Source organism: Acartia tonsa, chromosome 10 (genome assembly GCF_053477335.1).
Source record: "Acartia tonsa isolate MP-2025a chromosome 10, ASM5347733v1, whole genome shotgun sequence".
Classification (NCBI taxonomy): Eukaryota; Metazoa; Arthropoda; class Copepoda; order Calanoida; family Acartiidae; genus Acartia; species Acartia tonsa.
In genome coordinates, this window is record NC_137269.1 from 46,143,631 (window position 1) to 46,270,658 (window position 127,028).

General features: G+C 31.4%; 4 protein-coding genes and 1 long non-coding RNA gene across 18 annotated transcripts; 4 read left to right on the forward strand and 1 right to left on the reverse strand.

Moving 5' to 3' along the window:
* Positions 1-3,997: 3,997 nt before the first annotated feature.
* On the forward strand, positions 3,998-21,152 carry Atac3 (Ada2a-containing complex component 3). 2 transcript variants are annotated; one of them, XM_080174749.1, is made up of 20 exons: positions 3,998-4,134; positions 6,437-6,493; positions 7,033-7,114; positions 7,407-7,489; positions 8,357-8,467; positions 9,167-9,253; positions 9,793-9,900; positions 10,198-10,290; positions 11,769-11,804; positions 12,121-12,198; positions 12,510-12,601; positions 13,326-13,483; positions 14,409-14,532; positions 14,813-14,910; positions 15,687-15,838; positions 16,069-16,133; positions 16,753-16,958; positions 17,273-17,378; positions 18,557-18,647; positions 19,621-21,152. In XM_080174749.1, the coding sequence occupies exons 3-20, from the start codon at positions 7,108-7,110 to the stop codon at positions 19,690-19,692; spliced, it is 1,767 nt and encodes a 588-aa protein (XP_080030875.1). In that variant the 5' UTR covers positions 3,998-4,134; positions 6,437-6,493; positions 7,033-7,107; the 3' UTR covers positions 19,693-21,152. The 2 variants fall into 2 exon arrangements, with proteins under 2 accessions (XP_080030875.1, XP_080030876.1); XM_080174750.1 differs by having other exon boundaries at positions 14,412-14,532.
* DENR (density-regulated protein) lies at positions 5,484-6,437 on the forward strand. Its single transcript, XM_080174751.1, has one exon. The coding sequence runs from the start codon at positions 5,543-5,545 to the stop codon at positions 6,032-6,034; it is 492 nt and encodes a 163-aa protein (XP_080030877.1). The 5' UTR covers positions 5,484-5,542; the 3' UTR covers positions 6,035-6,437.
* Positions 21,153-24,491: 3,339 nt separating the features above from the next.
* Letm1 (Leucine zipper and EF-hand containing transmembrane protein 1) lies at positions 24,492-68,284 on the forward strand. Of its 7 annotated transcripts, none has more exons than XM_080174756.1 (23): positions 37,015-37,578; positions 40,770-40,868; positions 41,464-41,569; positions 44,289-44,546; positions 44,978-45,086; positions 45,382-45,450; positions 45,795-45,850; positions 48,616-48,877; positions 49,122-49,360; positions 49,819-49,918; positions 50,440-50,598; positions 51,094-51,369; positions 51,769-51,837; positions 52,181-52,309; positions 63,867-63,966; positions 64,285-64,496; positions 64,768-64,872; positions 65,292-65,343; positions 65,783-65,920; positions 66,264-66,460; positions 66,709-67,104; positions 67,444-67,560; positions 67,675-68,284. In XM_080174756.1, exons 2-22 carry the CDS (start codon positions 40,820-40,822, stop codon positions 67,513-67,515), a joined length of 3,153 nt encoding a protein of 1,050 aa, XP_080030882.1. In that variant the 5' UTR covers positions 37,015-37,578; positions 40,770-40,819; the 3' UTR covers positions 67,516-67,560; positions 67,675-68,284. The 7 variants fall into 7 exon arrangements, with proteins under 7 accessions (XP_080030880.1, XP_080030882.1, XP_080030884.1 ...); XM_080174758.1 differs by having other exon boundaries at positions 67,692-68,284; XM_080174759.1 differs by having other exon boundaries at positions 67,444-67,553.
* LOC145330167 (uncharacterized) lies at positions 31,036-36,019 on the reverse strand. 7 transcript variants are annotated; one of them, XR_013883288.1, is made up of 8 exons: positions 35,451-36,019; positions 34,699-34,781; positions 34,076-34,137; positions 33,650-33,712; positions 32,544-32,724; positions 32,308-32,429; positions 31,560-31,829; positions 31,036-31,365 (listed from the first exon to the last, which is right to left on the reverse strand). It is a non-coding gene; the product is annotated as an uncharacterized LOC145330167 (long non-coding RNA). The 7 variants fall into 7 exon arrangements; XR_013883287.1 differs by having other exon boundaries at positions 31,560-31,868; XR_013883286.1 differs by having other exon boundaries at positions 31,560-31,868; positions 32,308-32,442; positions 35,451-36,018.
* A 9,558-nt stretch (positions 68,285-77,842) lies between the features above and the next one.
* On the forward strand, positions 77,843-108,697 carry LOC145330168 (uncharacterized). Its single transcript, XM_080174762.1, has 22 exons — positions 77,843-77,988; positions 78,447-78,506; positions 79,340-79,433; positions 79,825-79,907; positions 84,835-84,876; positions 85,009-85,091; positions 87,652-87,734; positions 88,060-88,094; positions 88,577-88,662; positions 88,949-89,005; positions 90,950-91,105; positions 91,508-91,563; positions 93,820-93,924; positions 94,209-94,242; positions 95,341-95,400; positions 95,898-96,015; positions 97,268-97,342; positions 98,896-98,956; positions 99,573-99,670; positions 99,798-99,916; positions 100,089-100,193; positions 106,826-108,697. Exons 1-22 carry the CDS (start codon positions 77,962-77,964, stop codon positions 106,893-106,895), a joined length of 1,707 nt encoding a protein of 568 aa, XP_080030888.1. The 5' UTR covers positions 77,843-77,961; the 3' UTR covers positions 106,896-108,697.
* Positions 108,698-127,028: the final 18,331 nt, after the last annotated feature.

Here is a 127,028-nt window from a genome sequence, read left to right on the forward strand (position 1 = left end):
TGTTAGTGGAATACAGAGTAAAGTGCTGCCTAGCAGAGAAAGAGGGGACAATGGGTTGTTTATTACGCTAGTCCCCAAAGTTTTATGATAACGTTTTCTTATTGGTTGGCCTAACAACTTTGGAAACTTTAGTAAATTTTGATTGGTTGGTTCATTTAGTATTGTGTTCAAACGTTTCTACCAAAATTTTAACCTAAAGAAGGGGTAATTTTGTGTATCATTATTTGGAATGTACATCAACTTATCGGCTATTGTCTTATCCCTCGACACATGATATACATAGTAGGATATATAAGTTGGAAGGAACTCTAATGTTAGGGGGAGATTTGAAATCTGCATCAAATTTTCAGGATTTTTTTTTTTATAAAATTCGTTTTTTGTATGATTCTTTATCTAAAAGCGGAATTGGTGGATTGAAAACTATCTATTGGTCAAAATTAATTAACTTAAATTGTATTTCCGCTTTTAGATAAAGAATTATACAAAAAACGAATTTTATAAAAAAAATCTTAAAATTTGATGCAGATTTCAAATCTCCCCCTAACATTAAAATTTCTTCCAACTTATATATCCTAATACATAGTTCTCAAATGAAGATGAAGTTGCTTAAAGTGCCTAATAAAAAATGACGTCATACAGTACAAATGACCAATGATATACATTTAACCATAAGTCAATGTAAATGTATACTAGCCTATCACAGTCATGTGTATTGCATGACCTCATTTTTATTAGGCACTATAAGCTGCTTTAATATACCTTGCTTCAGGTATAGCTATTTGAAAATATATCATGTCAATATTATGTCAAACCATTAAAAGTTTATCTACAAAATTCTTCTAGTTGTAACAGTATATATTTAGTCATAATACCTTTAACCCTTACAGATCGGGGGGGGGGGTCATATTGACCCCCCCCCTCTAGTTTTTTCAATGTCATTTTTTTGTAGGTAAGATGGAGAGCTGTGACTTCATGACTTTTTAAGTTTAGTAATTATACGTCGGCAAGAGTTGATTTTATTAGGATATCTGGTCTGTGTCGGTCGTGGTGTCCGGTCAAAGTCGGTTGGGTAGCACCAAAATTTAAAAAAATATTCTAAATAAATCTTAATTTCTACATTATGACTTTTGTGTATAAGGTAGAAACCTAAATTTTTTTGGTGAATACTGAGATATCAATGACCTTATGAGAAATGTGGTGTTATGACCTTTTGACCGCACCCTGACCGACTTTATGACCGATTTTTGTCCGGCTTTTACTACAGACATATATCATGAATATCGTGGCTTCTATTACAGCTAGAGACCTAAAATTTTTTTTGGTAAATCCTTGAGCAACAATAAACAGATAAAAATTTTAATTGGCGCCGCCAACCGCCGTATTACCGCCGTAACCGCCGAAAATGGCGGTTTCCGTTATTTGCCGTTTTTCGGCGATGATCAGAAAAAGTAATTTTTTTGTTATGAAAAATAAAAGTTCGTCCTAAAATTTGGTCATCCTAGCTGCAAAATTGGCCGCTCTACAGCTGTTTTAAAATTTAGCGGCTGGCCGCTAAAAAGCGGCTAAGGAGCGGCCTGACCGCTATGACTAGAAAAAGTAATTTTCTCTAAATATACACATGAACCACCAGAAAAAATTTTTACGTCTTTATCTGTAACAGAAGCCGAGATAGAGGGGGGGGTCAATATGACCCCCCCCCCGATCTATTAAGGTGGGAATAGGGGCCCGATCTGTAAGGGTTAAATAAGATAAAAATGCTGGAATATTTATTTATCGCAACATATTATAGACACGACAGTTTTCCGCGAATATTAATATGTAAAATAATATCAAAACAAGTTTTGTTGACCCCGAGGGACCCAAAGGACGGGTTAATAAAACCCATTGTGATCTTTACTTTATTGTACTACCCTAAGATACATAATTTTTTCAGTATGATCTAGAACAGATTCTAATCAATTAATTAAGATATTAATCGGTTTATAAGCAATTGAAAACTGGAAAGGTTTTGCTTAATACTACAATATTATGAAAGTATTAAATCTTAAAATAAAATGAACGTATTGTTATTATTTTTTTATTAGCGAAGCTACTCTAAAAATAAAAATGTTCTTCTGTTCGTAAGACATGAATTAGAGGGAACAGTGGACAAACCCCAAACTGTCCAGTTTTGAGCAAGACGATTGACTTACGATTGACTTACGTTTCGGGAAAGAAAAAGAGAAGGGGGGAAGAAAATCTCTTCAAAAGAGATGGGATAAAAGCGAAGAGATTTTCTTCCCCCCTTCCCTTTTTATATGACGTCACAGGAATCGTCTTGCTCAAAACTGGACAGTTTGGGGTTTGTTTGAACAGTGATTTTCTCGGCTTTCATTCAAGATAAACGGCTGAAACTTTTTGTCAGCATTTTCATCGTTAAGGAGCATGATTAACATCCGTGGCCGTGGGACTATTTTTGAGAATGTTTTTTGTGGATATTAGTATCAAAAATAAATTTTCCGTTATTCTGTTTCCAGTAAGTAATTTACTTTGACTGTCATTCTGTTAGTCATCATCTATAATACAAAGTAGAATGATGTCTGTCCGTCTGTCTGTCCGTCCCTTAAGATCTCGGTAACCACTGAACCGATCGGATTCTACTCATCAGGGAATATACCTACTGGTCCTGTGGTATTAGGCTATTTTCTTGGAGGGTGGGACACCCCCAACCCCCCAAAAAACAGAAAAATCCTCCTTAATTTTTTTTGAAATAGAAAGTAGTGGGTGCACCTTAGTGGGGGAACTTAATTTTTTAAAATTACCTCTTGGGGGATAAAAAGCCCCTAGAGGCTAGGGGCGAAGCCGCTAGTAAAAAGTATAACAATATGTGAGAAAGATTTTGTGATTTTTCTCCAATAAATATATTCTTGATTTTAATAAATACTCTTAAATCTCTTTGTACGAATTCTTATCCATGATTTTTTTCTACTTCGCTTCTTATGGATGTTGTCATCATTGTTTATTTTAAGTATTTCAGATTTAAATGAACATTTAGAAGCCCCATTATTAAAATCGAAGCTTTTCTATAATTAGGGTCAGTCCATCCGTCCGTACCGGATAGCTTTTTTCTTTAATTTAGGCATGTTAGAATTGTCCTATCGATTTAAAACTTAGCAAGATGATTCCTGTAGTAGTTAGGTAGCAAGCGTAGATGTAAAAAGCGTAGCAACTCTATAATCGTTACCAGAATTCCGTACCTCTATTCTAAACATGTCGATTTTTAACTTTTTAAAGAACAATATTTTATGTGACATAATCACCCGATTGATCTGATTTTATTTGTACTGAATCCTGTCACAATAAGCTTTTAAAAAAACTTTATACAAAATAGGACTAGAGGCATCTATGGAGAAAAAAAAGGCTAGAAAAATAGCTTAAAATCATCCCTAGACTTAAATCTGAAAATATAATAGCCTAAAACCATCATAGGACCTATGTAAAGCTAACCTAAAATAGAGAACCCAGTCGGTTTAGAAGTTATTGAGATCTTAAGCTTCAAATAAAAACCTATACTACATTACAAGAAGCATCTAGGGGCACAAAAGATTGAGGTCTACTCGCCTCCACATTTTGATTTTTCAATTTTAAAGGCAAAAGTAGAATAAAATGTTTTTTTTTTATGGCGATTTCTCTTCAGAGGATGGAGATACCCAGCCCCAAAATAGTTATAAACCTTTCCAGGGTCTTTAAAAAGCAAAACTGTAAGAGAAAAGATAGCGGGTAGAAAGAAAAAAGCTCACTACTTTACATAAGAAGCAGGATTGGACCCTAAAATGTAAATATTTTTCTTTTGACACACAAAAAAAGAGGATTGAACTGATAAAGAATATTACATAGTAAAAGTATACCTTTTAACGACTAAAATTTGTTATTTTTAGGGAAATTTTCCTCGTATTTATTCCTTCTTGTGTTTCATTATTATTCCCTTTGTTCCTTGTGCCACACACAACATGTTACGCGGCATTGTTATTAAACAGTTGCGCACAGAGCTTCGCTTTGGCACACGTTATTTGACCGATTTTCCGCCGTTTTTGGGCTCTATTTCCTGTACGCCGCAAGCTGGAGGGTGGAGAAGACGCCTCTGGAGGAGTCTATGTAAGTATACTTTATTTTTATCGCCGTTTTGCCGCCGAATCTTGGATTTCGCGGTAAAATTGAATGTTTGCCGGAATATGTCGCCATTTCCGGTTGGAATTGATTGTAAGCTGATCTATGTTTTGGTTTTTTGTATATATTTAGTTTGTTATTATGAAGCGTTGATAATTTTAGAAATGTCACTGCGATTCATTTATATTATGCATATTATAAAATCAATGTATAAACTTAAATCTAAAATAATTGTGATTAAATCAGATTTTTTTATTTATGAAAAACAAACATTTAATTTCATTTCTAAATATAATTACATTATGAAAATATTAAACCTATTTACTTCAAAATTTTCTAAAATTGCTTTAGTTCCTTAGTTATCAATTATTTCGAAATTATATTTAATACAGGTATTTAATCAAATATATTAATTTGGATGTGTTATACAATTTAAATACCAAAACTTTTTTCCATTGTAAATGTACGTAATTAAGTACTTATCTATTTAAGATATATATTTTTATGATTAACATAGCTATCTCCTTATTCAAATTAAATTTGTAAATAATTTACCTAGTGTTTTAATTTTAAATACTTCTTTTGAATTTGCAAGTGATAATTTGATGTATTTAAGGTACCTAGCTAATGAGCCTTTTTAATAACCATCCAGCTATTTTAATTCAAGCGATTTTTTTCTTTCTATATATTCCAATCTTAATATTACTTTGATTTTAAAATGATAAACCTACAAATTTTCTATAAATTTGAATTTTGAACTCATAATAGTTAAACATAAAAAATGGTAACATATTTGTATATTCACCTATTGTAAACTATAAATATTTGCAGAAATTAAAGAAAAAGTATAAAAATGGGCGAAACAGAGGCATGTCCGTTGCCTCAAGGGCCACAACCTGGCGTTAAATATCCAATCAAGGAATTTGACCATTCTGTTCTAAAAATGTGTTTATTTCCCAAAAATATACAGAGATTAAGATACTTTTCATTTATAAGGAAGTTGTTATTTTTAGTGATCTTTTGCAATAAAAAGCTACCTATTATCTACGCTTTTTCAATATGAAAATTTTGTCTTTGTATACTCACATTTTGGTTTAGATTTCTAAAAGTTTTATTCACTCCACAACGACGTTTGTCTATATGTCACTTCGTCAAAACGTTAAAGTTCTTTGGGTTTCATCCTTTTTTATCAAATTTTTTCCAACATCCTGTTTTATTTAGATAACAGCTTTATCTGGCTGCTCAGCTATTTTTAACTCCCTGTGCTGCTCTTTCTCTATGGTTTGACACAATTATTTTTGTCAGTAGCCAATGCCTACATATTTTAGCTATTGTAAAATGAGACAAAATGGTCAAATGAAAATACTCTCAGGTTGAATATTGTGGTAACTGCAGTATGCCCATTGAATACTGCGAAAACTATCCAGATTACGAGGGCTGTAAGGACTGGCTGGCCAAAAATCTGCCAGACTCTTTTGAACGTCTTAATGTTGGCGGCGGTGGTGGCGGCGAGGCCGTAGGCGGGGGAGCTGAAGGTAGCGACGCCGATGGTGATGAAAAGAAGCGTCAAAAACGCGGCGGCAAGGGCATGCTGAAGGCCAAGAAGAAAGAGGCCGAAGTTGAAAGAAAAATTATCCTATCCATTGCCCCGAGAGGCAAAAAGAAGGCTGTGACAGTTGTCCAAGGCCTTAAAACTTTCGGAGTTGATCTGAAAGTTGCCTCCAAGTTCTTCTCCTCAAAGTTTGCCTGCAGTGCTTCTGTTACAGGAGATGATGAAATAGTTATTCAGGGAGATGTCAAGGATGATTTGTTTGATATTCTGCCAGAGAAATGGCCTGAAATTGATGAAGATTTGATTGATGACATTGGAGAAAAGAAGAGAACTTAGTCATAAGCATTTTTTAATTTGCATAATTAATAATTCCATGTTTTACTAAAGTCCTACATTTATTAAAGAAATTAAACTTTATTTCAAGTGATCCAATTTTTCTTGTTCAATTTTAAGATCAACTCTTTTTAAGAAAGAAATTACTGTGCTGCAGTTTTTAAAATGTTATTACTTTCAAGTAATACTTTTGTAATAGATGCTGCTTAATCCTGTACCATAATTAAAAGTTCTTTCGTAATTTTTAACAGAAATAAATGTATAGCTTTAAAGTATTAGTTAAATAATTGTGATTTATATTTTAATGAATAATATTTTAATCTAAAATTGTTTACTTCCTTTTTTTTCTTCAGGATTTTATACGCTAAAATATAAGTTTAAAGCTAATAGAAAGATTTATTTCAGATTGAGGTTCCCGGACTTCTTGGACAGAACAGAAATCAAACTCTCAGTGAACATGAGGTTAGTATCAATGAAACAAGGATGACAACATCCATAAAAGCAAAGCTCTGAAAAGGTAAATTTGTTGCAATACTGTTATTCCAAAAATAAGATCTACATATAAGATAATTATATCACAATAAAAATGTCATGTCAAATAAGTTAAAAATCAACATGATTCAAATGGACGTACGGACATTCTGGGAACTATTATAAAGTTGCTACGCTTCTTTCTAAACCGTACCTAACTGTTATAGAAATCCTCATGTACTGTATAAAATCGATTGGACAATTCTAACATGTCTGAATTAACGAAAATAGCTATCAGTTACACGAAAAAAGCTATACGTTACGGTTACGGACTAGGCCTAATCATAGAAATCATAGTGTTAAGTAGTTTCGCTATGAAATTTTTAATTTTTGGGATAAAATAAAATAATCAAAATTTTTGGGATAAAATAAAATAATCAAATAAAAAAATTACACGCGATGTGTGTCCGTACAGGCAAGTTCCATATTGGTCCAATCATTTGTTTGACGGTTTATTAAACTTTTTTCAGAGTTCCCTGGTTGAGTTGGGAAAGCAGCTGCTGGCGGCTTCCAAAGATGGGGACACCGAAGCTGTCAGACTGCTTATGTCCAAGGAAATCATATTTCTTTTCGAAAAAGTAGAACACGTTTATAAATATGTCTAGGCTTTTCAATCCTGAATTTTCTTTTAGATGTTTTTCAAACAAGGACAATGTGTGTAAGTTTAAGCTTTACCTAGATGATAACATATTAAAAGTAGATGTAGAATATTACCTGGTTTAAATAAAAATAAATTGAAAAACTAACAAATTATACCTAGATACTTAATCTTATAAAAATCTTAAGATGTTTGAAAGACGAATTCTAAATAGTATTCAATTAGCAATATGATTTATTTGAATGCAGGGAGCCCCATTTACTGCTGACTGGTTAGGCACTAGTCCTCTACATTTGACAGCTCAATATGGTAGATATGAAACAACAGAGGTATGTATAATTGATGTTGAGGAATAAGACAATGGACGTTAAAGTGATACAAATACCAAATGAGGATAAATAAGATTATCCCTTCCAAAGGATAAAATTATTGACAGGGGTGTATACTCTGCATGGGATCCCCGGCTCAGGGGGGGGGGGGGGGGAAATAAAAAATAAGTGGTTGGAGGGAAAAAAAATGTAAAAATTAAGAAAACTTAAAACATTTTTTCCATTTCCTTGGTTAAAAAAACTAAAAAAATGTGTGGTAGGAGGGATAAAATAAATAAAATATAGAGTTCTTTAAATATTTTTCTATTTTCCCCCCTACTTTTTAAGAAAAATCTTGCGGGAAAAAAAAATAAATCTTGTGCAGAATATACACCACTGATTATTGATTAAAAAGTTTTTGGGCACTACTTGTTTAAACTAACTAATAGAAATTCAAAAAAAAGGACTCAAAAGTCCTATAGTCTATAGTCAACGAATGAGATAACGTGTTATTAAATGTAAAATCTTTGGGTAGGTACCATTGTAATTTACAGTCAAAAGTTAGTAAAAAAAAGCCCCACTTTGCCATGCCCCTGTGTAATTGTATTAGCAACTTCAAAATTTTTAGTGGAAATCAATTTTTCTTCCAGTCATTAATTTCTAAGATATTTAAAGGAATAGAATAATTCGACGATTCCCTCTTTGATTAAAAGATGGTTTTGAAAACTTACGTAGGATTTACAACTTTTTGTGTTTTTAGTTGATAAATGATTATTTACAAAAATAATATTGGTAGTACGACCACGTCGTATCGTTAATTTTACGTATTTGCTTTTAAAAAACCTAAATTGTATTCTGAGGTTTAAATTAATGCTTTCATTTTTACAGGTTTTGTTACGGGCAGGGTGTAGTCGGGATGCCAGGACTAAAGTCGACAAAACACCATTGCATGTGGCTGCCTACGAGGGACATGTTGATATTTGCAGGCTACTACTAAAGGTAAAACCATTAAATTAAACAAAAGAACAGGGGTGTATATTCTACATGGGATCCCCGGCTCAGGGGGGGGGGGGGGGAATAAAAAATAAGTGGTTGGAGGGGAAAAAATGTAAAAATTAAGAAAACTGAAAACATTTTTTCCATTTCCCCCCCTCCTTAGTGAATAAAAAATAAAAAAAATGTGTGGTAGGAGGGATAAAATATAGAGTCCTTTAAATATTTTTCCATTTTCCCCCCTACATGGTGAGAAAAAACTAGGGGGGGGGGGGGGGAAATAACAAATTTTGTAGCCGGGGAAAAAAAATAAATCTTGTGCAGAATATACACCCCTGCAAAAGAATTTTAGACACTTTTATTTTTAAAAGAAATAAAAATAAACCTTACCTTCATATACAATTCATATAAAGCTAAAAAATATGTATTTTCTCATTAACAGGTATTTTGTAATATAAAAATTAAAAAAGGTACCTACTAATGTTAAAAATTTTTCTTCTAACCTCAAAAGCTTTGAAATATAAAAAATACTATCGGTAACCTTTTTTGAAGAAAATGAAATGCTATAAATAATTTTTTGCTTTCCATGTTTTTCCCTAAATGTTTTATGGGATCTCTACAAATGTGAACATTCATTTTGTAGAAAGAATAAAATAGAACGTGAACGACATATTCTTATGTTTAATCCTCCTTGTCATTATTAAGAGCGGAGCCGAAGTGGACGCACGAGATATTCTACTTATGACACCATTGCATTGGGCTGTGGAGAGAGCGAATATTAAATGTATAGAGGTAAGACTAAGTACATTAGCTCAAACTAACAACTCAATAATTCAAAAATAATATTTCGTAATTTCAGCTGATTTTGGGGTGCTAAGAACTAAGATAGTCCCAGTTTTATTTTCCCAAGGAGGGGGAAAAATTAAATAATAATGAACTAGTCCTTCCCTTCCCTAAATGCATTAGTAACAAATTGTCTATTATTTTGAAAAAAAAGGAAGGGGGGGGGGGAGCTATAATTTGGGTGATTAAACACATTTTAAAAAAATGTACAAATAAAATATTTTAATATGCATCTTTCAAAAACAAGGTTGACAAAAAAAAACAATTAAAAAAGATATTTCATTAGTGACAGGATAAGACCCGGCGTTTTTTTCTTTAAAACAGAACCCCCTTTCCCTTATTTTGAAATAAATTGCAAACTAGGTACTTACGGGGTTTCGTTTGTTTTTCCGGTTAGGTTATATTGGGGACTTGGTAGCCTAGCTTAAACACCACCGCAGTTAGACATATGAAAAATGACTTCCATAAAATATTTGTAAATGTTTCAGGTATTGTTGAAGCACGGAGCAGATCCTGATGCACAGTCCAAGTTTGATAAGTCTCCATCAGATATTTCTAATGACATTGGCCGGCCTGATCTGGCAAATATACTTCAGGTATATTCTGCACATGATTTATTTTTTTCCCTGCTCTAAAATATTTCATTTTTTCCCCTCCCTAGTTTTTTCCCCCAAAAAGGGAGAATAATGGAAAAAAATTTTCAGTTGGTACTCCATAGTTTTTGTTATTTTTCCCCTTCCACATATTTTTCTTGTTTCTTCTCCCAAGGAAGGTAAAAATATTGCAAATTTGATTCCAAGACTGTTTATTTATTCATTTTCCCCCCTAGATACCACATTTTCTTTCTTTAATTTTTAAAAAGATACCTTACTAAGATTTATATTGCTATTCAGACTTGTGAATCATCAAATATAACCGTTCTGGAACCAGGAGAACTACAAACTGTTTCAAATTTTTCTGTAATTAATGTTACCCGTTCTAACCAGGTACAATATTTATTAATGCATCACATTTTTAATTTAAAACCATTGGCTTGCGAAAGCCTAGCTAACTTAAATGTTTTTTCTACCGTTCAAAAGTTCACATTTTTTAAAGGGGGGAGGCGGAAGTGACACTTTAAAACCAAAGCTAGAAGTCAAAGGAACTCAACTAAATTAAGAGTTATATCTGTGTGATTTGACATGGCAGTTGCTTTAAAGAGGTACGATATGGAACTGAGAAGAAATGGCGCCCGCTCGCGCCAAAAACCGCAGTTTCCCGCCAATTTTTTTGCGTTTTTTCGCGAAATCAAATATAAGGAACGACAGGAAAGTGGAATGCTGCTAATGCAGGAGAAGAGAAGTGTGGTTTTACTAGAAGTTAGTGATGGGAATCCGGATCCGGAATCCGAATCCGGAATCCGGAATCCGCCCAATTTTCGGCCTATTTTGGAATCCGAATCCGGATCCGGAATCCGTTTTTTATAGCGGATTCCGGATTCTAAATTGGTAGGCTAAAATTACCGTCTTGAGTTTTTTCTTACAACTCCCTCTTAAATTTTTTGTACATAACAAATTTTAATAATTAGGTACTAATGTGATGTAAATGTTTAACACTTTAACACTTTAAACAAATCAAGGCTTCAACCAAGTAACATAGTGTTAAATTAATGAAAAAAGTTATCCCTCTGTGACGGACGGCCTTTTAAAATACTGCTAGAATCCGGAATCCGAATCCGGAATCCGCCAAAATTAAGAATCCGGAATCCGCAAGAATCCGTCCCTTTTTTTGACGGATTCCTTCAGAATCCGGAATCCGAATCCGGCCCAAAAATTCGACGGATTCCCATCCCTACTAGAAGTATCACAATGTTTAATATATTTACACTTGACTGAAACTTGAGATTTATTTAATATGGACATATTTGAAATATTACAAGCATCAAGTGAAAATTTTTATGAAAAAAAAAGTTTATCTCAGATGATAAAAAATTGTCTAATTTGGCGAGAAAAGGCAAAAAAATTCGGCGGGAAACGGCGGTTTTCGACAGGAGAGGCGATTCCACCGCCGTTTCTTCACAGTTCTATATTCTACCTCTTTAAAGCAACTGTCATGCCAAATCTAAGAGCTGTAACTCATTTAGTTGAGTTCCTTTGACATTTAGTTTTGGTTTCAATAAGTGTATCTTCCGCCCCCTCCCTTTTGATGTTTATGTTAAGTAGATAATTCACTTTGTCCGACCATATATCGGCCAGTCAGCTCGTAACGCTATGGGGTAAATGTGCAGGGGTGTATATTCTGCGTGTGATACCCTGTTAAGGGGGGGGGGGTAAGGCTTTTTTTGACCAATAGGTCGCCCCTTATTAAATTAAATTACCTTAATTCATCCCTTGGCTCTGGCTACTTATTTTTTCATCCTTGTTTTAAAATCCTAATTAAGTAAATATTTAGGTATCTGCTCATTGATTTTTTTTTATTATTTTAGAATTTGAGTAAACAAGACGAAGTCAAGATTGTTAAGGTATGTTAAAATAATGTTAATGCTCTTATACTACGTTATGTATGTAAATATAATAAGAATAGGTTAATGCTTTTAAAATTCTCATCGCTTTGTTCTTAAATAAAAGTTGTTGTACTAAAAGATCTTAAAAACTGGAGAACCGTCATAAATGGCTGTCCCTAAAAATAAATTTTTCTTGATTTTTGTAAGATTTTAATCTATTTTTGTTTGAGTTAGTGTTCAATGTTCAAAAATATTTCCTTTTGAGAAAAAATGTTAAACAAGCAGCTCAATCGAAAAAAATCTGTAAATTTTCATGTTCAAAATTTATATTAAGAATGGAGCAGAGACTTTGACAGTTCACCTGGATCCTGTTCAGATAGCTTTGTCCTCTGCTGGCGGTATCAGTTCCCAGGTAGTGCACTTCTTATTTAGATTTCTCTTGGGAGGTTGGTGGTGGCACCATTCCACAAAATAGTTTTGAACCTTCCCAGGACCTATGAGAAGGTACCCTATAAAGGAGAACTCTACCAGTTCAGATCACACGCACAGACACAGATCTTGTTACTTTTTGTTAAAGATAACATAAAAACTTTTTTCTATTTATTCCTCCTCCTTGGGGGGAATAATAGGGGGGGGGGGGGGCTGAATGAAATATTGGACAGTCGGAAGAAAATGAATTATATACTCCTGTTATTATATTGACGAACTCTTTATTGTTTGTAGGATATGGAAACCCAGGCCTTGATAAATAGTTTACCTGACCTTGCCGACACAACATCAACAAGTAATTCCCACGAACAAAATGACACTTACAGGTAGATTCAAGTTTTTATCAGTATGGCTTCGAAATCGATTAATATCCGCTGGATTATAACCGGTTCTCAGCTATACTAAAAAATCATGTATAGCATCGTAATAAAGACAATTTTCTACGAATATAAAAAATCCTAAAATTATTAGGTACCATTTTAATCTTAAAATTTTTACTTTCATATCCGCGACACTAGTATAATACGATAAATACCTATTATCCAATACTTTGATTGAGAGGGTTTAGTAAATATAAGTAAGTCTATGTAAAAATGTAGGTAGGACTTTAACAATAGTTGTATCTAAGGGCGAGCTCGTTAAATTGATTTGAAAGTAAATACAATGCTTCATGATAGTTCCTAAAACCAAATGGTAGATTGAAGGAGGACTATATGGCGAAGTACGAAATAAACCAACAAATACTTCGCTCGTACAGAAAAAAATACGCTTGTTGCAGATGTCGAGTTTTTTTATATCGTATAAACAATGTAGCTTGATGTCTGTCTGTGAAGCGTAAGATCTCAGTAACCGCTGAACCGATTGGGCTCTACTGTTTAGGGAATATATCTACTGGTCCTGTGGTGGTTTTAGGCTATTTTAGTGGGGAATGGGACACCCCCAGATGAGTATCCTGAGTTTAATTTTAATAAAAGAGGGGGACTATTCCTTCATGAGGCGAAGCCCATAGAGGTGCGAAGCCACAAGTATCTAACTAAATAATATATTAAGGTTGTTGGAAGCGCATGGTATAAAAATCCTACCCGAAGAGGAAATAACCCAAACCTTGAGCCTAACTGAGGCTGGGAAGTTGTACCTGTCCTCCATGCCGTCTCCAACCTCTCAGTTCATCCTACCTGACCCACCTCCTCCCAATGAATCTCAAAATGGTAGGATTTGTTGCTTTATGTTCTCACTAGCGGCTTCGCCCCTAGCCTCTAGGGGCTTTTTCCCTAAAGGTTCAGGGAGAATTAAAAATTATTTTTTTCCATTTTTTTTAGATATTTTCTGTATTTTATAACTTTTTATAACTCTTTATAACATTGTTATAACTGTTTATATTTATTTATATTAATTTATATTTTCTAAACCATTCGAATTTTTTCTCTTTTTTCATGTTTTAAAAAATTTCTTTGCCATTAGCCTTTTTGGGGCTTCGCCCCTACAGGAGAAGGAAGGTTTCACAATCTTTTTTAATTTGAAAAAACAAAGTTTAAAAGAAGAAAAGAAATTTAAAAAGAAGAAAAAAAATTAAAAATATAAAAAAGTATAAAAAAATATAAAAAGATATAAAAATTTTAAAACATATATAAAATTATATAAAAACAATAAAATTAGAAAGAAATATGAAAAAAAAAATTTTAGGAGGAAATTTTCATTTTTGGGGGGGTTTGGGGTGTCCCACCCCCCAAGAAAATAGCTTAAAACCACCACAGGACTGATAGGTATATACCCTGAAGAGTAGAATCCAATCGGTTCAGTGGTTACCGAGATCTTAAGCTTCAGACGGACAGACAGACAGACGGACGGACAGACATCAAGCTACTTTGTATTATAGATTATAGTGGATATTTCCTATCATCTAGGGGCTCTGTATTCGAAGTGTTAGAAGAGCTAGAAAATAGATTATAACCATCTCAAGACTTAAATAGCCTAAAACCATCAAAAGACCTTAGTGACGTTTCTCTAAACTAGAGAACCAAATAAGTTCAGTAGTTATTAGGATCTTAAGCTTCAGACAAAAATCTCTTTTTACTTTATTTTATAGGATGTTCTAAAACATTTTCCACGTGACTCATAATGTTGTATATTAAGAAGCATCTGATGAGGTTGGTCTAGTTGAAAGTAATCATGATAATAACGAGGAAGACAGTCCGGAAGAGATTGTAATGATTGAACCCAAGATTTATCAAGCTCCTGTTGTTGTTTCATCTTCCAGGTAGGCACCTTAGATAGGGAGGGGGGGGGGGGGGGTCGGCGGCATTATCCCGGGGAGATGTGCGAGAACTACCCATGGAACTGAAACTAAATACTTAAACTTTAATATTATAAAAGTGCTAAAATATTTTACCATTTACATTTCTTATAAACAATTTTATACAGGATATTTTTTAATAGTCATACAAGCAGATACCGTGTAATTAAATTATTAATTCAACTTTTTACTTACCCTAGTTATAAAGCAACTGCGCTATTAATGATAAATATTGTAATTTCAGTTTTAAATCAATTCGAAGTCCATTGAATACAATCAGTATATCTGGAGCTGGCAACAAGATGGGCATCACAAAAAGGGCAAGCTACGACAACAATACAGGTATTACAGAAAGCAGGGGACACAGGGGTGTATAGTATATTCTGCACAAAATAAATTTTTTTTCCCTGCTGCAAATTTTTATATTTTTTCCCCTCCTAGTTTTTTCCAGCAAGGAATGGGATAAAATGGAAAAATATTTTTAAAACTCTTAATTTTTATTCATATTATCCCCCTCCCACATATTCTTTTAGTTTGTTTTTTCACTTAAGAGGGGAGAAAAATAGAAAAAATGCTTTCAGTTCTCTTAATTTTTAAATTTTTTCTCCCAACCACATATTTTTTTTTACACCCACCCCCCTCAGCCGGGTCAAATTTGCAGAATATACATCCCTGAGGGGACATTGGGGTGTTTTTTTTACACTATTCCTCAAAATTTTATAATAACGTTTTCTTATTTGTTGGTTTAACATCTTTGGGACTTCATTAAATTTTGATTGGGCGGTTCATTATCCCGATTGTCATAACGTTTCAACCGCTAATTATAATCTACGGAATGGGTAATTTGTATATAAATTAATTTATCGGCCATTGAAAATCAGTGGGGGGAATGCATCCAGGGAGGGAGGGAACATTTGATTGTAAATTATACCGGTACCCAAAGTTTTATAGATATGCTCTCTAATTTGCTTATAAAATCTTGGGGTACTTTTAATTTCGTTGTAAAAGCTATCAATGTCCAATCTTTTCTGCCAATGATTTTAATCTACAAATGGGGTAATGGACTGCAACCGCTAATTTTTATATTCAAGTCATAACTTTTTCCAATATTTTTACAGGTAATTCAGTGTCCCTAGCCTCCAGGGTTGGGAGCCAGACAACTAGTACCTCATACAGTAGAATTTCTTCTAGTGGACCAGTTTTATTAAGAAGAGACCATGATAAAACTATTTCCAAACCAACTGTACTGAATAATATCAAGCTTTCAAAGGTAAAAATTGTATTTAAAATTTTTTTATTAGTTGTGAAGCTACTCTTTTAATGTGGGTTGTATGACATGTGCGAAATATTGGTTAAGAAAGAGGGCCCTACTGGGCTAATATCCTGACCATCAGGCACAAGCAGGTTGTTACTTCCGCATATAATAGAAACCTTTTATTTTACTCAAAAACTACCATTTTACAACTTTACTATGGATTTTATATTTTATGAAAACTTTAGGTGATGACATTATCCCAGAAAGAATCAAGTCCTAGTCCGGCTACTGCTTCTTTAGATAAACCCAGGTAAAAAAAACAAGATGTATTTTGGTGCTTTCCCTCAAGTGGCCTTGTTCCCTCTCTCCTTATTTTTAAAAATAAGTTAAAATAGGCATTAGTTTTTATCATTTATAAACTGATTCCAGGGGTGTATATTCTACATACATGGTTTCCCCTGCTCAGAGGGGGGGGGGGGAATAAAAAATAATTGGTTGGAGGGGAAAAAAATGTAAAAATTAAGAAAACTGAAAAAAAACTAAAAAACTCTTTAAAAGGTGTGGTAGGAGGGATAAATAAATAAAATATAGAGTTCTTTAAATATTTTTCCATTTTCCCCCCTTCTTAAAATTAAAATTAAAAATTATGTAGCCGGGAAAGAAAAAAAAATATCGTGCAGAATATACACCTCTGACTGATTCTGAATAAAATTAATGGATCTTGGAAAGAAAACGAATTAGCGGGTTTCGTTGTATTTTCACAGTAGCTTTTGTCCTATTTCTTGCCCCTGTCTGGCCTATTTTCTAACCTTGTGGGCAATCATTGACATTTTTACCTAACCTAGAATAACTAATCAAAAACTATTGTGAAAATACGACTAAATCCCTTACTTAGTTTTCTTTTTATGATCCAAATTATTTTCTTGTAGGATTATCAAATTATCTGGACAACAATTTGCCTCCTTGAAGTCCTCCAGCAACCTTAACAAGATTGTCCTCTCACCTCCTCTATCCCACTCGCCGTCAGCCTCCCTGATCACAACAACATCGTCCTTGGTGACCAGCAGTATAGGCGTTACAGGGGTTGTTAGTTCCAGCTCCATGCGGGGCTCTAACTCTGCTCTGGGTAGGATAGGTATGTAGTAATCACTAATATTTCAAGTTTTAAGATATTTGCTAATACTTTGAAGTAAAGTGCCACTTTTATATATTAAAATTAAAACTTTTGTATATTTGAATAGTTCTATATAAAGGGGACTATGTATATTATAAACTTAAGCAATTGATGCTAAGCACCATGTTAAACTATTATTTTTGTGTTTGTGTTTTTACTATGTTTCTGTCATAGTTAGTCGGGTACGACTTATCCACTTTGTTGCGATACCTATGGATGGTCTTTGATATTACTTCCTATTTTACTTACCTATTATGAGGTTCTAAAAATTTTAGGTGTTACTGGTCTATCTACAAGTTCCCAGGGATCTGGATCAGCTAACAGCCTGGGAAGTATACCAATGAAGAGACATACTGAAGGAATAAGCTTACAACCAGCCAGGTAATTTGTTGTTTAAAGTCGGTCTATTGGACACCCGATTATGTGAGTCCTATTTTTATTGTTTATCATGAGAAATAAGGCATAACCAACAAGCGAAATTAATCTAAAATAATATTTGGGGGGCAGATGGAGAGTTCGTCAATTTTGTTATATTTTGCCCTTGTTAACTACAGCTAAAAAAGTATTAGGTTTCGTGATTGTTTTAGAATTCATTGTTGATATAAGCTGGATTATCATGATACTAGTGGTGAATATTCTGCACAAGATTCATTTTTTTCCCCTGTTGCAAATTTTTTATTTTTTCCCCTCCTAGTTTTTTTTTCCAGCAAGGAAGAAGATAAAATGAAAAAAACATTTTCAGAACTCTTTTTTTATTCATATCATGCCCCCTTCCACATATATTTTAGTTTTTTTTTCACCAAAGAGGGGAGAAAAATAGAAAAAATATGCTTCAGTCCTCTTAATTTTTACATTTTTTCACCCCCCAACCACATATTTTTTTTACCCCCCCCCCCCCCCCCCCAGCAGGGTCAAATTTGCAGAATATACACCCCTGCATGATAATTTTGTTAAAATATATCAAGAATATATAACCTATCCTCTCAGTCCTAAGATAAAGCCTATATACCAGGTTTACGCAAATGTGTCAGAACTTCTCCCCTCCCCCCTCTCTTGTTCTTACAGTTTTAGAATAGCCTAATCGAGCCTAACCACTATAGGACACTAGGTTTGTTTGTCTTTTCACGAAAGGATTTATAAAGCATAGCAACTCTAAAATCATCACCAAAATGTCCGTACGTCCATTTTAAACATTTTATTTTTTACTTTTTTAACAACAAATTTTTATGTGATCTAATCATCCGATTGATCTGATTTTTGGTATATTGATTTCTAGGACAACAAAGTATAATGTAATAAGTGAAGCAACTCTATATAATCAAGTCCTAAAAATGTAAGTATGTCCATAAACATTATCCAGAATCAAGCAATTTTTCAACAAATTTACTTACAATTTTGCTTTGACTCTTATACATTTATATTATGATTATTCAGTTCTGACACTATAAACGTGTGAATATCCGTTTGTCCTACCGTTTCAGTGCTTCGCTTTTATGGATGTTGTCATCCTTGCTATTTAAAATGGCCTCTGTTTTCATGAATACTAATCATGTTTTTAGGAAAATTCAGAGAATAGACGATTCTGAAGAATTGAAAGAACTCAAATTAAAATTGTCCTTAGAACTCAAAGAAATAGAAAGACTGAAACAGGTATTACATTCATTTTTTTTAAAGCCTGCATCTTTTGTTACGTGGGTCAAGCAGCTGACAGCTGATAATGATGCAGCTGAACGTAATATCAGACTTGTGGGGGATTTCTGTAACAGCTATAAATCAGAGGCTCAGCGCCAAAACAACTTCCACGTTGTTAAAAACAATAGAAAGAAGCTCAAAACAGACTTTAACCTCTCTGACATAGAAGCCCTGGCTAAAGATTGAGAATATAAATTAGATTAAACAGCAAATATAAATTAATTCATGTTTACAATGTGATTAAATCGTTATTTTTTATTTAAAAATACTAAAAAAAATTACGCAAACTTTGTTTTTTTTTTTGCATTTTTAAAAAAAAATTATGGAGAGCTGAAATAATAATAATAAAAAATATTTTTTATTAAAAAACCTCTTTTTATATGTTTATGCACGGGAAAATGCCCTGTAGAAAATAATTTTATACAAAACATGTATTTTCTTGCCAGCCTAGCCTGCAGGAAACCTACTGCTCTAACTACTGAAAGAATGTCACAATATATCAGATTTAAAGCCAACTGCTTCAATAACAAAAAGTTAAAAGCATCTTAAAATTACTTTTAAGGGAGTTCTTTGAAATTTTTCCAGTTCTCATTGTATACTTTTCTTTCAACATAAAATTACACCAGCTAGAAGCAAAATTATCAGGGATCTAATGGGATAAGACAAGGGCCGATAATTTGATGTTCATTCTCAATCCCATTCTGTCGATTACAATTAGTGGTTGAAATGTGTGGACACAACTTAACAAATCATCTAATCTAAATTCAGCAGACGTTCCCAAAGATGTTATGCTAGCAAATAAGAAAATGTTATGAAAGTTTGGGTATTAGTGTAATAAACAGCCCAATGTCCCTGGCAATTGGGGGGGGGGGGGGGGGTGTGTGTATTATTTTAGACAATAACCACTGATTTAAATATCTTCATTTTTCAGGAGTTACGAGAACGTGAGAATAATGCAGATAGATTACAGAATCAAATTAAACATCTTACAAATTCTTGCTGACCAGAGATCACAATAGATTGATTGATTGATACTATTTTTCAAGATTCCGGGTACCCAAGAAATTGTGAAGCAGATAATGGGTTTTCCATCTTACGGTGATGTTTAAAACAACACAAAGTTTCTTTTAATAATCCGAGTGGCATATCCCTTAAATTAAAAAAAAAACAAGAAAGAGTTATTTTATAAAAAATTAATGTCATATTTTCGTTTATGGAAATATTTTTTATTGGTTTTGATTTTTTATTCTATTTTTTTTTTCGGAAAGTTTCTTGCTTTCATTCATTCCTTTAGTTAATAGAATCGATATTTTTTTAAGCAGACTGTTTAGGATATTTTCGATGGCTAATATTTAGTCCTGTAAATATTCATATTTTGTAGAATTAAATGCGCAAAGTCAATTTTACATGTTATGATATTTCTCCATTTAATGTTTTAGAACTTAGAATAAAGTTGCAAGTTCTTACATGTATTAGATTAAACTCAAATTATTAGTTATTTTTCTAAATTTTGAAATGTTGTATTTTTAGTAATGGCTGTGATATTTTTTTATACCTAATATGTGTAAATTTTGTAAGGATTTTTATAATTTATGTCTACCTCATCATATAGTTTAGTAATAGTTATTTATCGCATCGTATTATAAACAGCTTTCCGCTGATTTAACAATTTACAAGAATAATAATCTAAAAAAAACTGGTTTTTATATTATGATTGTACATTTTTATATTTGTAGAAAACTGGATATAATACGATACGATACATGATTTTTTTAGTATTGCTTAGAACCGGTTCTAATCCAGCGGATATTAATCGGTTGCGAATCCATACTGGAATTATAGATTAGCAGGCACACGTTCAGAACACACTAAGTTGAAGTAAGCTGTAAAATATTAATAAAGAAAATAAAAAAGAATAGCTTAACTTTATTAACTTTATCAGTGAAGGTGCTTTCCCTCAAAGTGTGTAGAAACTCCCACTTCCCTTATTTCCAGGGGTGTATATTCTGCACAATATTTTTTCCCTAGCAGCAAAAATATCCCATTTCCCCCCGGTAACGGGAGTCGGAAAGCTTTTTTCACTTAACCTTTAGGCTTTTTTTATCCAAAATATAAGAAAAACACGAAAAATCCTCCAAAATTATTTTCAATTTATTTTAAATTAAGGGGAGGTGGTTTTGTGCTCTACTATGCACTTCTAAGGAAACAGCCGCAGATGAATTAATTTGAAATCTTTATAAAATATAATTATACAAATAGTGGAATCCAAGTTTTAGAAACCTACATCGCATATTTAAAAAACGATTAAAATATTTTAATTTCGTTGGCTTAAAATTTTTGTTGTACTTACAATGTTTTGAAACACCTAAAAATTTAGTCTGTTGTACATTTTGAATATATTTGCATATTATGATCAAGTTAAAAAATATTACCTATATTTTAATAAAAATTATGTTATGTTGATTTCAGATTTAATATTTTATTCGTTATTTGATGTTCATTAATACTTTAAAATTTTATTTCAGTAAAATGTTTAAGCTCTAAAAGGTTAAGGAAAATCATATGGAGATCTTTTTTACTTTTATGACACAGTCTGATACTGTATTTCGTTTTCTAGCGCTAAACTATTTGACTAAAAATAATTCTGTGATTAAAATCCATATGAATTGTTCATCGCTTTTGATTTATAAAGTAAGAAAAAATATTTTTTAATATGAGAAACCTAATAAATGTGCATTTCCCTCCTCCTATAATTATAATGAGAAAAAACCTGAATCTAATCCATTTGGGGCTTAATTTGGACGAACATATGTCCCTTAATCCAGAAAGTAAGGGTAATTTGTCTGTTAATTACACTAGTCTTTAAAATTTTTTAGAAGCGTTTTCTTTTTTCGTTGACCTAACATCTTTGGGGACTTTTATTGAATTTTGATCGGTTGTTTAATCAAACGGAATGTCCAAACGTTTCAACCGATAATTAAAATCTTCAGAAGGGATATTTTTGTGCATCATCATTGGGGATGTGCATTATATTGTATTCTATTGTCTTATCCCTTTAGATTCCTGCTATGCATCTCACAGACGGAACGGCTCCAGCCTAGCATGCACCTGCAGCCAAAGTACATGTTCTTGATTGCTTTCAACTGTGTATATTAGCTTTCACGTTCCGCTCTAATAAAAACAACCTCGGAACAGACAAAATGCTTTACAGCTAATTTTAGTGAAGGATAAAGAACAGTAATATTCACTGTCGGCTTATTTTGTTGATAACAGCTGTACCTAGTCTCAAGGAATTGGAAATTCAGGAAGTGGTGGTTAGGATAGATGATAATCTTTAAGATAATTTGCACTTAAAAGATTAAGATATACTTTACTTAAAATAAAAAAAAACAGAATACTTAACCCCTATTCCCTAAAATTTTCAACTAGCCACTCTTCGAGTCTTAATGCAAATGAAGTATGTACTAATATAAATTTAGAATCATATTTGTATGAGAAGGAATACCCTAGTAGCCGCCCTGAAAAGTTCAACATACATTAAATTTATGTAAAAACGTTGCAACATTAAAAGCAACACATAGGAAAATGTTTGATATTATCCAAAACTGAAATTATGTATTTTGACAAGTATTAATCGTTTCAAATATAAGTGTTGGTCAATGCAACATAGGGCTGTATTCTTTAATATTATCTGCCTTTAACATGTGATAAGAGAAATGACCTCCTAAAATAATAAGGGTTTATATGTATGTGAATATCATTCACTTAGTAATGTATTATTTAAAATTATCTTTTTGGACGGCAAGACGAACTAGTAAGATGTGTGTAAGGAAATAATAAAAAACTAATGTGCAGGAAGGGAAGGGGATATTGGAATGGACATTAAATAACATAGTACCCAAATTTTTTTAACATAGTGTATCATTCTTTGGACTAAAAACATTAATTGAACCTTGATAAGTTGTTTCAAATTTGCTGTGTCTAAATATTTCAACCATTAATTTTGATCCACAGAAGGTGTAATTTTGTCTTATAATAATTTTGATATACATCAATTTATTGTCTTACCCCTTAAGATCCCTGATTTTTGTAAGAAACCTCGGTCTCTATTCTCAATGATGCGTGGATTGACGCAGTTCTAAGTTTAAAATGTGCAGCTTATTATATTGCATTCATGATATATGCATATTAGAGGCTTATAAAACTTTTAACAAACATTGCGTTTTTTGCGTATTATTTAACTGCGAATTCTAAGAAACATGATGTTTAGCTAAAGTGTCTGTCTGTTTTTCTGTGTGTACCGAAGAATCTCGCTAACCACCGCTATGTTTCTTCTTTACAGTGTAGCTTCCCTCAGGTCCCAGGAAGGTTTGTAACCACATAACTCCCCCCCCCCATATTTTTAATTTTTGAAAATATTTTGTATCCCATGCCTGGGTCTGCTCTAACCCCACCGAGCTCTTAACTCTTCTAACCTTATTTAACTTAACCTAAACTAAAAAAAAACAAAAATACGTCTTTTTATTCTCTAAAAGCTTATTTATATTCAAAATGCTATACTTATGAAAGAAACGGCCGATTAAAATAAAAATCTCTGGTTCAACATAAATGCTTAAGTTTTATAAATATTTCTTGTAACGATTTTAGCACTAAATGTATGATTTGTCAAAACGTTTTAAAAATGCCTTGTAGTAACAAAAGAGTTTTGTTAACGACATAAGCTTGATACTAGTAGAATACATAGATAAAATCTCGATGTCTAGTTCAAAGCAAATCGACCAATAAAAATTTCTTTGAAGTATTAAGTGATCTATCTGGGTTAAATCAATGTACTTAATGCAAAGATTCACTAGATGACACTTTTTCTTTGTTGTTTACTAAGTTTGAAATAAATATGGTGGAAAGGGGAGTTCAGTTTAATATTAAGATTTCTTTAATCTGTAAATAACTAATCTCCAACTCAAAAGATTAGAAATTATATTTTTATACCTGTCCAGAGCTTAACTGAATCAAATCAGAGTGCTAGTAGCTAGAAATTATGATGATCCAACTTCCTAATAATGGCCAATGCTCTTTATAAATCCTTTTCCTTTTAAAAATTTCTTAATTATCAGTGAAAACAGGCCAAAATTTCCTCAAGAGGTCACCAGGTCCAAAAACCTGAAGTCCTGTACCTGCAAATCCATAAAATGGATTTAGCAAGATAATTACAAACAGAGAAAAAAAAGTAACCAGCTACTTGATATGACACTAGCGGCAACGCCCCTAGCATCTAGGACTTTATATGTAAAGAGGGTAGGAAAACGAAAAAATAGCCTAAAACAACCCCATAACTTTTCACAGTTTAAAGCACTCAATCGGTTTAGTGGTCATTAAAAAATGGTAATAAACAGACAAATAACATGCTTTCCATATTTTTTTAGATGATTATTTTTTCAGATTTCAAAATATTATCTACAAAATGGAGTAGTAATCGTACTTATTTTATGCCTGGTTAATGGAGGTTTTCTAGGATTTTCTTTAACTTGAACATTTTTGATCGGTTTTTCAATTTTATTCGGCTATAAGTAATGAATTAATTTCTAGTCCTATGCAGTTATAGGATGTACTGTATATCTGTCAAAGTGGTAGGATGTATGTGTGTTTGACTACATAAAGTTTGCGTATGTTGGTAGTTTAAATATCAGATTTTTTATTCAGTAAAATCATTTATATGTCTGAACGAAATGACAATGTTTCCTTTTCAAGAAGTCATATTTTTTATGAGATAAATCTTGTTCAACAATGCCATTTTTTCAGATTTACACAATGCTAAATTTTAAGTGACAATAGACCAAAACATTCAAACAGGTAAATGAAATTATTAAATCATCAAGACAATTTTTATCTCATTTGAATAAGTTATCCATGTCTTAAAGTAACAGAATGTTTATCTGTGTGTGTGTGTACTGAAATTTTGAAACTTAACCTTAAGCTAGGGTTGGCAATCTGAATCCGGAATCCTCCCAATTTTTGAATCCGAATCCGGAATCCGTTTTTTTAGAGCGGATTCGGATTATTAATTGTTAAGCTAAAATTAGCATTTTTATTTTTTTCTTTACATCCCTCCCCCCCTCTTTGAAGGCAAAGATCACCACCCCCCCTTATCTCTCCCCACCTACACAACCAATTAATTGGAGAGAAAAGAAAATAATAAAAAGCAGCTTTAGATTCTTCCCAGTACCCGGCATAATTTAATCCCTTAATATATTTTTTTTAAAAGCCTTATAAATAATACTAGAATCCGTAATCCGCCAAAAAAAATCCCCGGAGAATCCGTTTTATTTTTGGACGGATTCTTGTAAGAATCCGGTCCAAAAACTAGACGGATTGCCATCCCTACCTAAAGCATAAAGGAAATCCACTAAAAAAATTATAGTTCTTGGATTTGGCATAGCTGTTGATTTATTAAGGTGCAATGTGGAATTAATAATAAATATTTCTTTTCATAAAATTTTGAATCGGACTCTCCTCCCCGCCCCCCCCCCCCCCAACCTATTATACATAATGATTTGCGGGTCAAAATGTTGTTATGAAACTTTGACCCGCTAAGGAATTCACGTTTAAGGATTTCACACGATTTCCTTAACAAAAAAATAGCTATATAACACCATTCTTGTAATTGACTTGTTAAAGGGCTCAATATATTTAAGATTTTATTGAATTTTCTCAGTATTATGACAGCTTTAGTAGTTTTAGAAAATCTGTGGCTTCGCTCGTAGCCTGTAGGGGTTTCGTCCCTGTAGGAAATTTAAAGGGTTCACATACCCGCCCCTAATTGAATATGGATTAAAAAATAATCGGTTTCTTAGTAAGTCAGACTTTTGGTAATATACTAATAGAAAACAGATTTGGTATAATTTTTGTTACACTTGTCGTGTGATTTCAATGTTTCCACACATACACAATACGCTTAACAAACGACAACATATTTGGTTGTAATCTAAAGATGGTTCGATAGAAGAAATGTTAATGACTGTTTAAAGTTATTAGGCTATATTAATAATGTCAATTTTTGGGATTTTTTTTTGAGTGGGGGGGTTGCGATTTCTATTGGTATCCTCCCCCAAAATAGTTATAAGGTTTCCTAGGACCTTAGAGAACCTACATTATAAAGGAGAACCATATCGTTCAGTGCTTACAGGCAGAATTATTGACATCCTGTTACTTTGATAAAAGGATAAATAGACAACCCTGTAAAATATTTGTTTTTGAATTTACAGATAAACATGCCAAATAGTGTAATAAAAATTGTGCAAAGCTTTTAATGAAAATATTTACTTGCAATAACCTACACTGCACTGTTATGTCTGTTTTTTGTCAATCAAATTCTGTACTTTTCGTCAGGGATCTGAAGGGATAAGACAATGGAAGATAAATTGATGCACACCCTAAATTATGATAAACAAAATTAAAATTATTGATGGAAAAGTTAGTACACTGAAGGATTGTACAACCCAAATAAGATTAAATAAAAGTGTTCAATGTAATTAAATCCAACAAATGAAAGAATGTATTGAGGGCCAGTTTATTTTACACAGTCTAATGTCCCCTCCCTCCCTGTTGCTCTTCACACTTCTAAGTACCGCAAATATGGGCGTAGTAAGAAGCTATTAGAGAGGTGATTGGTTCTAATCACGTCTCTAATAGCATTTAAAATAAATACAATAAAGCCTGTACCGTACCTACTCCTGCTACTTTGTCAGATGTATGACAATAATAGTGAAGGTCGGTGGGAATGTGTTAATTAAAGTAAAATCTATCATCAATATAGGTAAACTTTCATATCACAATTGATTGAAAGACCGAACAAATGCTTTGAATTTGATTGCTAGAGCATTGCTTTTCTTAGTGCTAATATTGTCACACCATAGCATAGTAGTCTTTAATTTAACGTTAAAGATGCGCCTGGTGTCTTAATATTAAGAACATACATATTACTTATGGACGCACGACATTTTTTTGTGGTAAAAATAAAATTGTAACTACGACTTCAGTAGTGCATTTGATGATGAGTAACATTTTCACTCCTAAATTAAATACCAATTTCATTAATAAAATCTTAAAAAATGAATTTTTAGTCCAGATTTAACGTTTAGGTTTCACTACAAGTTCCACTACAGAATTTAACAATTTAAAATGATAATTATGCATATTGAATTCTATTAAAGTCAAGAAAAAATTCCATCTAAATCAAAACTTTTACCCCAGAAGTTTTTCTTAATGTGCCAATATGAACATTCCAAAAAAATGGATGTTTTTGTTGTTATGAAACCATGAAATTTATGCAAGGAAACTTTTCTGTCAGAATCCCTTATTCTGAAAGTGAAGTACCCGTATTCTGCGCCCTTGTTTTTAAAAAATATCATTTAAAAAATTATGTTTTACAGCAGTTTTGCTTATTTATTTAGTGCTTAAGGTAACTTAGGTGATGGGTCTTTCTAATTGGAATGGCTTTTTGAAAACAGTGGTAGAGTAAAGGGGGGAGGCGGAAGTGACACTTTGTGAAACCAAAACTAAAAGTCGAAGGAACTCAACTTATTAAAGAGTTAAAGCTCTGAGATTTGACATGGCAGTTGCTTTAAAGAGGTATAATATGGAACTGTGAAGAAACGGCGAAAACCGCCGAATTGTTTTCGCTTTTCTCGCCAAATGCAAATATAAGGAATGACAGGAAAGTAGAAGGCTGCTAATGCAGGAGAAGTGTGGTTTTACTAGAAGTAAAAGGCCGATCAATGTATTTGCACTTGACACTTACGATTTTAATATTTTTAAAAATATTTCAAGTGTCAAGTGAAAATATAAGGGAAATTTTTATGAAAAAAATATTATCTCAGATGATTGAAAATTATCTTATTTGACGAGAAAAGGCAAAATTAAATTTCGGCGGGAAACGGCAGTTTTCGGCGAGAGCGGCGGTTCCACCGCCGTTTCTTCACAGTTCCATATTGTACCTCTATAAAGCAACTGCCATGTCAAATCTCAGAGCTGTAACTCTTTATTTAGTTGAGTTCCTTCGACTGTTAGTTTTGGTTTGACTTCCGCCCCTTCCCTTTAAAATTATTTTATTGTTGGCTTGAATACTAATAGTGAAGGTAGTTTCCGCTGAAAAAATAAAAGAATTTTAAAAACTTTTTCCTTAGTGTAATGATTTGAGCTTGTGTAACCAAATTTCTTTACGTTTATTGCTTTGTCTTTAGAGACCCCATTTTAAGTAGCAAAGCTACTCTATTTGTCTTATTTGTTGGCTGGTCTGTTGGTTAGTTATAGAAAGATTTAACTCACAAGGAACATACCTTGTTTTTGTCTCTTACTTTTTTTTTTAAAAACTCATAAGAGTTAGAAAATTTAAATTGGAATCCAAGAGAAAAAAGAAAGTTTAACTAAAAGTGTATCCTTATTGAATCAGAGAGATGGGTTGATTATTACACTAGTCCCCAAAGTTTTACAGTACAGTTTTCTTCTTCGTTGGCTTAACAAATTTGGGGACTTTTACCTGAATTTTGGTTGGCTGAATTATTTCAGTGTTCAAACATTTTAACCGCTAATTTTTATCTACAGAAGGTGTAATTTTGTGTGCCATCATTGGGGATGTACATCAATTTGTAGGCCATTGTCTTATCCCTTTAGATCCCTGTAATTGAATAACTAATGGTATTCCAAAGATAAAGAAGACAATTTATTTCAATTTCAAATAGGTTTTTGCTTATGTAGGACATAATCTTCCTTGTTTTATACATCAACATTTCTTTTGCAGTTTAATTGAAATTTTTGTGAGGTTTATTACTTTGATTTCAAATACCCTATTCTAAAATCATAGTTTTAGAATAACTTGATAACCTCTATTTAGCCTAATGTATAAAAGTTAAAATTTTTCTTAAAATTTAGAATTTTATAAAATATGTTTAAACACAATTTTTGCTCCGTTTACTTAGTGAAAATAAAATCTCTTTCTTTAAAAAATTCACCAATTTTAAAGGATTACAAAAAATCACATTACTGACGCAAATAGGTTTAAAACAAATGATCTGAAGAAATGATGTAAGAAATTTAAAAATAGAATATAAAATAATAATCCTATAGCAGTTCAGACATAGAATTAAATATCTCTACTAGCATCTAAAAAATAAAGATTTTTCCTTTTTAAGCTCTATTTAAAAAGTTTATACTTTTGCTTTTAAAATCTTTGTTTATTAACACCCAAGCCAGGGTTCTAACGGGTAAGACAATGGTCGATAAATTGATATGCATCTCCAATATATAGGTACACAAAATTACCTGTTGATTACAATTAGTGGTTTAAACGTTGGAATACTCAGCATGATGAACCAACCAATCAAAATTCCACAAAAGTCCCCAAAGTTGTTAAGCCAAAAAATAAGAATATTATTATAAAACATTGGGGACTAGTGTAATAAACAGCACATTGCCCCCCTCCTACCTGCTGAAAACACCTACTATGTTTAAGAATCCTTGACCCTTTCCCCTGCAAAAATCCGTGATAAAGCAGTTTGAACTGCCTCGAGTTGCCTGGTGCCTGAGTGTCTGGTTTACCCTATAAAAATGTACATACACATATGTACGGGAGAATCTAAATAGATTTGGACAGTGCAGCTTTTTCAAGACTTTATACCTGAACTAGCGGTTACACCTCTAGAAACCTCTATGGGCACTCAAAGTTGGAGTGGGAGAAGCCGAACCCCACCCCACCCCTTGATTTTGATTTAAGTTTAAAAAAGAGAGATTTTTTAAATATATATTGTTTGGGATGGTCTTTTTATTGGAGGGTGAAGATAACCTCACCAAAAATATTATAACCTTCCTTTGATCCATAAGAAGCTTCATTGTAAAGGAGAACCATACCAGTTCAGCGAGATCCTTCGCTACAGACAAAAAGCTTTATATAATAGGATATTATTTTCGATGGATTTTATTACATGATACATGAGCATTAAAAATTGCTGTTAAAACAAGAAGGTATTGGGATTGACCCTATGGACAGAAACTTTATATTGTAAATTGGAATTTGACTGAAACTGGCAGGATCATATTTCTTGGTTTGTTTTGCTTCCCAGGGACCTGTCCCTAACTCCCTTCTCCATGAATATGAACTAAAAACCAGGGATCTAAAGGGATAAACCAATGGCCGATATATTGATGTACATTGTAAATCCCCAATGATGATAAACTAAATTTTCTCTTTTGTAGATTACAGTTGGCAGTCGAAACGTTTGGACACTCAACTTAATGAACCAACCAATCAAAATTCAATTAAAGTCTCCAAAGTTAAGCCAACGATTAAGAAAACATTATGATCAAACTTAGCTTTGGGAATTAGTTTAATAAACTGACCAATGTCCCCTCCATCCTTGACTAGATTCCATAACCCTTTACATTTGTGTTACAAGTCATAGCGACTCATTGTAAAGTGCTACATGTGTCCTAAACATTAATGTTCTTGGTGTTCTCTATAATTCACTTCCGAGAATCGAACCAGATTTTTAAAGATTTTATATATAATGATGATAATCTTTGCCTTCAAAAAGGGAGAGTTGAAAGAAAAAACTCAAGACGCTAATTTTAACCTACAGATTAAGCATCCGAATCCGTTATTAAAAAACGGATTCGGATTCCAAAATTGACCAAAAATTGGGCGGATCCCAGATTCGGATACGGATTGCTAACCCTAATATAAACATTCTCAACCCTCAAAAGTAACACATAGATGGCTTAATGGCATAAATTTCTTATAAGACTTTGGAAATATCAAGATAGTAATATGCCAAATTGGGATATTAAAAGAAATTATAGATTAAGTTGTACTATTTACTACTGTCATTATTAAACTTCTTCTGAATTAAATAGGCTGCAATGTCCGAAATTACTTAGTTCAAATATTATATAAAAGTACATACCTATGTAATATATCCCAGCTAACATTTTCATTGAAATTCATTTAAAATTCATCTTTTTCGCTTACATCTATTCATTTAAAATCATCATGCCAGAAAAATGAAAATCAGGGATATATCAGAATCAACTCCCTTCTAAAATGGCACCGATTTTGATGATTATAGAAATGAATTTTAAATGAAAATCATTTTTGTGAAGACCTGACTTTTAAATGAAAATCATTTTTGTGAAGACCTGACTTTTAAATGAAAATCATTTTTGTGAAGACCTGACTTTTAAATGAAAATCATTTTTGTGGAGACCTGACTTTTAAATGAAAGTCATTTTTGTGGAGACCTGACTTTTGAATGACGCGGCATTAAAAATTCATTTAAAAATAATAAAACAAACGAAAATCTATAAAAAATATATATTTGGTAAATATTTCAATTGATCAGACATTTTAACAGCACCACAATAATAGATATTATAGGTATTATAGACAGTTTTTCGCGAACATTAAAATGATAAAGCTAAGATACGGCCCTTCAAGGCTAACAAAACTAGTATATATGTCATTATTTTTATTTTGTGGAAATTGTCTATAATAAGACGCTATACATGATTTTCCAGTATGACTAAGAACCGGTTCAATTCCTGCAGAAATTAATCGGTTGCAAAGCCATACTGAAGACTAAATTACCTACTTAATTAGTCAATAAGTTACAATTTTAGGTATTATCCTCTTAGAAATTTTTTTTCAATATTGAAAATTTGAGTACCCCCCCCCCCCCCCCCCCCGAACTATGAACCGTGGCCGCAGCGCTCGGCCCCCTTGCCTGCCTAGCCGCAGCGCTCGGCTCCCTAGCCTAAAACCTAACCTAACCTAAAATAGTTGTTCGTCGGTAGTCGGGGGGGGGGGGGGGGGGGGGGGGGTACAAAATTGAAAAAAATTGAAAAAAAAATTTCTAAGAGGATAACGCCCAATTTTATTACAGAATAGGTGTCAACATGAAGGATAGAAGGCGTTGGTGGTGAAGAGGGAATCATCCCTTCCCCCCACCTTCCCCGTGTTCCAACATAAAACAAAGATAATAATATCCATAAAAGTGAAGTAACAATTATTCTGGTGTCAGAATAAGCAGAACATTTGTAAGTAAATAAAATTGTATAAGTTGTTATTAAAAATTACTACCTACTGAAACAAACCTTTAAAGGGCTTAAAAATGACTTGTAAGATACTAGCGGCTACGCAAGAAGACTCTAGAGGCACTTAAAGTTGGGGGGGGGGGGGATAACAATTTTGGGGGAGGGTACAACCACCCTCCAAAGAGAAATCGCCCCTAAAAACGTATTCCCACCCCCCCCCCCCCCCCCCCGATAATAATTATTATTTTTAAAACTAAAATTTTAATTTAAAAAAATAGGTTTTGGGATTCACCCTCCGCAAGTGACCCTAAAGTCCTCTAGGGGCTAAGCCGCTAGTAATTTATATATTACTAGGGCTCTACTTTCAAAAGAATATGGAAGGGCAGAAAAATAGCCTAAAATATACCTACACAGACGTTTAAAAAAAACATAACCATCCTAAGACCTATATGTATCAGATAGTGAGATCCTTTGCTACGGTACAGACAAAAAAAAGCTTACTACTTTATATATTAGGATGATTGTATATTGTAGGTACATAAGAAATACATTATTAGACAATATAATAAAACCCATATTCAGCACATAAGCAAAAAAATATGATAAATTAGGCTTATAATAATTAAAACATAAAATTACTGAAGTTTTTTAATTTAAGAGCTGTAGTTTTAAACTTATTGATATTTAAAGACATTATTGTTGTTACACAGAATAATATCATTAAAATATCAATCAGGCAAGAAATAAATCTACGAGTAATAAAATAATACTCACTCGAGTCTTTGAAGTAAATTAAGAACTTTGGTTTTTGACTAGAAATAAAAAGTAGGTTTATTTGAACAGTACTGGCTAAGAAAGATTGATAAATTATTAAATTATTGTTCTTCTCGACATTGATCTTCTTCAACTCTGCGCCCAGGACTATTGCGGATATGTTGCACACAGATTTTGGTATCTGAAATATTAAATTTTTTTTATTTATTCTGTAAATTGTCTTTTTTTACTTTCCCTTTTACAATGATTTACAAAATAAGAAAAAAACAAAGCTATTATTGTGATGTGTATGGTTGTCTCAAGTCCTTGTAAGAAAAATTACAAAGAAAACTTTATTCCTTAAGTTTCTTCTTTGAAAGTTTTACTATCTATTATCTTAACTAATTTAAAGAGGTAGTTGCACGAAATGCATTTAATCTTGAATTTAGTGAACTGCATATCTTTTTCTGTTCAATAGTTTAAATTACATCTAAAGGACATATATTTAAAAGAATTTTAATTTTCTACCAGGTAGTTTTAAAATATCAAGATTTGAAAATCATATTTTATTTATATTTGCAACATAAATGGAAGTATGAAATAAAACATAGAATAAATAAGTCCCTCACACAAAGTGCCTACAGAGCTTGGAATCACCCCCCTTATTTTTTAAAAAAAATGGTGTTGTTAGTTTTTTTTATAAACTAACCCTTTAAGGCCCTAACCCTGTGGGGCTACCCAATACAACACAACATAAACTTACCTATCCTATAGTGACAAAAAAAATATTTTCAATTTAATTAAAATAAAGAGTTTTTTTGGTATACCAAAAAAATAAAAAGTCGAAATTTTAAAAAATGTTAAATTTTTAGCTTTTAGTTTCGACATATATATGTACAATGTACATATACTAGACAGACAGGCAAAATCCACTTGCAAATTATTGGCACAAATCTAAAATGTAAAAATACGATTGCTCAATTTCTTCTAATTGTAAAAACATACGGACGGACGGATCAGTAAAAGGACCTCTATTTATAAAAAGCTTAGTTTAATCATTCATCTATTTTCTCAGGTCATTAGGCATACTGGAACTTTAATAAAAAGACTTTTTTTGTGAATCTTACCCTTAAGTTCTGACGGACTGGCGGGGCAGTGGTGAACTAAACAGAAGCACCAATTCTGCTCAACTACAATCAACACAGAAATAAGCTTTACATAATATCTAGCATCTTAAGGGATAAGTCTAAAAACAATAAATTTATAAACATTTGGACACAACTAGCTAGGACAAAAGTATATAATATTTTTAAACCAACGAATATAAGAAAGTGTTTATATAACTTTGGGAGTGTATTGTATAGTCAATTGTCCCCTCCCTCCCTGATTACCACAATTTTCAGGAAACTATAACGTGATTTTAAAAGTTTCTAGAATGCTTTATCAAAATTAATTTTACAAAAACTTCTATTACAGATAGGTACATTTATCAGATGTAATATCTAGTTTTTAAAAAAGATGCCAAATCCCTTATGCAGAGTCTTATTTCATTCCTTGAAGTTGAGTCCCAACTATAGAATTCACAATCACATCCACCCTTGCTCTCATTATTCACCTTAAAACAAAACAAGGATGACAACATTCATAAGTTTCTTTCAAAGCACAAAAAATCATGGAGGGACAAATGGATAAATTGATTAATAGAGCAGATATACAGCTGTCATAAAAAAGCAAATCATGAATATTACAAAGATATGTTAACCTTGCTACTGAAATCGTTCAAAGGATATACCAAAAAAAATATGCTTCTTTAAAAAAGATAAGTTACCTACTTTGTATGAAAGGACACTCAAGTTCAACTCAACTAACCAATAAAAAAAAAAGGGGGGGGGGGCGAATGTGCCACTTTTTGAACCCAAAAGTAAAACACGCATGATCTTAGCCCATAAAAGAGTTAAAGCTCTAAAATTCGGTAAAGCAGTTGCTTACGTGGAGAACAATATGGAACTGTAAAGAAACGGCAGCGTTCACAAAAAGTGGCACATCCCCCCCCCCCTTTTTAAAACCCTTAAGTTGTTAAGCCAACTAATAAGAAAATGTAATAATAAACCTTAGGGGACCAGTGTAATGAATAGCCCATTGTCCCCTCCCTCCCTGACTAAAAATACTGACAAACCTGAACTCAAAGAAGGCAGAAATAATGTTCTTGCATCTCATCTTTATCCCCTCTGCCTGGTTACATATCCGACAAACAATAATCTAAACATTATTTTCTTTTTACATACCTATCTTAATTATGATTAATATAGTTTTTTTCAGTCCCACTTTGAAACCGATTAATATCTGCTGGATTAGAATCGGTTATCAGCCATACCAAAAAATCACGTAGAGCATCGTATTAGAGACAATTTTTGACAATCATAAAATTAATATCAGTTTTGTCGGCCTTTGCCTTTGGCCCCTAGGGGTAAAACAATGGGTTTAATCTAACATTTTTTTATTTTACTATCCGCGGAAAGCTGTCTATAATACGATGCGACTAATAACACACCTCTTCAATAAACGTATCTGATAAACAATATCTTGGTTTGATAAGGCTATTGAATTTAGTAAAACATTTGGATAAATATATTTAGTTTTCTACTGCATGTACAATTCCAAGGCTTAAATAACCATGCATATGTCAGTAACCACTGAATCGATTGAGTTAGTAATATATTTTTTATAATCTTTATTAAACTTTAGATAATAATTTCTGCAACAAGGCTATATGTCAATTTTGATCATGTTTAATTATTGGAACTTTAAAAAGCATTTTCTTTAGGTACTTGGTTTTTAAAACTTTCCGACCATTGTTTTCTCCCTTTAATAAGAAATTCTAAGTAAGTGTCTCTGAGCTTCTATGTTAAAAAATTAAATAGTCCACACCTGTACGTCCAAAACTTCTTAGCTGGAAGAATAAGGTTACATTTGATGGACTTTTGGCTCCATCTTTAAACAGTCAACGAAATATTTAACAAAAACAGGCCATCTAAAGTTAAACAAATAATTCGAAACATCTGAAAATATAGAAGATTAGTGAAAAGTATGATAATATTATGAATGAGTCGCATACAGTAAATTTTAGTCGAAAATGGGTTTATTTCTTAACTTCTAGAAATAGTACGCTTATGCAATGATTATCATAAATATTAACTAAAGTTTTTACATCTAATTATATCATATAATAAATAAAATAGAACAGAGATAACAATTTGAAGTCTATAAAACGCGAACATACAAGCTTCGCTTAGTAATAATAACCGTTGTATTATTTTTAATTTCAAACTGTCTGCTGTTATAATATGTACAGAAAATTCTCACCTGTAAAAATTCCTCTCATATAAGAGATTAAAATCGTCCATAAGCAAAACTTTTTTGAAATACTTTTATTTTATATGATTTAAACTGTTTATTTCATACAATTTTTTAAGTTTCAAGAGAGCATAATCGTTTAATTATTACAATTTTCTAGATGATTTGATTTTAGGAGTAAAATTGTTATGCAGAAAATGTCCAGTGAATGCCGCGTTTAATTTTTAAATAAATAAATGAAATGTCGTATTACGGTATTTTTAAAAATTCTCATTTTAATAACGGACTAAATGAATTTTGGATGAAATTCATTAAATTTTTTTAAAAACATAAAATTGAAATATGCATGCTACATCATCTTTTTTTCACCACTAGACTTAAAAAAAGATTTCTTTAAAAATTAGGAAAAATTACAAAAATGAAAAATAAATGCTGGTCATTCACTTTTCATTTTCAATGAAAAAAACATTCTTTTCATCTTTCAGGCATTTGGGGGAAAATTACAAAAATGAAAAAAAAATGCTGGTCATTTATTTTTCATTTTCAATGAAAAAAAGATTCCTATCATTGCTATGAATTTGAATTTGTCATTTAATTTTTTTGGAGAGATGACGCATGTTTGACTGGGATGTATGTATCTTTTTCTAAAGCATAAGTATCTATGTATTCATGCATCATTCTTTATACACATATAATATAGATAAACCTTCATAATTGAATATGTGGATATTATTATTGTTCTTAATTATGATTTGGTATTTCAAGTTGGTCTGTATAAATTAAGGCCCACAAAGTTTTGCCGTTTGTATTTTGGTGCTTTTTAGCTTCTTTAATTAAATACTTGGTGTATTTTTCTTTAAACAGTTTCAAAATGTACTAAAGAAGCAAGTTTTTAAAAACTAGTGATAAATGTGAATTTGGCCTAAGTTTACAAGAAATTCTAGTCAGGCCTTTTTTTAGGCCTATCAGTAAAGGGTTGCGTCAGCAAGTAGGGTATAATGTAGCCAGAGTAACATAAATAGGGCCGCACAAAATTGGGATAATATTAAATGGCCGTGAATGTGCACGCGATAGGTCTGCCAACATGGCTCAGCACTGCGCAGGCCTAAATTTTCCGTGGTGTGTTTATCATGGAGTGTTGAATGTGAAGTGAAAGGGGACAATGCCCCCCCCCCCATAAATAAATATGTTTAAATGATTTTCTTCTTTCAGCTAGATTTGTAAATTTTTTAAATCTTAAAGAATGATTTTAGGAAAAACTACTTTTTTTATTTACAGATTACTCCCTTGTAAGGAAGCAAGGAGAGAGTAACCCCCCCCCCCCCATCTACTCTCCCTGCACTTTATACACTCGAGTTCAAAAGGAACGCAAACTCAAATTTTCTGCTTCTAAAGTGTAGCACTAGCAAGCGGACTTAAATAAGCAGTGCAGTAGACCTTCCTCCTTCCTTTAACTTCAGTAAAGTGCCACATTTCTACCTGTGAAAATATAAAAAAAATACAAACGCAACAACAGTTATATAACAAGAACAAACAACACCTTTGCAATAATAAAAACAGTGGACACTTGAAAATTAATAAATTAATTAACAGTTAATAGTATGATGAAATGTTTGTAAAAATTACTGAAATTATCTGTGAAAATAACGTTTCTGTGATATTTTTGAAATCTTTTATTATTTAAGTTCGATAGAAATTCAAGGTAATATTTTTTTATATCAATTTGATTGCTTGAGTTTCTTAGAATTTTTGCAGTTTCTTTTTCAAATGCAAAAGTTGCTAATAGAACCAGAAAAAATGTATAAATTCCAAATATATGTTGTTTTAAACTTCAGAAAAATGCTTTTGAAGTATATTGCAATATTTCTACTGAGATTTCTTCTCTTAAATCTTAAAAAAAGACACTTTTTCAACTAATCGAATCTTAGGTTAACATTATCAATTAACATTCATTTTAAAGGTATTTGACTATTTTTCAATTTAAAGGAGAACGTAATTTAAAGAAAGAAATACAAAATTTTTATGCAACTTTGACTGTTGAATATTTCAAGTGCGTCAGACAGACGCTTTAAAGTTTCTCTGGATTTTTCCATATAAAACATTTTGTGACGAAATTTTCCACGTTTCTAAAAGCTGTCCTTGTCTGACAACCTTCGAATTTGCCTTAAATATCTTATCAAGTCGTAAATTTTATATTTTATAAACAAAATCTTTAATAAATAAAGGATACAAAATGATATTAGTTGTACTATGACCTTAGAAATTTAGCTTAAAAGCCTTTGTTACATAAATTAAATTGTTTTAGATAGAAAAAAGACTTTCATCATAATTTTACAGCGCGTCGAACTAGATTCATTGAGCATTTTTACATAGACTTCTAAAAAAAAGTCTACAAATCTCTTGAATTTGCCATTTTATAATTTACGATTATTATATTGGAAAAAAATAATATAAGCCTTTTCTAATATTTTAAATAATCTAATACCTAGGTAATCAAAACAAAAAGAAAAAACAAGTTTTCAAATTTCTATATTTTTTTTATCTTTGACTTTAAAGCAGTAAGCACTGCCTAAATTAAAGGGGTAAATCATTTTATCTTTCAAAATATTATTTTTTAAACATTTTTTTAAATTTCAATTGGGTCGAATAATGTATTTAAATTTCAACTTTTTGATAAAATGTTTTCCTATTTAGCCCTGTAAATTACGCAACAGAAAGTACTAACAACATACATACAACTATAACAAGAGGTTGCGTTGCATTTTCCCCTTAAAAACTAGATAATATGGCCGTCTGCTAGCTAGCTTAGTAAATTGTATCATTGCCATTTTAATGATTTATTAAAATTTCTCTTTTGTTTTCAATTTAGTGACTTATTGTCATAAGCAAAAACATAAATTTTTATAGGAAAATGATATTTTAAGACTTAAAAAGGTAATATTATTTAGTTATATAGGTAATTTTTATTGAATAAGATTAAATAAAGTACATCAGTGATTTTTACATTAATTTAAATTTACATTTGACATTCAATAAACTTCAGATTTGGAATGATATCTCTTGTTATTTAATGCTAAGTTTTTTTGTACAGTCTTACATCTACAGGGATAAAACCAGAAAAAGCGGGTTTCAGTGTGCCCCATGAAAATTGCATTTATCATTCTACCCCGCCCCCTTTCCCTCCTAAATTTTGATGGGAAGTACATATTTGCGTCAAGGAAAATGACGGAGAAACGGCGGCGGGGTCGGAGTAAAGAGGCCTTTTTGTTGTTCAGAGACAACGCAACCTCTCGGAGACAGGGAACCAGTTTGGTTCAAAGTATTAATGCAGCAATTCAGAGAGTGACGGGGAAAATTGGCTGTTTATTACACTAGTCCCCTAAGTCTTACAATAAGTTGAGTGTTCAAGCGTTTCAACCACTAATTTTTATCTACAGAATGGGTAATTTTGTGTGTCATCATTGGGGATATACAAAACATAAATTTTAAGGTCATTGTCTTATCCCTTTAGATCCAAGACAGCAATTACTATACAATTATTAGGTATACAGTAGGAGATTGAAATATTTTAATAAAAACTAGATTAAAATCTTTTTATTTTAACTATTTTTAGAAAATATATTCCTAGTATTATTATTATTGAAATTACCTTAACTTAATATGTTAATGAAATTACTAGCAAAAGTAAAGAAAAGGATTAAAAAATAGAAATATTGTTCATTCATACTAAAGTAAAATTTATATTTTTTATTTCAATGTAAATTGTTTTCTTTCTGTCCAACTAGCAAAAAAAGACTTATCCCTTTCCTTTCTTTATTGATTTTCTCCATATATATAAAAAAACAGCTGATTCAAGCACCAACCATTCCAATTCTTGTTAGTCAACTTTTTACTACCTTTCTTAAAGCAGTTTGTGATAAAATATAGTGCTCCCATTTTTCAAAAGAGTCAAATTTTAGTCCATAAAAAAAGATTTCATTAAATTATCATAGTTTTAGAGTAAAAATAAGTACATTTTATTTTCATTTAATATATTTTCATTATATATGTTTTGAATTAGGTCATATATATTATTAATGTTGCTTTGTAAATTATTGAAAGGTTTATTTTTTTATTTCTAGTAAAACTATAATTGTGATATCAAAATGTTTTATATAATGACAATTTTAATTAAGAAGGAAAAAAGATAGCATTAGATAAATTTTGCTAACCCTTTTATAAGGTACAAAGATATTTAAAAATATAATTTTTTTATTCCTTTGTTATGAGTAAATAATAAGGCAATAAAAATCAATTGCAATAAAATGTTATATGTATCATTGTATATTGTATTTTACGTGTAAAAAGATAAGGTGTAAAAACACATTTTTTAGACAAAAAAATAATTAAGCAAATTATTTCTTAAATCTTACATATATAGACTTTGATTTGATTTTTAAGATATATTTTTTAAGCTATTCTCCGGGCGCTTGATAAACACCATCAACCATTTGATTGTACGACCTTAGTTCAAAAATTCTACCTTTTTTATGTTCTTTCATATACATAGAAAGTATTTGGAAGATTTTGGAACATTTTTTTTTTAAAGTTGGTATGTTTTTCAACCTATTTTTAAAAAAATATACACTATTCTAAGACATGAAGATATATTTCGATTTTAGCAAACATTTTCAATTCATTTTGTCTAAAAAAATATAGGTATGAGACATTAGATAACAGCAAATATGATCAAAGATATTAAACATACATTGGAACACCAATTCATTTTTTTTTCTTTTTGAAAATCTCAAGCATTCTTTGTTAAGATTTTATCAGATAATCTAATAATATATTTTTCATCAACATGTTCCTGTTTGGTTTTAAAATAATGATTAATGTAGTTTTTTTTTTTAGGAATTGACTGATAAATATCTTATCCTCTGACCTGAACAAAGATAGTTACCATGAGCTATATTCTACAGGGTTCATCCACTCTTCTGGGGCCCTGTCTAGGTACGTATATTTTTTCCACTGTGGCTCCGAAACCAGTGAATATTCGTTAGGAAACAACCTGTTCTTAACCATATTAACCATTTATGTTATTGTAACACGAATAACAAAGTAAAAATCAGAAAATCAATAACAGTTTTGCTGGCGTGGACTTTTGGCCCCCAAATGCAATAAAAACGGGAACTAATCTTATAATCCGCGGAAAGCTGTCTTTAAAACGATGCGAATAAAAAACTATTATTTCTTCTTTTGTTGATTGCATGTATATTGTATAGGATTGTAGAATATACTCCTAGAAATTTTATCAATATTCTTCTCATGTCCAAACAAATTATTTATTTAATTATTATGTGAAGTTAGATATGGCAGGTGTCCCACTTAAATATTTAAAACATTGTACTGAGGGAGAAATTTAAATCCTAATTGCAATAGTTGGTTTCGAACCTGCATCTAAACTTTAAGTTATCATCCTTTAACCATTCGCCCCCTTAAAAACAAGTAGGGAAGCCTTTATTGATTAAATGTTGTCCAATGGACCCATTATTTAACTTACAGACGACATTGCCAATACAAAAATATGAAAATAATATTTTTCTAGGTAACCTTTTCGGACGCGAGGTGAGCAAGTTCGCACCCTGCGTCTGCCTGAGGTGCAGCAAGATCTTGGAGGCAGCATTCCAGCCACCCACCACACAGCCATCCAGGTACAATTGGTTGTTGTTTAGTATTTTTAATGTACAGGTAAGAGATACATACAACTGTAGGATAAAGATGATAACATATTATTCCCGCGTTGTGCCTTGAAACCAATTTATATCCGCTTTATTAGAACCGGTTCTGAGACATACTGTAAAAAATGTGTAAAATCGTATTATTTCTAATAAGATATGATAAATAAGTTCTAGGTACTGTTCTCTTCTCCATGTCTATATAATATAGGTAGGTATATCATTAGATTACTCAGTTATAATCTAAATAAGCTCCTCATTATGAAATAGGCCAAATTTAACAATGACAGGCGTCCCAACTAATGAATTAAGTATCTTATTCTAAGTACGAGTTGAAGAACGGTTTTTTTAGTTAAATGCATTATGAATCTAAATATTTTATTAATTGAAACAAAACAGTAATTTAATACTTTTACAAAGTCTAACAATACTAAGGTTTCTTTTGTTATTTTAGCTAAAAAGTTAAAGACTTTAATTTTACGGCTTTGCTAGGGTTATATAATAGATTAAAGGGAGACTTACTAGCTATATAGATATGTACAGTACTTAGGTAGCTAATGTATTGCATTCAATCTCCACCTAATAATATCTTTATGGGTACCTATATAAGGATTTACAATTGAAAATATATATTTTAGTAAAAAAAGAAAAAAAATATAGGTACCTAGTGTCCTTTTCTCTAGAGATGTTATGTAAAACGAAATTGATATGATTCTTTGACACGTTTATGAAAATAATATGCAAGTATTTAGAATATAGATTTTTACTTACCTACCTACACGTTTCATTGAATTGATGTTTGCAATAGCTACCTAGTCGCTTCGTCTCTAACATTTACGAATTTTTAATTATATTTTTATTAGGTAATTTATTTTTAATATTTTCAACAAAACAGAAAGTTTTATATGACCAATGGGTAGCTTTCCTTGAAAGCAGTTGCGAGAACTTTAGCTTAAGAAGAACAAATATATCTTATACTTGCAGATACGCCCCTAAGGGCCTCTAGGGGCCCTTTGGGGGAGTGGGGAAGTAGACTCCTTCATTTTCAATTTTATTTCTAAAAATAAAAAAACGGGAAAACATTTTTTGGAGGGTGGGGAAATTTTTTTCCATGGGCGATTTCTCCTGGGAGGGTGGGTGTACCCTCCCCCAAAATAGTATAAAACCTTTGAGAAGCTTTGTAAAGGAGAACCATATCGTTTCAGTGAGCGAGATCCTTCGTAATACACATAGACAGAGGTCCTTCTACTTTTTTGTGAGGATTAAAATGGAAACTTTTGAATTGTTGGCACTTTTCAACAAAACCTTGCCATATTAATATTAGAAATGTTTTCAATAATATGAAGAATTGTCTAGTACAGTTCAGTTTCATAACTGTCTTATTATGAATATAAATGTGCCAAAAGAAGCCATCCGTGGTTCAATTTGAACTCGAGATTTTTATCTAATTAAGTTTTCCATCTTTCTGTTATATTGAATAGGTAATACTTTGTTTTTATTAAAATATTATTATAAAAAAATCCAGTTTGAAAAAGGAGACATGGCACCATTGCATATAAATTAATACTCCCAAATTTTTTTAAGGCAAAAATATATACTTCTATAATTATAATATTGGGAGGAAGAATTTTTCTTTCATTTTCCTATTCCTAACCATACTAATAACTAAGTAGATTATAAAAAACAACATTCCAATTTAAAAAATAAAATAATCTTTACAAATATTAAATAGGTGGTTTTAACTTATACCATATGTGTTTTGTAATACAAGTTTTATCTTACAAAAAAAGATAATTATCGTATAACTAAAGTTCATTTTTATCCATAATTATCTTTTTCATACTCAAATTTCTTATAAAATCTATTGTTTTTAAAAAATTACGTGTTTTTTCTTGGCCCACCTAGCTCTTTTATTATGCAGAAAGCTAGTTGTTTGTTTCTCAAAATAAAAATGCAATCCTACGTAGAAAAGAAAGTCCTGGAAAGACGGCTGCCTAAACTTATTTTCTTGAAATCAATGCCTAAATAAAGTTTTCCATAATGCGTTTTATTTTTTTAGCTTAAACTTATATTTCGAAGTTAGATTACCATTCCTTTTTATTGTCATTTTACTAATGATTAATTTTTTGACGCCCCTGTTAAAAATGTACAGTTTAAGCTCTAAAAAATCTAATTTGATTGAAAGCTTTTCAGTTGCGCAAACAATTTCAGTTAAGTCTGTATTTCAAATCTCTTTTTTTACCAAAGGTGTAAAAAAGTTTTTTTTTTAACGAATGAAAAACTGTAGATTATTTCAGTACAACTTGGATCAGCTTTTATAAGTGAACTTAAATTAGTCTTATTTTCATAATTTTCATCTTTCCTAAAGTTTATTTTTAAAAGTATAAGACTCCATATGTAAATAAGTACCCTACATATTAGATCATGGATATTTTTTAAAAACCGGAACAGTTAAGTATAAAAAAAATCATTTGATGATTGTTATTGTTGCGCTACTTAAAAAAGTACACCCCCCTATTTTTTGTGGTCAAGTTACACCCCCCCCCCCCCCCCAATAAAAGATAAGGATAAACCTTTCAGGGACCCATAAGAAGCTACCTTCTAAAGGAGAAATATATCGGTTCAGCAGTTAGCAAATTCTTACGGTACACACACACAGGCATCCTTTTACTTTATTATAAGTTTTCTTTTTCAGAATGCATCACCACCACAGTTCAACACCTTTTTCGGCAACAGCCGCCGCCGCAGCCGCCGGCAACAAATACTACTTCCCGCCGACACAGGACTACGTGACGGCGGCGGTGAAACAGCGCTACACCACCGAGATGTTTCGGCAGAAGTACTACACCTCCTTCACGTCCCAGATACCCGTGCTGGGGATACAGAGTCCCATGACGGTCAACCTGAACTTCACGTGTGGCCCCGACATTGCCAGTACGGGGATACAATACAGGTATGTAATATGCATAGTTACATATATTGCATGATTACACATATTCAGGAATGACAGTCAGATTAGTTTGAAAGTAACAGTTTTAAATAATATCTTTAGAGAAATAGATTTTAGGGGGGGGGGGAGTTATAAGAGCCAAAGTAATTTAGGTCGCTAGTTAGTAAATATAACTAAACTATAAAAATAGTACAGCAATCACTATGATAATGTCCGTAAAAGGAAAAAAAGGACATAGTAGCAGAGTATGCCATAGGGGAATGTCTTGGCCCAAAAAAGGCGCAACTCATTACCATGCAAATGTAAGATTTTCAGGCAAAGGTCGTGCAAAGAGTTGGTTGAAAGATGGGTGTTACTAAACCACAGGTGTTTGGACAGGGCTGCTCTTAGTTATCCTGGGTTGTTGGACCTTATGTGAAATTTTTGTTATTTAGGTTTCTGCACACGACCCCCATCCTTAACAAGGATGCCAGCAGCAAGATAGAGGAGACTGTCAACAGACTCAAGGAGAAACAACAAGATACACTTGCAGAAATTTCAAAGGTACCTATTTCATTCTTGTTTTCAAGCCGTAGCTTCTTTACTGATATGTTTTTTTTACTTGAAAATACCTAATGGATTTATAAGGTTACACCAAATTTTCTTGTCCTCTAATTAATTGAAACTCGCAGCGGGCTAAAATAGCGATACCTTTCATTCTCCCCCTTTACCCATTCCCTCACTCCTTCTGGATGAACGAACTGACTAATAAAGGAGTTCCATGTTAGCAACCTAAATTCATATATCATAAATTTTAAGATACCAATCCATTTTAAGAATTAATGAAATATCCATTTAGGTTGAAGACCTGGAGAAGAAGATAACAGCTGTGATAGAACAAGATGAAGAGTTGAGCAGACAAATCAAGGCATAATATACTATACAAGACTGAGTCACCAGCTAACGTACATAATACCCTTTTTTATGTAGTAGCTGCTCTAAAAATTAACTTATCAACGTAATAATATGTTATTTACATCTGTCAGAGATAGGACAATATGTCAAATATAGACACATTTAGCAATTTCAGCTGATTTTTACGTGATTTTGGGGGGGCAACGCTTCGTAGTTAAGACGACCTTTGTATCTGCCCCCCAAATTTTATTTTAGATTTATTTCGCTTGTTGACTAGGTAAATATTTATCATTAATAAGTACCTGATATAAATATAAAAATCTACCTGACTATACCTATAGTATTTTATGCATACAGGTTTCTGTGGAACAAAAGAAACAACTGACCTCGGAGAAAAAGACTATTTGGCAAAAGTAAGTTTATTTTAATATATCTATAATGCAGGGATCTAAAGGGATAAGACAATAAATGAGAGATTGATTTTAAAGAAAACTATCATTTCTGCAGATTAAAATTTAAAAGTTTAGACAAGTAGCTATTTTGGGACTAACCAATCAAAACTCAATAAATGAATCCAAAGTTTTTTAGCCAAAGAACAAGATAAAACTTTGGGTACCAGTGTAATTTATCCAATGTCCCCTCTATCCCGATTATAACAGCAGAACCGTTCAAACCAATATCAATGTCTTGGGATGTTTCGTACATTTTTCTTAAAATAAAATCCCTAAAAATTCAATGTTATTTTCCTTTCTCGATAGTACAAAATTTAAAAGTGGAGAGTGAAAAAAATAATTTACATGTTATTGATTTGCTTAGCAACCGAATATGTAGGTCACTCTTATCTAGTGTGTTTTACTGTTAGTCATACTTATAAATATGTTTTATATCCTATTATATGAAGCAGTAAGGTTTTTGTCTGTAGATTAAGATTTCGATAACTAGTAAACCAATTAAAATCTCAATTTCCGGGAAGGTTTACATAAGAATTGGGATGGTTTTAGGTTATTTATTCATAGATTTAAATCTTATGAAGGTTTTAGTATATTTTCATGTCCCTCCATACCTCGTAGAGTCCCTAGATGCTAGGGACGCAGACGTTAGTTACATATCTAATTCAGTAAAAAGATAATACTTGTTTAAAGTTAAAAATTGTAGAATGTTATTTGGTATTGCTTAATTCCTTCCAAGCAGCATATCCTTGAATATAAAAAAAGATTTATAAAGTACAATAATTTACCTATATATATTTCTGGGTATATTGCAATAATAATGTTAAAACATCCTACAGCAGACAAGGTTATATGTCTAAGGTCATTTTCAATTTTATTGAAATATTAAACAATTAAAATTATTGTACAAAATATACATAATATATATTTGGGTAGACGTAGTTGGAGAGTAAAATGTAATACAGTAAAAGTATAAAAGAGTGAAGATGAATGAAAGACTCTAATCTTAAGCATCTCTAAAGTGACTCACGCACAGGAAAAATCTGGTAAAGAGTATCTGAGCACATTTAAACTTGCAGAAAAAAGTCAAATAACCCTTTATTACTCAATTTTTTAAAGTCTTGGACTCTTTAAGAATTTAAGCATCATCATAAAGACTTGATTGCATGCTTGCTAGCACACACCCAAACACACAACCCTCACACACACCTATACACCTGTATAGCCTTGTGCTACACACCTCACACACACACACCCAACCACACACACACTCAAACACACACACCCAAACACCTGTATAGCCTTGTGCAAGTGACATGCGTTAACTAAGTAAATATCAAGGTGTCACACTCTGACCCATGTGTTCTCAGGGAGCAGGAGGGTACATCTGTAATTTATAATTTATAAAAGTCTCCTAAGTTTAATAAACATGTGTTATTTCACTCGCTGTCCTGAAAGATGTCCTCGTAGAGTTATACATACTAGCAGTGTCCAAACTTTTCAATCAATAATTGTAATCTAAAGAAGGGATAGTTTTGTTTATCTTAATTGGTGCTTGAATTCAATTAATCGTTCATTGGCTTATCCTTTATTATCCCTGTGTATTCATCAATTATCGTCTTTAAAAACATAGAAAAGTTCAACATTGTTTGAAATAAGATACACAATAAATGCAAAAATTATATCCTCTGATTTATTGTAAATAAGTTCTTTTTCCAAAAAAATAACAACAAAAACTCAAGTGGATAAGTTTTAACTTGACCTAAAAAGTAAAGAAAAAGATAAGTTTGTATAAAAATTGAGGTATTAATCTTGGAGGGAGGGGACATTGGGCTATTTATTTTGTAAAAAGGTTTTCTCATTCATTGGATTAACTACTTTGGGGATTTTTACTGAATTTTAATTGGGTGATTCAGTAAGTTAAGTGTTTAAACGTTTTAACCACTAATTGTAATCTACAGAAGGGGTAATTTTGTATATAATTATTGTTGATCTACATCAATTTATTGACCCTTTAGATCCCTGAGTATTAATATTCACATGAAAGTGCATGTGTCCAAGTTTTTTGATGTTGCTGCCAAGCAGTCTAGTATCTAGTACACAAACAATGAAACAAGGATGACAACATCCATACATGCGAAGCTTTACATCAAGACAATACTTCAAAATGTCTACATTAGTAAAGCATTGAAAATATTGGAAGACTTACATACCTACAAATATTTATTGGAAGATTTTAAATTGCTTATAATAAAATATGCTTAATAAATATCTACCTAGTAGTTTGAGTCGTAGTTATGAAGTTTTTATGATTATTACATCGTTTCTAATCAGACCTCATAGCTTGAAAACAATTTACTGTACCTATTTTATAAGATTGTACCTTATTGTCATAATAATCTTCATTCAGCGTTCAAAATTATAGATAGCTTCGCTAAAGAGCATACTAAGAAATCCTTTGAAGTGACACACGTAGCAAATTAAAAATGTGTTACAGCTTAACTTTACAGAAATTCTGTATAATTTAGAATGATCTAATAAGTAAATTCAAATTGAGAATAAGAATAAGTAGGGTATTAAAAAAAGAACTAATAGAAAGTTTCTTAAATCATTTTAAAATTAGGTTATCTAAAAGAAGACTACTTAAATATATTTTACTTCTAAATGATATAACTTTCTCGGGGGGGATGTGTGATAGTTTTCCAATAATCCAACCTAATATTTTTTAGATTTGTTGACGAGTGCAAGCACTACTACTCTGGCTTCAAGCTGCTCTTCCTTGACGTCAAGGTGTCCTCCAAGATCATCTGGAAGGTGCTGCACGGCAAGACGCTGAGCAGGAGAGAGAACAGACAGCTGGTGCGCACCGTGTCGGATCTCTTCCGGTTGGTCCCCTTCTCTGTCTTCATCATCGTGCCTTTCATGGAGCTGTTGTTGCCAGTGGCACTCAAGCTGTTCCCTGGAATGTTGCCATCCACCTTTACAAGCCAGGTATTGAAATTTTTTAGTCACATTAATTCGAATCTTTTTCTTGATAAAGCTACCATTTTAGATTATTAAAATTTTCCAAAGTGACATTGATTGCCATTCCTGTTAAAGTAATTATAAATAAAGAAGTGCCATTTTATATTTCCAAAATAGTAAGTCATGTAAATGAAATTGTAGAAATTTCTGTTGTTGTCTGTTATCAATTTATATGATTTTTAAAAGAAATAAACCTTCTGAATTTTTCTAGGATGAACGCGAGGTAAAGATGCGCAGAGCCCTGAAGGCCAAGCTGGAGTACGCCAAGTTTCTGCAGCAGACCCTGGACAGGATGGGTCCCACGGACAAGGGATACAAGTCTGAGTCCGCCAAGGACTTTGTCAAGTTCTACGAGTCTGTGAAGACGGACGGCACCGCTTTCACCAACAAGGATATTCTCAAGTTTTCTAAGCTCTTTGAGGATGAAATTACTCTGGATAATATGACGAGGTAAACAATTTTATTTGCAATTAAACTTGTAGAATAGCCAGGGACCTAAGGGGTTAGATAATGGCCGATAATTTGATGTACATCCATTGTGGATGATGCACAAAATTACCCCTTCTGTAGATTAAAATTAGTGGTTTAAACGATTAATCACTAAACTCAATAAATCAACCAATCAAAATTCACAAAATTCTCCAAAGTTGTAAAAACCAACGAATAAGAAAACGCTATTATAAAACTTTATGGACTATAGTGTAATAGACAGCCCATTGTCCCCTCTCTCTCTGCAGAATAGCTCTTTTCTAAATTGGCAATTTGGAGATTTTGAATTCATGGAAAGGGGGGGGGGGGTTAAATTACAAACAAGGGTAGGTGTGATACAATAATGTAAGGTAAATTTTTATTTTTGTTTTATTATGTTGCTATTTGTAAAAAGAAATGACAGTTCTTTTCTATTTCAGAGGCCAGCTTGTAGCCTTGTGTCGATTGTTGGAGCTGACTCCTATTGGCACCAACGCCTTCCTCAGATTCCAGCTTGAGATGCAGCTTAGGAAACTTAGGGTAAGCCAATAAAGTTTAGCTTCTAAACCGATTAATATCTGCTGGATAAGAACCGGCTCTAAGCCATACTGAAAAATCATGTATCGTACCGTAATTTATCCAGTTTTCTGATTATAAAAATGTACAATCATAAGATTAAAACCAGTTTTTTCTATATTATGCCTTCGGCATCTTTTGGCTTAAAAAACTGGTTTAAATCTTTTAGTTGTACATTTTTATATCCGCGGAAAACAGTTTATAATACTATTACTTCATTGTTTTAATACCAGTCTTGAGTCCCTATCTAAGATAGGGAAGCCATTTATATAGTCTAAAACCATCCCAAGATTTAAATATAAAAATGAGAATTCTAAAATCATCCCTTCTTAAAAATGGAAGGCACTTCAGTGGTAAGCGTGATCTTAACAGACCAAACAAAAGAAACCTTACTACTTTAGAAAATAGGATAAAGTTAGTTGTCGCTGTGCTTTGTAAGGTCAAAATTATCCTTGTTTCACAATAAAACAATTACTTACTTCTAGACTGATGACATGTTGATCAGCCGCGAGGGCATTGAGAACCTGAGCGTCCAGGAGCTGCAGATGGCCTGTAAGGAGCGCGGCATGCGCGCACTTGGTCTCACTCAAGAGAAACTGGTAACCCAGCTGAAACAGTGGATTGAGCTTTCTACCAACGAAAAGGTATCTTAGACCATAAAGTTAACTGTATTATCTATTAAGTACCCAATCTTTTATGTATTGTCCCCAATAGACAAGAGTAATTTTCAGTGTGTACTTTTGGGGATTATTAAGCGTCATATAAAATAATAAAACAATAAATACTTTTCGCCATGGACCTCCAAGAATGTAGACAACATGTTATGCAATATTATGTGTGTGTGTGTGTGTGTGTGTGCGCGCAAGAATGCTTAGCCTGTGTGTTTTGGGGATAAACTGTGCGAAAATCGTCTGAGATTCGTATTTTGCCCAAAGTACAAGGCGCAATCACTAAAGATTTGTCATTTCTGATAGGTTTTAAAAAGACCTTTGATTTATTTTGATAGTAAAAGAAGGAAAAGATGGATAGCTTATGTAATAAACGAGGAAAAACTTTGCTATAAATCTGAATGTTTTTAAATTTAGGTTCTCTTAAATATGCAGGGAAAAAATTTCAACTCTCTTATTATTTTTTGTTAGGTGCCACCAAGCTTGTTGCTGCTGTCCAGAACCCTGTACCTGCCCGCCTCCGTGGATCCTGCCATCCAGATTGCGGCCACCGTGGGTGCTCTGCCCCAGACAGCCGCCACCAAGGTCAAGGCCAAGATCGGCGAGCGCGAGGGCAAGATCGAGAACGTGACACGGCTGGAGGTGATCAAGGCCGAGCAGAAGCGTATCGAGGAGGAGCTGAAGGACCAGGAGAGGTTGGAACAGCTGGCAAAGGAGGATAAAGAGAGACAGGCCAAGATCGCCAAGGTAAAGAATATATTAAAGAACTTTCATCTAAATCCACTAGCGCAGTAATCAAGAACTAAACAACATTTTAAAGAAAAAGAACAGTAAACAGTTATAAGCAATTTAGTATATAATGTTACCGATTCTATTATGTCAAACTGAAGCAAATTTTTTACACATATTTTTATGTACATATTTTCGGCGGTTCTTAAAAGTAAGAACATTTAAATACAATCTAAAGCTAGCTACAGATTAGTTTATCACATTTAATAAGACGGATTAGTATATTTAAATGGATATAGTGTTGTTTAATGCTATACCATGAGAAAATCAAATATATGTAAGTACATATAGTAGACCTACTAAGTCAGCTGTTTTGAGAATTTTTTATGTCATTGTTACAATATGCTATTATTTTAGGAAGCTTTGGAGAAGGCTATCGAGGAGCCGAAGCTTGGTATACCACCTCCAGTTTCTCCAACTTCTCAGGTCAGAATCACTTTCTTATTAAGGAACAGACGGACAGACATCATTCTTCTCTGTGCTACAGGAATAGTCAGGGATCCAAAGGGATAAGACAAAAGCCGATAAATTGATGTAAATCCTCATTTATGATACATAAAATTAGCTTTTCTGTAGAGTACAATAAGTGGTCGAAACGTTAGACACACAACTAAATAAACCAAATATTGAAAATTCAATAAAAGTCCCCCAGGTTGTTATCCCCTCCTTCCCTGATTGCTTACTATAGTTAATTCAATTTTGACGTGGTTAGGATCTGGCCCCAAAGCCTCAAAACAGCTAAGACTTTAATAATAATAATTTTGTTCAGGGCATAGTTACCGAGGCTGTGAGCATACTGAAGAAGGCCACAGTATCATCCAAGGGCGAGGTCAAGCAAACTCCGGAGGTCCCTGGTGTCTTCAGCTTGGATGATATCCATGTCGGCCATATCATTCAGGTAAACATTTTTTAGTATCACTTAGAAACCGATTATTATCCGGTGGATTTGAACCGTTTCTCAGCCATACTGAAAAAAATTGTATAGCATCTTATTATATCCAGTTTTCTATGAATATAGATTCATAGAAATGTACAATCATAGGATTAAAACAAGTTTTTTAGCCCGTGCCTTTTGTATCTCGCGGTTAATAAAACTGGTTTTTAATTTATAGTTGTACATTTTATATCCGCTGAAAGCTGTTTATAATAAAATGCGATAAATAACTATTATCTCCACTGATTTGTTAGGAGAGAGGGGGGGGGGGGTATCGGTGGTTCAAATTCCTTTATAAGTGAATTTGCCAGATTTTCTGAAAATAATATTAAGTCTATTTTAATGTTTAAACCTATTTGTTGTTATATCTATAAAAATGCAAGTATTTTAAATCTCATTCTAAATGTAGTTAAGCAAAAATATCTATTTTAAAAACAAACAAATAGTTCTAGAAAGCCAGACATGTACAGGGTGCGGCACATAAATCCGGACTTTTTCTAATTTTTAAACAAATGAACATAAAATCGTCAATGTTAAAGATTTTATTGAATTTTAAAAACTGAGAGGTAGAATAGGTATTTGACTATAAGATTATTTAAAAAAATGGCCGCCAGTCTCATTCGCCGCCTCTATCCGCCTCCTCAACCGCCGGCAGGCCCAGGTCAAAATGTACCTGTCCAAGCTGGTGAAGTTCTCCTTGATAGTGGCAATGAGAGAGGTCTTTGTGATATGGGCACGTCTATTGGTCCATGCTTCAAAGTATCTGTAGGCCCAAAAGTCCATTGATTTAAGATCAGGCTGCTGGGAGGCCACATTTTCTTAGAAACGTGAGTAACCGCAGGGTCCAAATTAACACAACTTTCAAGCTACCCTTAGACACGGAGGCTCTCATTTGGACCACAGTTGAGATATAACGACGTTTTTTACCTTTTTGGAAATGGCATTACGATTTAGCTAGGGTTGTCAGCGCAATTTATAGTCGAAAATGAGTTTTAAAGTTCCATATGGGTCCCTGAAATCGAAAACCGAGAAATATTTACAATTTTTCACGATTTTTGACGTTTTTGACATCATAAAATCTGACATGTTTCACTTTGCTGGAGTACTACGGCCAAGCCATTTCAGATAGCGAGCTCTAGTCTTTTCTAGTGTCTTACTTATGTATCTAACAGTATCTCCAGCAAGTTTCATATGCATATCTCACCTACAGATGGGCTGAGGTCAGATTTAGTGGGCCCTAGTCGAGAATCAAGATTAAACCACCTGCGCATTTCGAATCTGCCTTGTTGAACATATGCGCGGCCAGCTCGTAATACACGTCCATCTTCGTCCAAAGATTTTTTTGTGCTAAAAGGTCATTATCTATGCTTTTTATAGTGGGGTCAAACGTCCTGATTGGTCAAGTAGTTTTGATGCTATGGCCGTTTAAAAAAAGTCCGGATTTATGTGCCGCACCCTGTACATTGTACATATATATGTACTAGTATAGTACGATAAGGCTTTAGCGAAAATTCAAATCAAATATTAATAGTGCTTCATTTAAGATGAATTATGTTTTCATTTTTTTCAAATCAAAGACAGATTTGTCCATAAGAAGCGCAGCAACAACAAGTTTACAATTTAAAAAGCATCTTTAAAGAGACAGAAAAACATATTTTTCTCCCAACAGATTACCTGAATATAGAGCGTACAAACACACTAACAGATCCATATCAGTGGTGTGCCTCCTAAAGACAATGCTTGCATCAGTTTTTTCTACCTAAAAAACCATCCCTATTTTCACCCGGCCTTTTAGTGAGTATCACGTTGTAAAAAGATGCAATCTGAATTATACAATAAACATAGGCTGTACAGTGTTTGATAAATCCCACAGAATAAAATGCTAAACTTGATATTTAAAACATAATATTTTATAAAAGCTCAAAAGGTTATATAACTTCTAAATCTTAAATTTATTTATTTATGCTAATTTCATATTTAACCTTATACACTTCTCTTCTAGGATTAAGGATTTTCAGCTATGCTATTTTAGCGGACGTGATTAAACACCATTTGTATTATACAATACATACAATGTAGTAGATGCATAGGCTTAACTCAGCTGTTGCTGTGACCAGATTTATGTTCGGTTATATAATCATATTTTACATTCTTCTCAATTAATCCCAATCATTTTGATCTATTCAGAAATAATTAAAATAGCTTCATCCAGAAAATCCCGAACATTCAGCTCTTTTAATTGAAATGATATGTACATATTTTTATGTTTGTTGGCTCCGAGGGGCTGAACAGCTCTGTTTAACCAAATTAATCATATTCGGAGTGAATTTACAGATTGAAATAATGAATAATATACCATGAGTAAGAAATGTGTAATAATTTGCCTAGAGAATTTAATTATATTTATGTAGATAAACCTCTTAAATTAAAAAGAAATACCATTTAAGACCAAGCTTTTATTTTTATTTGCTTACGGGGGGGCTAATGTGGGGGTTTGATCAGATTGTTGCAAAGGCCTATGCATTGCTTAGTTTATTTTTCAAATTAACTCTTAAAAAAAAACCACCATAAATCATTTTTGTTGCAGACTTTTGTTAATATACAGGGCGACCACTACATACTATATATACTATAAATACTATATAGGATGAATTTGGATACTATATCATACTATATGACTAAAATTTACTATATATACTATATAATTTGACCTTTATTTTACCCAAATTTACTATATATGCTATATAATATTACATTTATATAACAAAAAATTGATATTGTCAGTTTTGTGACAATGCATCTCAAGAGGCGTTTTGTCTTATTTTCACAGTAGGTTTTCTCCTATTTTTAGCCCCTGCGGGGCAACCATTAACCTGTATAACCTATCAAAAGCTACTGTGATATGATTAAACGCACCTTAACATAACAAACCAGGCAATAGGAAGTATTTCAATTTTTTCGTGGTAAAGCTACTCTATAATTCCAAATGTCCGTCTCTCCGTTATACATGGATGGGGGGAAACGTGATTTTTTTGGCTCCTATAAAAGAATGAAGGCAACTTTTTGACAACTTTCCTATCATAAAGGAGCATAATCAACTATAAAACATCTATGGCAATCGGACAGCTTGTTAGCAGGTTCTTGGCTATTATATATATTTTTTTTACATATTTCCCCATATCCTTGGTATTTTTTAGTCCGATTTTCAAAAATTTTGAAGTTAAGGATATAAAATTAAATTTTTTATCTTTTTAAATACATTTATGGCGGTCTGACTGTCTTTTAACAGGTTTTTTAGCTATTTTTATATTTTACACATTTCCCCTTATCTTTGGTGTTTTTGGTCCAATTTTTTTTGGATGACAGTATCAAAATAATTTTTTCCTTTGTTCTGAGTATCCAGTATGTAATTTACTTTGACTGTCGGTCTAACAGTCATTTCATTATACGAAATAAAATAGGATTTAGGGCTTTTTTCTCAAATAAATCTAAAATAAAATAATTATCCATGATTTTTTTGTGCTTTGCTACTTATGGATGTTGTCATCTTTGTTTAAAATAAAACTTTACCGAATAGAACACATATTTGCAGGGATCTCTAGGGATAAGAAATTAGTTCATTAATTGATATACATCCCATTCCCCAATGATGATACACAAAATTAATCCTTATATAGAATTAAATTAGTGGATGGAAAGTATGGAAACTCAATTTGATTGACCAATCAAAATGCCATTAAAGTCCCAAAATTTGTTGAGTCAACAATAAGAAAATGTTTTTATGGGGACTAGTGTAATAAATAGCCCATTGATCACTCGCTCCCTGCATATTTGAAAAAAATTTCAAATTATTTCTGCTTTTTATCACATGGTATATTTTGTTGATATTTCTAAAAAAACATTTGTAAGCATCAAATATTTAAACATAAAGTTACTTTATGTGAAGAAAAATTTGCGTGCTGCGCGCGCCAATTTACAACTTCTTTCAAACTGCTTTGACATTTATCTAAGTCTTTTCTCAAAACTGTACCCAGCTAACATTTTCATTAAAATTCATTTAATTTTCATCTTTTTTGCTTACATCTATTCATTTAAAATCATCATGCCAGAAAAATGAAAAACAGGGATATTTCAGAATCAACTCCCTTCTAAAATGGCACCGATTTTGATGATTATAGAAATGAATTTTAAATGACAATCATTTTTGTGGAGACCTGACTTTTAAATGACAGTCATGTTTGTAGAGAAATGAAATTTACATGCCAGGTCATCTTTTTACGGAAATAATATATAATGTAAAGCAGCATCCAAGGACTTGCCACATGTACCTAAGTATGATGGCCAAAGATATTACTAAAATAAATAATGTGTTGTAGTTGACACTAAATTTAGTCGTTTATATGACTAATTGAAATTGTAATTCAAATAAGATTTCTTTATTTTAAATGAATGTTAAAAATTCCTTTCATGTTCAAAAATATTTCCGTTATATTTTCTAATAACATAATAATTACTCAATTTTAATTAAATTTATTTTTACTTAACTTTTCCCACTTTTAAAATTAAAATTTGAGACCTCTAGCGAGATTTTTTCTAACCATGTAATATAGAAAAAAAGAATGGCATGAAAATTAAATGAAAGTCATTTAGATGAAAAAAAGATGACAGGAATGTTTTTTTTCATGAAAAAATGAAAAGTAAATGACCAGCATTTATTTTATCTCTTAATGATATGAAGATTCTTGGCATAATTTGGAAAAAGTCAAACATGAAAATTTAATGCCGGGTCATTTTTCGGAAAATTACAAAAATGAAAAATAAATGCTGGTCATTCACTTTTCATTTTCAATAAAAAAAACATTCTTTTCATCTTTCTGGCATTTGGGGGAAAATTACAAAAATGAAAAAAAATGCTGGTCATTTACTTTTCATTTTTCAATGAAAAAAGCATTCCTATCATTTCTATGAATTTGAAATTGTCATTTAATTTTTTTGGAGAGATGACGCATGTTTGACTGGGTATGTCTGATTAAAAGAATAACAATATATAAGTATATCATATGGTGTTTAGGATAAGTTTATATTTTTTTTATGGATATTCCTTTAACTAAAAAACATTTTTTCTGACAATTAACATTAAAAACCCTAATTAAAGCACACAACACTATATATTCCTGACTTGAAAAAATATTTCTTTTATGGTTGTCTTTAATTAATTTTAGTTTAAAGGGGGTGTGAAATTTTTTAGGTGCGCTTTGTGCACCTCCCTAGCAAATCCTTGCAAACACCACTTTTAAAGTTCCATTTGAAGAGGGTGGGAGATGGTGATATAACTTTATATTTCACTATGTCTGTCAGTCTGTAATGCTATGGGGGAAATATCATATGATTTTCCAAATAATTTCCAAAATGAAGTTTTATCTTGCCCCCACCTAATTTAATGCTGATATTTTGTATGAAAAAAATTTGAGTTCCATGGGGGAGGGGGGGGGGGGGGGTTAAATATTTTTTTTCAAGATGCCTTTTTAGCTCCAAGTCATTCCAGGGTTTGGAAAATGGATGGGGGAAAGGGATGAGGATGAAGGGATAGGGATTAGAATGCCCATAATCAAGTAATCCCACCCCCTTAAAACGACCTTTTTAAAATAGGTATATATAATCCACGCCATTGATTTTATTTGAAACAACTTGGCTTTAAGCTATTATTAATGATATATATACTATGTATTACTAAATAATTCAAAGTCCGATACTATATCATACTATATGAGTAAAAAAAAATATACTATATATACTATATGGGAAAAAAATATATACTATAAAAATACTATATTTTTTTTGTTTTGGAGTGGTCGCCCTGAATATAGGTCATTTAGTTTACGCTTGTCGGCTTTCTACAAAGGAAATATATCAGTAGCTTTAGAAAAAAAATAAAAAAAATTTTGCTGTCAAAATTGCAGGGATAGGACAGTTGATTATAGATAAATTTCTCTAAAATTTCTATGTGTAAACTTGGGCCCTGTGTATGTAAATAAGGGGGGTGGGATGAATCAATTATGTGCCATGTCCTCTCTTTGTATTTCCACTAGTTATTTTCCTGTTTTTAACTATATTTATCTGCAATTAGCGGTTAGTCCTCTAGGGGCACCTAAGAAAAGAGGGAGGGGGGGGGGGGGGTTACAACCATACCCGTTTTCAATTAAGTTTTTAAAAGAAAAAGCAAGAAAAAAATTGATAAGTGGTAATTTTTTTCTCAAAATAGTTATAAATCTTCCCAGGGCACTAAAAGGGAGAACCATATCGGTTCAACAGTTAGCGAGATCCCTAGGGACAGACAGTCAGAAGGACACACCGACACAGATCCTTCTCCGCTCCACTAAGAAATTGTGTGTATATTTGTCCTTGTTTAATTTTTCTTTTGATATTCTGACGTCAGAGCTGCCTCGACCTAGTTAACAGAGACACAAAGTCTGGCCTCACACTACCCTATTAAACCCTGGTGCTGGTATTATGTCGACATGTTTACAATGTTTATCAGTTGATTAAGGACATTCACATTGTGGACGTAAATATCAGAATAGTTATTTCTCGTATCGTATTATAAACGGCTTTCCGCGGATATAGAATGTACAATTATGAGATTAAAACTAGTTTTTTTAGCCCCGTGGTGCCGAAGGCACCGGCTAAAAAAACTAGTTTTAATCTTATGGTTTTACATTTCTATATTCGTAGAAAACTGGATATAATACGATGCTAGACATAGTTTTTTCGTATTCATGAGAACCGGTTCCTATCCACCGGATTCAAATGAATACGAGAAAGAAAATTCTTTAATTGTATTGATTCGACAATTATCTGTCAATACAACGTTAAGGTTTAACAGAACCATACACGAATAGGTATTATATTTCTATTTAGAAACACTATTTCTTACTTTTTAGACAAATTAACTTGATTATCTAAGTTTTGATTTTCTTTGTTGAAAAAGTAAAAAGTGTCCTTAACACTTAATTTCAAGTTTAGGATTTAACCTCAACCTAGTAATCAAAATGAAACAAAATTTTAAACTTTCCTAGCTGGATTATTGAATTTAAGGGAAACTTTAAAACTTTGAAACTCCCTTTTTTAACCCTCCTCAAAATTTTTAAAAATACTTTAGGTGTATCCAACTAAAAAATATAAATCTTCGTACATAGAGCTGATGTACTTTAATCGATCCTTAAGTGACCAGTTGGTCCAAATTAAAGAGTAACCTCGCTTTCAACAAGAAGAAAACTTTGTACACAACTAAAAAAGCAATGATTAAAATGCATTTTGTTTCCCTGACACAGTTAAATCATATTTCTTTTGCTACTTCAACGAAAAAAGGATTTATATCTTAAACGAAAAGGGGCATTTGTCCAAGGCTAGTATTAAAGGACTCTTTCCGATTATACATTTATAGTTATAAAACAGAAGTAGATTGGGTAATTTTTTGTAACGATTTTAGACTAAAAATAATCAAACGCAAAAGTGTAATAGCAGGAGGAAGGGGGACATTCGACTGTAAAATATGCTGGTACCCAAATCAAGTTTTATAAAAGTAGGATATAAAACTTTTACATTAAATCTAACTATGACTCAGTACATCAGGTTTTTTTTATTAAAGTCTGTAGATGACTACTTTTAGTTTATTTTCATCTGTACATTGCAACTTTCCTAGGAAAAACTTTTCATGGGATTTCTGAGTTTGACTTTTACATGCAAGGACATTTACAAATTATTTTCCTAGAATTTTATCATTTTTTTGCAACAAACGGCAATCAGTAAAATATTTCTGAAATGCAATAATAGTTATTAATCGCGTCGTATTATAGACAGCATTCCGCGGATAGTAAAATAAAATATTTATTACAGTATAGTGGGCCACGAGGGGCTTAAGGCCCAAGTCGTATTTCTTTATTTTATTATTCGAGGATAATTGTCTAGCATACAATACGATTCATGATTTTTCAGTATGGCTATAGACTGGTTCTAATCCAGCGGATATTAATCTGAAAATAAAGTTACTAAAAGATAAATGTATGCTGTTAAAAAGTTCAAATCAATAAAATTGAATAACTAGATTTTATCTGATTGACTAGCAATTAAAATGCTGTAAAAAATCTTTAGTCAATTACGTCTTGCAAGTAATTTATTGAAAGCAAAGCTTTACAACTTTAAGGATTAGGTCGTCTGTCCGTACATGGTGAAAATGAAATTATATTCAATCATTAACAGCTAATCCTATTTATAAATGTTAAAAACGAGATTTTACAAATTAATTTTGATTCCTTGAATGAATAGGAATAATATTATAAACGTAGCATTTCTACAATTACGTATCTACATGTAAGTTTAGACTTATTCATATCATGTTTCTTAGATATTATAAGCATTGTCGCTTGTTAATGTTCTTTTAGTCTGAATATTTGATTCGAAAAGCTACGATTTTCTTATGTTGTCATCCTTTTTCCTGAAAATTGCACTGTAAACGGAACATTATCAAAACCTGATTATCATACATATGTTGGTTGTATAAGCTGTAAAAGTTGTGAAACCGTCCCATTAACTTTCAGATGTTTGTCATTAAGTTTGTTTTAGTGGTGCAGCTACTCTGTAACCCACTCTTGTTTATGTTAGTTTTGAATATCACTCTTACGATTATACTCGTCATAGCCACATCACGTGAATGAGAGAGCGTGCTCTATAAAGGAACAATGTCCTAAATATATTTCTCTTCTTTCTTTGCAATTTTTTAATTCATTGTTTATTAATATTTAACAGTTATGCCTTCAAAATTGAGTTTTTTCCAAGCTCATACTTCCCCGAAAAGCACAAGTTTACCATAGTTGTCCATTAAGGTTGGGGTTAAGGGGTATTTACTCCCCTCAAACTTTTAAAATCCTTCATTTTACCCCCCTATAAATTTTAAAAAATCTATTAGATTGGGTACCCCTTTCAAAAAAAGCTTAGACGTCCTTGTAGTAGACCAATATCATTATTAGTGTACTGTACAAAGTTCAGCTTCTTTCATAAATCCTCGGGCCAGCTTCCTTGTTACATACATATCTTGAGTTGTGTATTTACTTCCGCATATTTAAATCATCAAGACTGTATTTTTTTAAAACAGCATAAAACTTTAGGTAGGTAGTGGACATTGTACATTGTTTATTACACTAGTCCCTAAAGTTTTATTTTTCTTGGGTACCAAACCCTTTGGACTTTTACTTAATTTAATTGGTCGGTTCATCAAGTTGAGTGTTCAAAAGTCAAAAGTTAAAATGTAATCTAATAAAGGGGTAATTTTGTGTATCATTAATTAGGATTTACCTTTATTTAACGGCTATTGTCTTATCTCTTTAGATCCCTGTCATTTTTGTAAATATAAAAAACTCTGAGGAAATGACTATATGTGGAATTGAGTGCCAACCATAGTTTAGGGATGTACCTATTCAACTCTCAGCAGCATCCAAAATTTCACTCTATATGGTTCTATCTTAGAAAAATATAGAGCTCCATAGACAAAAACTTAAATCTTATTTAAATAGACTTGTAGATGGGCCTCTAGGATCTAAGGATATGCGATCAAAGGACAGAAAATAGCTTAAGACCATCAAAATGCTTAAATCTACGAAATAAGATGGCGTAAAACCATCTTAGGACATATATGAAACTTCTCTAAAAAGAAACAACATATCAGTTTTGTAGTAATTGAGATCTTAAGTTCAAACAAAAAATCATACCTACTACTTTATGTAAAAGGATTAAAATTTTTGAAAATCCCCAGGGTTGGAGAGTACCATAGAAAATAAATCTTTCTCTTCATCCCCCCCCCCCAAAAAAAAAACCAAACATTATAACTACGTGTTTTATCTTACAATTGTAAGGGAGAAAAAAATCCTTCACCTTACAATTATGAGATCTACCAAGGGCTTTGTTCATGATAATAGAAAAAATGACTCATTACCAAAGTAGTAAAAGTTTTTTTTCAGAATAATCTACCTGATATTTTCTCTAAAGTTATAATAATTTTATCTAACCTAGTTTTATATGTTATAAAAGTTGTGGGTGTTATAAAACTATCGCAACGCAAGTATCTAAAGGGATAAGACAATGGTCGATAATTTGATGTACATCCCCAATGATGATACACAAGTCCCCAAAGTTGTCAAGCCAATAAATAAGAAAACGTTATTATAATACTTTGGGTACTAGTGTAATAAACAGCCAATTGTCCACTCTGATCACAACATAAGATAATATGGTTTGTACTGTGACACATACTCTCTCAACCCCATTAATTTATTGTCCCTTCCTTACTTTGTAGCATAGCTACTCTGTGAAATTGGATATGTCTGTACGTCTTACCGAGATAATTTGTCTAAACGAGATTTACAGGATTTGCAATAATTTTTTAATGAAGATTATGAAGAAAAAAATCTTAAAGTTCATATTTCCAATGAAGTGTTTTTAAACTTAAAATCTTTAGATAAGATATTCTAAATGCTGCATAAAATTAATAACCCACGACAAATTTCAATTGTCTGTTATCAGCACAATCAGTCATTTAATAGCCCAATTTAAACAACTCTTGGTATTTTTATCTGCCTTCCCTTATCAAGCTTGAATTACCCCCCCCCCCCCCACACACACACACCATATGTATTTTTATTCACGTTTTGATAAAACAGACTTTTTCTAGAAGCGTGTCTTTTCTTTAATTTACTTTTTTATCAGAAAACTAACTTGTTTGACAAGATTTTATATGAAAAGCTCTCGTTTTGTTTCAATTTTCAAATATATGTAAATAAACTTAATAGCTAAACTAAGCTAAGCCATGCTAATTTTGAATGTTTTCATTCTTGTTAGTCCTATAGGTCACTTACGTAACAAAGGAAATATTGTTACATAACCGCGCTTAATGGTAGTTTTTCTTAAAAGATAAAAATCAACAACTTTTTGTTTTACCTTACTTAAGGTTATAAAATATATGGTATGAATATTTAGAAGATAATGGCCATTAATTTAATAAATACTAATGCAAAAATAGCTAGATAAATCTGGTAAAAGTTATGTAAAATTGCAAATTTCTATACATATGTTTTTTTATTGATAAGAAAAAGACTTGAATCAAAATGTACATAGATGTTAAAAAATAAAATTAAAGTATTTTTTTCCCACGGCAAAAAAATGAAATTCTTGCTTTTCCACATAAACTAAACCTTATCTGTTTAAAAAGATATGATAATAGACTTTCACCTAAAGGTAATGAATTCGTTCTACCATTGTTGGCTTGGATTTCAGTGAGGCACTATATATTCTTCAAACTTTTCCGCAAGTAATTTGGAGGTAAAATTAATTTATCCCTACTGTCGTATCCCCGTATTCGAGATGAGTCTAATTATTGTTAATTTCAGGGGGTTAAGGATGGCAAGGCTAGTTCTATCTCCAAAGCTATGGTGTACCTGGCAGCACCTAATAAACTTTATTATTATTTCAGGAGGTGAAGAAGGTGAAGGATGGCAAGGCCAGTTCTATCTCCAAAGAATTGTCTTCTGAGGATCTTAACGCGCTTAAGAAAGCTCTTGAGGACATCGTCAAGGAAAGGATCACATCTTTGTTCATAAAAAATACTTAAGCGTAGAAATGAATTGCTAACCGAACAGAAGATCTTTCTTATATTATTGACTTTTTCTACAACTCATTTCTATGGTCTTTTTGGACTCATTTCATAATGGTACTCAAAAAATTTATCGGTTTGTGTGTGTGTTTGTGTGTGTATGTGTATCTTCGTTACCAAAAATCTTTGTATATCTTTACAAGGGCAGTAATCTTTTTTTGTTTCAAAAATGCATCAGTTTTCACGAGAATTATTCTTGTTTTATTTTATAATAATAATGTGACCTTGTGGTACCACTAGGAGAAGGGTCGCGACTACATAGTCGAGAACCATAGCTTGCAAGAGCTGAGACAAGAGCTCTTGGATTACGAGGAGGATCTTGGAGAGCTGAAGGAGATTGCGGAGAAGAGCGGAAGACGACATCTGAACCAGAGCAAGGGCGCCGCCAGACTGTTCACCAGGGTTAATAAGATGCTCAGCAACCTCAATAATGTTGTCGGCAAGCTTGAGGTCAGTGCAATATTTAGTTACTAGTTTTTTATCTGGGGGCGATTTCTCTTGGGTGGGTGATGGTGTCCTCCTCCAAAATGGTTATAAACCTACCATGAGTAACTACCCTGTTAAGGAGAAGCAGTTAGCGATATTCTTCGGTACAAACAAACAGACAGTAGACATCCTAATACTTTATTATAAGGATTGTAGCATTTGTAACCAAAGCATTGTTTCTTACAACAAAAACTAACCAAAACTATGAGAAATCATCATAAATTATAAATTATAGGCTCGAGAGAAGAGCTTGGAGAAGCAGATTGACCGTCTGGAGTCAGCTGGAGTATCCGCCAGCGACAGAGAAGGTCATCTAGTCACTGTTCAAGAACTGTTACAGGTAAGGAGCACTTAAACAGTTCAGTTCAGGCGTGTCTTTCTTTATGACTATGTAGTGCAGATAATACAGCCACCATGTTATTGTTCCTCCATTAAGTCCTGTCCTTGGAATGTGCTTCAGCTTCTCCCCCATGTCCATTCTATGCCTCCAGGTCGTTTTTGGTCGTCCCTGTCTACGTTTACAAGTGGTGTTCCATCTTAAGCACTTTATTTGGAATCCTATTTTTCTTTTCTGAGCACATGTCCCAGCCACCTTAGTCTTTAATATTCTCTTCTGCTCCAATACAACTTCATTTAAATATTTAAAGTTAAAACAAAAACTTTAGATTTTTAAACTTACTACTAGTAAAAGAATCTTTATATCTGAAACTAAATTGTTTTAATCTAATTTTTATTTTCTAATAATAATTTTACTTTTAGGCTGTGAATGGACTGAAGGATATCCCAGACACTTCCCGCCTCGAAAGAATAGGTAAATATTTTTCCAGTACACTGAAAAACCGATTAATATCTATTGGATCAGAATAGGTTCTCAGCAATACTGAAAAATCATGTGTAGCATCGTGGTGCAGACAGCTTTTTACGTATATTAAAATGTTAAATCATAAAATAATCCGAATTTTTTAAGAATGCTGTCTATTACGATGCCATAAATAAAATTAATCAGATAGCTTTCAAAAAAAAAATTTTTAAGCTTAATTTTAATTTTAAGAAAATTTCTTACGTTTAGAAGATACATCAGCATTTAAAAAACGACGGACTCAGAGCTCTTAGTTCATATTGATCAATTCCTACGAAATTTTTTTTCTACAGTGACGAAAACCTTCCCTGCATATTTATGTAAAAGATTTTTTTAGATATTTTTCTCAGTTTTTTTTTGGCGCATTTTTAACAGATTTTTTTAATTGTAGGGGAGGTGGTAGCAAGCATGGATGATGACTCTGATGGAATAGTAAAGATTGAACATGTTAACAAAGTTATTGAGCTTCTCGGCAGAGACAATGTCAACCTCAGCACCAAGCAAGTCAAGAACATCATTGATCTTCTAGGTAAGTTTAGTTTTTAGTAGCCAAATGTCCGTCTGTCTGTAAGAAATGGAATATTTCCTGGCAATGACCTCAATCATTCAAGAATAAGATATGAGCTAGTTTTTTGTGCAGATTTCCTGTTATAATAGGAATCCAGTTTACAATTTACTCGGTCCGTCAGTTTGTCGGTCATGCTACTAAAGACCATTGCAAAGCATCCAAAGCAATAACAAGCTTTGATGATAGAAAATAGAACAATGTTAAAAATACCAATTTCAAAAATCTTTCGTTATTTTTAACATAAATATACCTAACATAATATGTTTAACATATCTAAAGCTTAATTAATAAAAAAATAATTTAGGCAAGGAAGAAATGTTGGAGGTAGAGCGCCGTATAGAAAAGATCCTGGGCAAGATACCCTCTACCGAGGCCCTGGAGGCCAAGCTGGCAGAGGCCAAGAAGAAGGAGGAGCTGGTGGACTCTGCCAAGGATCTGAGCGAGGAGGCAGGCTCCACACCAGAACATATTCAGCATTTGTTTGTCAGACCAGCAAAACAGGTAGTTAATCTAAGTTAATATAAAGAATTTTATAGCAAAAATGCATATTGTTGCATATTGGGTGTTATGATATAACTTTTGACAAAAAAAAATTTGGGGGGTAAAATTACAAGTAAATTTCGTATTACACTTCCTTCCATTTTTCCATCTCTGTTACTGATCAAAGATAAATGCACTTTAAAGTGTATAAGAAATTTTAAAATAATTAATAATGATATTGTACCTATATTTTATATTTTGTTATTTAGACCTCAACATCTGAAAGTGCTGATACCCCAGCAGCCAGCAGTCAAGAAAAATCCACGTCAGACCAACCAAAAATTCCTCAACCCACCGAGCAGTCGCAACAACAGATCATCAGCAAAATTTCTGCAGAACAGCTGCAAGGTTTGTCCGCTGCTACAGTGCGCAATGCCGCTGATTTAGCGCTGTTGACACGTGAACAAGAACTTGCCGCGCTAAGCGCTAAAAAGATTTTAGCGGCTGCTAATGTGTCGCAGCCTGAAGTAAAGCTGTTGGCGAGGGCCGAGGATGTGCTGCAGAAAAGAATTCAGGAGGATTCAGCTGCTGCCACCGCTAGAGTTGAGGAACCAACAGCTGCTGCTCAGGATAATAGTGTCAAAGAAGTTGATGATGTCCATAAGGTAAATTTAAAAAAAGAATTTTATTAAGCTTTGACACTAAATAACTTTTATGTAAACACGTTAAACATTGATTGTTCTTGAAATTACCTTAAATAATATATTGATAAGTCTCTAAATCTGAGCTAGAACATCAGAGCTGGATCTTTAAATCATTTCAATGGTGCGCCAGATCGGGATGAGCCAACTTTCCACCAATAAGAGCACAGCATTTTACGAAATTCCGCGCTGTGATTGGCTGAAATTCGGCGCACCCCGATGTGGCGCACCATTGAAATGATTTAAAGATCCAGCTCAGAAAAACTTCACTTTGTCAAATATGATATTAATTTTGTACTACAGGATGACACTGACCTTATTCAATCAGAAGAGAAGGCTGAGAAAGTTCCATGGAAGAACGGAACAAACCACTGAGAAACATTAAAGCATTCAGAAATATATTATTTATAAATGTAATAGGTAATAGACTTTGCATGATTGGAGAAAAAAATCAATATATTTTAAATATTTACTTAATAATTGCTATAATCATTTCATTAAATCATAAAATTATTTTAATAAAATCATGCATAGTCTCATAAATAAACCAGAGAAATTTATTACTATTTTGTTACTGTTTAATTTAAAAATATTTCATTATTTGTATCACATTATAAATTTCAATTTTCCAAAATTTTAAGATTTTTTTTCATTACATTTTTGGAACTAAAACTTATGTATTCTGTTTTCTTTTATAATTGTTTAGTTTATTGTATGACTAAAACCAATATGAGCTGTGGATGTATTTCTATAATGGTTAAAAATCATATTTATTATCTAATGATATAATACATATTGATATATTTGATTCTTATAATGTAAAAGTAGGGTTTTATTAAAAGCATTTCATTTTAACAAAATTTATCAATTTTCTCCTTTTGTGTTAAATAAATGCTTCATTAATTTAAATTATTAAAATTAATTTACATTCTTAATAGTCAAAAATTTGTCATACATTTTGCTTAGTAGTTTTATAATGAACGACTAGTTATATATTTATTTAGCCTTTTATTGTAAAACTGAAACATAACAAAATCAATACTATTATTTTCTAAAAGTTGTTAAATTTTGCCTTCCAATTAAGATTGTTATAATTTTCATGTTTTCTTCGTACTACAAATAAAAATTATGTTTATTCAAAAAATTTAATCAAATTCTATTTGAATTATAACGTAACAAAGACAGTTATGTTCTCTTGTAGCGAAGCAATAACAGACTGAAAAGGAAAATAAAGATTGGGGAGAGTTAAAAAAGGAAGAAGCGAGGTAAATATCAGACTTAGGGAGGGATAGGACAATGCTGTAAAATCTAAATTATAGTGGTAACTTAAGTTATACGCTCATTTACATGTTAGCCTGAAAATTGGGGGGGGGGGGGGGTTAAATTAAATCTTGATTGGTTTGTACTAAATAACAGTGTCCTAACTTTTAACCACCAATTTAGTCCATGTAATAAGATGAAATTTTGATATAATCGGGGATATATGGGATTACCATTACTGTATTGTCTTAATTCAACCAAATGTACATTTATGTAGACCGACACAATTTGAAATTATTAAGCCTCATTGGGAAAATTTTTTTAAGATAGCTTTGACGTCAGGCCATATAAAGTACAGAAATTATTCTGAGTAAAAATAAAATGCGACGACATTTAATAAAGAACACTGATAGCGGCAAATTAGCTATATTTGTTTTGTATTACTTACATTCACGATTCTAAACAGAGAGGATATACATTGTGAATAAATGAAACATCCTATGGTTCTTAAATATTACCTTTTTATATTAATATCATTATAATCAGTAAAATCGTAAAAGTGAAAGTTTATTATTACTATTTTGGTATAATTTTAGCCAACCGGATTTTGCTCTTAAAAATTTTGGTCTAGCAGATTATCATCTTACCTTAATGTATTTATAATCGTTAGTCTTTATATATCATGCCACATATCATTACTTGCTCATAACCTCTATTAGGAAAGAATAGCTTAAAACCGGCCAATCCGCGACATTCAGAAAGTCTTCTTGAAAAGAGTGTGTAACATTTTTGTTCTCTTTAACACTTTGTATAACCAAAATACCAAAATACATTTTACTATATACAAAAGATAACTCAATATTATACCTTTATTTTCTTAACTTATTGCATGATGTTTAATACATGATAACTACATAATGACTGCTTTAAAGCAAAGCCTTGAATACCAATGTGCGCTTCACTATACGTGGAGCTGGTTGTACATTTTTGCAATGATGCAAATATATTTGCAACATACTACCCCCTCCAGGGATGATTAGGTAATCAAGGGATCGCTTTTAACATATTAATAATAATTTAGATATTAGAACATAAATATGTTATTTGATGAGTAATACTGCGATTACTATGATGTTGTATTTCGGATAAGGAGGATGTTTTTTTTCAACTGCTGGATTAGCTTCAATTGTTCCGCAGTTCGTCAGGTGTAAGGATACTGAAAAATATCTTTATAAAAGTAGTTTATGCATAAGATGTCATTTTTACAATCACATTTTAATATCAAACAATAAATCATCATAAAAAATAAATTTAACATTTACAATTAATATTATTTAAAATTACATAAGTAGAAATGTTTTAAATTACAAGTAATTAATCAATTGATGAGAATTTACATATAATCAAAGTAAATTTTATAGAAACAATTAAATTTGCCTATATAAAAACAATTCATAAATTTTCCAGGGCTTGTTAAAATGAAGAAAAAATAAAATATACTATTGCTAATTAATAGTAAAAGGTGGAAGAAAAATGATTTTGAAAAACTGTTGTTAATTGAAAATTAGTTACATACAAAAATATAAAATAAGGTGAGAACTATATATTTTTAGGTTAGCCTATAGTAAGAAGGCTATACCTGTACAATGTTAAAATATCATTATTGTCCTTTGAATGAGAACAACAGTAATTTAAGCTAGCCTATAGTAAGAAAGCTATACTTAGTGTACAATGTTAAACTATCATTATTGTCCTTTGAATGAGAACAACAGTAATTTAAGCTAGCCTATAGTAAGAAAGCTATACTTAGTGTACAATGTTAAACTATCATTATTGTCCTTTGAATGAGAACAACAATAACTTAGATTAGCCTATAGTAAGAAAGCTATACCTTTACTATAATATCATATACTATCATCGTTCTATGAAAGAGAACAACAATTATTTATGTTAGCCTACAGTAAGGAAGCTATACCATTACTATATAATCATATACTATCATTGTTCTATGAAAGAGAACAATAATGTATTATACATTAATTTTTAGTTTAGCCTAACAGTAGATAAGCTAAAACTTTTACTATATCATTATCGTTCTATCTTTGAATAAGAACAACAATAACTTAGATTAGCCTATAGTAAGAAAGCTATACCATTACTATATAATCATATACTATCATTGTTCTATGAAAGAGAACAACAATTATTTAGTTTAGCCTACAGTAAGAAAGCTATACCATTACTATATAATCATATACTATCATTGTTCTATGAAAGAGAACAACAATGTATTATACATTAATTTTTAGTTTAGCCTAACAGTAGGTAAGCTAAACCTTTTACAATAACTTAGATTAGCCTATAGTAAGAAGGCTACCTTTACTATATTATCATATACTATCATCGTTCTATGAAAGAGAACAACAATTATTTAGTTTAGCCTACAGTAAGGAAGCTATACCATTACTATGTAATCATATACTATCATTGTTCTATGAAAGAGAACAATAATGTATTATACTTACAAACGTTTGTTTGATTCAACAGTAAGGGAATCAAACCTTTTAATATCATTCCATTGAAATAGAACATCAGTGTGTCGTAGTTTACATTAATTCACATAATGATTGTTATACATAAGGAGTGTTATTTTCGGAAAGTATTGTTAGAATAGATGTCAAAAGCAAAGTTACACAGAACTAATGACTTGTGTTGTGTTGATCCTGTAAGTAATACTTTTGACCATTATTATGTTAGCTATTAAACAAAATGATCAATAATGGTATACTATAAGAAACCTATACAATATATTTGAGTTAATATGTATAGATATGTATGTTATAATCACGAAACCTCGTACTTCAAATATAATTTCGATTATTAGCATTAAAAGATACACTATTTTTGATTATTGATACACTAATTGATGTGGAGAAATTTCTCCCCCTCCTCAAAAAGGCAATTACTTTATACCACGTAAAAAGGGTGAAGTGAACCTTAATTAAGTATGATAAAATTTTTATGGACCTTTATATTATACTGGAGAAATCTTCCCCCGCAAAAGGGCAAGAAAAACAGCACAACCTTTGGTTTTGTGTACATGCTAGAGGCGCAATCACCATTGTTTTATAATCCTATTATATAAAGTAGAAAGCTTTTTTTGTCTGTAGCTAAGTATCTCTCTAACCACTGAACCAATAAGATCCTCCTTTATATGGAATCTTCTTATAGAACCCGGGATGGTTTTAGGCTATTTTATTCTAAGATTTCAGACTTGGGAAGGTTTTAGGCTATTTTTCTGACACTCCCTTATCCATTTGAAGACAGAAACCACTAGATGCTAGGGGCGCAGCCGCTAGTATAATATAATAAGCAAGGAAATTAGCAAATATTACCAAATATTTGCAAGAAAGATAAAAACATATTTGAACCCATACTCAAAAAAAACAATAAGATATTTTTGTTGGTTTAGTAATTTAGATTGATAATTAAAAAACATAAAAACTTGAAAGCTTCAATATGGTATCGGTTTTAAAGTAGATTAGTAATTAAAACACTGTTTTAAGGAGATTTGAATAAAAACATTAACATTAGATTCCAAAATTGTTGGATATATGTAACCACATAATTTGCAGATATAAAACCTATTTTATATTAGCGTAGCTATTCTATGACTATAATATGTTGTGCTAAAGGAGTAAAAAAACTTTACTTTTTTTATTATTATGTTGTAACCTTCTATTACAGGAGAAGAATTACCCTATAATTTGGTGTAATATATCTTTCTTTGAAGACTAAAAAAGGTAGCGCAGCTACGTTATTGATTAAAATGTGCTCTGTTAGAAAAAACCTTTTAATGTAGAAGGAATGCGCTACACATGAGTAAAGATAGTTTAAGATATTTGCTCATGTAGAGTACAAAAAATAGCATAACTACTTTATACCTTCAACATAAGCTATAATTGAGAATGGTAACCTTTTTAAATTCTAAATAGACGGCAATCTTTAAATGATGCAAAAACAAGGTTTATTTAAACGCTTGATAGAATGTTAGCAAGTTTATACTATACAATTAAACTTTTACATTGACCTTATGTCTAGAAAGATGGCATATCATTTCATTATTTACATCATTTTGCTAGAAAAATAGCTCTTTATATTTAAAGTTTATTCAGGTGTCGAATTTGTTGTGAAATAGAAATAAAACAATTAACTTTTTGTGAACCTTGATTTTCGGGCGGTCTATTTAGCATAGTGCATACATAAAAAAAACGGAAAATAAGGGGGCTAAAATTTGGCATTTTTTGGACTTCTTAGTTTAAAAATATTATTAATATACATTAATATGCATTTTCATTTATACTTTTATTTTAAAAAAGGTCGTTATTGTGCGTAAAGGTGCTATTTTATGTAAAATTTGGGAAATCTTGAAAAGAATAAATGCGCGGGTTGCTGTTTGTAAACTTATTGTAAAAACTTGATCAACCTTTGAATCTATTTTAATCTTGGAATTAGAAAGATAAAAAGACAAATTTTAAAACTATTTTAATAATTAGAAACTTTAAAAACCATTTGGAATTACAATCAATTACATTTTGAAGCCAGTTTATTTGTTTTGTTTTAAGATTATATATCCATTAATAATATTTTGAATACAGAAACCAATTAAACTAATTGATATTAGAATAAAAGATCCTTTAATAATATTTCGAAACCAATTAGTTTGTTATGTTTTAATATAAAAACAAATTTTGATATTGATAATATTTCTGTATGGTTGGTTGATTATCATGCTGTGTGGTATTTGTGTATACTAAATATGAAATAGAAATTATCTTTATTAGCGTAAATAGGAAACAGAAATTAGAAGTTATTACGCTAAAAATGTTACATTTATTACGTATGGTATGAAATTATCTTTGTAATATGCTACTTATAGAAATGATAGAGGACTTGGCATTAGATTGATCATCCATACTTTTCTGAACATTATAAAATTTAATCTCTTATCTATCAGAATCATTGTGAATAAACGGTTTTTAACAGGTACACTAGACGCTATTGTCAGAAATAATAGGTGATTTATTTAAGAAGTTACTAATACAACTAGTAACTTTATTGTCTGAGAGAAAAAAGGTTTCTTTATGTTTACACGGCATTGATAACCTTTTTAAACTAATACCTCTACAGTTAGAATGAACGGAGACATTTATTATTGGGATGTTTGTATATTTAGTAGCTCTACCAATGTTATCTCTATTATGTTTTGGATTACAACTATTTTCAAGTTAACTTTTAACTTTGGCTTGTATTACAGTAAGTTATTTTAATTTTAAAAAGTGAAACGATTATTACAAATATCCATTTTAAATATATTTTCACACTTTTTTGACTTTAACTAATAAGTGACGGCCGTTTTTCTTCTTTTTTTCATACTAAGAAGTCCGGGACTAAGGGATACGCCCGCCTGTGAAAAATATATGTACACTTGTATACCTGTACTAAGGGCATATTTCGTGTGTTTTTTAAAGCAATAGACTAAGGTAGCTTTTTGTTTGTTTTCTTTTAAACACCTAATTTTTTTTGTCTTTCTTTTTATTTATAGTTTTAAACTTTTTAAATAAGAATAACTTATCATAACTTCTGGCTTTTTGTTGAAGTTTATAAATTTGCATTGTACTTTATAACTAATAATCTTCTCTGTTATGGTAGGATGCACAATCAATTCTGCTTAGCTTCAGTAGTTGAATATTAGCAATTTAACAAAATTCATATGATTATGATGACCATATTTTTTATGGCGATAATAATGATAGCATTTAAGTTATACTCTATAACTAGTTGTTTATATACTCTATAATAAAATGTTCATATGTGTACATGTTTATATGCAAATATGCCTGTAATCTAATTTATGTGAAATTTTCTCATCTTTTCTAATTTTGCGGAATTGAAAGGTTGCTATAGGGCAATGACTGTGTCCGCGCCGAGTGCAAAACTTGTTAAGTATAGATGTTTAAGCATTTAAGCAAAGAACAACTAAAGTATAACTTGTGGTAATAGTGATAACTACTTAATTACTAAAAGATTAAATATATATTTTAACAAAAGTAAAAAGTAAAAAGTATATATCAATAAAATATCAATATGCAAACAGAAGATATCTTATGATATTAGTAATCCTTAGTTATGTTACATAAAATTTACTAGATAAGTTTAAGCTATAAAAAAGTTTTGCAATTTTAAATGCTCTCTTTTTAATATCGCAAGTTTGTCATGCAGGCGTACCTTCAAAATTAATGTGTCTGGTAGGAAAAAGTGTTTTTATTTTGCAAACAGAATTATTAGAAAAGATTTAAGTTAATATTTTAAATGTTACTCTAAAATTTACTTCATAATTATATTAATTTCGAATTTCTTTGAATTACTAAGCAGGTTTTGAATTAAAACTGTAATCAAATTAGATTAGATATCCTATCATTCAATACACAATTTTTTTTTTTATGTTTTGTATGGCAGATAGTTGCGCATTGGATTTAAAAGTCAGAAGGTGATTTTGCAAGTTTGTTTTTTAGGCTTGGTTGGTTGTTAGCCTGGCTATATCTGGGTGTGTTTTCAACCTACTCAGCCTTGACAGCCCGCAAGTGCGGGCCTTGTTCTGAGTTACAACAACAACAATGAAAAATAAACACAAAAATAGAGTTATCTTTAATAGAGAGCTGTAGTTTTATATGGCTTTTTTTGTAGTTCTTGCCAATTTAACATTATAATGGATACTTGGTAATATTTATACGATTTCTAGTGTATTTGTTCCCTTTAAACTATAGTTAGGTAATAGATAAGCTAATAAGCAATTGATAACATGTTTTTACAAATAATCCACTCATATCTAATCAATGTGCTTAACAGGACTTTACTTTTCAGATTTTTGTAAAATCTACCTATGTTAGAAAATTTAAATTTAACCTTTGATGATTTGAATGGCTTACCGAGATAAGACTTTTTACATTTGTTTGCTATTAAGTATTTTAATCTTTTAGGGTGTAATCTTTTTACTAGTATATTAACACAAAGTAAATAAACAAGTAAACCAAGGACACAGAGATGTAATTTAGGATTATAGTTTATAAAATATACGAGCATTAGTGTTTTGAGCAGCAAGGGTGAAAAAAACTGTACTAAATATTTAACATTTAAAACTAAAAGAGAAAGTCTTGTATCTAATTTTAGTATTTCAACGACATTAGAAAGAATGGGAGTTTGCATACTTACAAAATTATTTTGCACCTGATTAACCTCATTATGATTATTTATATTCTCATTATTAGAAAGAATGGGTGTTTGCATACTTACAAAATTATTTTGCACCTGATTAACCTTATTATGATTATTTATATTCTCATTATTAGAAGGAATGGGAGTTTGCATACTTACAAAATTACTTTGTATATGATTAACCTTATTACGCTGACTTATATTATCATTATTAGAAAGAATGGGAGGACATGAAATATTACTTGATATATAATTGTCACCAATAGACTTATTGTCAGAAGTAATTTGGCTTTCTGTGAAATCCATAATGTTATGACTACTTACATAAGTACTTTGTGGTTTATTAACACTTTTTGAAACACGGGAAAAAACGCAATTTTTACAATCTACAATGTTTTGGGTTTTATTATTTACAATCTTTAAAACATCAGATTTGTTACTCTGACATGATTTAGTTGTTTTCATTTGTATATTTTGGATGTTTTGACTTTTTCTAAAAAACAATCTGAATCATTTTTATTGACATATTCTGTTTGATGAATCCTAGACATCCCTCTAGTATTAATCTGAACATCATTTGACATAAACCTATAATTTCCATCGTTATTAGAATTTAAAAAGTTTTGTGCGATAGGACCTGGTGCCCTAAGACTTTGTGTATCTGAACCTTGAACACTTAGACTATGTAGTGTCCTTTGCATAGTTTGCATCTTTTTATACATTTTGGCCATGTTTTGTTGCAAAGTTGTTATCTGTTGATTATTACTATAAGAATACGAATTTTGTTGATTTTGACCCTTATAACGTTTTTGGTTAGTAAAACGCCCCCATGTATGGTTAAATAAACGAGGCATTCCAATAGATGTCTCATCGTCGGACTGAGACATGCTTGATTATATAAACAAAAATATTTTATATAAAATATGAATGATATTAACTTTTGTTAAATATTTGTTAGCATCAATTTTATTTCTTTGATTGTCTTTAGCCAGTTTTATATAAATCTACCAAGGGAAGTTACAAATCACTTGAGTACCTGATATTTTGATAAATTATTTAACTAATACGTTCAACCTTTTAGCTTTAGAGTTTTAGAAATACCTATTATTTATATAAAATCTTGAGTAAGCTATGTTAATATAGAAAGAATTAACTAACTTGCAAAAGTTATTATACAAATGTTAAAATGATTTAACCTTTAGTTATATTTCAAAATTTATACTCCTTGTTTTGCATTCTTGAGAAAGTTTAGTCAATATAGTAAGAATTAACCAACTTAGCAAAAGTTATTATATGAATATTGATATGATTTAACCTTTAGTATTAGATTTTTAGAAATACCTTTTATTTTTATAATTTTGAGAAAGTTATGTTAATATAGAAAGAATTAACTAACTTAAGCAAAAATTATTATACTAATGTTAAAATGATTTAACATTTAGTTATGTTTCAATTTTAAAATTTGTGATGTAACTTTGTATAAACCAAGTTATAAAAAGAATGTTACACAACCTTCAGAATTACCTTTTTTTTGATAATATTGATTAACATTGTATGAGATAATCAATAATATAAAAATTAATATATACATATAAATGTGGAAATGTTGATATGAGTGTATTTATAGTACTATGTTTATACAAATTTGTATAAATATTAATGAATGACGCTAGTGAATAATCTACCTTTAAATAATTATAAGTGACGCTAGTGGAATACCCCACCTTTTTAAAAAAAGATGTTAAAGCAAAATATATTTAATTAAAAAATACAATACCCTGTTGTTGTTCTCTTAGTGCCTCCATTGTAACATTTTTGTTCTCTTTAACACTTTGTATAACCAAAATACCAAAATACATTTTACTATATACAAAAGATAACTCAATATTATACCTTTATTTTCTTAACTTATTGCATGATGTTTAATACATGATAACTACATAATGACTGCTTTAAAGCAAAGCCTTGAATACCAATGTGCGCTTCACTATACGTGGAGCTGGTTGTACATTTTTGCAATGATGCAAATATATTTGCAACAAGTGCAATGTAATATTTTTACTGAAAAAAATGAAAAATATAAATTGGTAGACTATAAATCCTCGAAATTATTTTTTGTTAAAAAAAAATCCTCGAAAATAATTTTGGTAGAAAATCCACGAATAGTTTGGCAACTTGACGTAAACTTTATTTTGACAGTCAGCTGTTTTCTTCCAAACAAATCTTTAAATTCTAGAAAGGAGGAGAATTTGATGTAAATTAAGTTTTAGGATTATTGAACATAAAATGGATTTGACTTATAAGTTGCCTCAGGTAATTAGAAAATAATTTTAGCAATAATTTATATATAAACGATTTTTATTCAAATAAAATTTTTAAGTAAATATTTTTATTATTGGCCTTTGAAAAAAGAAATTTCTTGTGGAATGTTCTGTATTATATATCATTTGTATTTTAATTAAATTTATTTATAAAATTGAAAACATGAAGTCCTGGGGGATTTAAATGGCAGATAGATATTGATGTACATTGTACAATTACATCCCCAATGATGATTCACAAAATTACCCAGTCAATAGATAACAATAAGTGATTAAAACGCTTGGACACTCAACTTAATGAACAAACCAATGAAAATTCACTATAAATCCCCAAAGCTGTTAGACTAAAGAATAAGATAACGCTGTCATATAACTTTGTGGACTAGTATTATAATAAACAGCCCAATGTTCCCTCTCTCTCTATCAAGTTCTTTAAAAATTTATATTTAGGAAATTTTGGAGAAGATATTATGGTTCCTTGATACTCGAGATCTGTGTAACTTTATTCAGGCACTTTCCCATTTTAAAACTGAGTTAAACAACATTATATACCAACATAATACCGGCTACCCCACCCCCCGTTCTCACTCTCAAAAAATACCTAGACCATGGAAAGAAATCGAAGTAGTGGGTTTCGTCGAGTATTCACATGCAGTTGCTTTGACAGGTTGATTAGGAAAGGTAAATGTTAATGATTGCCCTGTAGGGTTAGAAAATATGCCCATCAGAGTTAGAAATAGGAGAAAAGCTACTTTGAAAATACGACGAAATCCGCCACTTCGTTTTCTTTCCATGAGCCATACGATTCTTGATTCTGTATGAACTCTTGCTTTGTATCTGAAGTTATATTAGGTAATGCATGGTTAGAGTTGTACTATAGGGTTAGGGGCTTAAAACAGGTCCGCGTTAGAGTCCCAGAGGGTTAGGTATGTGAAAACTTATGAGGGATATCAGAAGTTTGGTAGAGGTAGTATTATTGTAGAGGTTTAACTTGACGGAATTTATATCTGCCCCCCCCCCCCCCCAAATATTATTTTAGATTTATTTTGCTTTTTAACTATACCCTACTTTATCAAGCATGCAATTTGTTTACTCCTTGACTGAATAATTGTACTGTGGCTTATTAAATGAAGTCATATTTGGTTATACTTGGTTAGAGTTGTCCCACAGGGTTCTGTTTTAGTGGAAGGGTTCGGAAAGTGAAAACTTGTTAGGGATAAAAAAATTTTGATTGAGTAGTCTAATCGTAGGAGTTCAACTTGTTGGTTTAGAGGAGGGGGGGGGGGGGAATTTAAATGTGAAGTGGTTCACTATTATTTAATTGGGAAAGTCACCTTATTCAGTTGTCTAAACGTTGCTATAATGTTGGAGTGTCGCATAAACTTTGGGCTAATACGAGAATAAGCAAGAAGTATATGATAAATAGAGTTATCAATGGTAAGCCTTCTTTAAAAAATTTTTTTAGGTAAATATTGGATAAAGGAACAACTTGAAAATGAGATACCTACAATAAAATATCAGATAGATTTAAATAGCTACTCATTTTTTTAAAAATACATCTTTTCTCTCATAACCTGTTGTATGAATGAATATAGAATATACATGGATATTATACCAGGAGAAAAATTGTCGTCAATTAAGGTTGCTAACATGAAACTCGTTTATTGGTCTGTTCGTTCATGTAGTAAGAATAGGGGAGATAGGGTTAAGGATTAAGATGGGGATGTCGTTATTTTAGCTAGCTATAAGTTCCATTTTAGTAGAGAACATGAAAATTCTGGTGTAAGATCCATGTAATAATATATCCATTGCATTGTATATTTTTCAGGAAACGAATCACCGTTGCCAGATATACCAAGATTCCATGAAATTACTCATGTAGATCTGTCTTATCTTTACCTTCTTCCAAAGGTATGTTAGAGTAACATTACGAAGGAGTAAGGCAATAGCCGATAAATTGAAGTATGTTCCCAATGATCATACACAAAATTAACCTTTCTATAGATTACAATTCGTATTTGAAACGATTGGACACTTCTTAATAAACCAACCAATCAAAATTCACTAAAAGTCCGCAAACTTGTTAAGCCAACGAATAAGAAATCATTATTATAAACCTTTGGGGACGAGTATAATGAACAGCCCATTGACCCCTTCCTTCTTGATGTTTGAGATATAGAATGATTATAATTGAATTAGTTTCTTGTAGCTATTAAGTCACAAATAAAGTTTCTTCAATAAAGGGGGGCGTCGGATCTGACACTTTTGCGTAAACAGGGTGCATAGGCTTTGTGTTAGGAGTTAGAGGATAGGTTATTTAGGAAAAAAGTTTACATTTGGGGTATATTTTTCTTATATTAAAAAAATTTTTGATAGGTATCCAGGTTCAGGTGCTGCTGGCTGGAAGGTCTTTTCTGGACAGGTATAAATGAAAAAAAAAAATAGTTTGAAGAGTTAGAGATCAACTTATTAATCCAAATATGCATCTTTAGGGATGTTATGAGCAAATATGAAGAGATAATAAAAATCAGCCTCCTGGTTCAGGTACTGCAGGCCTCCAGGTGAATTCTGGACAGGTAAAAACTGAAAATTTTTACTTTTGAAGTTAGAACAAACCTTATTTAATAAAAGTTGCTACTTTATGGATGGTATGAACTAATTTAAAGAAAAATTTGAAATCGGGCTCCAGGTTCAGGTACTTCAGGCCTCCAGGTGGATCCTGGACAGGTAAAAACTGAAAAATTTTATTTTTGTAGTTAGAACAAAACTTGTTTTACAAAGTTTGCTACTTTATGGATAGTATTAATTTATTTGAAGATAAATTTGAAATCGGGCTCCAGGTTCAGTTACTGCAGGACTCCAGGTGGATCCTGGACAGGTAAAAACTAAAAATTTTCACTTTTAAAGTTAGAGCAAAACTTATTTAACAGAAGTTGCTACTTTATGGATAGTAGTAACTCAATTGAAGAAAAATTTGAAAACGGGCTCCAGGTTCAGGTACTGCAGGCCTCCAGGTGGATCCTGGACAGGTAAAAAACTGAAAATTTTTATTTTTGAAGTTAGAACAAAACTTGTTTTACAAAGTTTGCTACTTTATGGATAGTATTAATTTATTTGAAGATAAATTTGAAATCGGGCTCCAGGTTCAGGTACTGCAGGCCTCCAGGTGGATCCTGGACAGGTATAAACTAAAAATTTTCACTTTTAAATTTAGAGCCTAACTTATCTAACAATAGTTGCTACTTTATGGATAGTATTAACCAATTTGATGATAAATTTGAAATCAGGCTCCCGGTTCTGGTACTGCGGGTCCCCAGGTGGATTCTTGATAGGTAAAAACTAAAAATAATACCTTTGAAGTTAAAACAAAAGTTGCTACTTTGTGGCTAGTATTAAATAATTTAAAGGACGCCTGCAAGAAATACCACGCTTTAACTGCTGAAAGACTGCCACAAGTAGACCCAAAACACCAAATTTAAAGCCTTCAGCTTCAATAACAAAAAAGTTCTAGGTATTTCAAAATAGCATTTTATGTACAATGAAATTTTTGAAAGATATCCAATGCTCTTAAAAGAAAAAAACGATATTAAATTACGTCGCCTAGACACAAAATTATAACCTTATCTTTGTCAGAAACTTTGATTGCCGGTAACTGATTACATTTTTACAATAAAAACACCACATTTCATAGTAAAAATCTATAAAAAAAATCGATTTAAATTGCATTTTTAAACGAAAATCATAGCGGAAACAAAGGGGTAAACTATTACAAGCTTAGCTGTGATTGGTTGTTAAGCTGATTCAGCCTTCTGATTGGCTACAGTACATTCGGTACAATGCAAGTTAAACTTAATTTTTTAAAATGATTTTAACTATAAAAATGGGTATTTTTATTGTAAAATTATAATTAGTTACTGGAAACCTAAATTTATGACAAAAATAAGCTTATAATTTTGTTTCTAGGCCACGTAGTTCAATTTCAAAGTTTTCAACATGAGCATTGCAATTCTTTCAAAATTTTCATTGTATATAAAATGTCATTTTAAAATGCCTAGAACTTTTTTGTTATAGAAGCTGAAGGCCTCAAATTTGGGGTATTTAGTCTACTTGTGGCAGTCTTTCAGCAGTTAAAGTGTGGTATTTCTTGCAGGCTTCCTTTAAAGGGGAGGGGGGGGGGTAAAATGTGGTGACTCGTGCCACGACATACCAGCAATTTTATTTTGGATGCTACTCCCTTAGTTTTAGAGATAATTGGGTGAAATCTTTTGGGCTGGGTCAGTAATTACCCCAAGTTTTGGTATCTTTCAAAAAAAACGGCGGCGGGACCGCCGCTCCCGCCGTTCACCGCCGTTTTCCGCCACCGCCCAAAAAAGGGTAAAAATTTTTGAAAAAAAAACATGGTCTCAAATGATTTCAAATTGCCTAATTCGGCGAGAAATGCAATAAAAAAATTATATTTGGCGGCGGCAGAAAACGGTGGTGGAAGGCGGGAGCGGCTGTACTGTTCCGTCGCCATTTTTTAATCAAATATTTTTTACTGACCTACCTCAAAAGATTTTGTTTCAATATCTTTAAAAGAACAGGAGAAGCACTGAATTTAAGATATACCTTGAATCCTTGATAAACGAGAATTTGAAAAAAATGACCGCAGGGTTGGTTATAAGGGGAAAAATTTTTGAAAAAAATAACATGGTCTCAAATGATTCTAAATTGCCTAATTCGGCGAGAAATTTTTTTTTAGGCGGCGGCGGAAAATGGCGGGAGCGGCGGTCCAAACGCCGTTTTTTTTTAAAGATACCAAAACTTGGGGTAATTAGTGACCCAACCCAAAAGATTTCACCCAATTATCTCTAAAACTAAGGGAGTAGCATCCAAAATAAAATTGCTGGTATGTCGTGGCACGAGTCACCACATTTTATCCCCCCCCCCCCCTTTAATTGCTGAAAGACTGCCACAATTAGGCTTAATTCCCCGAATTCGAAGCCTTAAACTTCAATAACTTTTTTGTATCAAATTAATGGTATTGTGTCTACTTGTTGGATTTTTACCGCAGTTAGAGCAGTGTATTTCCTGCAGGCTTCCTTTAGTGACTGACCTGTTGACAATGTTTTTTTTTGTTTTTTTATTCTAGTCGATTGTTAATATTATTTTTGAAGATATAATTCAAAATGTAACAAAATGGTTGGATTTAACTTGAACCTTTGAATTAGTTAAATAGATATAGTTCGAACTCTTAAGTTAAATATTTTAATTTTTACATGTCCAGAATCCACCAGCAGGCATACAGTATATGAAATTTGAGCTCGATTTCAAATTTTTCTTCAAATGAGTTAATACTATCCATAAAGTAGCAACTTTTGTTAAATAAGTTTTGTTCTAACTTCAAAAGTAAAAATTTTCAGTTTTTACCTGTCCAGAATTCAAATGGAGGCCTGCAGTACCTGAACCTTGAGCCCGATTTCAAATTTATCTTCAAATTGGTTAATACCATCCATAAAGTAGCAAACTTTGTAAAATAAGTTTTGTTTTAACTTCAAAAATAAAAATTTTCAGTTTTTACCTGTCTATCATTCACCTGGAGGCCTGCAGTACCTGAACCTTGAGCCCGATTTCATATTTTTCTTCAATATAGTTAATACTATCCATAAAGTAGCAACTTCTGTTAAATAAATTATGCTCTAACTTTAAAAGTGAAAATTTTTAGTTTTTACCTGTCCAGGATCCACCTGGAGTCCTGCAGTACCTGAACCTGGAGCCCGATTTAAAATTTTTCTTCAATTAAGGTAAAACTATCCATAAAGTAGCAACTTTTGTTAAATAAGTTATGCTCTAACTTTAAAAGTGAAAATTTTTTGTTTTTACCTGTCCAGGAACCACCTGGAGGCCTGAAGTACCTGAACCTGGAGCCCAATTTCAAATTTTTCTTCAATTGAGTTAATACTATCCATAAAGTAGCAACTTTTGTTAAATAAGTTTTGCTCTAACTTTAAAAGTGAAATTTTTTTAGTTTTTACCTGTCCAGAATCCACCTGGAGGCCTGCAGTACCTGAACCTGGAGCCTGATTTCAAATTTTTCTTCAAATAAGTTAATACTATCCATAAAGTAGCAACTTTTGTTAAATAAGTTTTGCTCTAACTTTAAAAGTGAAAATTTTTAGTTTTTACCTGTCCAGGATCCACCTGGATGCCTGCAGTACCTGAACCTGGAGCCCGATTTCAAAATTTTCTTTAAATTAGTTCATACCATCCATAAAGTAGCAACTTTTATTAAATAAGGTTTGTTCTAACTTCAAAAGTAAAAATTTTCAGTTTTTACCTGTCCAGAATTCACCTGGAGGCCTGCAGTACCTGAACCTGGAAGCTGATTTTTATTTTCTCTTCATATATGCCCATAACATCCCTAAAGATGCATATTTGGATTAATAAGTTGATCTCTAACTCTTCAAACAAATTTTTTTTTTCATTTATACCTGTCCAGAAACGACCTTCCAGCCTGCAGCACCTGAACCTGGATACCTATCAAAAAATTTTTTAAATATAAGAAAAATATACCCCAAATGTAAACTTTTTTCCCAAATAACCTATCCTCTAACTCCTAACACAAAGCCTATGCACCCTGTTTACGCAAAAGTGTCAGATCCGACGCCCCCCTTACATAATATTTAATTAAAATCATAAATAAAACCCAGAGATTCAATTGAATTTGAAAAATACTTAAAACCTATAGTGAGTTTCCATTAAATAAAGAACTCAATCATTTCTGTAGTTATCAAAATCTTAAGCTACAGATAAAAAACCTTATTAGCAATTTATATATTTTATATTGTATTTTTTTTAGGACTGGTGTACTTTACTGTACAGCGTAATAAACACAAAACAGGTAAAATTTATTTAAACACTGTTTTTACTGAATGATTTTAATGAAAAATTGGTACCTATTAAGGCTTAATAAAATCAAATTGATTAATAACATTTTTAACATGACAGTCATTTACTACCTATTGTCTTTTAGATTGAAAGTTTGGATATATCCTATGGACAAAATCTAGAATATGTAGAAGAAGCTTTGATTGGAGATGCTCTTGCAAGTGTTAGGTATAATATTTTTTAATACATAACATTCAAAATAAGTCGCTGTTACACTAGGACAAACTTTAAAGATAATGAAGTTAGGGTTGGCAATCCGAATCTGAAATCCGTCCAATTTTTGGACATTTTTGGAATCCAGAATGCGAATCCGGAATCCGTTATTTCAATAGCGGATTCGAATTGTTAATTGTTAAGCTAAAATTAGTGCCTTGAGTTTTTGAATATATATTTTGATTTTTAACAAAGTCATTTTGGCCGCTGTAGGGCCTAAAAATAGAAGAAAACTACTGTGAAAATATGAAAAAACGCAGCTTTAGATTCTTCCCAGTACCCAGTTCCCTTAATTTATTTTAAAATATTGATAGAATCCGGAATCCACGGATTTTTGTAAGAATCCGAATCCAGTCCAAAAATTGGACGGATTGACAACCCTTAATGAAATAGTTTTAGGTTAAAGTTAAAGAAGTAAGGTTTTTTTGCTAGTGAGGTAAGATTTGATAACCAATGAAACGATAAAGTTCTCTATTTTTCGAAATCTACATGGTTTTGGGATATTTTTCTTTACTCGCCCCCCCCCCCCCCTACCTTTATTTCACAAGATGTTGGGGGTAAAGTTGTGCGATCAAACCAACTTTTGGAGAAAAAAAACAAGGTGTTCCCGTCCAGAAATTTTCCTTTAAAAAAACCTAATATAATATCTAAGATTAGTTTATTTGAAAAATACATAAAAATTATGATAAAGAATGAAATTTTCAAGTATTGATATAAAAAAGCTTTGTTGTCATGACATTTAAAAATAATTTAGGACCAGTCACGGTTGGACCCTCAGATGTCAAAACTTTATTTTAGTGTTTGGCCAAAATGACTTAGCAATTGTATCTGTAAGTACATCTAATAACACCCTTTGCTATTTTTAAAATCCTAGAAAAATTTTTTTGCAAGAAAATTGCATAAATTCGCAACCTTTTTTAGTACCACTACATAACTCGAGTTTTAAAACTTTTTATATAAAATCCTTTTTACAAAAAATATCAATTATTACTTAAAATTAAACCTGAAAGAAAAAAAATCTCATTACACGTGTTAATTTGCATGTTTTAAGTCTTTTTTTGAGGAAAGTATAACTTCCACATTTTGACAATAATTATATTTTTTTAACATTTCAAAGTAAAATATAATAAAACTTAAACGATTTTTCTTGAATTATCAGTTGAAAATTTCATTAAACATGCAATTTAAGTGATGAAAATTTAATAAAATCATTTTTTGAATGTTTAGAATTACCAATTTTCTACATTTAAAACAAAATGTTAACAAAATTTAAAAACATTTTAACATATAACTTCAAAAATCAATAACATTTTATAAAAAGATGTTTAAAAAAATAAATCATTAAAAGGTATTAAAATGCATTTGAAATTACTTAAAATTAAAACGAGAACATCTTTTTACACTGTATTCTGTTTAATAGAGTTTAAATGACATGATTAGTGAATGAAATATTTCCTAAACTCATTAAGCCTTTTTGTGACTATATTAAAAATAATTTATTTTGTTTCATATTGTTTTTTTATTCAAATATTTGACAAAATTTTCCCTACGTCAATAAAATAAAGTCAGTTTTTTACTGTTTCCAGGTTTTTCTTTATAATCATAACAATTAAATATAATATAAATCTGCATTATCTTTTATTTGAATTATCATACACATTAAAATGTAAAGTATAAGCTAGAATAGCACTTTTTTCAACGAATATTTTAATGACATTATATCAAAATAATTCCTCTTAAATATCACACAACATATGATTGGGAAGTATAGCCATTTCTTGGAGGTATAATATTTACAAAAATACCATTAATTCTGTTTTTATCAGAAGTTAAAAAAATGGAACAATTCTAAAACAATGGTTGGCTGTCTTGATATTGAGTACACTAAGACTACCGCTCTGTTATATTGAAATAACGTTGCAAAAAGAGGGGTTCTGAAAGTAATCTACCTAATTTTTTTTAAAAGAACCAACAAGTACTGTCAGTATCTTTTTTCTTGTAATCTAGCAGACAATCAAATCATAACACAATTTTCATGATAAAATATTCAGGTTTCTACTTCACATTTTAAAAAATATACTGATCAATAAAATGTTCAAAATTTTACTTTGTACTAATTGAAAAAATATGTTGTAATTCTTATTTTAAAGTTACATTTTTATCCCTGACAAAATCATAGACGACTTTTAAAGGCATCTTATCTAAACTTTTTGAAGAAAAACTTAAAAACGTTAATTAAGTATGAAAACTATTTTCTTCGATTTTTCTGAAGTTATTATTGCATTCTATGGGTTTTTTTATTATCATTTACTTATATCGAAAGTGCCAAACATTGTACCCTAACTTATTCATTTAATAAAAAACTAACCGTGCAGTAGATTAAATCTTTGTTTAAAAGATTATAAAATTACTAGCGGTTATCTAAATCTAGGGGGATAAATTGACGGACAGACATTTTTTTACCTTGAATTGTATATATTTAGGTGTTTATTATAAAGAATACCTTTTATTTTAGAGTTGTTTATATGAATAAGATCAACCTCTCTGACCACAGACTAGAGAATGTTCTCAAGGCAATCATCAGAAATAAAATCACAAAGGAAAATATTTTGCCAACAACTACCTACAAATATTTAGTTTCAAGTTTCACCTGGAAGGGAGTGGACATTGGACTGTAAATTATAATTGTCCCCAAAGATCTATCATTCTTTGGTTGCTAAAGATTTGAGACTTTTCATGAATCTTGACTTTATTGTCTAAACTTGAAGAGGTTTGTGCATAAATTTCGACCACACGAAGCCGCTAAACAGGAATTAATACCATAGTTTTTCATTTTACTATCCACGGAAAGCTGCCTTGAATAGGATGCGATAATTACGTAACTATTCTGTTTTAATATGTTGGAAAATTTATTATATTTCACAGGAATTACACGTCTCCATGGTTGATCTTTCACAGGTATAGTCACTAAATACTGATCTACTTACTTTGTTATTAAGTAGTTAAGAAATTTTAAGAAGCAGAGTTAATCTATGATTCACTTTGTCTGTCTGTCTGTCTCGAGGAAATGGTATTTACTCAGGTGATATTTAAGCTAGACCTTTGATTTTTCTGGACATATACCTAATATATTTTGATGAAGGATTCGTGATTTTCTCTCAAGTTTAATATCTTGCAATTATATTTCCTATTTCTTCTTTTTTTTATGTCCACCGCTTGATAATTTACTTTTTGTTTTTCAATCCATAATTCTTTGTGCTTCTCTACTTATGGATGTTGCAATCCTTATTTTTATTTATTAGTAAAAAGTAAATTAATATGAATTGTGTGCTGTCGAAAAAAAGGACTACTTAAGTACACATGTTCCTTCTGAAAAGTGATTTTTTTAAAATGATTTCTGTCCTAAGTATTTGACAAGAAAAGACAAAATTTTGTACTAGGTACCAGCCAAAGTGTTTAAAGATCTAGTGGACAACTTGGAGTTTCTTAATGTCAAGAGTTGCTACCTCGATGATACCCACGTTAGGTAAGCATAATTTTACAAGGTATTTGAATTGAAATGGATTAATTTAAAAGAAAAAGCTCGTTTTTCCCTTCTATAGTTTTTCTTTTTAAGTAATTAACCTCTTTAACATTTGAATCAGAATGTTTTTTGAGTAAATTATTTCCAGTTTTTTATGAATATAAAAATGTACAATAACAAGATTAAAACCAGTTTTTTAGCCCGCGCCATTGGCATCTCGGGCCTAAATTGTACATCTTATATCCGCGGAAAGTTGTTTATAATATGATGTGATAAATAACAATTTTAGGTACTTATTCAACATGGATAAGGACAGGAAGGATGGTGGAGCTAGGATACAATTCAGGTTTCTTTTAATTTTCATTACTACCTACTATATCTCTGGCTGGCGCAAATACAAAGCTTCCCTTAAAATTAGGGATCTTAAACAATAAAACAGTGGCTGACAAATTGATCATAATCACAAAATGTGATAAACAAAATTACCTACCTCTTCTGCAAGTTAAAATTATTGGTGGATGTGTTTGAATACTGAAGATTTTGACCAACCACTCAAGATTTGATTAAAGTCTTTAAAGTTTTTAAGCCAACGAATGAGTGAATGTTTTGAGTACCCGTATAGTTCACAGTCCTATGTCCGATATGGTTCATTTTTACAGCGGAGCTTCTCATAGATCCTGGAAAAGTTTTTAACTATTTAGAGGGTGGGTACCACCACCCACCCAATGGGAATCACCCATCACGGTTGGACCCTCAGATGTAAAAACTTTATTTTAGTGTTTGGCCAAAATGACTTAGCAATTGTATCTGTAAGTACGTCTAATAACACCCTTTGCTATTTTTGAAATCTTTTTTTTGAGGGAAGTATAACTTCCACATTTTTGACAATAATTATATTTTTTTAACATTTCAAAGTAAAATATAATAAAACTTAAACGATTTTTCTTGAATTATCAGTTGAAAATTTCATCAAACATGCAATTTAAGTGATGAAAATTTAATAAAATCATTTTTTGAATGTTTAGAATTACCAATTTTCTACATTTAAAACAAAATGTTAACAAAATTTAAAAACATTTTAACATATAACTTCAAAAATCAATAACATTTTATAAAAAGATGTTTTAAAAAATAAATCATTAAAAGGTATTAAAATGCATTTGAAATTAGTTAAAATTAAAACGAGAACATCTTTTACACTGTATTCTGTGTAATAGAGTTTAAATGACATGATTAGTGAATGAAATATTTCCTAAACACATTAAGCCTTTTTGTGACTATATTAAAAATAATTTATTTTGTTTTATATTGTTTTTTTATTCAAATATTTGACAAAATTTTCCCTACGTCAATAAAATAAAGTCAGTTTTTTACTGTTTCCAGGTTTTTCTTTATAATTATAACAATTAAATATAATATAAATCTTCATTATCTTTTATTTGAATTATCATACACAGTAAAATGTAAAGTATAAGCTAGAATAGCACTTTTTTCAACAAATATTTTAATGACATTATATCAAAATAATTCCTCTTAAATATCACACAACATATGATTGGGAAGTATAGCCATTTCTTGGAGGTATAATATTTACAAAAATACCATTAATTCTGTTTTTATCAGAAGTTAAAAAAATTGAACAATTCTAAAACAATGGTTGGCTGTCTAGATATTGAGTACACTAAGACTACGGCTCTGTTCTATTGAAATAACGTTGCAAAAAGAGGGGTTCTGAAAGTAATCTACCTAATTTTTTTTAAAGAACCAACAAGTACTGTCAGCATCTTTTTTCTTGTAATCTAGCAGACAATCAAATCATAACACAATTTTCATGATAAAATATTCAGGTTTCTACTTCACACTTTAAAAAATATACTGATCAATAAAATGTTCAAAATTTTACTTTGTACTAATTAAAAAAATATGTTGTAATTCTTATTTTAAAGTTACATTTTTATCCCTGACAAAATCATAGACGACTTTTAAAGGCATCTTATCTAAACTTTTTGAAGAAAAACTTAAAAACGTTAATTAAGTATGAAAACTATTTTCTTCGATTTTTCTGAAGTTATTATCGCATTCTATGGGTTTTTTATTATCATTTACTTATATCGAAAGTGCCAAACATTGTACCCTAACTTATTCATTTAATAAAAAACCAACCGTGCCATAGAAAGAAATCCACCTTCCCCGCCTTTAACAAATTTTTTTTACTTTCTCCACCACCTATAGTACCCCTAGCCTAGGGGCGTTGCCACTAGTAATATTCTAACTCTGCTTCTAATTTTAGCTGTGAAAGTACCCAGATTAACGATACAATATCCGCATGTGATGATATATTTGTGCGGGACCTACTTCCAAATTTGTTTTCATCTGTTACAAAGCTCGAGTTTAAACTGGTAGATTTCTCAGCCATCTCTACGGAACTTTGGTGGTTTATGATAAGGTATTACAATCTTATTTTTTTGTAGAGAAGATTCTCTACAAGTCTTAGAATAAGTTTTTTGGCTTGTTAGTCTGTCTGTAATTGACTTTGATTAGTTGAAACAAAAATAGTTAGGGTACAATCGTTGAAAAGAATCAAGTAAATTAATGAAACAATCTGCCTAATTGTTTGTTAAATTACGACATAAACAAGGACGATAACATGCATAATTTAAATTCTAGAAACAATGGAGTTGCTACGCTTCTAAATTGTATAGGTATAACTGTTACATGAATCATACAAAATTTAAAATTGATACGATAGTTTTAACATGCCTAAATTAACAATAAGAGCGAACTGTTACGTACGGACAGACCGACCTTAATAATAAAAAAGCTTTGCTTTAAAAAAAAAATTGTTTAGGAGAATGACTGATAATCTGGAAAGCTTGTCGATTGAGGGAATGGGGCTGGATCTAGGTAATAATGGATGTTGCACCAAATTTTAATGTACTCTAATTATGAGATGAACGAACTTACCAGCAAATTCGGAACCTAAATTTACACAAATTTTCCACTGTCAAATTATGCACTAGTGACCTAAGCACAAAATTTGGACTCTTGAATAAAGATATAAAGTCGAGATTCCCAATCCATTTACTAGGCTAACAGGAAAACAGTGTAGAAACAATAGCTACTCTTAAGATGTGACCCGTGAACGTGGCTCACCATGTAGCGCATCGGCACGTTGTCGGGGAGGTGATAGGTTCGAAACTTGGCTTAACACCACATCATAACTAAAGACGTTATACATGGTTCCTACTGCTGTTGTGTCAGGTGCGCGAAATTTATAGTTGTGGGTAGTGGGATTGCCTTGGCCCAAAACAGGCGCAACTCATCACCATGCACAGTTAGGACTCAGGTCGTGCAATTAAGGAGTTGTTTGTCTGATCGGTGTTAATTAACCTAATACCCCGGGTGTCAAGACAGAAAAAGAAAGATTTGGCTCCCCTGCCTTAGATATCCTGGCTTGTTGGACCTGACGTTAAGTGGTCCGTGTTACAGTAATTTCATTTAATGATCGTTAATAAATTATCAATTAGGTACTTTTAAATCATGTACAATTAAAGGGATTGTTTAATGAAGTGCATTTCAGAAAATTGATTTAAAGCAAAAGTTACAAGTATTCCATCAAACATATTTTATTTTGTATTACAATAAATAAAAAAATGAGACATCACAAAATTAGTCATAATGCTGTTTTTTTTTTGAAAATAGCCATCCTATCACAAAAATATGATTTTAAAGTCCTGATATTTTAAGTATGGTAGTGCGAATGGGGCGCTTGTCCAATATTATGGTATGGAGATTGCTCTTCTATGAGTACTACTAAAAATCCTACTTTTATTGCAATACACATAGACATTCTCATCGTCGGCTCGTCAATTTAGAATGCTTATCCCTCTATTCCCACAAGTATAATACGAATTTGGTTGAGCTGGTGGTAGCTCAACAAAAGACCCACGCGAGGTATTATATTGCTTTAAACTAAGAATAAATGGTTGGTTATGATATTCGATCGGTATTATATAAGTATATTAAGCACTCAAGAAGGAAGATGGTTTTATAAAGTGTATTTACATTACAAGTGAATAAGTTAAGTATGAAAATATTTACAGGATAAGTGATAATAATCATAAGTAGTGTAGGACAGAAAAGTGCCTCAAGTCCTAAGCATTGAATTGTGCTAAGTGTTAGAATTCTAACATAAGGCCTAAGCTCAATTCATGCTAAGTACTGAGGGTCCTAAATTTAAACTACAATGCATGCCAAACAACTAAGTCATTACCTTTAAAGCCAGAAGAACTTGATGGTTAGAGAGTCAATAAATAACTGAGATATTTTAAGAAGTGCAAGCTATAACATCAACTAATAATAAGGATCTAAGCGTTTGTCTGTTTAATAAAGTGTCTGTGCGTTAACTTGTGACGTAAATCAAACTATGGTTGTAGGCATACATACTTGAACTAAGTGGTTACATGATTACTTTGACAATAAACATAATGTTTTAATAAGCATATAACATTAATAAATCACATACAATTTACCATGATTAGGCTAGCGTTACCCATATATGGTATTATATTGGTAAAGATAGGCCTATAAATGCATAAAAGATACAAAAGGTGCCTCGGGGCTAGCTAAAGTAATTGTGTCCTGTGCCTGAGTTGTGCTTGATAATTGCAGGGGCACGTCAATCAAATATTTAGATTCTACTCTTATAAAGTGTAAACTTTATATTAAACATAGGTGGATAGACTAGATGCGAAGCATTTCTGTAAAAGTCTTATTCGTACGTTCAAAGAATTTTGAAAATTGGGGATCGCATCTCCAAGTACATGTTAGAAAATTAAAATTCTTTCAAATATATGCCATATAAATGTAGTTTAAACCAATGAACAGGTAAACATATGCAGTTAAGTATAAATGCATTTCGTGCAACTACCCCTTTAAATGTGTTATAAGCTTGTTGTCGCAGCGGATAAAAAGAATTTTTAATTGCACAAATTATAAAAATCTTTTCTTTTATAGGATATATTTGTTTATTGGTATGTTTGAATCATGGAAAGAAAACGAAGTAGCGGATTTTTCGTATTTTCCCAGTAGCGTTTCGCCTATTTCTAGGCCCTGCGGGGGGCTCTAACTTCGTTTTCATTCCATGATCCATATATTCAGTGAACATACCCGGAGTTGAGCTGGCTGCTGCGCTGGTCAGAGTAAAGGAACTCCACCTATCTGGGCCTGACATGTCTCCAAGTCAATGGACAGTCTTCTTCCAAAAGGAAACTTTAATACCTATAATTTCAAATAAAAAAATTATATAAATAAGACCCATCCTGAAACATAAAGAAAAATTACCATAAAACTCTATACCTAATATTTTTTAGAATCTGAATTGGTGAAATAATATGACATTCGGGACGTTTTTCACATTTTACATTGTATTGGTAATAACGGTGTTTAAGCAACTTTAATTATAAGTAATTACAATAAAAAAGTGTCCTTTTATAAACACCCCTTATATCGTATCGCATACTTCAATTATTATTAAATGTGATTTTAACAGATAACATCAAAAACACAAATTCTTGGTTTAAGGTAAGTTTTTTTAAAATTATATGCATAACAACTCCATTTGATTATCCAATGTTGATTACCTAATTTGCTTCAACTACTATGTATATTTAGCAGTGAACCTAATATCAATCAGTATTGCATTTGTCATTTTACCAACTCGAATATACTTTAGAGTTAAAATGTAAAAAAATAAAGGTACTAAGAAAGAGAGGTAATGTCTGATTGAGCCAATAGGAGAATCGCATCGGTACATACATTTAATCTCATTGGTTGAAATTGTGTACACAATTTGTTACGAACGCATGTTTTTTTTTCATTTCATACATAGATAAAAGTCAGCTGTAAACAAACATATTTTCTTAGTAGAAAGGTTTGCGGAATCAGAATTAATTGCCTAAAAATGTCGTCTTTAATTTGAAAGCTTCAGACAGAGGTGGATTCTTTAAAAAAAAGTTAGGCTGGCTACTCGCTGGTGAGGCAAAATTATTTTTGAGAAAAATCCTCCTAAATCGAATAAAAAAATTTACAAAACCTAAATAAAATCTTAAAAGGGTTATTAACGTATGATTTTGTTTAATTTTTGTAGATTTTTAATGTGCTTTTGGATGATTTTTCACAAAAATAAGTTTGCCTCACTATCGAGTAGCGAGTCTATTATTTTTTAAGAATCCACATCAGCTTGAGTCGAAAGTAAACAATACTTTTGTCTGCTAGAAATGTTCCTTCTTAGATTTGACGAAAAAAGGGTTCAGAATATGCTTCTATTCCTATATTTCTATTTGTAAAAAGAACAAAGTGGTTGTTTTTTTTTAGGAAGGGAGGGGACAATTTACTGTAAATTATACTGATTCCTAAAAATAAACACGTCCTTTTCATTTATCAGCTAAAAATCTATGGAAATTAAGTTAAATCTTGATATATAATGTAGGGTTAAAAAAGCAGTGTCTTAACTTTACTGACAATAATTTTAATCTACATTTGGTATGAGCATGAATTTGTCGTTCTTGTTCATTGTTTAATGATTGAAGATGATCCCCAGGTTTCATTATACTTATACAGTAATGGTAGAACGTTAAATTTTTGTTTCATCTTTCTGTAAAACTAATCTTAATTATATAGAATGGTGAATTTATCTGGCGTGGATGTCAAATTGGTTGGACAGGCACTTGCTAAAGTCAGGTAATGTTATTTATCACATCGTATTATAAACTGCTTTCCGTGGATATAAAAATATACAACTTTAAGATTAAAGCCAGTTTTGTTAGACCTAAGACGCCGTAGGCACGGGCTATTATATGATTGAATATTTTTTATTTCCGAAGAAAAAAAGAAATAATACAATACGATACACTATTTTCAGCATGACTGAGAACCGGTTCTTATCCACCGGATATAAATCGGTTCCAAAGCCATACTGAAAAACCTTGTCAAGTTTTTAAATTTTTTACTTTTATGTAGTGTTTAACATATAAATAACCGTATTTCTCAATATTTTCTATTTTGAAAAATTAGCGTTGACCGTTTATTTTAAATATTTGTGTGACTCGTAAGATATCGAAAGTAGAATCATAATTTTCAGGATCAAGATTTGTCATTATCATGGATGGGGCAATATATTACAACCCCTTCTTTCTCACATAGACACACATACAATTACTTTATTTATATGTATTTAGGAATGTAACTCTTAATTATGTCTGCTTTGAATGTGACCAGTGGAATTATCTCTTTCAAAATATCTTCCCATCAATTCCCAACGTTTCTGTGGTCAATATCAATCTTTCTGAAATACAGGTAAATTATGGCAAATAAGAATAGGACAATGAATGATAAGTTAGTCTTTCAATGGATAAAGGGAGGAGGCGGATGTGCCACTTTTTGAAACCAAAATTAAAAGTCAACAAAGGAACTCAACTAAAAAAAGAGTTACAGGTCTGAGATTTTGCATGGCAGTTGCTTTATAGAGGTACAATATGGAACTGTGAAGAAACGGCGGCGCAACCGCCAAAAACCGCCGTTTCCCGCCGAATTTTTTTGCAGTTTCTCGGCGGTTTTCGGCGGATGCGCCGCCGTTTCTTTACTGTTCCATATTGTAACCCTATAAAGCAACTGCCATGCAAAATCTCAGACCTGTAACTCTTTTTTTAGTTGAGTTCCTTTGACTTTTAGTTTTGGTTTCAAAAAGTGGCACATCCGCCTCCCCCCTTTCAGTCTTTTTTAGTTTGTAAATTTGTTTTATAGGTATAAATTTTAAAATCAGTGATTTTCTTTACTTTTTTTGTAACAAAACAGCACCAATCAGACAAAATGAATTTTAAAAACATTAGCTTTTAGTAGATATGTTATCAATCTATAATACAAAGTAGAACGATGTCTGTCTGTCTGTCTGTCCGTCTGTCTGTCCGTCTGAAGCTTAAGATCTCAGTAATCGCTGAACCGATTGGGCTCTACTTTTCAGGGATTATACCTACTGGTCCTGTGATGGTTTTAAGCTATTTTCCTGGGAGGTGGGACACCCCCAACCCCCCAAAAACTAAAAAAACCACCCCCCCCCCCTCCATTTTTTTGCAGGAGATTTCATTGGTCCTTCTTATTTTTTTTACGAATTTCACCTTAACTTTTTTTTATCACCTCTTGGGGCAAAGCCCCTAGAGGCTAGGGGCGAATCCGCTAGTTATTTAAAAGTAACAGTCTGTGTGTACTGTGTAGGAAAGGGTCACGCTAACCGGTTATCGATATGGTTGTTCTTTACAGTGAAGATTTTTATATGGTCTTGGGAAGGTTTATTACAATTTCGGGGGAAGAAATCACCACCCTCCTAAGAAAATTGTCCCTAATTTTTTCCCCTTTTTCCTTTGACAAAACTAAAATCGAAAAAGGGGGGCGGACTTCCCACACTCCCGACACTCAATTGCCCCTAGAAGCTTATAGCAACAACTAGTAGAAAATAAAGCAAAAGAATAGCTAATTTAGCAAAATAATGTTATTCTGTAATATAAATAAGCAAGTTTGTCAAAATATATTTAAACCATACGCATTTGTTTAGGATGAAAGTATTGGATGTGCAGCTCGATGGTGTACAAACCTCAATTTATCTTCCACATATCTCAATACGGATCAAAGGAACAAACTCAATTGTAATTATTTAACTTTTGGCCGTCAGTTACCTAATAATTTTATGTTAAAGTTGATCCAAGTTATAAAATTATTTACCTATATAGAATGTGTTATCGTCGGAAAATAATATGTCACTGATGGATTGATTGGCCATAGTTTTATAGGGTTTGGACCTAAGTCGTCATGGAGAAGTTTGAGACAAGTTTTGTATAGACACTAGGGCCAGCTCAAGCTCCACGTTCATGTACTGTATGCCTTGACCCGCTATCTCATGAGAGCCCCTCATTATTACCCTACTTTCGCCGAGTACAATCCACGATGCCCCCTTTAATATATCATAACTATTGACTGTTGATCGGTCAGTTGTTTTTAAACATACGAACTAGTGGGATTAAGATAGAAACAAGGATGACAACATCCATAAGTAGCGAAGCACAAAAAATCGTCGATGGCAATACGTACAGGTAGATTTAAAAGGTTTTTACTAAAATCAAGAATAGATTTATTGGATAAAATAAACATGAAACCTTGTTTTATTTTGCATGATGACGATGGTCTAAGTAAATTATATCAAAGATGCTCATAACAATGGGAAAAATTATTTTGATACTGATATCCTATAAAAGTTTGAAAATTGCATCAAAATAAACAAAGATATGGGGAAAATAGCCAAAAACCTAATAAAAGGCAGTCTGGCCGTCATGGTTGTTTTATTAAAACGACAAAAAATTTTATTTTTAAATCCTTAACTTAAAAAATTTGGAAAATCAGACCATATACACTGAAGATATGGAAAAAAGTGTTAAATATATAAAAATAGCCTAAAACCTGCCAAAAAGGCAGTCTGGTCGTCATGGTTACTTTGTTTAAAAGACGGGAAATTTAATTTTAATATCTAACACTGAAAAATTTTGAAAATCGGACTATAAACACTGAAGATATGGAGAAAAATGTTAAATATATAATAAACAGCCTAAAACCTGCTAAAAAGGCAGTCTGGCCGTCATGATTGTTTTCTTTAAAAGACGGGAAATTTAATTTTGATATCTATAACTGAAAAAATTTTGAAAATCGGACCATAAACACTGAAGATATGGAGAAAAATGTGAAAAATATAAAAATAGCCTAAAACCTGCTAAAAAGGCAGTCTGGCCTTCATAGTTGTTCCTTTAAACGACGGGAAATTTAATTTTGATATCTGTAACTGAAAAAATTTTGAAAATCGGACCATAAACACTGAAGATATGGAGAAAATGTGAAAAATATAAAAATAGCCTAAAACCTGCTAAAAATCGGTCCGAACGCCAATGATGTTTTATAGTCAATTGTGCTCCTTAATGATGGGAATGTTGTCAAAAAATTTCAGCATTCTATCTTTTATAGGAGCTGAGTAAATCCCATTTTCCCCATAGCGTTACGGACGGACTGACTGACTGACTGACGGACGGACGGACAAAGTGAATTATAGAGTAGCTTCGCTACTAATAAAGGTTGAAAGCAAACTAAAACTGAAAAAAATCAACGAATCATTACTTTTGATTAACATTGAGCTGCTTTAGAAACCTTTTGCTGAACAAAGTTAAAGAAAATACTCGTTTATCCTCACTTAACCTTGCAGGTAAGATATGAATTGTTGTGTTTTCAACAGTGCAGTGTTTAAGAAGTGTTTGAACAAAAAAAAGTAGAATAATTCGAAGAGTTTTTGGTCATACTAAACAGGGAGGAAGGAGACATTTATTACAGTAGTACCCAAAGTCTTACAATAATAACCTTGTGGACTTTTCTTGAATTTTGATTGCTTGGTTCATTTATTTGAATGTCCAGTTCAACGTTTCATCCACAAATTGTAATCTACAGAAGGGGTAATTTTGTGTATCATTATTGGGGATGTATATCAATTTATCGGCCATTGTGTTAGCCCTTTAGATCCCTACAATTACATACTCGCAATAAAAGAAATCCCTTTATTCCGATAAAAAAAAGTCTGGCACCCATTAACTTATATAAAAAAAATATGGCGACTACATCCCTAGCATGTAGGGTATCCTTATACGAAGGGTACGGAAGGGACTAGAAAAACCATTCCAAGACTTAAATATGAAAATAGAATAGCCTGTAACTATCATAGGACCACTATGAAGCTTGCCTACAACAGAGAATCTAATCTGTTCAGCGGTTATTGAGATCTTAAGCATCAGACTCTTACTACTTTATAAAATAGATATTCTTTTTAGGATTGAATCTTGCGGATATATCAGCAGATCTGCTGGCCAATGTAGTTGCTAGTGTACCTGTAGTAAATCTGGCGGCTACTAAGCTGGCAAGTAAACAGGTAATAGACAGCTTATACCAATAACAATATTAATTCAAGAAAAGATCACGAAATCTATGAAAATTTGAATTGCGATAAACATTTTGTATATTACCTATAATTTTTATCCATTTTCATTTATATTTAGGTTACAGCCATCTTTTCTCGCCTGCTTGGATCCTGCAGGCTGAGAGAGCTGGACCTTGGAGGCCTCAGTCTTGGCCAGGTTCCCTCAAGACTTCTTGCCCTTGCACTTTCAAGATTAAGGTGATGAAATATAAAATTTTTTTTTCTAACTATTTGTTTTTGGACCTACGTAGTCATTAAATGGGACGAGACACTTTTTTAGAACCGCATATTTAGGTAGTTTGGCCTGTTTATTTTAGATGTCCTTCATTATTTCACTATAATTAAATATTGTAATATTTTTTTTCTTCAGACGAGTGAATCTCTTGAATACAATAATGAGCAGAGACCAACTTCATGAACTAATAAATCAGATAAGAGACAACTATTCTGCCCTAGAATATCTAGCCTTTACTAGGTAATATTTATTTATACATATGATAAAAGAGCTACTATTAGTTGATATTTAGATATAATACAACTATTCTGCCCTAGAATATCTAGCTTTTACTAGGTAATATTTATTTATACATATGGGAGAGCTACTATTAGTTGATAATTAGATACGAAACAACTATTCTGTCCTAGAATATCTATCTCTTAATAGGTACCTATTATTTATTTTATAATAAACAGTAACACGCCGTTTTCACTCCACAAGGGGAGCATAGGCCGCTGACGATTTGTCACTGGTTCTGTAACAATGTGGATTTTTTTTTTATGGATATGGGATAGAGTTGTCAGACCTAGGCCCATAAAAGCGTTCATTTTCAACCCTTTGATTGCACGACCTTTGTCTGAGAAGTCCTAACTATGCATGGAAGTAAGTTGCGCCTGTTTTTGGGCTAAGGTAATCCCCCTACTTTAACCATTTATGTCGCGCACTTGACATAACGTCTTTAGTTATGACGCGGTGTCGGACCGAGTTTAGAACCTATCACCTTCCCGACGAAGAGCGGATGCGCAAATGCTACAAATAATACATGACTTCAAATATTAAATTACACTTTCAATCAAATTTTCCGAGAGAGCATTTGAATTATAAAGCGAGTTATGCATCATATGTAGAAATTAATTAAACAATGCATTAGAATTCATTCACCATTCTTATGCGTTCAAACAATTATAAAGAAAAATATTTATTTTATCAAAAGAGTTTAAATTTCTAAATTAGTTTGAAATTAATTTGCCACTACATTAACTTTATATCCTTTGTGTAATACCTAATGTTCTACAGGCCATGTACTGGTAATTGTTTTTAATTACCTAGGAAAAGTTTTGGTGCTTTCCTTTTTAGTATGTGCCTAGCGAGAACAGAACCACTCCCCTGTTTAAAAATATATACCTATTGTTAATATGGAGGGTAGTTTTTTTCTACATGGGTCCCTAACTCCCATAACGTAATCAAATCTAACTTAACTTTACCTAACAAACACACGAAATACTAACCGCCGCCCCTTACCTTATTTTCAATTTATTTCAAAATAGGGAGGGGGGATTTCTGTGCTCGACTAGTCACTTTGAGGGAAACAACTATAAAGTTAGTCATTACAACCTGTTCAGTAATTTAAAAGTTTACAAGATGATAAAAACATACCCTGTGTTCTGTTGATCCTTGAATCTCTACTCTAGTCTCCCATCAACATACACACTTAAAAAATTAAACAAATAAAAGTTTGTAGTTGTGACTACTGGGGTTACTTCTGTATCTTTAGCCTTTTTATCATTAACCTTGCACTAGTGCTCACCTTAATAAATCAAAATTAAGAATTATTCATTTTAAAAAGTTGCCTATAATAAAAAATTGGGTTATTTTTTTGTGTATTTTCCGTAAAGTTGTGAGTAACCATTCAGTCAAATGTGCTTATTAAGTCAAACTGCTTTTAATTTTGACCATTTTACATATACATTTGGTCATAATTAGACCAGTTTGACTTAATAAGTGCATTTGACTAAATGGTTGCACACAACTTTACGGAAAATACGCAAAAATGACCCCCTTTGTGATTCCTTTAACTTGTACTATCTTAAAACCTAGTGTGTACACTAACACATTCAACTTATAATTAAGTTTAAATCCATAATGTGTTGAATGGGGACACAGGGATGGGCGGAGTGGTAAAAGGATGAAAAATAGTCTTGTTTGAGAGTGGAGGCAGGGTAAAGGAAATGTGATTGTGACAAACAATTCTATTTGAAAATTTCCCCTCAACCCCCTTCCCCTTTTTCTCCCCCTTCTTACCCACTCCCATTCAGTTACAAAAAAAACAAGTTTTACTCCAACAAATTATTTTGCAAAAGATGTAATCATAGTAATGCACCTTGAATGAATTTTAGGGATATTTTTGTAAACCCATTAAAATTCAATGTTGATTTTACATACTGTGCCTGTTGAATGATAAATTTCTTCTCCCCCACCCTTTTTTTAAAAAGATAAATTGATAATTAGGGACTTGCCCAAGCCTGTGTGGCTACCCAATTTTTAATTTATATCAAACTAACCCAATCTAAAGTAAAAATAAAGTAAAATACTAACCACCCCAATTAATTTGATGTGTAAATTAATTCATCCCTTATTTTCTATTCCCTATATCCACGGAGAGAACAAGGAATACTAATGACAGCTGATATTTAATATGTAAAGGAAATGTAAAAATTAATCAAAAATAACAATGATTAGGAAGAAAGTCTTTATTTAATTTACAAACTAGCGTTTGCGCTCCTAGCATCTAGGAGCTCTGTACAAGCAGTAATTAAAGTAGGAAATTGCCTAAAACCAACCCTAGATATTAAAATTGAAAAGCCTAAGTTCACCTAGGAACCTATGAGAATCTTCCTTAATATGGAGAACTCAATCGGTTCAGTAGTTATTTTAATCTTAAGCTTCAGAAAAAAAACCTTAATACTTTATAGAATAGGATAAGAATAATCCTGAAATGTTTTAGATTTATCAAATTGATATTGAAGTTACCATATTTTTTTTTCAATCTATCTATCCATTAAAAATTATCTACCTTTTGTTTTAACTCCTTTTTTCTATGTTTGAAAGCTGTTGTGAAACTTCACCGAAATTGAAGTTTCCTTTTAGTTAAAGTTTTGTAAAGTTGTAATCTTGGAATATATCTTCTCCTCTCAATATATCTTTTGTATTTTGGAACTACAAACTCAAAGCTTATAACTTAATTAACTCTAGTTTAAATGGTGTCACAAACATTGAGGCTTGACAGATGTTATATTTTGTACGACTTTTTCGAGATGCTGTTAATTAAGGCAACGACGGTTGTATTCTCATAAACATTAATGTTAACAGCGGGTTGGCATGACGGCAGCCTACCTGATTTTAAAGACTACATCGGTAGAGCAAACCAAAAGTAGCAAAGCACAAAATATATAAAAGAAAATAACATAAATTCTACTTGTCCTTCAACTTACATTTAGTGCCTGGAAATTTAATTTTTGAAGAAAAAAACTATCTACAGAAACAAAAATTCCTTAGGACTAAGAGAAATTTACTTTTGATACTTTTATTTACAAATTGGATCAAAAACACCAAAGTTATGTGGAAACCAGCTGTAAAATAAAAAGCATCTATAAAGCTGCCTATAAGCAGTGTAAAAGAAACGGATGTTTTATTCTTAAATATGCTAATTATGGGAATGTTGACAATAAGTTTAAGCCGTCTATCTTGAATGGTAACTGATAAATTCACTTTATTTTACGTACAGACGGACGGAAATTTCGAACTATGTAGTAGCTTCTCTACTATTGATCTGCTTGTCACTGTTATTAAACTGGTATGATCAAACATCACAGTACTCCAAAGATTGTTCATTGTCTTATCCTTATCAACGGAAATAGTTGTTCAACCTCTTTAGTGGATACTTCCCCAGGGAGGAAGGAGAGTTGGGCTGTTTATTACACTAGTCCCCAAAGTTTCAAATGACGTTTTTTTATTCACTGGCTTAACAACTTTGGGGGCTTTATTTAATATTGATTGGATGGCTCATTTAGTTGAGTGTCCAAACGTTTCAACCACTAATGATAATCCACAGAAGTGGTAATTTTGTGAACAATCATTGGGGGTGTACATTAATTTATCAGCCATTGTCTTATCCCTTTAGATCCCTGATACTCCCCCATTGTTTGACAATATGCTTGACCCAAATTAAGATAAGTTAAACCAGATATTGTATTTGAATTTGAATTCAACATGCAAATGTTGGAAAATATTCAAATATTGTATTGTACAACAATTCTAAATGTAAATGTACAGAGACACATTGTAATACTTTGTATTCAAAGCTTTAGGATACTTTTTTTTTAAATTTCAACTTATACCTAAATTATGGTTGCTGGGGCTCTTGCACATTTTGTAAATTTTAAACAAATCTGACTATCATTTTAAAGCTAATTGTTATTATGAATGCCAATAAAGCAAGACCTTTTTTAATAGAAAATAGTAGTAGGTGTTTTCTATGATAGGTTTTTTTTATTATAGTCTTTAGTTTTTGTAAATATTTTAATCCTTTTTAAATATTCCACTTTATGGAGCGGGCTTATTGGCAGAGATTGACCAAACCCATAAATAGCTTATAACCATCACAAGACTCGATTTGAAATCCTTGTAAAGCCGAAAATTTATGGTCTATTTGGTACTAAATTCTTCTAAATATGTAAAAAAAAACCTGAGAATCTTTGAATTATAAATAATAATCTCACCTTTGTATTCTGTGAATAAAAGTTACAATTGCATGTAAAGAATATATTCAACTTTTATAAGAAAAGTTTTATATTTGTTTCTTTAGTAACGTTCGTAACTACTAAATATGTACGGCTTGTATTGATTTATATTTTTGCTTATTTTAGTTTAAAAGCTAAAAGTTGCTTAGAAATTTTTTTTTTTCAAAATTAGGGATTAAGAGATAATGCCATGCTGGCCATAGGTTTGATTAACTTTCATACAAATAGCTTTGACTAAGACTTGCAAATCTAACAATTTTAGCTTGTATTCACCCAGGACGTCCAAGCTTTTTATAAGGTGTGGTTATTCAAGTTTGACGGGGGATAGAATGGTGGGAAATCTTACTTTATCCCCCCCCCCAAAAAAAAAGTACATTGGAGGTTAAATACACCCTATAAATTGTTTGATCAGTGGTCACTGGTAGGGGGGGGGGGGGGGGTAAAAACCAACATTTTTAATGTGAAATGTCCCAAATGTTCCTGATTTTAAGAGATTTCAAAGATTTTTGGGAGGAGTAATATACCTCCCAACCCTTGAACGTTATTGAGTTGCCCAAGTTCTCTATTGCAGTTGTAAATCTGTAAGTATTTTTTCAATTGCTGCCATTCCTGTGGAGGAAACTGTCCTTGTTGTTGTATCTATCCTCGCTTTAAAGTTTGAATGCAGCTCCAGTTGTGAATATTTCTCACACACACACAGATCATTCAACTTTCAAATACCAGGGATAATGGACTGGGACAATGAACGTGAAATTAACTATTGGGTGCAACATTTTACCCAGGGCTCGGTAACAAGGCGTTAGCCATATGCCAGCTGCTTGGACGTCCTAAGTTTATATGCTCGCCATCCTCCCAAGTGCTTAGCACAACCCCTTTCCTTACTTTTCAAATGAATCCTTATAAAGTAACAGGATGTGTGTTTGTTTGTCTGTGTGTCTGTCTGTTTGTTTGTACCGCTGAACCGATAGGGCTCTCCTTAACAGGGTAGCTTCTCATAGGTCCCGGCAACCACCCGCCAACAACAAAAAAAAAATTCTCCCCTCCCCCTCAATTTTTTTTAACTTTTTCTTTTAAAATCAAAAATAATAAATTGGATTATCAAATTCGACTCTACCCTTCTCAAGTGCCCCTAGAGGCCTCTAGGGGCGTAGCCGCTAGTTGAAAGTAAAGTGCTGGGGGTATTTTTTTCAATTTATTTTAAAATTAAGGTGAGTGGTGGGGGGGGGGGGATGGTGTAATCTTTGCTCATTAGGCCCCTTTATGTTTTATATCTCTAAAATTCAGCTAGATGTCTAAACCTGTCTCTAAAATGGCATTACCTGTTTTATATCTCTAAAATTCAGCTGGATGTCTAAACCTGTTTCTAAAATGGCATTACCAAATATTGATTAAATTTTCAAAACACCCAACTGGATAAAATTGGCGGCTACTTGTGTGTTGCCTGCACGCGGCTATATTTGTGTTCTTTAGACTTCATTAAAGTGTTCAATATATATAAAAAATTACTTGATATTTATAATTGCTTAACTTGAATAGAATTTTTATAAGAAACACATGTAGCACCAAAATATAAAATATTTTGGTAATTTCCCTTCATGAGCCTAAAGCACTTCCTTTTTTTGAGGATCGGGTTGTTTTTCTTTAGTTTGTTTATCACTTTAGGACAGGTTAGGTTTGGTCAAATTGAGTAATGGGTAGTCCTGCATGCTAAGGGTCCCCCGCACTGGTTATTTCTTTCATAAATAAGGGGGCTCACCTGCAATTTAAGAGAGTTCTTTCAATAGATATGAGATAAATATTTTTCAAATACATAATTATGCTTTAGTCCTTAGTAGGGCTAGATGTGTTTGTCCACATACATACAAAATTTATTCAACAGGATTTAAACTGATCTAAATTCTTAGGGTAAAGAACCTTCTATCTTCTGCTTAGTTTTATATAGGAATTTTATAGGGATAAGTCAATGGATGATAAACTGATGTACCTCCCCAATTATGATAAAAAAAAGCATTAGTTTCTTTGTTTCTTTGTAAAACGCAATCAAGATTTGATTTTAAACTCACAGATCAAGTTTTTAAATGTTGAGGGTCAGGATAATTTAGTCATACTATCCCCTCGTTCCCTGGTTTATGTAAATTCAGATAACTCAGCTTTTTATCGAATATTTCTTTCTCCATGAGTGGCTTAGAGTAAGATTATTTAAATCAGTATCGAATGGTTTTATTTTTTTTCTTCATTTTTTCATTATTTTAGGACTAACTTTTTAAAATTTTGAGTGAATTTATAGGATTAAATTTTTTTATATTTCAGGAACATGTTGCTGATCAACCGTATCAACCCTCTGCACCTTGCTGGCAACGTGTACCTGGACCTGGACTGACCTCCTCCTCCCAGGTTCCATCAGGATCTGGACACCATAGCAGAACTTTAAATTATCAAATATTTCATAAAATAGACAATTGCACTTTTGCTTCCTTTTTTTTCAATGAAATATCAAATAGTCTTAATTAAGAAAAATTTGACTTAATACGCGCATTTATCAAAACGGTTAACCCAACTTTACGGAAAATACGCGGAAAAATTACGGAAAAAAGTTTTTGTCAATGTTTTCATAGTCGAAAAATAGAGAATTCTTGCTTTGATATTTGGTATAAATACCTTGCTATGTGTTAAATTTTTAGCCCTTTTTTGTTGTGGTTTAAAGAAGGTTTCGGTTGAATACTTAAGAATAAGCTTAAAATACAACAAATTGAACACTCCCCCCTCCACATCAAAATATTTGTTATCTAATAAAGCATACCTTGAAATTAAGTCTTTGCTTCCAATTATGCTATATTTGTTATTTTCCACTTTTTAAAATTTTAACTTTATAGCATCACAAAAATAAGAGAATCTTCCTCATAAACTGAATAAAATATATTAAAACTTGTTGATATTTATCTATTGTTAATTATATGAAATTACCTCTATCAAACGTAATTAAAATTATATATTAAATACATAAAAATATATCTAAATGGAAAAAAAACAAAAAAAGAATCTTTAAATGCGCAAGATTTGAAATTATTAAGGCAGCTTAAATCTTTAAATTTTAATATTTCATTTATAACATCTTATTGTAGACAGCTTTCCTCGGATGCTAAAAAATCATAACCAGTTTTGTGAAATTAATTTCAATATTCGTGGAAAATTGTCTGTAATACGATGTTATACATCATATTTCAGTATGGATGAGAACTGGTTCTAATCCAACGTATATTAGTCGGTTTCGATTCTCGAAGCTATACTGGATATAAAATTATTGTTACAATGTTTAAAGGGATAGTTGCATAAAGTGCACTTAACGAGTTGAGGTACTTGGATTACTTAACCTTATATATTTTTGTAGAATATAATGATTATGGGTAAGCAATAAAAATATTAAAGACATTTTAAGATATACACCTTTGCACGAAATTCATTTAAACTTGAAGTTAGTGAACTGCATAATATTTCTTGTGCAGTGAATTAAACTACATTTGAAAGACATATATTTGAGAGAATTTTAATGTTCTACCATGTAGTTTTAAAAATGTTTGGACTTAAAAATCTTATTTTTGTTATATATGCAATTTATTTAACCGGCTATTTTCATAAAAAAAATGACTACTAATTTAGTGATGTCTAACTGTTTGTTATTTATTGTAATTCAAAATTAAATATATTTGACGGAATACTTTAATATTAGCTTGAAATAACTTTTCTGAAATGTAATTCATGCAACTATCCCTTTGTAATATTTAAGGTTACCACTTCAGAAAAATAATTGCAAGCATGGATAACAAGTATACCGTTTTACTTTATTATTTAATTGAGAATAATAAACAATATGACACCACTAAAAGTTTTGCCTTGATGTTTTAATAAAAATATTATATCTTTTAAAGATGCTTTATCATAAGAGTATCTTTGGAAAACTACATGGTATAAATGTAAATTTTTTTATATATATTTTAAAAATGGATATTCATATATCTTAAAATTGGAAAAAATACTACATTAACTAATTTGAGATCAAATGCAATTTGTGCAACTACCCCTTTATTTATTTAATTGTTGATATAATTATACACTAATGACCAGTATGTATTATAGAATCTTTCATCATAAATTTACACAAATTAAATATATTTATTTATGTTATCTTATTTTCACATTTTGAATTATTTCAGCTACCTTACATCCTGGGTATGTCAGTACGCCCTTTTCTTTGTGCGAATCGAGTATGTTAGTAGTTTAAATCGCATTGTATTATAGACAGCTTTCCGCGGATATAAAAATAAAATATTTTAAGATTAATACTCGTTTTGTTAGCCCAGAGGGTCTAGAGGTCCGGACTTATAAAACTGGCATTGATATTATGAATTTTATTCTAACAAAAAAATTGTCTGTAAACGATGTTCAGTATGATTTTTTAGTTTAGCTGAGAACCGGTTCTAATATATCGAATAATGATCGGTTTTGAAGCCATACTAGAAATAAAAGTAAAATTTTGTAGGTTTTGTTTTACAAAAATAGCTGCTCTATGAAGCGACTAGGCGCTGCGTCTCTAGCATCTAGGGGCTCTGTATTCGTAGGATAAGGAAAGGAAAATAGCCTAAAACCATTCTAGGACATATGTGAAGATTTTCTAAAAAGGAAAACTGTAGTTGATGAAATCTTAAGATTCCGTCAAAAAAATTTACTTTACATTAGGATAACTGCATGTAATAGCTGCACTTTAAATAAACATAGTTGTTCTTGTTATATTGTAAACAATGAGAAATTGGTTGTTTTTGGTACTTAATGATAGGCCTATTCAATATATATTATATACCTATTGACTTTATTATGTAATTATATGCAAGAATCACACGTTTCTCCAAAAATTACATCATAGTGATTAGGTTATGTAATTTGGAATTCTACTTATAGACATTATCGTTCTTGTTATGTTATGTTATGTTATAACCGCTTAACCGATATGGTTCTCCTAAAAGTTTAGAATCTCATAGGTTCTTGTAAGGTTATTAACTTTTGGGGGAGGGTACCACCACCCTCCCAAGAGTAATATCCCCTGGAAAATAATTATATCTCCACAAAACTTTTTTCTTTTAAAAAATAAAATTTAAAGTAGGCCTCTAGGGACGTAGCCGCTAGTTACATTTTTTAGTAATGAAAACCTTAAGAGATAGTTTTCTTTATTTATCATCCATTCTCTTATCCTTTGAGATTCCTGATGCTAATTTTCGTTATCGTACTTGTTATCTTGTAGTTTAACTGCACGCGGCAGACAGAACACAAATACCAATAAGCATTTGCCCCTAGCCTCTAGGACCAGTAGGTATAATCCCTGAAGAGTATAGACCAATCGGTTCAGCAGTTATCAAGATCTTAAGCTTCAGGCAGATTCTTATTTTTAACATTTACAAAACAGCCTGCTTTATTGCTTCAAGATCCATGACAGATCTATATAGGAAATAAATGTCTATAAATGAGCTCAAGTTTTCCAAGGAATAAATGTTTAAAACTCATAGTGCTCCAATAATCCATAATAAACTCTCATTGGCCAGAACAATGAGACCCATTATTTTACTTTATTAAAAATAAATTAATTTTTTTCATTTCATGTTGCTATTTACATTATATTGAAGTATTTAATTTCTAATCATAAAAAAGAAAATTTAAATTTTTATTATAGAAAATTTAAGAAAACTCTGTTTTAAAAGAATTCGATTGTGGCGATACTTTTGTGTGTTCAAATATTAAAACTAAAATTTTAATCATATTAACCCTTTGGTGATGGTAATGTAAAAAAAAATATAATAAAATAAAATCTTTTTAAAATTATTTTAATTATTAATTATTTACTTCTTTCTTTTAGATAGTAATGGCGGGGGAGGAAAATTGATTTATTGAGAAATAGATAAATATATATGTACTCATAGAAAACTAGCCAATAGTGAGATAGTTATATCGAGCCAACTCTAGTATTATATATATTAGTTAGACATTTTGTAATATTGTAAAGTGCCTAACATTCTAGCCTTCTCATATAAATTTAAAAAAACATTTATGTATACGTAAAGTATAATAATATTATTTATCGCATCGTATTATAGTCAGCTTTCCGCGGATATCAAAATGAAAAATTATAAAATTGAACCCAGTTTTCTTAGCCCCGCGTGGCCGAAGGCCCGGTCTGAAAAAACTGTTAAATGCTTTTGGTTCAATATTCGTTGAAAATTGTCTGTCCAACGATGCAATTATTCAGTATGGCTGAGAATCTGTTCTAATCCAGCGGATATTAATCGATTTCGAAGCCATAATGGAATAATAATTTGTGGAGTTCATTGAACCTAACTTACAAGTCTGGCTAACTTGCATTCACGGAGACCAGTCACACGCCTCCATCTAACAGAGTTAAGACAATTTCCAATGCCAAAAAAAATGAAAGGGAGGGAGAGGACATTGTGAATTATACTGATACCAAAAGTTTAATGAAGAACTTTTATAAAACCCTAATTAGGTTGTACTAACGAACAGTGTCCAAACTTTTCAATCAATAACTTTAAACTACAAAAAAGTAATTTTGTTTATGGAAATTGGGGATGGTAATTAAATTATCGCCCCTTGTCTTATCCGTGCAAAGAGGCCTTTTAAAGCATACATTTATGACTTTTGTAGTTTGATTTCGAAACTGACAGAATTAAATGCTTTGTTTAGATCTAGTAAAATTTAATTTATATTTAGAAAATGGTTGTTCAACAATTCTCAGTAGGTTAGACAATTATGAATTATAATATATCAAAAAAAAAATTCTTAAGGGATAAGCCAATTGATGATAAATTAATGTTTATCCACATTAATTATAAATAAAATTATCCTCCTGAAGATTAAAATTGTTATTAAAGAAGTTTAGACAATGCTATTTTTGATTTATTAAAGTCACCAAAGTTCTTAATCCAATGGAATGAATGAGAAATTATATGTTATAAAACTTTGGGACTTGTATAATTATAATCTATAGTAAACTGACCCCACCCCTCCCTACTAATTAGTCATCTATTGGAGTCAAGTATAAAAGCTTGATTGCTTTGCAGAACAGCGTACTCTCTCTTTCTCCCTCTATCTTTCTTTCTCTCTCTCCCTCTCCCCTCTCTCTCTCTTTCTCTCCCTCTTTCTCATTTTTGTATCTGTCAAAGTATAAAAAAAGTTGAGAACACATGCACAATAGATGTATTAAAAGTATAATGGTCCATTAGAATGTCTTTAAACCATTCAAAATTTTTCTATCCAACCGTAGTGATAACTTTCCTAGATTTTTGTTCTGTCGAAGACTAAGTAGTAGTAAGGTCTTTCTACTGCGCCAGTAAATAAAAAGTTAACTTAAAAATGGGTGACATCTTACGAAATTAAAGCAAATATTTCATTCTATTCTTTTTTAACTTTAATCTGTGACACAATTTTGCTTAACTATATTTTCAAACTATCGGCAGCGCCCTTAGAATCTAAGGGCTCTGCTTTCATTTGGGTAGGGAAAGACAGAAGAATTGCATTAAACCATCTTCGGATACACGTAAAGCTGCCCTAAAAGTGAGAATATCATTGGTTCAGAAGTTAGATAGATTTATTATTCCACTAGTTACATATAATATAATAATAAAGCACATTAGGATTTAATAATGAATTACAATTAACATATCCAGTATTATATATTAAAATATAACTAGGAAGATTCATGGCACTACACTGTATCTTGGTACGTTGTAGATTTACCCACGACTTGGTTCTGTTTTTCAGGTTGGGGATTGGGTGAAGGCGGCAGAAGGACAAGACAGGCTGAAAGGCCAAAAGTCATGTTTAAATGTGTTATATTTTTTAAAGAAGTTGTATCAACTTTTTTGCTTTTTATTTAAGATAGCTAGCCGGTCCTTTCAGTAAGTAGTAGATGTAAAATTTTTCATAGAATTCAGATATGCAATCGGTTTTTTTGTAGACCTCTTATTTTTTAAGTAATTTAAGTTTTTTAAAAAAATAATTAAGTCGGTTTTAAGGTACTAAAACGCAACAAAATAAAAGAAGAAAATGGCCAGTATGAACAAAAATAGTAAGATCTTTAATTTGACACCTTACTTTTAAAATTCTGTTGAGTAATTATTGAAAAAATCTATTTTTTTAACCTCGGTTTAATAAAAACTTTAGACCTAAATATTTTCTCAAACAGACATAAAAAACATGGGTTCATATATACCTTTAGAATCAGAAAAATATTACGAATCTATTCTAAGCAAAATTGAAAAAGTTTTATAAAACTATAATAAAAAAAATAAGTTTATTTTAAGAATCATAATTTTCGGCTTTAAAGGGTTAGCTTGAACCAAACCTGAACAAAACCTAAACAAAAGACAATGCAATGTAGCAGATATTTTTTAAACACAAGAAACAATAATGTATTTTTAACTGCATTGTTTTGAAGTTTATAAACAGACTGATGCATATTTGTTCATAATTTTTCATTCTTTACATGTTCTTTAATATCACTATATTTATTGTAGTATCTATTGTATATATTGTATGAACGTTCTCCTTTTTTTTCTGGCAATTCTATAGGTTAATTTTATAGATTAAGCTTCCCGATTCGTCAATTTTTGCGATTTGTGATTGGCTAGTTTAGTAGTTACAATTCTTAAAATAACTTTTTTATTTTTTCTATTTTTTATTACAATTTTTTAAAACTTTTTCAATTTTGCTTACAATGGATTCATATTATTTTTCTCATTCTAATGGTATATATGAACCCATATTTTTTATGTCTGTATGAGAAAATATTTAGGTTTAATGTTTTGATTAAACCGAGGTTAAAAAAATAGATTTTTTCAACAATTACTCAACAGAATTTTAAAAGTAAGGTGTCAAATTAAAGATCTTACTATTTTTGTTTATACTGGCTATTTTCTTCTTTTATTTTGTTGCGTTTTAGTACCTTAAAACCGACTTAATTATTTTTTAAAAAAACTTAAATTACTTAAAAAATAAGAGGTCTACAAAAAAACCGATTGCATATCTGAATTCTATGAAAAATTTTACATCTACTACTTACTGAAAGGACCGGCTAGCTATCTTAAATAAAAAGCAAAAAAGTTGATACAACTTCTTTAGTAGCCTTCATTCCTGCCTATCCCCCTTCGCCCTGAAAATGATTACATTATAACATATATTATTACATATATGGATACTTATGAAAGAAAAAGACTTCCGGTAAGCAGGTTTATGGTTCATATTGTTACAATTTTTTTGTTATTTAATACAGTAGTTGTTTATTTTTGTTTTATGTTTACTTTGAAAACTAGCTGTAAATGGTTAAATCACATACATTGTCAGTTGGGTTATTTTGTCATTTTATGTCATGTCACAGTAGTTTCATTTTATTATTCTTTGTCTTTGTATATTTTTTGCTCTTGTTGTAATTTCATAGTACTTTTTTTAAATTTTTTTTTTGGTGGTGAGTTTTCAGGTTTGTATATGTTTGTGTTTTTATTGGTGGTTTTGTTTTGTTTTTCTGTCACTGAGTGTTTGAGTTTTCTCTGTCTGCGTTATGAGCTGTGTGTCAGAGGTTCCAGAGCGAGCTGTTGATCTAAAATAAAGAAATTGATTTTTGATTTTTAGTAATTAGGAGTGTCCTTTTAAGTACTTGTTTATATTTAATTAATATATTAACTGTTCATGAATGAGATTGTAATTTTATAACTTAAAACTCAGCAATTAGCAGTTTTAATTTTATTTTTGACGAATCAATGAGTTATTTAAGCAAACAAAATTTAGCATAAATGGATATTTAAATCCCAAGGTATTAAATGATCGAGCGTTAGCTCATCATTTAATACCGAGGGATTTAAATATCCATTTATGCTAAATTTTGTTTGCTTAAATAACATTCTATTGCAACAAAAAGGTGATGTTAGCAAATAATTTCTTGAATAAAATCATAAAACGTTTTTTCATTTAATTTTCATTTTTTTCACTGTTGTGTTTTTATTTGACATTAAAAATAAAAGTCATAAAAAATCTTCCAAATCAAAGAAAAAAAATCTTTGAATTATTGGTCCATTTAAGTTCAAAGATTTTTTTTATTGTAAAAAGTTAATTTTTGTAAAATATTTTAGAAAAAAAATCTTCTAACAAAAAAAAATTATCATAATCCAAGATGGCGTCAATACATGTAAAATAATATTTTCAAAACAAAAAATTAAAACTTGAATATCTTTTTTCACTGATTGAATTTCAAAAATCGGTCTGACAGTTTTTCAAAAGTCAGTATGATCTATCGAATGAAAAAGGTTTGAAACTGATAGAACATTTCTTTATACTTATACATATTTTTTCTCCTGTTTTTTCCCACACTTGCAAAAAATGAAATTCAAAGAAAATTAAATGGTTCTCACGTTAAAAAAATTTTCTCACGGGTCCTAAAAATGAAATTAAATGAAAAACATATGTACCATTTAAATGAAAATTAAATGGTTCCCACACTCTAAAAATAAATCGGTACTTGCTTACATGTGGTAGACTGGAGCACCGAAAACCCCCCCCCCCGCTTAGTTTTGACAAAAATCAAAAATAAGGGGGGGGTAGTTTTTTAATGTCTGGAAAATGGCAAGGAGGAAAAGTGCAGGGAAAGGCAAAGACTTTTTGTTCAAAACCCCCCCCTTAATTTTGAAGAAAATCAAAAATAAGGGGGGGGTAGTTTTTTCACTGTACATTATGCCAGAAAGTTGAGTGAGGTAAATCAAGTAAATCTAGTATACCAGAAGGGAAACCTTATTACAGGGATATTCATGTTTTGGGGCATAATTTCCTTATTTATTTATTTATTTTCCCAGTAAAAGGTTTTAATTTTGTGCGCACAAAATTAAAACCTTTTACTGGGAAAATAAATAAATAAATAAGGAAATTATGCCCCAAAACATGAATATCCCTGTAATAAGGTTTCCCCTCTGGTATACTGGATTTACTTGATTTACCTCACTCAACTTTCTGGCGTGTTGTACAGTGAAAAAACTACCCCCCCCTTATTTTTGATTTTCATCAAAATTAAGGGGGGGGGTTAAAAACTACCCCCCCCTTATTTTTGATTTTTGTCAAAACTAAGCGGGGGGTTAAAAAACTACCCCCCCCTTATTTTTGATTTTTGTCAAAACTAAGCGGGGGGGGGGTTTTCGGTGCTCCGGTCTTCACATGTAAGCAAGCACCAATTTTCCCACGCTTGACATTCTTGAAAAAAACTAATTAATTGAATATTTAAACAAACTGAATATCGCGTTTTTTGCAATGGAATGAATATTTCTAAGAATTAAGTAAGCAGATTTTTTTTTCTTCTTAAAAGTATGAATTTTTACTAAGTAGTTTCGATTTATTATACTCTAGTATTAAGTAGTTTAGTTTAAGTAGTTTTGTTTTAAGGTTTTTAAATTTGCTCTCCATACTAGAGTGTGTTAGGTTTTTATTTTGTGTAGTTACCTTTTTTTATTTTTTTTTAGTGTGTTATGATTTTATTTGTGTAGTAACCTTTTCTTATTTTTTTAAAGTCAGTGTAAGTGTTTTTTGTATTAGTAACATAGTTAGTGTTAAATTGCTTACCTTTCACAAATACAGTGAGTTGTGAGGTGTGTGTGTAGGAATGAGATGTTTTCATTCTGAAGCTCTCAGCACAACTGAGCTCTCAGCACAACTGAGCTCTCAGCACATCAAGTTATGAAATTTTTTTTCCATAAGAATAAGTTGTGTTTTTTGTTGCAGAAAAATAATAAGCCTATTCCTCGCGAGTTTCAGTCAAACAATGACTCAGCAAATAATAATCCTACAGTTAAAAAGTGTCGTAAGTTTGTGAAAAGAACAAAATATAGACGAAAGATAAAACGTCAGAATAAAAGCTTGAACTCTTTGGTTACTAATTACAGTGATATAGAATTAACTAAAGAAATGTCTGACCTTTTAAACCGTGGCTTAAATTTTGCAGTTACACCGAAATCTGTTAACACTACAGATATTCACGCTGGGTTTCAGAAGCTAGGCAGATCTATGAGATGGCGTGAAAATCTTTACAAGGAGGACGACATGGAAAAAACCTTGATAGAACCTTCACAAGGTAAAAAGCCATGGCATAAGGCTAAGACTAGTTTTCCAAAAACCGCTCCTTCTGCAGATTTAAACACATTTTTAAATGGTTCATTGGCTTGTGTCCTAGGTACGGATTTAAATAAAATTCATACAAATTTGCCTGAATCAGAGAGGCGTGCTATGAATGACTTAATTCAACTTCAAAAATTACAATTAAACTGAACGATAAGACAGGTGGCTGCTCCGTTCTTAACACTTCTGATTATATCGATTCTATGGAGATTTTACTTACGGCTAAACACTTAGATGCTGATGGTCAAGAGCATCCGTATTTTCAAGAGCTAGATGCATATCAGGCAGATCAAATCCAGTTTAATGACCATAAAAAGCTTAAATCTGAAGTAAATAAAGCTAAAAAGGAGGGCTGGATAGACAATGATACAGCTTCATGGCTTGTAACAGAGGAGCCAAAGCCAGGTAGATTGTATGGCTTGATCAAAGATCATGTAGCTCCTGAGAAATGGCCGCCAGATACCACTGTACCTCCCCTCAGGCCAGTAGAGTCAGCAAGTGGTACCACTTTCGAGAATGCAAGCCATTTCGTGGATATTCATTCTAATCAACTGGTTAAATCCTTGCCATCATATTGGGAGGATACACCAGATATGCTAAGGAACTTTGAGCAGGAGAATCTGAAAGGGCCGCAGCCTCCAGGTTCTATTCCTGTCACTCTAGATGTGTCAAGTCTGTATACCAATATTCCCTTAGACGAGGGCATAAATATATTTGGTAAATTTTTAGAAACAAGAAGTGATAAAAGTGTTCCAACTACATTCTTAATTACTCTTTTAACCCTAGTGCTAACATGTAATGTTCTTGTTTTTAATAATAAGTATTATTTACAACGTATTGGGACAGCAATGGGCACGCGTGTTGCTCCCACTTTTGCCTGTTTATTCATGGGTGCCATCGAATGTTTGATGCTAACATCATGGAAAGGCATCAAACCACACCTTTACAAATGATATATTGATGATATTTTTTTCTTTTGGACTGGCACTGAGCAACAACTTTTAAAGTTTATTGAACATTTGAACAATTTTCATCCTTATCTTAAAGAGGACTATCCACGAACGAGAGCACATGATTCTAAGTACCTTCCAGCATTGATCCTAAGTATTTTCTTTCAGAATATAATAGGTCACCATATATTATTAATATATTGACGAGAAAATTTATGTTTCACCATGTTTTTTTTAGGTATTTTAATTGATTTTGAAAACTTTTATGAAGCTAATTCTTTTAATAAAGTGGATATTTGATGACACATATGCGAATACTCATGTTATATAGATTGTAAATTAATCCATATTAGCATTAATTTAAACATACATATGAGATATAGTAAATGTGCTTTTGACTTTTTTTAATTTTTATCATTTGACAACATGGACAATTAAAGACACCCCGAAACTCAACAAAACGTTTGATAGAACTTTAACAAAAAATGGTGGACATTTTTTTACTTTTCTTCAACTTGAAGTGGTGAAACATAAATTTTCTCGTCAATATATTAATTATTAATAGTGACCTATTATATTCTGAAAGAAAATACTCAGGATCAATGCTAGAAGGTACTTAGAATCACGTGCTCTTGTTCGTGGATAGTCCTCTTTATAGCTTCTTACAATTTTGAGACTAAATCTGTAGAATTTTTAGACACTGTTATATCAATTGATAAAAATGGTTATATTAAAACTGATTTATTTGTTAAACCTGGCAAAAAATGTTCTTATTTGCTTACATCTTCTTGTCACCCTAGTCATAGTTATAGTTTGACCGGCGAGCAGTGAACTTCCGGTGTAAAGGTTAAACTACCACATATGTGTTAAAGGTTAGACTCAGATACAGCAAATTTTTTTCAAGTGACAGCCAAAATGCCAGCTTCAAAAGTAACTATTAGTGAAGATCAATTAACTAGACTGTCAAATATCCTTCTAAAATTTGGTCTGAAAAAAGATATAAGTAATGGCAACCAAGCTTTTGAAGGAATCATTTGTGCCCTTGAAACCATCTTTGAGCAGCGTGAGAAGGACTTTCACCCAGACGAACAAGAAGACACAAAGCAACAAATAAGAGGCCTGAAAGATGATAATGATAATCTCTGGCAAAGAAACCTTAAAAGTAATGTCATCCTGCACAGTCCAGACATCCCAACTAAAAATCTACAGACAATTATCAAATCGGACGAGACTCTGAAAAAAGAAAATAAAACCATCCAAGAGCATTCCAAGGAACTTATCCTAGAGCATTATGGCATCGAAATTCCAGACAGCGACTTGGCTGCCTGCCACAGACTGAAAGGGCCGGGTTCTATTCTGGTTAAATTCAACAACCGCTGCAATGATAGTGCCTATAGCAGTCTGGTCAAGGCCATAAAACGAGGTGGGCTAAAAGGAGAAGAAAGGAGAAAAACTAAATCCAAAGAAGAAAAGGCACACATCAAACTCCCCAACTTCTTTATCTGTTTCCATCTGACAAAGCGTAGGGGCATGCTGGTTCAACACCTGAAGAAGCTCAAGAGAAATGGAGATATCAACAACTTCAGTTCAGACCAGAACGGGACCATCTACATGCAGGTGAAGCGGGACGGTGCCTGGGAACCCATCACAAAGCAGTTTGGAGACGACGAAAGCAAATGCACCCTAACTGAAATAGAGGTAGATCAATTAGTAAAAAAAGTTAAAAAGGAAGAAATCAAAAACTAATAAGTTAGTTGCACTTTCAAAGAAAATATTTTTTTAATGCCATTCAAATCTTATCAACATTGCTTCATATGTATAGCTTTAAATCAAATTTTTTTTAAGGTTCATTTCATTTACTTTCTATTTCTATCAATATGGTTAAAATTATCTTTACTTTTAAAAGTATTATATATCTGTCAACTGAAATAATTCGCCTGTATATATAACTTTACACATTAATCAGGACTATGATTCTCATATTTTCTTTAATTCTCGTAGCATTAAACTTAGCTTATTGGTCTCATATTGAAAATGATTGATAATTTTGTAGATGAAAATCTTTTTAAATGTTCTTACCTCAGCTTGGAAGAATTTAATGATCTGTATAAGGAAAAGACAGAAATTTGCTCCTTATTATCATATAATATAAGAAGTCTTACAAAAAATTGTAAAAGCCTAGAAAGTCTTTTAAAAAATTTAGCAAATGAAAAATTTAGTTTCTCTGTTATTTCACTTCAAGAATTGTGGGCCATAAAAAATAGTCAGGATGTTAATATTCACAAATATCAAACTATAGTATACAAAGGGAGGGAGGGGAAAAAAGGGGGCGGTGTCGGATTCTTAATAAGGGAGGGACTAAACTTTCAGGAGTTAAGGGATTTAAATGTCTTTAAAGAGGGGTTTCTTGAGAGCATGTTTATTAAAGTATTTACACAAAACGGCAGATATAAGATAATAGGAAACATTTATCGCCCACCAAATAGTAACATTGATATCTTTCTACAAGACTTAGAACTTATTCTCAAAAAGCTTGACTGTAAGGAATTTAAAAATGCAGAGGAAATTTTAATTTCTGGAGATTTCAACATTAATGTTTTATCACATCTAAATCATGCCCCTACAAACAGATTTTTATCATTGATGCTTAGCCATTCCTTTATGCCTACTATAACTTTACCATCTAGAATAAGTGAAAACACAGCCACTTGTATTGACAATATATTTTCTAACAAACAAAATTTAAATTTTCAAAGTGGGTTAATACTAGAACATATTACAGACCATTTACCTGTCTTTTTAGCACACACATGTGAGGGGAAGGAGGAAAGGGATAGTATAAGTGAAGATAAAGTCAGAAGTATGTCTAAGAAAAATATTAATATTTTTAAAGAAAAATTAGCAAAATCAAATTGGGACAGTGTTATGAATGAAATTAGGCCGGAAGTAGCTTTTGAGTCATTCCAGAATAAAATAGAAAAGGAATTTAATGAAAGTTTTCCCTTCTCAAACAGAAGAAAAAATCGAAAAAAACACCCCCAAAATCCATGGATGACACAAGAACTACTTTCTATCAGAAGACAAAAAGATAAGTTATTTAAAAAACGCATAAAATGCCCTAATGAAACTAATTTTAACGATTGGAGGGACTTAAATCGGCTTTACCAAAATAAATTAAGGAAGGCAAAAAAAGATTATTATCACAATAAATTTCTAGAATTATCAAATGATATTAAGAAAACTTGGACTCTTATAAACTCAGTTATAAATGGAAGAAAGCATAAGGAAAGTCTACCTAACATCTTTTATGATGACATAAAATCATATTCAGGGGCAAAGTCAATAGCTGATGGTTTCAACGACTTTTTTTCAAGTATTGGGTCTAAAATTGCAGAAAATATACCAAATTCTGAATCCAATTTTCATAGCTTTCTTGGGGAGAAAAATAATACTAATTTCAATTTTGGTATTGTAACTAAAAAGAACTTGTTGTATGCTCTAAATAAACTTAAAAGCAAAAAGAGTTGTGGGGAGGATAACATCTCAATCTTTCTTATCAAAGAAGTTATAAATGAAATTATTGATCCGTTAGTATACCTATTTAATTTATCATTAAAAACAGGATTCATACCACAAAATTACAAAATTGCTCGTGTAGTACCTATTTTTAAAGCAGGAGAAAGAAATAAGTTTACTAATTATCGTCCAATTTCTATTCTTTCAGCATTTAGCAAAATTTTAGAAAAAGTTGTTGCATTACAAATGATCAAATTTTTATCAGATTGTAATATCCTATATAAATATCAATATGGGTTTCGTCCTAATCATAACACAACACAGCCTTTATTAAATTTACTTAAGCATATCTATGAAAATCTAAATAAAAAGAACCCTGAATATACAATAAACATCTTCTTAGATCTTTCAAAAGCCTTTGATGTCCTAAATATAAAAATTCTTTTAAACAAACTTGAACACTATGGTTTTAAAAATACATTGAAATGGTTTGAAAACTATTTAATAGGACGGCAACAGTTTGTTACAATCGATGGTGTAAATTCAGCTAAAAAAATCATTCAAACAGGGGTTCCACAGGGAAGTATTTTAGGCCCACTCTTATTCATTCTATACATAAATGATTTACCAAATGCAACATCCTTTTTAACAAATTTATTTGCTGATGATACTACTTTTAGCAAATCAAACAACAACTTAAATGACTTAATTGCAGATTCTAATTTAGAACTTGATAAAGCAAAAAATTGGTTTAGAGCAAATAAACTAGCCTTAAATGTATCAAAAACTAAATATATGATTTTTCGCCCACATAAAAAGCCATTTGATCCAGAGTTATGCACATTAAAAATAGGAGGGGAAAAAATTGAAAGAATTGGCAGAGATTGTAATACTAAATTTTTCAAGTTTGTTGGTGTTCTTATAGATGATGAACTTAAGTGGGACAAACATATAAACTATGTAGAAAATAAAATAGCAAGCTCAGTCTATGCCCTATCCCAAACAAAAAAGCTCTTTCCAACCACTACTTTAAAAACAATTTACAACAGCCTCGCTAAGCCCCACATAGAGTATGGCTTAATTGTTTGGGGGGCGGCAAAGGATGAGCATATCACAAAAATTCATAACCTACAGAAGAAAGCTGTAAGAAATGTTTTAAATGCTAAGTACAATGTGCATGCCGAGCCCCTGATGGGAAAACTAGATATTCTTAACATTTTTGACCTAAGGGATGCAAATGTAGTTGAATTTGTCTCTAAATATTTAGAAAACAAACTTCCCAAATGTATGCTTAATTTTCTAACACCATTGCAAAATACTAGATCAAAATGTCTTAGAGTAGAGAAGCCAAATTATAAAATCTATGAAACTTTCCCTTCAGTAAAAATCCCGAAAATTTGGAATAGTTGGGCAGGTGAGCTAAGATCATTAAATTCATCCAAAGCTGTTAAAAAATATGTAAAAAATAAGTGTATATCAAAGTACAAAACATTTCAATGCAGGGAGAGAAAGTGTTATCCCTGTGGAAAAATATAAATATAATTTGAATATCGCAACCAGTAAGCTACTTTAATGCCATACCCTGTAAATAGCTAATATTATTTTATATTATTTGTGAAACTTGTAAATATTTTTTTAAAAAATTAAATGAAAATTGGGCCGAAGGACAGTCAAGATTGACTTTAAAGGCCCTGTAGTACAGTTACCCTAATTATGCCAATATAAATAAATATATCTATAAAAATGATGTAATTTAAAATGTATTAAATTATTTGTAAAATTAATCTGTAATTTACTGCTAATAAATCATATCATATCATCATATAACTGAAAATATTCCTTATTCATTAGCTTTGAGATTAAAACGCATTTGCAGTGATAATTTAGATTTTGTAAAACAATTAGTTACTTTAAAAGAATTACTTTTGACCCGTGGATACAAACCAAGTTACATTTTAAAAGCTTTTGAACGTGTTTCTGCAATTAATAGGTCAACTGCCTTGAAAAAAGTTGAGAAGAAAATTGTAAACCGCCCAATTCTTAGTTTACAATATGATCCACGGTTGCCACATATTTCAAATATTTTGTTTAAATTCTGGAAGGTAATGACACAAAATCCTTTATCAAAAAAGATTTTTCCAGAGCCACCGATGGTGTGCTGGACAAAACCAAAAAATCTAGGAGAATTTCTCATAAGAGCAAAGTTGCCAAAAATTTTAGTTCCAAAAAGACCTTCCAGAAATAAGATAGGTTTTAAACATTGTGGTAATGATTGTATGTTATGTAAATTTTCACCTAAATTTGTTAACAACATTGTATCTTCTGTAACAAAAGAAACTATTCCTATTTTATCTAATTTGACTTGTAATTCGGAAAATATTATATATTGTATAACTTGTACTAAAGATAATGGAACATGTAAATCTCATCCACAATATATTGGACAAACAGGACGTAAAGCAGTGGATAGATTCAGAGAACACAAAAATTCAATTGAACCAAATTCTGTAAAAACTGTAGGACAACATTTTTCACAAAATGGCCACAACCCTTGCCATTTACAATTTGTTCCTTTTGAGCAACTTAAAAGTAATAATTCTTTGGATAAGATTAGCACGAGAAAAATTTTATATTAGAAAATTTGAACCATTGTTAAATCGTATAACTTGATTCAAAATGCAGTTGCAATTGTTTTTAAAAATATTTTTTTCAAACTATACACCCTTCCCTTTCTCTCTCTCATTACACAGCCAGTTTGACCGCTTCTTCTTTATTTGGTGTTTGGTTGTGCTAAAGTAAAGATCTAAACAGTAGCTGTGAATTTAAAATTTTATTTTTTTATGATATGTTTTAACAATTTGACTAGTTTTGTATAATTCTTAATGCTTTTTTTTCATTTATTTATGTTGTTGTTTTCTATTACAGATGCGATTGATAATGAAGATTTTTTTTCTTTTAAATATATTTCGTTATGAAGCAGCAGTAGTTACTAATTTATAAATGTTATGGTTGAGATAGATTTATAACTGTTAAAAGTGATGAAAATTTTAAGCCATAGACAAAAATAAAACTTATTTATAAATATTTCAAAGAATATTTCAAAGTTTGGTTTTATCAACCCATAAAAATGTATGTAAATTAATTTAAGGCGAAAGACTTTTCATATACAGTCTATAACTTTTCTGTCTAATGGTAAGGCCTCCTTTTTTTAAGCCAGACACCATGCAGAGAGAGGCCCAGTCAGGGATACAGGGAATAATAATAGTTAATTGTGGGAAATATGCATGGATATAAAGGAATAAATAAGACAATGGCCGATACATGTATGTACATCCCCAATGATGATACACAAAATTACCCCTTATATAGATTTATACTAATGTTGAAAGGTTTGAACATTAAACTTGATGAAGCATTTTATCAAATTTCACTAAAGTCCCCAAAGTTGTTAAGCCAACGAATAAGAAAACGTTATTTCAAAACATTGGGGTTCTAGTGTAATAAACAGCCAAATGCATTCTTTCTCACTCAATCTGGAAAAAAAATGGCTCCATTGCAATTAAAACAAATTTGAAATTATGTGTATCAAATTAATTATCAGTTAATCTGAGAACCTCAGAATATTTTTAAAAAATAATTTTTCTTCCATTGACTAATCCCTAACTGACAGAAGAGGCCCAGACTGCAATCATTCAATGGCAGTTCCCAAAGGCCTTATTTAGCGCTTTATTGCAGCATATTTGCAGTTCTTATTAGGTCATTTTATTGTGATAAAAAACTTTTTTAAGCCTTAGAAATCGCTTAAACTCTTTTTTTTATGCCATATAATAATTCTCTGAGAGGAGGAGCATTTGAAGAGGGGAGTATACTCAGGGATCTTAAGGGATAAGACATGAACGATAAATTAATGTACATCCCTAATGATCATAAACAAAATTACCCTTTCTGTAAATTGGGTGAAAAGTTATGACACCACTAGTTTTGAACTAACTAATCACAAAACAATAAAAGTACCTACCAAAGGTTTTGTAGCCAACAAATAGGAAAACGTTATTATAAAACTTTGGGTAATACTTTAATTTACAATCCAATGTCCCCTCCCTCCATGGAGTAAACCAGTCAATAATCTGGAATAAGTTTTATTGAAGCGAATCAATTCTACACTAAAGACAATTCTGTCTCAGGGTAGGGATCCTGTCTTGATTTTGTATTGGGTCTTTGAAATCAGATAATAGCGTAGGAAATATAAACACAGCCCATTCCCTACAAAAGAATAAAATGCAATATGCTATCTGATGAAAAGGGTTTCTGCCACTTGGGGTAGGTAGTATTCTAGATTATACATCTATACTTATACAGGGCGTTTAAAAAAAAACTGCGTTTTCCGGTTTTGGGAAACAACCAGTAGGAGTATGAAAAAAATGATTATAGGTCCATATTCTATGTATAAATGTACACCAGATTTGCTTAAGGTGTTTTTTAATATCTCTAAAAATACGGCTTTTCTTATAGGTACATGTAGGAGAAAAATGCTTGATGTTAAATTTGATATATCAATTTGATTGAAATAACTTGTAAATTTTATATTATAAATGTCCGTTAATTAGTTCGTTCAATTAGATGCCAAAAGTGAACGGAGGTTTTAAAGTTTGACCGGAATTGTCTATGATAAAAACATGCGTTTTTGTTTCAGTAAACCTGTAAAAAAGTTGAATAAAAATTGAAATGAAAATAAAATATGTTTGTTTATCATTTTAGACAGATAGGAATAGTATTTTTTTTATAAAACAATATAAAAAGCCTTAAAAACTGACCGAAAAAATTATCATTCATGCTTTTTAGAATTAAACAACTCTAAAATGCGCCGTTGTTTTTGGAGTAATCAATAAACATCTTTTATAAAATTAATCCATATTTTTATAGAGAATAAGAATATACAAGTATTTTTTTCATACTCCTACTGGTTGTTTCCCAAAACCGGAAAACGCAGTTTTTTTTGAAACGCCCTGTACATTTATTGTCGATTATATGGCTTTTATAGTTTTGCATTTTTATTTCCTTAGTTCTTCGCTTTTTAATGATGTTATCATCCTTGTTACTTCCCATAACATGATTTGGTATTTGTTTTTTCCATAATAATTATTTATGTTAGACTTACCAAATTATTTTTTGATGGATTGCTATGTTTTATTAAGAGTTTAGAAACTCTATGAATAAGTTTGCTTGTATGTCTAATAGTAAATGCAGGAACAAATTTTTTTTTATCAATTGCTAAAATAATTATTCGTGTTATACTTACCAAATTATTATTAAGAATTGCTATGTTTTATTAAGAGTATAGCAACTCTATCGATAAGTTTGCTTGTATGTCTAATAGTAATTGCAGCAACAATTTTTTTTATCAATTGCTAAAATAATTATTTGTATTAGACTTACAAAATTATTTTTTGATGAATTGCTATGTTTTATTAAGAGTAAAGCTTCTCTATCGATAAGTTTGCTGGTATGTCTAATAGTAATTGCAGCAAGAAACTTTTTTTATCAATTGCAAAAATAATTATTTGTGTTATACTTACCAAATTATTATTAAGAGTTGCTATGTTTTATTAATCTATCGATAAGTTTGCTGGTATATCTAATAGTAACAGTAATAGAAACAAAACTAATAATTCTTCAATTGCTACAATATTTTTTAAAATCAAAATAAAATATTAATAAAAAAATTCTCTCTCCGCGGTGTATGGGCATTTGTCATCCTTGCTATGATTTATTTTTGATTTATTTTTAAAATCACTAAACTTCGTCAATTCATTACAAATTTTGTCTCAGAAGTTCAG

Coding starts and splice junctions, on each gene's coding strand:
- DENR (XM_080174751.1), top strand. CDS start 5,543: ATGCCCATTGAATACTGCGAAAACTATCCAGATTACGAGGGCTGTAAG.
- Letm1 (XM_080174754.1), top strand. CDS start 40,820: ATGAGCTATATTCTACAGGGTTCATCCACTCTTCTGGGGCCCTGTCTA. Junction 41,570..44,288: donor CCCACCACACAGCCATCCAG/GTACAATTGGTT, acceptor TTTCTTTTTCAG/AATGCATCACCACCACAGTT. Junction 48,878..49,121: donor CATCCACCTTTACAAGCCAG/GTATTGAAATTT, acceptor GAATTTTTCTAG/GATGAACGCGAGGTAAAGAT.
- Atac3 (XM_080174749.1), top strand. Junction 15,839..16,068: donor ATAATATCAAGCTTTCAAAG/GTAAAAATTGTA, acceptor TGAAAACTTTAG/GTGATGACATTATCCCAGAA. Junction 16,134..16,752: donor GCTTCTTTAGATAAACCCAG/GTAAAAAAAACA, acceptor ATTTTCTTGTAG/GATTATCAAATTATCTGGAC.
- LOC145330168 (XM_080174762.1), top strand. CDS start 77,962: ATGGATTTGACTTATAAGTTGCCTCAG. Junction 89,006..90,949: donor GGAGCTAGGATACAATTCAG/GTTTCTTTTAAT, acceptor TTCTAATTTTAG/CTGTGAAAGTACCCAGATTA. Junction 93,925..94,208: donor ATGGACAGTCTTCTTCCAAA/AGGAAACTTTAA, acceptor TGTGATTTTAAC/AGATAACATCAAAAACACAA.